Below are 124449 nucleotides of genomic sequence, written 5' to 3' on the forward strand. Positions count from 1 at the left end.
AAACTCAAAACAGAAACTGTCACATTCAAAACTGTTTGCAGGTCTGCAGCTCAAAGCAAGATAGGCTCACATTTGTATGAGCCTTAGTCTACCTTTTACCCAGAGGGATTGCACCGCATGTCAGAGAGCTTTGAGTTTACAGCTTTTAAAGACCTTATCGACCTATAGCAGAGCTGCTTATTCCTATAATTTTGAATATATCTATTTTTCTTTTATTCCTCTGTGTTCTTTTTTTTTTTTTTTATCCTTTGGAGACATTTAAAGGACATGCAGACTGTTTGTCTCTCCTCCAGACAAAATCCTCTCTTGCTATAAAAAGTAGTCGTCTCTCCCCCTGGGAGTTTCTATTGCTGTCGTCTCTCTTATTTAATCCTTTTTCTTTTCTTTCTACTTAATTATGTTAAGCCTCAAAACAAATAAGGCTTGCTCTGACCTCAGAGTTGAGAGGTCACAGCACTGAAGTGTTAAAAGAATATCTTTTCTAGAGCTGGGCATTCAGATCTTCAGTAAAGCACTAGAAAGGCATGTCTAGTGCAGCAGTGGGAGAAAAAACAAAGTAAGGTGATTTGTTACCACCCGCACAAAAGCCTTGGCATTTTGCACTACTGCAGCATCCTTTTTTAATGTCCCAAGTCCTTCCATTGTCCCCCATGTGTCTTAGCACATACAAGAAAAGGTTGTTGAAAGAGCTGTTGGCCATACAGCGCACATTGGAGGCATGGCATATGGCATACCAATGGCTCTTTTGTAAGCAGGCCCAGGACCACAGAGGAATGAAACACTGCTGACTTTAACTGAATAGTGGTCTTGGCTAATGAGAAGAAATCCGATGTAATTTATGCTCTCTTCCCTGGGGGTCGGTGAACAAACCCCCAAACCAAAGAGCTATTACATATGGTTTTTTAACCACTTGTAAAACGAGACAGAAAAATTACTTGTCTGATGCTAATAATATAACATAAAGCAGAATAATTCTCTAGAGTTTTTAGTCATACTGGTAGAACTAATTTAAATTCTGGTTCTTCTTCGTACAGTAAGAAAGACTAAGTGTCAGCTGAATTAGCATTTAAACTAACAGATAGAGTCAATGTGGCAGGAGTAACTAAAAATTACGATCTTCAGTTCACTTCTTCATTGTGATTGACCCATTGTGATATTTTGCCCAATTCAGTAGATGTTTTAATACAAACAAGGTCCTTTTCATATAGAGCAGAGCTAAGTTCCACTGTAAGAGATGTGGCTAGCTGATGTAAAGTTTTTACAGCAAAATCCATGTTTGAATGTATATAACAGAGTCTTAAACACACTGGAATGTATTTTTCATTTGGAATAACTAGACTCGATTCTAACAAAGTCATTTTCACACACATCATTAGTGCTGCTTTCGTCTTTTAAAAGCATTGTATTTCATTTTGTGACATATCTGGAAGATATCATCAACAGTGTCCCAGGAAATATGCTTGGATGCACATACATGCCCTCCTAAATACACTTAAGAACAACAATAGAGGAAGAATGACAATTATTGAATACTGCATGTGGATAATTTTTTCAAAGAAAGTAAAATGGTCTTCGGCAGAGGACTGAGAAACTATTCTAAAACGTATGAGTGCAGCTGCTCTTTCCCATCACTAGGTAGAGCTATTGCCTCAAAATGAGAAATCGTCTCACTTAGTGTTTGCAGCTATCAAATATGGGTGGAGAACAAATACAACAAAGATCGGCAATGAAATAATTAGACTGGCAAATGTAACACTTTGCAGTGTGGAAAATAAACAACTGCAATAGCACATACACTGAGCCAATTATTTTCGTTAAAAGAAAAAAAAATGTATTTTTTTCCAGTTTTCTCACCAAAGTACATACTTGCTACACAGTCGGCGTATAATGCCTTTTTACTAATCTGTTAAATCAAACAGTATTGAACCCTTCAAATGATTGCCTTGCTCCTTTATTACAGCTATTTAGTCTGCTTTTTTTCCTAGGAATTAATTCTGAAATCTGTACAGGAGTAAACTTGTATTGCTGCTATTTCTATTGTATAAACGGTAAAATAGAATGTCTCTCCCTTTTATTCTTCCCTAGCTAGAAACTCTAACAGCAGGCTTTGTAAAAATAGCTTTGTTTCCTTACATATTAGAAGGTAAAAGAGAAGAAAAATAATTTTGTAATTGGAAAAAGAGAAGAAAACCAAAAAGAGACAAAAACCTAAAGAGATGAAAACCAATTCTAGTGAAACTCAAAATGCAGTAGCATTTCAAAAGGATTAAAAGAATTGAACAATTGAAGGACTGGAAAGTAGGAGAAAACTTTGTTCTGCGTGTATGAGGTATTGTACTGAACAGTACCTCATTTTTCATCATAGATGTCAGATAACGATGTGGATAATTCTACTAATTTAACAGATTATTTTCCAATATTAATTCCAACATTTTTATTAATCCTTTTTTTTTTTTTTTTCCCAAAGAAAAATAAGGAAATAAGAGCCAACTAAAATTTTCTATTGACTCTCACAGAAATACAAATATACGATGTTAATGCTCGAATTTCATTTTAGCTCACAACGATCCATTAAACCTTTCACTTTTGCCAGAAACAAGTCCAAGATAGGCAAACAAAAGAATATATCCACAAGTGTTGGCTACTCTTCAAGCCTTTCTGAAATGTACTTCTTTTGGTTGGGACCTTTGATGTGTCATTTTTATAGGCTTTGACAGAGAAAGTATTTGCTCTTGCCATTGCTACCTTCTAAATTGCTTGTAGCTGTAGAATAAACGGAAATTTACTTATCTATATAGAAATATATCAGTAAGAATAAAAAGAGGTGCATTTTTCTTAGGTGCCTAAATCATTTTTTCAACGCTATTTCTATAAATAAAGCAGGGCCAGCAAGTACATTTCAGTACAGTAGGCTGAGTAATTATTACCACACTTGTCAGTGTGATTTATGCCCATGCCAAGCAGCATTCCTTGAGAAAATCCCTGGGCATGGTTTGCAGAATAACACCCGCCAAGAGCTAGTTTTAAGGAGTGCTATGGGCAGGACCGAGGTTTCCCCCCATCCACAGTGCAGTCCGCCAGGGGAATCCCAGCAGACTTCATAACTCTTCAGTACCCCTGCATGCCTCCTCTCCACATTGCCCAGTGTTAAAAGTGTGCATCGTTTTCTCAGTTTTGTGATACAAAAATGTCATTCTGGCAGGCTGCCAAACAGCCCTCAACTTAGTTTGAACTGAAAAATCGTAAAATAATTATGCCAAAGAATGATCCCTAGCTCTGTCTTACTTAGAAATAGGGGTGTAGCCCCAAGCATTTGTAAGTCCTCTTTGGGGCAGGTCTGTAAGCCGGACAGAATCACTGTGGGATGTGCTCTTCTTGCAGAATTTCCAGGACAATATCATATTGCATTTTGTCCAATATTTCTAACAAAAATACAAAGACATTTCACACTCTTTAATTTTGGTAACGAACAAAATTCCTTCACTTCACACTCTCTTAAAGTGCTCTTTAAATAACACATGTTCAGCAAGATCCAGTGATTAATTTTTTATTCTGCCACTCGAGGTGTACCATTTAAGTTTTTGGCAGGCACCGAATACTAATCTATAAATTCACAGTGGATTGTTTTAAGTCAATTATTTGTTACAAGCAGATCTAATTAACGTGAATAGCAATGCAGATATTGTACATTGTTTAAATGCAGAGAGTACTTCTAACTTTACAGATCAGTGGTGTGTATTATCGCATGGCAATTCCATTGTTGTTTGTGCAAGCAGTGCAGGGAGTGAAGTTCCTTACCATAATAGGTGGTCAGACTGGGAGGCAGCTGGTGTGCTTCTGAGTAAAGGGAAAGCGGGGTGACACACTTCAGCACAGAGAACCCTCCTCTTTATTATATTAAAATCCCATTTTCTCAAATAGATGACAGTAAATAAATTAGTTTTACAGCTTTGTATATGGTTCTAATTGTCCCAAGACACCCAAAGGAAGGACCAAGCACCAAACTAGTGTGTGCTTTCACAAGTGGGCAAAGGTTGGGTGGTAAGTTGAAACTTTGCATGCTTTCCTAAAGGCCCTTGTTTTGCTCTAGCAGTTAGTGTAGGCATGAATTATACTTGTACCTCATCTAGGCCAGCGTGCCTACAGCTACACTTTGTGGGTTCACAAGGTGACACAGAATAGGCTCCTTAGAGAACAGTCTCCCTTAGTCTGAAAGGCCAAGATAATGGGATTTTTTTAATAAACACTATAAAGCAAATAAAATATAACATTTAATCTGGTCATCTCTTTGATCAAAAATGAGTGAGAATGGAGAACACAGAAGCAGCTTTCAATTAAAACACATGGAAATTACTCATTAATATATATTTTCATGGTCTTTGATGATTATTCATAAAAGTAATGGTGTAAATGAAGTCAAGATAAGACCATTCATAATTGAATAAATCATTAAGAAAACAAAACAGCTATCCATGAGAGTATGTAGAATTTCACAGAATCACGGAATCACGGAATTGTCTAGGTTGTAAGAGACCTCAAGATCATCGAGTCCAACCTCTGACCTAACACTAACCAGTCCTCCACTAAACCATATCCCTAAGCTCTACATCTAAACGTCTTTTAAAGATCTCCAGGGATGGTGACTCCACCACTTCCCTGGGCAGCCCATTTCAATGCCTCACAACTCTCTCAGTAAAGAAGTTCTTCCTAATATCCAACCTAAAATAACCCTGGCACAACTTTAGGCCGTTCCCCCTCGTCCTGTCACCAGGCACATGGCAGAATAGACCAACCCCCACCTCACTACAGCCTCCTTTAAGGTACTTACAAAGAGCGATAAGGTCACCCCTGAGCCTCCTCTTCTCCAGGCTGAACAAACCCAGCTCCCTCAGCCGCTCCTCGTAGGACTTGTTCTCCAGGCCCCTCACCAGCTTTGTTGCCCTTCTCTGGACTCGCTCGAGCACCTCGATGTCCTTCTTGTAGCGAGGGGCCCAAAACTGAACACAGTACTCGAGGTGTGGCCTCACCAGAGCCGAGTACAGGGGGATGATCACTTCCCTAGCCCTGCTGGCCACACTGCTTCTTGTGCAGGCCAGGATGCCGTTGGCCTTCTTGGCCACCTGAGCACACTGCAGGCTCATATTCAGCCGACTATCCACCATCACTCCCAGGTCCTTCTCCGCCTGGCAGCTCTCCAACCACTCATCTCCCAGCCTGTAGCTCTGCTTGGGGTTATTGCGCCTCAGGTGCAGGACCCGGCACTTGGCCTTGTTAAACTTCATGCAGTTGACCTCAGCCCATCGGTCCAGCCTATCCAGATCCTCCTATTCGACCTAGAAAAGCTGTTTTCTTGCCAGCCATCAGCATGTAGAAAGCGACCTGTAGAAGGAAGTCACAGTTTCACCTTGGTTATCTAATTAAATATTTAAGTGTATTATGTATACCACCAATGACTTGCCAAATGACAACAGCACTTCCTTTTCCACCTGAACTTTGTCCTTTCCCTTATTTAGAAACCTGCATTCTCAGCCTCCTGTACATGGCAATGAGCAGGGTTAAGTAGCTGATCTGTAGCTGTTAGAGTAGATGTGTACTCTGGAGTGCTCTCCAGAGGGCTCACAGGTAAAGATGCCCAGCCAGGCAGCTCATGAGGGCGTGTAAAGTGGCTGAGGGCCTCTTTCCCTGCCTCTACCATGTCATCTTTTGAAAGCATGCATTAAAAAGTCCTTCTGTTGACTACAGCTAGCCTGTCTAGATAGGGAAAGATCTGTCTTTCCTTCCTTTCTTATATACTGCCATGAAGACCAAAATGACCAATTTCCTTGTAAATTAAATGACTAAAATGTTAATTTCCCTCTCATTCATTCCCAGCCACACATACCCAAGAAAGTAAGTGACGTGAGCAGAGGATAAAGTCTCTCACAGAAGTAGTGCATTTCTAGAAAGGACTGTGGTCAAGCAGATCTGCAGGCCCTACAAGCAATAGAGAGCACCAGGCTGCTCCCCTTTCCTACCCGGAACAAGTGGATGGCTTTTCCCTCTGCAGAGCCACCCAGAGGCATGCCTTGTTGTGCAGAGCAGAGCAGCACTACAGAAGGTTTGCAGAAGTGTTTGCTACTGCAGCTCACACCGGGCAGCCCTTTAGAGGAAGTCCAGCTCTGCATGCTCCGTCGCTCTGCACCCTCAGACTGCTTATCCATCCCCAAGTGAAAAAAACAAACAAACAAACAAACAAACAAACAAACAAAAAAAAAACAGCTTGTATGTTTATTATGCAAGTTTCTCCATAAAACGTGAAACAGCCATTACATGGTGGCCAAACCAGCCACCTTTGTTAAAGCAAACACTGTGTGTACACCAATATTGGCAGACCATAATTGACCTTTGTTAAATTACGGTACATTCCACCTTCTCTTTGAAATTTTCCTTTCAAATTAAGCTAACAAAGAATAAGATGGCTCAGTAAACGTGTCAATATGAAAATGTGTAGCATATGTATATATACATGGGCCATGATCCTTGACAGTGCCACACCCATAACACAGGTGCCAAGCAAAACGAAGACTTACATTCAACTAAATCCTATTACATCATCCATAAGATGAGACATTTTGAAAACTTCACTTTATTTCAGAATTTTAAGGCATGCCCTGGGCATGGGTGGACAGAACTCCAGTCAGAATTAGCCAGGGGAAAAAAAGGAGGAAATGAGTGAAGACAGCTCTCTCTCTTTTGCAGCCTTTGCAGTTTCCATTGCCTTTTAATAGTTTATAGTCAGATTTATTAATGCCAAACCCTCAAACTTTTCCTCTACAACAACAACTGTATTCACCACACTTTTGTCCTTTCTTCTCTGATTGAACTAGCTCATGGAGATACCATTTCCTAAGTTGCTTTTAATTATTATTTTGAGGGTGCAGCAAACCATGAGATGGGACAGGAATGGAAACAGTGACCTGAAGCCACATGAGAGTTTCTTTGACCCATACAAAAGCCAGAATCTTGTGTACCTATCGCAAATGCCTCATCTTCCAGAGAAAAAGAACTGAAAACAAAGGAGAGGACACATGCCACAGTGTCCCAGTTTTTTCAGAAAGAGGGGAGACAAAGAACAAGGACACATCTCTTGCCATGAGGGGTGATGCTATAGTTTGAACCAGACCTCTGGATGGGCTGGAGGGAGAAGCAAGAGTCACGGGGAGGGGGATATGGAGTGTGTGCGGTGGGCTCCGCTGACAGGAACTGGTGGCCCCCACGAAGGACCGGTGCTTGTCCTCACTTCTCTGCACCCCAGTCCTCTTACAAACACATGTCCCAGTGGTGGTGTCACCATTCCTGGGGGTTTTAAGGTTGGACCTGATGCTAAGGGATGTGGTTTAGTGGGTGACAGTGGTGATAGGGGGATGGTCGGACCAGATGATCTTGGAGGTTATTTTCCAACTTTAATGATTCTACGTTCTCTGTGTGGGAACTGCAAAACCCCATTAACTCCCTGCTGCTTGCAGGATGGCTATACAGCAACGCAAAGCCCCTTTCAAATCCACAATCCGCCTCCGTGCTTAGTCAATTCCCCTCAGGAAACGCACCGGGGGCGCGCTGCCCGCCGGCTCTCGGAGGCAGGCCGCGCTCGCCCGCGGCCACCAGGCGCCATTTCCGCGGCCGTTCCCTAGCAACCGCCCGCGGCATGGCACGGCGGGGGCTGCCGGCCGCCAGCCGCCCGGCCTGAGGGCCGCTCCCGGGGGCGAGCGGGCCGGAGCGGGGCCGGTAGGGCGGCCGGGCCCGCAGCCGCCGGGCCGGGGCGGAGCGGAGCGGAGCGGAGGGGCAGGGCCGGGGCGGGCCGGGTGACGCGCGGGGCAGCGCCATGGGGGCGGCGGCGGAGCGCGGCGCCTTGCGGGGGCCAGCGGCTGAGGGCGAGCCGGGCCCCCGCCGGTGAGGTGAGGGGACGGGAGCGGGGCCGGGGGGCGGCGGCGGGCGGCCGGGGGGGGACGGAGCGGGGCGGGCGGCCCCGCGGTGCCGCTGCCGGGGACTTCCTGGAGCGGGGCGGCCGGGCCGGCGGCGGGCGGCGCCTGCGGAGCGGTGGCTGCTGGCGGGGTCCTTGCGGGCAGGGAGCCTGCAGCCGCTGTGAGTGCAGCTTCGTGTGACAAACGCGGGTATGGGCACGCAGAGCTGCTAGGGGAAGGCTTTGGTGCTGCTTGCTTGGGCGCTGGGCAGCCGGCGGTGCCGCCGGGGGTTCGGCTCGGGGCGGTGTGGTGCCCGGTGTGGCTGCCGGGGGCACGGTGGCACGGCTCGGCTGGCTGCGCGCTGCAGCCTCAGGGCACGGCTGCGGTGTCTGGGCCCCAGCACTCGCCGCCAAGCCAAGGGTACAGGGCAGAGCCAGCCGTGTGTCTGCCACTCGTGTTTGTCACGGTGAAATTACGGGATTTTACTCTAAAGTGATTGCGGGGCGGCGCTGGGATTAAACAGGTGCAGAGGTATCTGCAGTCTGTGCTGCATGCTGTGAATTGCGAAACCCCAGATTCATTTTCTGCTGTTGAATGCGTTTCCTCTGAAACAACTCCAGAAGGTTTTATGGTCTGAGTTGGCTTAAAAATATGAAAGGTGGTTTTGGGGGGCAAGCTCCAGTGTCATATATTCCTGTTCCTTACGGATCCCCCTAAGGAAGGACCCTAACCCTTCTCAGCACAGCCAGCAGACTGAGAACAGTATTTTAGAAGATGGGATAAAAGCCTCATCTCCAGGAACAGAGAGGAGCAGAGAGGCACAACGCTGAAGGAGGGAAGAACCATTAACATCATACAGGGAGGAAGCTCCCTGCCCTGTCACAGGAGAGCCAGCACCCTGTCTGCCAGGTGTCTTTAGATCATCTTACAGGGTTGAGGTGGGTAACTGCCTACAAGGTATGGGGTCATGTTATGGGATGCAGAAGAGCATCTTGTGGTTGTATAGAACTTACGGGATGCGTAGGATAGGGACCAAAGGAAGGTGACCAGGTGGTTTGCAGGGGAACAAGTATGAGCAAATAGATGGGTAAGGGGATAAAAGGGCCGTGCTGTGTGCCAGATTACCACAGCCTGTTCCCTTTTCTCATTAAGCTCCATTTCTAACTGCTTTCCTGCATGGGAGGACTCTTTATTCGTGTTTACCTGTGCATAGTGAGGTTGGAGCTCCAGCAACAGGGGCAATCGGTCCTGTAAGCTATAGGGACCTCTGTGGCTGGAGACAGATGGTCTAAGTACCCGTGGTGGACTGGAAGCACAAGTCCAAAGCGCTGGTAGCAGAGGGTCCGGAGTGCACACATGTGGTGTGGGTGAGCCCATCGCGGCGCCGTGGGTGGAGAACATCGGGCTGGGCTGGCGCACGGTCAGCAAAGTGAGAGGCTGGGAGCCAGGGACCGAGCTGTGAGTGCGGGCACGGCACTGGTGAGATCAGAGGGTCCTTGAGAGATCAGGATGTCCAGGCCAGCTTCTGGAGAGACCGTAAGATCTGGGGGCCACTTCAGAGACTACTTGAGGTGGCACGAGGCCAGACCGCTGGTGCCGTCTGTGTTTGCACGAGCTCTTGGTTTAGCTGGGGCAGTCTCCTTGTGCAGGTGTGTGTGTAGCTAGGGAAACGCACCCCCTGCCCGGCCCCTGGCTGCACCTCGGGCTGTGACACTGGGCTGCCAGGTCCAGCAACACCTAACATGTGTACAGGACCTCCGCTGTACGTTGAGGACGCCAAAGTCTTCGTCTCTCAAAACTGAAATTTGGAGCAAAATCTACAATGGCTGTTAAGTTGCAATAGAGTTGTAAAACATGTGTCATTCTGGCTAAGGCAAATAAGGCTACTTGCATGGGTGTGTAAATTGATTTGTTTAAGCTGCCGCAGTGTAGTAATGGAGCACAGATTAAACACAAATTTAGGCTTTTGTTATAGTTTTTGTTTTTTTTTCTTTTTCTTTTTAAATGGGATCTGGTGTTGAAGTCAATAGAAGTGAAGATAGAAATAGGAATAAAAATGGGGAACTTTTAGTGCTGTGGTACGTTTTGCACTTTCCTTTTCCTCTCCATATTTCTCAATCTCGAATAAATCTGGTTGTGGAGAATGGTAACACAGAGCCAGAACGGGGGTGCTTATCATCGTAAGAACTGACCTTCCTTTTTGACACTTCCTGGTTTTAGTCTAATGCTGTAACTTTCAGTTATCATTGCTGGCAAATTAAAGGACTCTGCTTGTATCAAATATCAACATCCTATTAAAAAAAGTAAAACCAGAAATTACCGTCCTGCTTTCTGTTGGAGCTTATGAAGATGTGGCTATGCACTCATGGGTGTAATGGTCCAGTCTGGTGACATGAAACTGATAGGCAGAGGAGCAGATTCTTTTAGACTGGAAACTGTGACTGGAGGCATTTCATAGGGAATCTGAAGGGCTGCTTCAGCATCTGTCCCTTCTTGCCCCAGAAATCCTGCTTGCCTGTGGAATACCACAAGTAAGCTTCAGATTGCCGAATGGGCTGGATGTACTTTCTTCTGCTTTAACATTTTCCATACACTTAGTTTTTTTAATTATTTTATTGTTGTTGTTTAAGAATGTAATGCAGTTTTAATTTTACACAACGCCATAATTTAATAACCTGCCATTATTTCAAATGACTTTATTTTGCTTTCTCCAAGCAACAGTAATTTTAGCAGCTGTTAGGGCAGATAACCGAAAGTGCATGGCAGAGAGACACGGGATTGCAAAGTGGAACAATGGGGGCTTCCAGAAAGTGCTGTAGGTATGCTGTGTGCATCCATGGATGTTTTTTTTTTCCCTTTAAAATATGCTGAAGGAGGCATTGTTTTATCCTGATGCTCTCCCTTTCTGTATTGCTAATTTTGAGGGGACCTTTGTGGTGATAGGTGAGACAAGTAACAACAACAAAACATATTTTTGGTACAGTGAATACTCAGTGTCATGGGCTGCTTCTGCAGGCTGTTCCTTAAATTGTGGCTGGGGCAGGGTTGGAGTGTACATGATGTAAGTCCTTGTGTCTTCTTTCCAAGTTAGTGGCATGTAAGACATCAGAAATAAAGCTAGACACGTGATATATGACAATATATGATTAAAAATTGTATACTATGCATTTTCATATTAAAGGACTGGAGTTCCTTAAGACCTGTAGTTGTAATTACGTGAATTTGGTACAGCCTTTAAGTTTCCTATTTTTTCTTTTGTGCTTCAAGTTGTGTTTCCAGTTTCATTTCATTTTTGTGGCATCATGGAAGGTAAGCCCTACCACGTGTTACAGCTTTTCCCCTCTCAGATGATCTAGGTGCATACGCTTGCAGTCAACCCGATGATCTCTGAAAGTGCCAGCCTAGCAGTAGGCACACCTGCTCTCTGCCTGTTCTGCTTTCTGATCAGGAGAGAGGTGGAAGGGATGAGAGCTGGTGTTTGTAGCAGGTTCTTGCTGTGGGGCTGGCTCGGGGGCAGTCTTTTTGCCATGGACTCTTCATAGCCAGCAGGAGAAGTGGGTGCAGGCTAAATAAATTGTGTTGGTGGTTGCAGCTTGTCTCTGACCAGGGGTTTTCAGAAGGAGAGCAGTGTTTGGCAAAGGTTGACACCTTGCTTGGAGTCAGCTGTGTGCGTGGGGCCTTTGCTTCTGCTCAGATGTAAGACTTGGCAGCACCAGGACCGTGTAAGGTGTAGAGCTTGGGGTCATCCCAGTGTTTTTCTCTACTCTTGTTTCTTTTCAGTGGTAGTAATGAGATACACTTCTGCAGATTGAATGTATTGCAGACAACAGGACATCAACTTCGAATATAATTGCTGCTCTAATATTAACAAGGAGGGGATGCAACAACTTTTTGAGCAGTGTCCCACCTTTAATATGTACAGTACTTTAATATGTGCTCATTTGGGGTATTAGGAAACTCCGAGATGAATTCAGAACAACCTAAATTGCAAGGGTTAAAAGATGTTAGGAGATGGTACTCTGTTAGCCTGGTTCGCTACGTGTCAGGGAGCACTGTAACATTCCTGTTCCCTAAATAGTTTCTCCCTTTTATGTCTGTGTGCCTCAGACATACCTTTGCAGTCTGGACCCCGTTCTGAGATCTCCTTCCCTCGTTCTTGTGTAGGAGGGCCCCATTCTTCTCCCACACTAGTAATTCTTCTCCTTCCTTGCAGTTGTTTTTCCTGCAGCGCTGTCAGTGTCACCACAGAGCTGAAGGATGTTGTCACGGAGTGTCTGAACACTTGCTCCTGCCCGCCTTGCTGATCTGCAGAGAGCAGCAGATTGTGCAGACAGCACTAGTTCTTTAAAGCTAATCCGGATGGTCTGTGTAATCCCAAACTTTTTTTGGCTCGCTACCTAACGCAGTTGGGTTCGCCGTTGGTGATGCTAAGAGTGATGCTAGCGGAGGGAACGCCATCAACTCGTTTGTAAGGTCCTGGCTTGACTCCAGCGAGGATTTCACTGCCTGTGGTTTTGTAGCTTAGTCATGGACTATTAAAAAATATCTCAGCCCTTTCCAAAGATGAAAAGGCCTTAGGCCTTAATGGCCTGAAATTGGCCTGCAAGCGCTTAATACATTATAAATTCAGAATTGATTTGAATGTGTAAAGCACACTTTACATAGGCATAGATGTTGGCTGCGATTAATTTTATAAAAATGCTAAGCCAAGACCTTTTGGTTTTGAGAAACAAGGGTGTGGCTGAAGTGGAGGTTTACATGACTGGAATACACATTTTTTTAATGTGTAGAAGAGGCTTTAAGGCTGATATGTCTCACTTGCCTCTTCTGCCAAATGCCTTTAAAAGAGAGTGTTTCTTTATGAAAATTCAGATGTTGTCCTACTCTTTCTTCTGAACATCTATCCTCAGCACTTTTAAAAGTGGAAGAAAAGCTGCCCTGCTTTGAGATGAGAGTAGATTTGCTGTATAAGTCTTCAATATCTGCTTGTATTTGACATCTGTGAAAGAATTCCCGTAGTAAACTAACTCCTCGGGTTTAAGTACATCTCATGGCGACATGGGATCCTGACAAGTAGATTGCCTTTGATTATCATCTTTTAGTTTTGTAAGATTGAGCTATTACTTTTTTTAAGCACAATTTTTTGAAGACCAAGAGAATAAAGAAGTGAATGTAAACCACCTTTTTATAATTAAGATCTTGCACTTTAAATGTGTACATTCTTATATTAATATTGTACCAGTATAATTAAGTAAATGAATGTTTTCTGTTGTGTATTCTGACTGTCCTTTATAATTTTAAGCTACATAGTACACAGCTGGCCTTTTACTAGATATATGTCTGTACAGTTTTATGTAAATATTTGCATTGCTCTTGTACTTAAACTTCCGTGCAAGCCCCGGGGAGCTGGATCTGAGGTAGTGTTAAGATTTCTACTTTTAAAGATTTGGTCCTTGATTTTTTTCCTATTTTTTTTGATTCGAGTTCTGTGTTAAACTGTTTTAGGCTTAATATATTTTTCATTTGTTTTGGACAGTGCATTATCTTCAGGAAATGGCCTCTTCTAAGTCCTTGATGAACGTTCTAACCTTCAGTTTTGGATCTGCAATAGGATTTTTCCTATGCTATCTTCTGTTTAGCATGATACTGGAAGAAAAGGTTGAAATCCAACCTCATATTCTTCACAATGATCCACACGGCCAACACTCAGCAGATACAGATAACGATCAGTTGCAAGGACAAATGAATTTCAATGCAGACTCTGGACAGCACAAAGGTATCTTGTTACACCTGACTAATGATATAGGGTGTTCCCTTTTCATGTATTGCAAAATGTTGTTTTCTTCACTGCCAAAATTTTGTATGAGTCATTTTCTTTCACTTGCCAATGTTCAGGTTACACCTAAATAATTTTGATCTCCCAAGGTCTGCTGAATGGTGGTTGTCTTCAATTACATCACAGCAGTGATTTTTCCCTTTCCCCTTGGAGCCTGTTTGTCCAAGTACTGTGTCCAGACTTGGCAGTTTCTTTAGGAAGTTTAGAATTTCTCTGTAGGAACTTCTCAGACGAACCATTGACATCAAATGTGATTTATTAAGGAGATATATTTGCTAGTGCTGTAGATGTGGTTGAATTGCTTTTTAGCTTTTAGAAGGTAATTTTGGACCAGTTCTAACATCTGATCTAACCTCTCAAATGAAGCTAAAAAGAGGGAAAAAAAAAAAAAAGAAGGAAGAAAAGCAGCAATGTGTCACTGGGCCCTCCTTACTAGGCTGATTATGTGGCAATCCAAAGACAAATTGGTGTTCTCAGTCAAAACCAGAGAAATTTGTTTACACTTTTTTTTTTTTAAAGATGGTAGACCCATCTAATATTTCAGGTATACTTTTACATTTGACACATCTCATTATATGAGTTCATTCTAAATCCTAAAAGCGGGCAGTATCTGAACTGGGGCAGTTTAGATTAGAAAAAACGCTCGCACTGTAATGCATTTGCTGAACAAAGACATTAGTAAGTAATTTGTTATTTCAAGTTATTTAAATTGCAAATTCTGTAAGACAAATTTGTGAGTGCTTTGCATGTAATCACAGAAAACTGTTGCAAAGAAAACCTTGAAAAGGTTATACGGGAATATTTTAGGACCTGTGGTGCAGATCTCACTCTCCACAGAACGTTCTGTTCTATGAGTTAGCATCACTCTGTGTGTGTCAGTTGATAGGTTTCTTTGAGGGAAACGAACACTTTGGCACCATGGAAAACATTATATTACATACGTTTTGTTCAGCACAGCAATAGAAGGTTCATACTATGCTATTTTACTACTTCTGACATCTTATAAATAAGATTTATCTTGATATTATGATAAGTTCTTTTGCTCTGGCTTACCATCTGCTTTTTCCCTTCAAAACCACATTGCTTTTTTAGAAATATTTATTAGATTCTGTTTGTTAGCATAAAATTACATAACAAAGCTGAGAAGTTTTTTGACCTTTTTGTTGCAGTCGTGTTCACTGTGAATGGTAAAAATACTCAGTTTTTAAATTGTCATTCATTTTCCAGTGCCATAAAAAGGATGGTTTCTGATAGTTTTTGTGTACAAATGAAGACATTCTAAAGTCACACTTTCTCAAACAGATTCCCATTTTGATGTCAAAGCAAAATTTATCTTTTGAAGTCAAAGTAGCTTGAAGAATTTTAATTTCTTGGTTTGGGGAGTTTTGTTTTTCTAAATGTGAAGTTAATTTCATTTGGAAACAAAGACCTCTTCTCTGTCTTTTCTGATTTAGGAATGGAACGTTTGGGGAGATATTGTTCTTGGATTTATTTTACCACTCAGTGAAGTCTAATGCTTTCAAATTTTCCTCCTTTTTTTTTTTTTAGATGAGAATAAAAATGTTGCAGATGGACTGTATCAGAAGGTGAAAATACTTTGTTGGGTCATGACTGGACCTCAAAATCTAGAAAAGAAAGCCAGGCATGTTAAGGCCACTTGGGCCCAACGTTGTAATAAAATACTTTTTATGAGCTCTGAGGAAAATAAAGACTTCCCAGCTGTGGGCCTAGAAACCAAAGAAGGCAGGGACCAACTGTACTGGAAGACTATTAAAGCTTTTCAATATGTGTATGACCATTATTTTGATGCTGCAGATTGGTTCATGAAAGCAGATGATGATACATACGTTATACTGGACAATTTGAGATGGCTTCTTTCAAAATACAGTCCTGAACAACCGATATACTTTGGAAGAAGGTTTAAGCCTTACGTGAAACAGGGCTACATGAGTGGAGGAGCAGGGTATGTTCTAAGCAAAGAAGCTCTGAAGAGATTTGTTACTGCATTTAAAACAAACAAATGCTCTCACAGTTCCTCTATTGAAGACCTAGCACTAGGAAAGTGCATGGAGATCATCAATGTAGAAGCAGGAGATTCTAGGGATACAAACGGCAGGGAAACCTTTCATCCCTTCGTTCCAGAACATCTCCTAATCAGAGGATACCTACCAAAAACATTCTGGTACTGGAATTACAATTATTACCCTGCTGTAGAGGTAAGCCTTTAGGAACCTGACAACTGTTTTATGAAATACATCTTATGATGGTATGATGTGTGTATTGGCATATTAATGGCAGCTAAATGTATTCTAGAAAAGAAGATTTGGTTGTGACTTCCTGAGAAATACTTCTGTGCGGACTCATTAAACACAGTAGTCATCAACTAAAACTTGATGCTCAGAACTTAAGGTCCTGGAAGAAGTAGTGAATCTGGAGTTATTATTGCTGTCTTCCTATGTTCTGTGGACAACAAGAAATGATGAAATCTTTCCAATAGGTTTGACTGGTGTCATCACCACTACCTTCCTTGCAAAGTTACCGCTCTGTTTTGTACCTTCATGTCCCATGTACTAGCTTCTCTTCCAGCCACCCACCTACCAGAGTACAATGAGAAGGGAGTCCAGTGAGGTTCATTACAAGCTGTGTGTTAAAACTAATATTTGTTTCTTATGTTTTTATATGCTTCCTCATCCTTCAGGGTGTTTTTCTTCATTTTATCTTACAGTTTTAATTTTGGCTGGCTTTGCTTAAATTAAGTTTCCAACTTGAGTATTTGTTCAGCTCAGCCGTTTGAACTTTCACTTTCAACTGTTTTCATGGAAAAGAATAGTCGTTTTTCATTTAGATTTTTGCATATCTTTGTATGCCATATGCTCAGTTACAGGATTTTTTGCCCGAAGATTAGCATTGATAAGAAATTTCCAAGTGTAAAAAATACCTGAATCAAAGACATTGTCTCTCAAAGCTGAATCAGAGCTAGTCAAAAACAATTTGTAAAAAAATGTGTTAACAGCCATCTTTTAGCTCTTCAAATTCTTAGTAATGTCAATTAAATTAATAAATTTAAATAAATAAATATAATACCTCCAAACTGATTCATTACAGCAGCTGCCTCTATGTAGAAAGTTAGATACTGGCAAACCAGGCAGTGCTGCAGCACACAGAGGTACACATGAGCACGTTTGGCCTTCGTATTCTGGATAATTGATAGCATGATAACAAGCGTGTATTGTGTCATATATAAATGCAAGTGTATTGTTTCATTTATAAATACAATATACTTATACCTGCTTGATGCTGCTTAATTTTGTTTAAACGCTGACATAAAAAGTGAAATATGGAAAAGAAAGAACACCCTCTGGCATTTATGAGAACAGCTGGTTTCTACATTGGCATGACTACAGAGGCAAAAGATTTTGTCCAACTGTGCTTTTGGAAAGATGAGTTGGCAAATGTGTCTGATTAATCCATTTTGCTTGCTTAATATTAAGCTTTGAAATACACGAATGATGATGGTGAGTTTCTTCCCATGAAGTCAAGTGTGTGTTTGAATTCCTCCTACAGTATCTTTAATGCAGGGCATGCTCTGAAATTCTTCCTGATTATTTTGACTTGTTTTGCATTTTAGGGTCCCGGCTGCTGCTCCGACCTGGCCGTTTCATTCCACTATGTTGACTCCATGACTATGTATCATTTGGAATATTTGATTTATCATCTCCGTCCGTATGGCTATTTGTATCGGTACAATCCTGATTCGGCAAAGAATCTAGAAGAGCAGAACAAAAATGAAGCACTAGAGGATAATCAAAAGCTAAAGCAAACAATTTCTGGGAATTAAGTGGACTTTGAAGGAAACTGAATGAAGCCAGTACAGAGAAAAAGGGTCTTCCCCATCTCCTGCATGAAGCTTGTGGACTAGGATTATTCGTGGATTCTTATTTCAAAAATCACGTTGGCAGTACTTCCAGACAGTGTCTGTGCACATCAGAGTCCAACATGGGCTCTGACTGTTTGAGATAGTATGATCTTGCAGCCCTACTCATGAAGATTTGGGGCCCTAAAGCTGTGAAATAGGAGGTGGTTCTGGTACATTAATCTCTGGAAGAACTTGTATTAAAAACATAGTGAACAAGTTCGAAGATAATCATACAGTATTTCTTTTCTTCGTTTCTTTATTTCCTTCCAAATGTTCTGTTAGGTGAGGTCTAATATTAGAAATCTGATATTGCACAGTCAAATATTTCGTGATGGAAATATTTATCTTGTGTTCTTAATATTTAGAAATTACTTTGGGTATTTTGCCCTACAAGGAAGGGAGAGGGGTAAAAATACAGCCTCAAATCTGCTTTGCCTTAACAACAGACCAGTCGATATGAATAGACAGAGACACACCTCAGTGACTAACTTCTGAATTATTTCAGAAAAGAAATTCACTGCTGTGAATTGTTTAATTTTTTTTTTTACTATAAGTCCCTATTCTACAAAACAATATGAAGTTGGATTACTACTAGTACCCAGGAGCAGTTACGATTCAGATTGCTGAGGTGATGTCAGGAGCTTGCATACTTGGCCATGGCTTTTTTTTGTTTGTTTTTAAATCAAGTTGCCACTTGGTAGAATGGATGACTCATCTGAGAACTTCATAAGATAAGCTAGATGCTTTGTCTTACAAAAGTCTCTCCTCCTTCACACCTTCTCTGTAAATCAGAAAGGTTAGTGTCTTAACAGAGCTACAATGGCATATAATAATTTGGTTTCAGCCTGTGTTAGAATTACTTCATCTCTCTCTGATTCTCACATAATTTGACTTTGTGAAATTATCTTGTTCATTAAAATTCTGCAGATACAAGCAAGTCCTATTTTAAAACTACAGCAAAGCTGATTTGACTGCTTGGCCAAAGTACTTAATTTCACTTTTCTGAACTTTTTTTCATCCATTCTTAACATTTGTTCTGTGTTTGTTTCTTAAATGAAGTGTTACATGATCCCTGCTTCACTCTTGTGAAGCTGAAGTATGTAGTTGTTCAGGTGCACCAGCCTGAATGCAGGAATCTTTCAAAGTGCATTAACTCTCTCCACTACTTTATGAGTATCTCTGCCTCTTAACTGCCTCTTAACTGAAAACACTTTCTTGGTGTGAGACAAAATTGTGTTAATAACTGAAGAATTTTCAAAGGCCAAGCCTGTGTTTTATGTACCCAAACCTTCTGGTTTTCTCTTAATCAAATTCAATTGATAGCAAAGTTCAGGGGATGGGGTTAAGCTTGACATGCCTTTATTCCACACGTCGACAAAATTTCTTTCTTTTTTATCATTTTTCACCTTCATCATATTGATGAATTTGGACATAACCTGATTACCTCCAGTCATTGCTTTGGAGAGGGCACATACTGGTAGCAGACAGCCTTGGGGACTGCTGCTGTCCTTCAGGGTGTTCCTTGAAGAGGACGTTACCATAAAGTACTGGAATTTTTTTTTCCAAAGATAGCTCTCGCACACAGATTGGGGTTCTATCTGTGGTCCAGCAGTAAAGTTCATGACTTCCTTTCTGGTCATTACTCTGCAGTATAATGGCAATTACTGAAATAGCTTAAGGAATCGAAATGCTATGTACAGCTTCTCTGCCTGAATGCAGGTTGGGTTTATATACAAAGTATTAGTTAAATGAATAGTTCCTGTTGGGTTAAATCTGTTGATCGTGAGAAAGATTCTCTCTGAAATACTTAAAGAGACAAGAGCTTTATTTTAAGTTAACTGACTTATGTAGAAAATTATAAATATATTTGTTTAGAAAAAGGAAAAAGTCTCCAGTTAGCTGTAGTCAGAGGGACACTTGTCCAGAGGAGAATGTATGATACTTTATTTTAGATAGATGCTTCCTTCTGTGAGCTAAATGTTTATCCCATGTACAACACAAAACAATAATATTGTGAAATCCATATGCTATTGATAAATACAGTGGCATTGTTCAAAGCTGCAACTAAAAGATTCTGGAATACATAAGGAAACCATAAAATGAAATCAATATCCCAACTTTAATCTCTCTGCCTTTCCTCAGCAGCAGTTGTAATACTTGTCTGCTACCCAACTGTCTTGTGGGTTTAGCGGGGCAGGGCAGGAGTGTCCCTCCAAGAAACATGCAGCGCCCTACAGGGAGTGGAGAAATAGAGGAACAAGCAAGCAGCATGTATGTGCAAGTTGCATCTCTTTAGGGAACAAGGCAAAGAACATCCAACCTTGTGATAAGCCAGCACCCTATCTGGAGAAGCAAGAGTCACCTGCTCTTCAAATGTTTGTTCTTGCTCTGTTTTAAAGTGTCCTTGCTCTTGGGCCTCTGAAATGATTTTCTTTGCCTTTTTGGCAGCACTGCACAGTATTTTTTCCTTTCAATATCCAGACAGGCTGGAAAAAAGTATTGATTTTTTCATTCTGTGGTTCTCACAGAGGGCTCTTTGTTGAATTGTGTGGTTGTAACCATGAGCTGATACCTCCCAGAACAATTGGTTTGCATCTCACTCTTCAAAAGCTTAGGGAGGGAAGATTGGAATGTGAGCAGCTTAATTTTCACATACAATATTACACAACTATTAGTAGTTTATTAGTTCAGTCTCAGGGCTTCATGCTTTGACAAAATATTTAATGAGTTTGAGTATTTCAGCAGCCCAAGGAGGCTACGTTACAAGTGGGGTCCCCATTCTGAAGCACAGAAGCAGGCTCTTTCAGGCTATTCAGATTACTGCGCTCAACTTTCTCTGAGATTTCTTCACTTTATAAAACCTAAAAGCTTCCATCACCATAGTAGTGATTTAAAATGTCTCATCTCAAAAATTTTGAATGAGTTTTCTTGAAATTACAGAGCAGCAGGGTTTTCTTAAGCAGTTGCTTGCGCTTGGATGTGGGACGTCACTTAGTGTAACAGCACCATTTTTACCTTGTGTTAAGTCAGTTTTAGTTCCGAAGGAACGAGAAGGCCAAGTGGCTGCCTTCCGATCAAAGTCCCTAGCTGGAGGACAGAGGTAATCTTGGCTTGCAGAAAAAGACCAATTTTTAATCTTCACTCCCAGTTCAGTTTTGCAATTTCCATTGGTCTTATATAAGAGGTTAGACAGAGTCTCTTGTTTTGTGGAAGATCTTTGCTGATGCATTTTGCCTTTTAGACCACTTTGGTTTGCTTTGCTGTGGGTAGATACTACAATCACTTTTTGTTCACATGTTGCCATTTGCTCTGTTACATTTCCAGAAGTGTACCTTTCAGTAACTAGCTGATAGACCTGTTACGTGCAGTTTGCTGTCTGAGAAGGGTTTTTTGTCTTTGTACAACAGAGAAAAGTGGATTATTTCCCTGATGTACCTCCTACTGATGCTAACAGTGCACACATGGATGAAAATAGACCCCTCAATATGGGTCTGCTTGGGAAGGCTGCTTTGTCCTTTTTCTGTCAAGAAAAAACGTCTGTGGAACTCCAAAGGTGTAATTTGCTTTGTTTTACCATACTGTATTTAAAATACTCCAGAAATGTTGTTAATCCTCTAGAAAAAAAAAAAGGATATTGCTGCTGGACAGTATGTTCCACTTAAAACCTGTGAATGTTTCCTTTTGCGGTTCTAGGTAGTTGTGTCCTTAATGGCAGGTATAGGTGACTTGTCTGGACTGATCACCATAAGGTTTGTTTCTTAAATACCTTCTTTAAAGTGCCTTTGACCAAATTTTAGCATCAAAATTAAGTTGAGAATTGAATAAATAAAATAAGTTATCTCATACACAGTGCATGTCTGTCTTCATTTACCCATCCCATACACTAGTAGTGTAGCAGCACAGTTCTGATGAAGAAAAATCACAGAATCACAGAACTGTAGGGGTTGGAAGGGACCTCGAAAGATCATCAGGTCCAACCCCTCTGCCAAAGCAGGTTCCTCAGAGCAGGCTGCCCAGGTAGGCGTCCAGACAGGCCTTGAATATCTCCAGAGAAGGAGACTCCACAACGTCCCTAGGCAGCCTGTTCCAATGTTCCGTCACCCTCACCATGAAGAAGTTCTTTCACATGTTGGTGCGGAATTTCCTGTGCTCTAACTTGCAGCCATTTGGTGGATACAGGAAAGTTGAAAAGCTTCTTGCACTTACTAAGTTTTCTGTTATATTTACATTACTAACAGATAGCAAGCTATATAGAAAACATTTTTGTTTTAAATATTAAATTAATTGTAAGTGCTAGTGCTAGATGCACATACACGGACTGTTGTAACTGTGTTTTGCCCCTTTTCAGTGTCTCCATGTTATTACAGCATCCTGAGTGAGCTTGACTGTAGCTGGTACCTCAAAGATAAAGCAACACTGTTCAAAATTAACCAGACTTGACAGGGAACACTGCCTTTTTTAAAGGATTTATTCTTTCACTGAACTTTTTCTGCAAGAAAACTGTTTAGATGTAAATGTGTTTTTCTGCTACCTGTGCTGAGTCAGGTTCAGCAATAAGGAAAGTTCCGTGTGTGCAGGTAGGAGGCATCTTTATGTGTGTCCTTGCTAAGTACAGGAAGTCAAACAACCAACTTGACTGTGCTCAAGAGCTGGCACGTTTTAGCTGAGAAACAACAGGCAGTTGAAGAGAGGATAAAAGCTTCTCTCTGGAGTTCCAGGTACCCGTTACACTCTTATTGCTGCTACCGTAACTTTCACCTGTCAGGATGAAACTAGATCTGGCAAATTGCAGGATGCCATTGCTGGGGCAGAACAAAAACTGCTCTAGTGAAAAACTGTTTCATAACTGGGTTTGCTTTGCCTACTTTTTTTTTTTTTTTTTTTTTTTTTTAATATGTAACAGACACTGCAGATTTGATTACCAGAAGTTGCAAAGATATGAGTGAAAGAACATTAAATGAAGGTAAGTTTTCCAAACCAGTCCACTTACAGAAAGCTTCACTGGCTCAAGGGAGTTTTCTGGCATTCTTTTCTCTGTGCTACTGTGAGTTAAAAAGAAATTGAAGTAAATATCCAGGGACTGTGAAGGTTGTTGTAAGCTGCATGGAAAATAGGCCTGCACGTTCCAGCACTCACTGCAAAATGTTTTTTCCTCCTTTTTGCTAGTTTTTCACCCTAATGCGGCATGTGGCAGGGAGAGATTACTTCTAAGTGCGCTGTTGTTAACACTGGAATTCAGATGTGGTTTTGCACTGTGACCCAGGCACTTTCATTTTAACTCTTCTTTCCAGATGACCTCAGCCCCGTCCCGTTTGCATGTAACACTTCACTCTTGTGGTGAAACTACAAGCCACGAGGTATGTGCCCTTCCTTCCTTTCCACCAAATGCCTTTCTATTAGCTTTGTGGTACTGGCCCCAACTTCATATTCCAGCCTCCCCTTCTACTTCGATGTGTAAGGCAGCTTTTGGGATGAGAAAGCGGCAGTTCTTTTGCATGCTCAAGGTGTTACTTTCTTTGGAGGTGTGATTTGTCGTCTAAAAAGATTCACTTTTTTTTTTTTCCTCCCCCTGTGAATAGCTTCAGCTCCTGCTCTGCGAAGTGCCGTTTGAGGAGCACATGCTGGCGGATGGGTTGTTGTCATTTTCACACTTCAGGTGTCTGCGGTTCACTTCAGGTCTGTAAAAAGTTACGCTGTCATCGGTGAAGTTAGTAATTTACCAAACGTTTTGAAATCGCCCTGTCTAAATGAGTCACTACTGCAGCAGGAGTCAAATTAAAAGTTACAAATTAAGAAGATCTGAAGAGATGGAGTTGTGAGTTTCTCAGGAATGTTTGTTAAATAACAAGTTGTGAACAGCTTGCTTATTTCCTGTCATTTAAACTAAAGTTTTGCGTGAGTAGGTAGATAAGTTTGCAGGATATAGCTCTTCAGTTTTACAAAACCAATCTGCAGCCTGTGTGAACACACCTCTTTGACATCTCTAAGTCAACAAGGCTGATTTCTTTTCCTGAATTTCTATTTTGGCTGCCAGCAACACCTTGCCCTCTTTCGATTTCTTTCTACTTCTAGGATAAAATCCTCGTGAGCTGAAAGAGGAGAAGCTTTGTCAGCAACGTCACCCCCCTGAAGAACTGGATCAATCTGCAGCTTTTGTCCTGTTCCACCCTGTGGTTTCAGTGTTCCCAACAGCTCTAGGTCCTCCTTGCTCCTAGGTGGTCAAGGTCTCGACTCTTCCTCATCTCAGAATTGATCAGAAGGACTTAGAAATTGATGTGCGTTAGTACCCTGCACCTTTAAGAATTTAAACAATGATTTTTTTCGTTTCATTGTCACACTTGAATTCTTATCTAGCAATCACAGCAACGTTAGGCTGTTAAGGGTTGTAGTGTAAGATTAATGATAAAAATTAACTTGGGGCCAAATGCTGAGTACTTGGTAGAAATCAAAACAAATAGATGTCTGTATATTTTTTTTAATGTATTTTTTTTTTCTCCAAACTCCCAGTTCTACTAAATTTGGGAGTACAACACCACTGTTGAACATCTGTTCTCTGGCTCGTCTATCCCAAGCAGAGGAGGTAGCTGTAAACTTGAGTCCGTCTCCTTCCTAGATTTGTAGCCCAGGTGAGCAGCCTGCAGGGATTAAGCATACATCATAGGAAGATCACACCTGAGGCTATGAAATCTTCCCAGCAAAGAACAGTACTTCACCAGCAGCTCAAGAGTTTGCCATCCGAAACGGCAAGTTTCACAAACTCCACTGTAGACTCTCTTGGAACCAAATCTACTGGTGTTTCAAGGACAGGAAGGGTAATCGTATTTGAAATCAAGTTTCAAATATTTAGAAAGGTAAACCTCTCCTGTTTAGCAGCTGGCGGAAGTTCAATGTGAACAACGAAGTCATTGTTCCTGTTGGTCAATGTTAGTGGAGAATAAGTAGAGTCTGTTTACACAGATTAGAACATTGGTTGTCGAACTAATTGAGAGCATCCTGATTTTAAAAGAATTCCCTACCAGCCAGCTTGGGTTTTATGGGCTTTATCAGCATCGAAAACTGCATTTCAAGCATCGTGTTCAGATTTCTTAAAGTAAATATTACTAAAATGCACTGGTCATATTCCATTCCAGGTAAGTTTCACAGTCTTTAAATGTAGACATTCACAATCTTTAAATGTAGAAGTTGCCTTACCAAACTTAGATCTGAAAGTTCACAAATTCAAGCCAATTCCAGTGGGAGAAATGTTTTCATGTTTTCAAACCATCGTTACAAAGATAGCATTTCAGTCCTATTACTGCATTGTACAATTACTAGTACTTTCTCCAGGAGATTGTGCTGAAGATCTGGCAGACCTTTTCGTATTTCATCTTTAGAAAAACCCAGCTGTAAATGCAGTTATGCCAGTTCACAGTCTGGCCAGTGCTTGTTCAAAGAGCTTTCAGCAATGTTGACTGAAAAACTGGTGGCTTTTTGGTTTGTGCTGGTCTTTGCCATACTGATCAATCCTCCAGCATTTGAGTCTGGGTCTGGATTTCACATGTATTTTCAGCAGTGCTTTTTAGAAGATCCATGTGTACTGGATCCAGCAGTCATGCTGGATGCTCAGTGTGAGTCCATAAGATGCTCATCAGTCTTAAAGAAGTGAAGAGAGCATGAGCTACTCTCATAGCACCCAGGAATTTTACTCCTGACGTCATTGTAAAATAAGGAAACTGTTACAAATGTTTAGCAGCATGTGGAAAAAAAGAAGGTGTGGTCCTTTTAGTTAAATATGTTCGTGTGCTAAGTCTGGTCCCAACTGAGAAAGATCTTGCAACATGAATGAACCAAAAATGTTGGTTTGCTCCTGTGGGATTTTGCAGTTAAGCAAAAGTTAATTACATGCTTTTTTTTTTTTTTTTTTTTTTTTTTTTTTTTTTTTTTTAGCTGAACCACCTAGCATTTTTTATTTCTAAATGTGTACTTGTGTACTGTAAAGGTATCTCCAAGATGGGCGTAAGGAAAGAAAATACTAGTACAAGTAAAGTGGATGTCCCCTGCTAATATATCAGTCGGTAGTAGCAGTAGAGAAATTCTAACAGGACTGAAGAGAGCACAGAAACTTTTGATTTTGCACTTTTCGTATTATGCCTGACTGCCTGGGTCTCTGAATTCCCACATCTGTTTCAGTTGGAGCATTTCCTCAGGGGAACGCCTTAATGACGGGGTTTCCATGTACAGCTGGAAAGCTTTGTACTCCCTGCTGTCTGGCAGCACATTCTCCATTTAATAACAGCCCAGGCTTTTCCACCCAAAATGCCCTGACACTCCTGAAGAGCTTTGAGCTGTTCAAGATGGTCAGGTTTGGGGGGATGAGGCTCACTTTTGTGGGGTATTTGCCTGTCTGCTGGAGTGTAGAGGCTGAAATAACCTGGTTCAAGCGTGCAGCTGACTCTTGAGCGGGACTTCTGGATGGACCGGATGACTTCTGTGGTCCCCTCCTACCTGAGTTATCTCCTACAACCCTAAAATGTTTTGTCAGCTTTGCTGGGACATGTTTTGGCAGCTGCATGTTTTCTCCTGAACTCCTCTGGGTCCTGCTGGTCCCAGCTTTGTAGCCAGCTCCTTCCACAGCCTGCAGAGACCCTGCTGGACCTCTGTGGGCTGCATCCTGCCCACCTCATCATTCCTGTGTTCCCATCCTGCTTTTCACTTACCCCCTTTCCTTCCAGAGGAAAGGAGATACCAAGGCAGGAATTCTGTACATCTTTTTGACTAACACTACACGAAGTCTGACTTTCACGACCCATTTCACTGTAAGTGTAGTTAGATGGCTGTTTTGTCTCAATGGTAAAACATATTATTTCCATCAGGTGGGGAAGGGACTGTTCCCTTCTGTGTCATTTGTGATGTTTATACAGCGTGATGTAAGTGACTAACTGTAGGTTGTTTGCCTTCCTCCTTTCAGTGTTGCATCCTGGTTAGCACACAGTTACTTTTACGGGTGTGAGATCCTCTCTCTGTCTTCCTGTTCAGTAATTGTGCCTATTGATGGCTGAACTGAGATCACATTTCCTTGGTATACGGAGCTAGCAGGTTATCCCTGGTAATGACACAGGTCCTTTGTGTAACAAAGGCTGCTAGTATCTGATAATCAGCAGGCAGCTGCTATTGAAATCCCCTTAAAACAATTAAGGACAAGGTGAGAACATAATCCAAGACATTTTTTTCATGCATGAACGTAATGAAGTGTCACACAGGCTTGCTGCCTGCAGCACCTGTGCCAATCTTTAAGAATTACTTTTTGTAATTCTTAAAAAGTGAGTACATAAAGAACAGGAAACAAATGCAACAAGGTAGAAAACGCAGTCCCTTGATGTTCAGCTCAGCATTATGCTGATATTTAGCATGCCATTACTGTTTCAGAAATACATCTGTTCCTTGTTAGAGGGAGGAAGCAAACTGGTTAAGGAAAGCACAGTTAAAGAAACACCGGCAGTATCCAAAAACTTTACTCAAAGATCCACAAAGGAAAATGTCCAAACTAGGGCTTGCCACACCATGGAGTAACCTTTTCCTGAGGGGAGCATCTGAGGACAGGTGGGGATGGAGACCACAGTGTGCTGCTGCCATGTACGGGGACAGTGAAAGCTCTACATACACCTACATGTCTGCATAAACCTAATGATCCTGATATGATGGTTGGGCTTATTTTTAGACCACAAATAACTTCTAGATCTGGTGTTAATGCTGCCCCTTCCCATTGCTGCTGCTTGATTAATAGCCACTGTTCTTTGGAAAGCAGAAAAGGGATCTCATTACAGAATAAGATGGTAAAAAACAAGCAAACAAACAAACAAACAAACAGTGTAAGATGCATAAAAGGGAAAAAGATGGGGGAGGAATTTAATGAAATGATGTTCCTGGAGTGAAGCCAGGTTCTTGGGTCTGTAACATTGGAAAGCTCTAGAGAATGGATATTCTGGGGCGTTGCTCATTCGACCTGAATGGGGAGGAAGGAAGGTTGTTCAGCTTCTGTCCCAGGTTGTATCCAGGAAGGGGTGATTCTTGGCACACTGATGTACCAAAAGCAGAGATCAAAATCTTTAATCCTGCCATCATCCTTCTTCACCTCTCTGCACACTTCCTTCTGAGCTCCTTAAGCTCCTGAGCTCCTTACGGGCTCCTGAGCCCTTACCCTCGGATCACCCCGGTGAGGAAAAGCTGCTCCTGTGCAACGCCTTCATTTCCTGCACAGCCATTTCTCCACCCAGCTTTGTGTTGGAGGTAGCCTGGGACCGAGGACTCTCATTCACTGCTGCTGCTGTTATGCTGAGCCCAGGTTTCCCTGGTGTTTGGGTTTCCAGAAAGTGCTCCTAGGCTTGACCTTAGTTGCCTGAAATTTGTTAGATGAAGCAGGTCATGGCGTGGTCACAGATAAAGCCACGTGCTGCAAGGAGAAATTAATATCTGCAGTTAACCATGTATAATATCTGCAGTTAATCATTTCTCTACCTTTCATTGTGTGATTATGGGAAGTGTTGCTCAGTGGCTTTATAACCACGATATGGTGCTTAAACACCCTTTTTATAGCTCTGTTCCTGCTTCGGCAGAAATACCCTCGAACATTTGTCCCGGCAGTACTCAGTATCTGGCTTCGCCTCCTACTTACACAATACCCAGTTTAAACATCAGTCATGAGACAATTTATAAATTTGTAAAGTTATAAATTAGACTGAGGAATATGGAGTAGCTACAGTGGTGAGAAGTGAATGTAATTTTGTGGGATGAATTATGAGGCGAACCAGAAGTCCTCAACCAGCTACTGCTGAGCCAGTTGTTCTGGGAGTTGTTAGTCCAATCTGATTTTGCAAAAACCTCTTGAGATGTTGCTGTGATCGCTTTATTTTGTTGTTTTCCTCCTGGTGGCACTGCAGGATAAAGCTATGGTTGTTGGGGCCCTGGGCTGCATCACGTAAGGTGCTGGGATTTCTTTTCCCTGATGTGAAAAATTCTGTAATGCTCAGTTTGGGAACCAGTACAGCCTCCTGCTTCGTGTTACCCTGAGTTACCAAAGTGAGCTTTAACTTATTTAAGGGAACTTTTGCTGGATAATTTAAAAGTTGTTCTTGTGTGCAAATGGTTTTCATTCTGCCAGGGAGTCAGAGCCCAGGGGCAATAAAGTTAATGGAAAAGCAGCTTTTCCTCCCCTTCGCTGAGATTTGGATGAGAGATTATTAGCTGTGTTTGCAGCAATCTTATAGCTATTCCAAAATGGGTTTATTCTGCAGGTTTACTCACCTATTTATTCTTGTCAAAACTCTTATCTCCTGTTATTTTTACACTAACAGATGGTTTTGTTTGTGTCTCACGGTCAAATACATGTATGCCAAATGCTGGAGAAATCCCTTTGGCCATGCCAATAAAACATAAACGTGGCCCTTCTCCCTCTCCCTGTCCGCACATGGGAAGGTTACAGTTGCTGGAAGCAGAGACTGTGAGACAATGGGTCAGTGTTCTTCCTTTATTTTTAGAAATTGCTCTCAAATAGGCATTACATACTGTTAGAAAACCAAAATGAAAGTCTTAATGGATCCCAGTTTAGTGCCTTATCCCTTTGGCTGAATTTCTACATATTCCTTGTTAGGAAGAAAAAACAACAACAATAACAACAATACAAAAACAAACAAACAAACAACAAAAAAAAAAAACGGGTTTAAACAGAACTTGGTTCAAAATTTCGGTTTCGTGTATCCATGAAACTTAGACCTGATTCCCTCCCTCCTAAAAGAAGTGATAAAACTCCTGGAAGTAAAGACATTTATATTTAAGGGTACCTCAAGTAATAACCTACTACTATTGATATAACTTATATTTCTCCTTTTTTTTTTCCTTTTTTTTTTTTTTTTTTCTCCGTTTAATCTCAGATTCACCTCTTGATCATTTGGGGACGTATTTTATTCCTTTATTTGAATCTTATGAAAAAATGTTATGGTCTGTAAATGACAACAGCTACACATGATTATGGAACACAATGAACTGATTTTTGCTCAAGAATACGGGTTGGGTCTTTGACAAATTTTGGGGTTATTCTGAGTGATTTGACTTGTTGAGGTTATGATTTGACATTTAAGCATTCTTTTTTCAAACTGAAACTATTTCCCAGCACTCATTACTTCTCTGCAAACACGCATTTTTTATTTATTTTTTTTTCTTCTGAGAATTCATTGTGTAGCTATAGGCTAATGGCCTTTTCAGGAACTTAAAGCAAGCATGTATTATATCTTTCTATTGTAGATGCAATTTTTATTCCTTTGCTATTCTCTGTAAGAATTAAAAGACAAATTTTCTGTTTGGCTTTTTTTTTTTTTTTTTTTTTTTTTTGGCCAGATCGCTCGGCTGCTATATCCATGTTGTTTTAGAGATGGTAATAAATAGTTAAATAGAAAGCCTTCTTTTAAGACTGACATGCATCTTGTCATGTCACTTCTCTATGCTATGTATTAAAAGAGGAAATTAAAAATATTGATCATTGCAAATCATTGCATGATGCTGCTCATGCAATGCTCAATTCTCCCGATGCTTCTTCCTCCCTCAATTTGCACATGAAGAGCATATCTGAACATAAACTGAACTGGATAATTTAATTTTTCAGTGATTCTATGCTTTTTCAAGACTTGACTGTTTTAGGTGTTTCCATGTTAGTGACAGGAATGCTTAGCAGATAATTTTATCAAGTGAGGGGCCAAGTTTCCCAATGCTTTGCTAGTAGAACTGTTTAAAATTTGCTATCCAAATATCTCAAATGGAGGAAAAACTAGGTCTGATCACTTTACCTTTTTTTTTTTTTTAATAATATATATATATATACATATATACATATATATATATTTGCCTATTCTTCTGCAAATGGCTACCAATAATGTCCAAAGAATCATCCTATGAAAGCAAACAGCAGTAGATAATGCAAGAAACAACAAAGTAAATTTAGTCCATAGCTCTTACTATTTTTATTTTTTGGAGCAGAAGTTTCTGAGAAGATAGCGAGGTCCTCGTGATCTTTATTTTAGCATGTGCTTTGTTGAAAAGAACCATGTTCATGCGTTCATTTTTAGTCCTTGTACCTCTCAGTGCTAAACCTAATTACAGCTCCCTGTGCAGACAGGTTAGCTGAGGGACAGAAGGGGAAATTATAATTCTGTCATAACCATGATGGTTTGGGGCAGTCTATAAAAGAAGCTGGTTATAAATTGTATGCAGAGCTGAAAAAAAAAGTCAATACAGTTTTAGGACGTGTTTACCAAATGGAACCATGTGTACATGAGGACATTTCTGTGTATGGCTGTACTTGTCATCTGAGGGAACTTGAACTGTGTGCTGTGAGTTTCTGCAAGCTCTGAGGAGGGTGTGCTGCTTATACAGTTGGCACCGAGACAGCTAAGATGCTAGGGAGGAAAAGTGCAGGAATGCTGCCCTAAATCGATACTGTCCATAAAAGCTTCCTGCCAGAAACAAAAGTAAAAATAATATAAAATAAAATTAAGAAAAACAAAAACAAACAAAAAAAAAAAAACAACCAACAAGTGGGTGTTTGGAGCTTTTTTTACAGCCATGTCCAAATGAGGGAACGTGGTAATCATTTTCCTGAGGATGTTCAAAACTGCAGTCCAGGGAACGCTGCCTATCTTCAGTCAATTTAGAGTAACGCAGAGGAAATTTGAAGATGTGGGAGAAACTGAGGAGTGCAGCAGGACACTCAGTGAACAGACAAGGTTATTAACCACTTTGAATAGGCCCTGGGGACAGGCAGCGACTAAACTGGATTAAGGCAGAGACGAATTCATTTTGATGGTGGTTAGCAAGAGAATTGCAGAGTTGCTCAGAGTAAAAAGCTGCTGCTGCTCTACTGTGAGTAGATAGGGTGCTATTTTCTTTTAATGAATTTTCTTTTCTAAGCCTTTTTCCATGGTTACAAGCACAGATGTCTGAAATAGAATTCAGATTACAATGATCAGTTATACGGGGGGGAAAAAAAAAAGTGTTATTCTCAACCATTTTTAGCTTTTAGGGCTTATAGCATTGGGCATGGTCTTTAACAAGATTTAAAGATGTCATGATTAAACTCTTATTGCTTTAAAATTTACCTGTAATGTTAATAAACTTTTTGTTTGTTTCCCAATGGAAAAAGTAATGCTTTCAATTAGTAATGATGTTCTAGAGTATTCACAACTCGGGAATAATCAGTGGGCATTTGGCAAAGAGTGCCCTCTCCTGGTCTACTGATCCCAAACAACCTGGAGGATGTGCAGCTGGGTGAAGGGGCGGGTAAGGGACATTTATTTCAGGCTAATCTGACTTCAGCAGCATATAATTATTAATGTTAATGTTAATGTTAATGTTAATGTTAATGTTAATGTTAATGTTAATGTTAATAATAATAATAATAATAATAATAATAATAATAATAATAATAATAATAATAAACCTTTATAATCTTTGTTTCTGCTTTTTTTACCTGAGGAGTCATGGCTTGCAGAGGAAGAAACAATCCTTTGAGATCATCACTCCTCAATGTGCATAGTTTTGGGGTGTGACATGGAGAAAAAGTCCGCTGGGTGAAGTTCAGTGGAGCCATGGGGACTCTCTTTAGTGGCTTGAAGGAATTAATGGTTGGGGGGGTACTTCATTTTATTTTTTTCCCCCCAATAAGCAGTGACAGCTTACTGTATTTAAATGAACATACAAAAACCACCCTAAGAAGATCCTCCTGTTAAAAGAGGACAAATTTGGTCTTTGTCCAAGTAATGATGAGACAGCTCCTTGCTTACTTTTGGATAATCTTGGTCCAAACAACAGGAGGTCCAGTTATCACTATCTGTATTTAAGCATGGAGTTTTTCAACTGAGCTGAGGCCAATGGGATGAAGTTCAACGAAACTTCATTGTGTTCAAGAAAAGCCTCATTGTTGCCTTTCAATACTTAAAGGGACTTAAAGGGGGCTTACAAAAAAAAAAAAAAAAAAAAAAAGATGGAAAGTGACTCTTCACATAACCAGCTGATGACAGGACAAGGGAGAATGGTTTTAAACTTTAGTTTAGCCCTGTAGCGTGTGCAAAGAAGGTTTACGAAGCTGGTGAAGGGCCTGGAGCACAAGTCCTGTGAGAAGCAGCTGAGGGAGCTGGGGTTGTTTAGTCTGGGGAAGAGGAGGCTCAGGGGAGACCTCATTGCTCTCTACAACTGCCTGAAAAGAAGGTGTGGGGAGCTGGGGGTCGGCCTCTTCTCACAGGTAACTAGTGACAAGACTAGAAGGAATGGCCTCAAGTTGCACCAGGGGAGGTTCAGGTTGGAAATGAGGAGACATTTCTGCTCAGAAAGAGCAGTTGGGCATTGGGACGGGATGCCCGGTGTAGTGTGTTCACACCCTGGGGTGTGTTCAAGGAAAAGTTGGAGGTGGTACTTAGGGACATGGTTTACAGTGGGTGACATCGGTGGTAGGGGGATGGTTGGACCAGACAGTCTTGAAGGTCTCTTCCTACCTTAATGACAGCGTGATTCTATAAATTCAAATGGACGTTGCCACTGTAGGGTGGTTTTTTTTGTTGTTGTTTGTTTGTTTTCAGGAGCAGCTAGTCCTAAAATATTTCTGGAAGGTGTATGGTAAGCTACGGTAGAATTTAACTACACAAAATGTTCATCTTTTCTGGATGGAAAGTTCTCTTCTATGTATACTCATCTGGATACATATCTCAATCCCTATATATACATATATAGGGACCTATTTGTTTCTCTGGTTATCTAAATCTCTCTCTGTCTCCAACTTCAATAACTTGCTTGCCTATATAAATGTAACAAGTTATTCCTAATGAAGTGTAGGATATTACACTGACTTCCTGACTCCAGGCTACTTTGGGGTGAGGGTCTTTTTGGGATGGGGAGATTTTTTTTTTCCCTTCAGATGACTTTTTTTTTTTTTTTTCATCATGAGGGTCATATTTTGTGCTAATCTTGTTCTTAAAAGGATTGTCACTGCCTCTTTGTTTTAGGATTTCTTACATTGTCTTCGTGATCTAACTGAAATGAATACCAAATACTGGATTTGAGACCTAGCCTAGAAAAAAGTCTCTCAATACATCTTCAAAGTTTGACAGTATACTAATATTATGTTTTAGTATTTTTTAAGTTTTGAATCTACCATTTCCAGCAAAACTGAAAACAATACTGTGATCTAACCCTCTTGCTCTTGTGTTCCCTAGACTTTGTGTTTATTCCTCTCTTGCTGACTACATTTGCACATCTGTTCACTATTAAAGGTCTCCAGTGCATAGATATTTTTGTATGATAGCACAGGCTTTTTTACAGAGCAGTAGCTTGATTCTTCCCATGATCTTTTTGCACCATGAGTAGGCAGTTTATTTGCTTGAAACCTTTTATTTGACCCTTTGGTTATTTCCAGCTCTATACGTAGCTAATATTATTTATCACAAGAGAAGATCCAGATCATTTATAATATACTTTGAAGATATTTATTCTTCTGATTTAAAAAAAAAAAAAAAAAAAAAAAAGGAAAGCAACCAAAACCAGATTTATTTAAAGTTGTGTCAAATTTTAGTTCAGACTTCTTTCTGTAAAAGGCAAATAATTCTTGATTTCATCAGCTTTTTGTTCAGCTTTTGTTCTACACCACTGAATCTCTTCATTTTCAAGGTCCTGTCCCTGTGTTCTAGTGTTCCTTGGCAAAACAAAATTAATTGTGCCCTCAGGGCTGTTTGTTGTTGTTGTTTGTTTGTTTTGTTTTGTTTTATTTTTGGAATGTCATTATATTAGTTCTGAGTATAAAAATAGCAGGATTTCTTGTTTCGGGCTGCTGTCAGTTTTTTATTTTCTAATTTGAAACAAACAAAGCCAGATTTTTGGAAAAAAAAATAATAAAACTTTTAATCTGCTGTAAACAAGTTCATTTTGTATAGCATATGCCATCTTTTGGTTACCTGGGGAGGGGTAGCAGTTGTACAAGCATTGGTTAAACATTATCAAGAACTCAAGAACTGTCCAGAATGCCTATGTAGATACTAAGGTGTTTTTTTTTTGTTGTTGTTGTTGTTGTTTTTTCTGTCTGCAAAAGAGTAAGAACGCCAGACTTTATCAGATGTTGCTTTCTATTTTAATCACATGATAATATTTTTCAGTTTTAATAATAGGGTTATTAGGGTTATGGTTAAAAGTAGAAAGGATATTAGCAAATATTTATATACATCTTTCAGTGCTTTTCTCTTTTTAACTTAGTGGCATATATTAAAGCATAAAATAACTTTTTTTTTTTTTTTTAATTTAACACAGAGGCCCTGAGAAATGAAATTTGCAGACTTGACATAAAGGACGTGAAGAATCCTGGGTTTTATGTAATTCCCAATGAAAGTCCTACACTGACAATTGAAAAGATTGTACTGGTGTTAATCCAAGTGTGTTTTAATGAAGAAAACAACAACAACAACAATACTAATTACTTATAGCTGTGGAATTTACATTCAAATGAGGTACTCTAATTTGTCTTAATTTATGGCACTAAATGCTGTAATAAGAGCACTAATTTCAGGAGCCACTTACTCTTGTTTAAAATGAGAGCACATTTTATTCTTCCAAGAGAACAAGAGACCTCTGTCATTAAATGCTGAGTGTAAGCAGTTTGGGTATTTTAATCCTAAAAGTAAAATCTCATCCTTGCCACATGTAATATTACCAATTTAATATAAACATGGATGGAAAAGTTATGTTCCTCTGTGTGTGTGTGTGTGTGTGTGTGTAATAAAGTTATTGCTATGGTGTTGTAGATAACATGCTATACAGGAATCTAGTTAATGTGAATACCATAATGGGAAGAGCAGTGGAGAGTGGCAGTAATATATTCATGTTCACATGGGCTTTGGATTCTTCTCAGTCATTTCTTCCTCAATACATGTGAACTCCCAGCTTTAAAAACTTCAAATGGCTGTCATTTCTAGAAGAAATAAGGAATTGATTAATTTTCTTGAAACGTTCAGAAAAAAAAATATGCTGCTAGTTCCCTGTACTGAATTTTCCTGTACTGAAAGAGGAAATGTAGAATTCAAAACAATTTTCTGGGGAGGAGCTATATGGCTTTTGTAAAGGAAATTGTGCACCACTGATAACAAAGCTCTTTGGAGCCCATGCCTCACTCACTGAGCATGTGCATCTAAGGCAGTTACTACAGTCTGCCTGGACTTCCAGAAAGGTACCTCACCAAAGGAAAGTTATATTGGACTAAGAGGTAAAGTTTACTAATTTATAAATAAGTCATGAGGAGAAGAAAAAGGAAAGGGAATAAATGGCCAGTGGAAAGAAGTCACTGGAGGATGCATGCTATGGCCTGTCGTACTCAATATGGTCATAAGTGATCTAGAGAAAGGAGTAAAGAGTGGGGTGACAAATTTTGTGAAAATGCTGTCAATGCTGATGAATGTGAAATAATACACATGAGAAAAATGATCTTAAATTCACATATAATATGATGGATTTTCAACTTCTCTGACCGTAATGATCAAAAAATCAAATACAATGTTAGAAACTGAAGGAATAAAGAGCAAAGTAGAAAACCTCACTGTGTTACTGTATTAATCCATGACTGCAAAGTGCACTTTTGTTCCCACCATCTCATAAAAGCATCAAGACTGATCAAAGGTAGAAAATATATATGTATCACATCTTATGGGAGACACTTAAATAGATTGTTTTAGCCTGGAAAAGAGGTGCTTGAAGAAGGACCTGGTTAAGACAACTTACTTATTCATCAATGCAGGTTTTTCGACATTCTTCGTCTGTTTCAAATCTATTGTTGTTACCATTACAACCTCCGTACCAGAACCGGCCACAAGAATTGCCATTTTTGTCATAATACCATTTTACCACATAGTCTCGACAATCCCCTGGTTTCATAGGTTCCAAGCACCTTGGATCTGAAAGCATATTATTAAAAGTTAGCTTGGATTCTGGGGATAAGTTACATTATCCTAAGAGTTCATTTTGTAGTTAAAGCATCCTTTTTTTTTTTTTTTCTTTCTTGTAGTGCCCAAGATATATTTGCATATGAAATTTGTAGCCAAATTCTGTTTCAATTAACAAAGTACATGAACAGGTCTGAAAAGAATACAGGATTAGTTTGAAATGAGACTGCTTAAATTCAGATGCAAGACTCAGATGGGTATTTAAATAGGTAAGCTCAATGATACACAAGGTTGTCATCTAGGTTTGAAACTCTGGCTCTCAGTGTGTGTGGTATCTGCAGCCAGAGCACCCAGAAAAACAAAATTATGATTACAGTGACTGCATTGGGTAGGGTTTGTTGGTTTCTTGGTTTTGGTGCAGACTTGCTACCCAATAGTCAGGTTAAGTATTACTTACCTTTTTGAAATGATGCTCTCTGTGGTTGCAACACTGCTAGGCGGCGATCTTCAGCAATGGTTACATTGAGCAAAGGATTGGCAACAGGACTGGGGGGTCTGGATTCAACTATGTCATAAAGTGGGGGGAATTTTGATTCTCTATGAACAGAAGCGGTCACAGTGTGATCCTGAGCAGATGGTAGCGCCTCAGTGTATCTGGTCAGCGGTGGACTAAGCTGCAAAAGGAATCAAAAATCTGGTAACTTAAAATACTATCTCAGATGTTAAGAAGAAAAAAATGAGAAAATTAAGTAGGAAAGTAAGGGTCTTTCTCACACATGTTACCTAGCGATAATGGCAGGTGGACTCAGACCTTGTTTTAGTGATTACTCAGTATGGGGCCATAATTTTAGAATCCTAGAATTACAGTCCAATGCGAAAAGCGGAACAATACCGAAGGGCTGAAAATACCTATCACATGTAGCCATGACGAGCAACATTGCACCAACAATCAACTTTTACATAAATAAATGCCTTACATACTATCTTCCTGAACGGGGAATATATCTGCAGGATTTCCAAATCACTTTTAAGGTGCATCAGAATTACAAAAAAGTAAGGACTGCTATCATTTATTGCAACTAAGAAACAGTATTACCCTCTTCTGCAAACTGTTCTAAACAAATAATTTCAATCTAACTTTAAAAGTTTTCTTCAAATCTTTTGGTACAGCCAAATGACACATTCTTTACATATTACAAGATTGATAAATGGTGCATTAAATAGTGTATGAATTTAAATAAATATTTGATAACTTACTTCTGTAGGGGGCATATAAGTCTCTGAAGTCGTCATTCTAGGTAACTGACTAACTTCAGTGGGTATTTCAGATCCTGGGCTTGGAGACGGAGATAGAACATCTTTTCTGGTGTAGACTTCAGATACATTATCACAAATTTTTGTGAAGAGTTTATTTTCAAGAGCTGAAAAGATTAACAAAATAATGAAATGTATTAAGGGTAATAAAGAAAAGTCGCAGTGATTCTCCACAAGCTTTTAGTGCAGTATTAACCTTAAATCTTCAATGACAATGATTTGTGAAACACTGCCTTCTGAAGTTATGTCAAAACTCGAATGAGAAATAATAAAGTAACACACTCTCAAAGTTATTTGATTTTAAGAACCTCTAGTTCTTCTATGAAACAACAGATAAAAGTACCAAAATCCCTTTTTAAGCCTAAATCATAATTCCTTGGTCTACAGGAAAAAAAAAAAAAAAAAACAGCATTAAAAAAAAGTTTTTTTCTAAGAAGGAAAAACTGGGTTATACTTTCTACTTACACACACACACAAAATAATAAATAAATAAATAAATAAATAATCAGCAACTGGGATATCTTTTATGTTGAATTCTGAAGCCAGAACCAGAGCCTTAAGTTTAATACTAGCTGGGACCAGAATTGTAGCTCGGATTCTGTTCTCATTTTTTAAGACATCAGCCTTAAATACAGACCTAAGTCCATCCACAGGCTCAGCGTAGCAAAATGAGTTTATGCTCAGGATAAATACAGTTTATAGGGTTAGTCTGTGGTTAGTCTAGACCAAAGTACATTTTTTTTCCATTGGTCATTATAGGTTTCATGTGTTTTTTATGTGATTCCAGCTGTGGCCAGAAAATTTTTCAAGCCTTGGTTTGAAATGAATAATGGAGAATAAAGCAGATCCCTTGTTGGTATTCCTCCACCATCTCTTCCCTAGAATCAGGATGAAAGCATAGCTTTTCCTATGGCTTTTGGAAGAATACAAGAGATGGTAAAGGGACTGCAAGACTGACAAATCACCAGCGGAGTACAACAGCCATAGGAAAGACAGATAGAGAGACAGAGCTATTGCACCAAGGTGAAAAGAAATCTGCACCTCTCTCAGGGATGAATCTGTGGCCCAGCACAAAAGCACTGTGAGAGAAAGCTGGTGCTGGCTCTCAGTAAAGAATGCCCCAAAGAAGGCTTTTGCTGTGAAAATTGCTGTACATTGTGCTTTATTGCTTCTGCAAGAGGTAAGAGCTTGGCAAAGGTTTCATTTGCCCAAAGAACAAGGGAAACTGAAAAACGAGCTGCATCCAAAAGACAGACATAAGCTGCCATTCAATGAGCCTCTACTGGCTGTCTTGCCTTGCTACGGGAAAGGACAAACCCTGTTAATTGCTTATTTCAAATTTTCTCTTACAAACATAGTTTCTTTTACCTGAAAGTGTCATGAAGTCATCTATCTCGTAAACATGTTCTTCATTAGGGTCTGTTGCAATGAGGTCCATTTCTTTCAGAAAATCACTGTAGTGGGGATCAGTCTTTTGAACAACCCCAATGACAAATATCTCAATATTTGTAGTGTGGGCCTCCCTTACCACCACATCCAGTTGTACTTTGTCACGAGTGTCTGCTTGTCCATCCGTTATTACCACAGCAACTTTCCTCACTGCTGGGCGTGCTGCCTGAAATAACTTAATAGTTTCTCTGATGGCAGAAGCTGTGTATGTGCCTTCTCCTAAGTAGGGCATTTTATCAACAGCAGATTTCAGCTGTTCTTTGGTTGTGTACTGCTTCAGAGAAGACACCAACTCCACTTTATGGCTGAAGTTGATAATCCCAATGCGGGTTGTAGCATGGTTGGCTGAAACCTTGTCAATGACTGTTTTCATAAAAGTTTTGATAATATTGAAGTTATCTGGTCCAACACTTTCTGAACTGTCAATGACAAATACTAGTTCCAGTGGTGTTACTCTGCATCTGATACCACAACCTAGAAGAATAACAGATATTTAATGAGAAAATATCTTCTGATTATAAAAATGAATTTAAGTCGAATATCTGATTTACAGTCAGTTAAAACTCAGCTAATAAAATTATATAATACTTAGAAACAGATTGTATAGTCAGTGGTACTGAGAAATAGAAACAGAGTTGGACTAAACTACTTCCATTATTGCTCTGGAAACAGTGAGTATTATTCACATAAATGGTATTCTCACACACAAGCATGCAAAAAATTAATCAATTCAGGAAATATAAATTCAGTGTGTTTTATCAGAATTTTTTTTCAAACTCGAATGCTTACCACATATTTCACTGATAAGTCTGATAACTTCTTCTCTCTGAAAAAGAGTATTAATTAACTTGATGTTTGTTGTAGTGTTAAGAATGATTAAATTTATTAATTTATTTACTTATGAAAGTGTAGACAATGCAACACCCCCCGGTCAACCTTAATATCACATAAACTATGAGTAAAAACAAACAAACAAACAAACAAACAAACAAACAAAAACCACTAACTTTTAAATTACTTCATGTACATACTTACCGAAAGACCAGGTTCACCTTTTCTTCCCCAAATTCCCTGAAAATGTGTAGAGTGAGATAATTAATACAATCCAAGTTTGTCTAATATCTATTGTGTAAAATTAAGTAATGTGAGATATATTTTACTTTTGGTCCTGGAGGTCCTGGATCTCCCATCTCTCCTTTGGCACCTTTGCTTCCCGGATCACCTTTATCTCCATAGTCTCCCTAATTGAAAACAGTCTCATTAAATACATCCGCAATTCCAGTATTGGTAGTAGTAAGAGCTGCAGCTATGGTTCAAATAGTCTTCAAGAATAATCTTCTGAATTCTGTCCTGTGACTGGTTTATCATGTAGGCATGAACTACAGAATCTTAGGGAAAGCAACACTGGCAATATAAACATTTTAAAGAAATTTCCATGAAAAATTACCTTAATTTAGGAATGAGAAGTAAAGACACCTTTACACTGATGCCAAGATTATATATTTTTTCCTTTTCTTTGATTTTCTTGAATTCTAAACTAATTAGACCTAAATTCTAAATTCTAGAATTCTAAACTATTAGACCTATGTTAATGCAAACCTATGGAGAGACTTAACTGCTTCCAATCTGCCAATGTATTGAAATTTAGACCAGTTTCACACAGAACCCCCATGAAGTATTGGGAGCTTGCAAGAGATATGCCTAGACTGTTACATACATTGGAAAATACATAGTTTCACATTTAGAAGCAAATTCTGCACTTTTTTCTTCAAGTAACTAGACCTTTTGATTTCCAAGTTCAACTTTACTTCATTTTGAGATACAGTTTTCAGATAATGCAGGAATTAAATATAACATCAAAATATTCAGGATCTAAATTTGATACTTCTTCAAGAAGGTGATTGTTCAGGACAGTTTTTTATTTCTCTCTGAAAGTTACTAACCACCTTACATTTCACTTGAAATTTTAAATTTTAGGGACTTTTAACTAGAGTACTATCCATTTTTATATTATTCCTCATTACTACCAGAGAATGGCATCACACAGATATTTCCTCTGTTACAGCATTTGCCATGGTGATTGCCATCAATTGTATGGACCTCTTTTGGCTCTCTGAGTCTAATTCTGATCTTATTCAAACTTATATAAACTTGAAAATTGTGTATAGGTCCTCCATAGTGTAAAGGAAATCAGACTTCACTAAGTAAGCTCTTGGAGATCACTTTCTGTTCTATTTTCATAAAATCATAATATCCAGCAAACAATATTTCTTTCCATTATTTGTCTGTGAGCTATATTCTATATTTAACCTCATCAAAGTTAATGTCAGCATAAGGGACAGCAAACATGATCTACTGGCTGTGGTGATGCTGGTATTCTCTTACATATAAATTGATTTGGTAATTGGCACATCCAGTGGAAAATACGTAGATGAAATTCCTACAGAACTCATCTATTCCTTTTCATCTGTGACAACTCTGCTTTATTAATAGCAAACAGCAAAACTGAACATTTGGAGACACTGACACTGGGCCCTCCCCCCTCCCCCTTTTTTTTTTCATCAAAGCCTGGCAAATAAAATGACATTTTGTAATACCTGAAAAATATCTGAACATAACTGAATACATAATTTGAATGATATTATTCTCTTGCTAACAGGTATGATCTCATTCCAGGTATTACTTCAGAGCCTGATCCTTCATGACATTTGGGATTTTCACAGACTCCAAAGTTGACAATAAGTACCAAGCATTTACCTTGCCAACTATACAAAGCGATGTCTATGCCTACTATTTATCTTCAAAGACCTGTCACATCAAATGACCAATAAAGGAAGGAAAAAAAAAAAAAACTTTTTTCTTTTTTTCCTATTGCAAGCTTAGAATTTACCTTTGGTCCAGGAATACCAATTCCTAATGAACCCTTTGGTCCAGGAAAACCTTGATTTCCTTTTTCTCCCTAAATAGAATATGGAAAGAAATTTTAATGGAAAATAGAAATAAATTCCATGCATTATCTATTCACTTTGTAACATTCTGCATCACAGAGAAAGCAAGATACTTGTGTTACGAAATGAAATGTAATTTTCAAGACAGGAGCAGTGTGCAGCTGGAGAGATAGGCAGTTGAGTATGTTTCATAATGTACGTGAAGCCTTCATGAAGTATACAACAATTTATTCCAATTTGATTAAAACAAGATGTCGTTTCACTGACAGAGGTGGGAGACAAAAGTAACCACAATGAGGTTCACTCATCCAGTCTACAAGTAGCAAAATCAGGTCCAACACAAAATTTCTTTCGTCATAGCCCCCAGAATCTCTTCAGGGTTGACTTATTTTTTCTGATCTTAAGTAAATGAAAAGAGATTTTTGTTTGAGATCTCCGATCTCAATGTGGAGAGAACAGCTTTCTGATGATACTTCCAAACACACTATCAATCCGGCTACAAAGTACAGATTTGTTTATAAGGATTGTTCTGTATGTCCTGCTGTGCACACAAACCTGAAAAGCATGCACATGCCAGCAATGTGGGCATACAGCATGTTATAAAACACAGCTGTTAGGAAATATGTGCAGACAATCCTTCACATCATAAGGGTTCCAGAAACTGTCCTGTTTTCTTTAACAACTATCTTTTCAGATCAAATACTGTACACATTTCAACCACAGCTAGAGGGGATTATATTCCCTGATACACACAAACTTCATAAAAATTCATGTTTGCAGCATAACAGCAGTGCCCTGGGCAGGTACCAAAGAGTATCAATGAGACCAGCTATCACCTGTACCAAACCTAGTGCATGAGATATTAGCTGAAGCTTCTGCGCAGCCCAGTACAAGGCTAGTTATTTTTCAGTATTTTTCAGTCAAGAGCTCTCTGAGTGTCTCTCTAAAGCATTATTATTATTATTATCCTAATATTAGGATAGCTGTTCACAGCTAGTCTTAGAGTGGCTATACTGCCCAGGCAGAGAAATATAAAAATATAAAAATATATTTCCAAATTTATCAAGACTCCAGCCTTTACCATAGGCACAGTAGTGCCTTCGATGGACAGATGGACTGATCACTGATCATTTCTGCTGGGCTGGACAGGGGCTAGACAGGGACTTAGGGGCTTCTGCAGATGGAGAAGCAGCTACATGGTGCACCACCCAGGCAGACACTTTCTCTTCCCATGGCTCAAGGTCCTGGCTCTCATGAGCTGGGAGTTTATCTGGAGTCAGACATGAGACACAGCTTCCCAGAAGAGGCAGCATACCAGAAGTCACAGTCAGTGGGTGGTTTTCCCTGGTCAAATCCTGAATTCCACAGAGATCCTGCTGAAATAAGAGCTTGTGCTTGCACACAGGTGAGTTGTGGCCTTGCCCTGTGCTAGGTGAAGGCACCTACCACACTCTACCTTTCACATCTCCACTGGGATGCGCCTCTCCACAAAACCTGTAGAGCTCTGTCCTGTGGGAGCCTCTTTGGTTGGCTAGCCCCAGCTCTGGGAACTGAAAGCCTCTGCTCCTCATCAGCCCTATATATCACTCATCTGCTAATCATCAGCCTCTTGCTTCTGGAAGCACAACTCTCCCATTTCCCCACTCCACAGTTCCTTACAAAAGCAAAAATTCAGACACTGCTATGTGGACTCTGCATACTGGGCAGGAAACTGCACTACAGCAAACTGCACAGCTGATTCACAAGGGAAGAAGAAAGGAATTTCCTGCAAAGAGGAAATGTTACTAAGGCAGTGGGATGCCCAAGACAGTTTGGCTGGCATTGTTGGAGGAACATACAGTGACTAATTAATCTAATTTACTTTAAGGCTCGTTTTAGCAGGATTGTACTTCCTAGGTTGTAAATGACTTTTAAACACAGTGAAAAAAAAGAAACTAAAAAAAATAAAGCAGCCTGTGTCAATGCTAGCTGTCCAGCACTGGGACTGACTACTTTTCCTAACTACTCATCACAGAACTGCCTGATCAACCTCTTTGCAGATCTACAGAGCACACACATATGAACCAGAATTAGTATCTGCTTTGTATTCCAGTGGTCCTTCACTAACAATAAACGTCAGATCTAACAAAACTATAGATTTATTGAAGTCACTTGACACTGTTAGGGTGGTGTTTAGACAATGAAAATTGAATGAAACCTACACTTCTAAAAAAAATCATACCTTTCTCACAGACACATAAGTGGCTTTTATCCTTTAAAATGTCAACCCCAGAACCAAATCCTGCTTCCCCTACTTGTGTAATCAATCATCAATATAGAAAAGATTTATCATAGATACCACAATTAAATGTTTAGAGACAAAACAAGAAGTATACTGCATTAAATATTTTATACTTTGCCAGTTCAATCTATGTAAATAATTGAATTTAAATTTGACCATCAGTCTTGTTCTAAAAGCTAAAGCAGTATGCATGTAAAAATGTACCCTTGGATCCCTGACCCTGCTATCCTGCCAGATCGCTGATCAATAAGCAGACTTTTATGTTAAAATGTCATTCTCTGAACTGAGTGTAGATCTAGGAATGTCTAGACTGTGGTTTTAAAAGGAAACCAAACATAAAAAAGAAGACCTGTGGATGCTGATATCAACATAAAGTTACTTGAAATCCATCTCATTTCTAACATTCCATTCTTACTCAGGCAGAGCTCTACATATATATAAAAAATACTTGCAATGATATTGATAATTCAAATTCAGTAGCACAGTAACTCTAAGATGATGAAGAGTGGACAAAAAAAAATGAAGCTTGACATGGCTGTGAAGAGATAGATAATAGATGCTCAACAAGCATCAGTGTATGGAAGAAACAGGCACTGTTACCATAGCAGCACCAATGTTAACATCCAAAACTGTATGTGTATCTATTTATCTATCTATAGACACAGAGCATATTTTGACTAACTTTTCTCCTTCTTCAGGAATGGAAAAAGTAGTATATGATCTGTATGATGTAACATGATCAGATGCATTTGACTGATGAAACATTTCTGCCCAGAATAGCAAATTGCTTTTATAACAAACCGCACATATCCATGAACTTAAAAAAAATATATCCCAAGTATTAGATTCTGGGAACACGACAGAAATTTCTGTTAAAGCCACACAGGAAATTGCTTTCCTATACCATCAAACATATAGAAATAGCAGAAACTTTTCTATTTGCCACAAGAATAGTGTAAACAGGCTTTAGAGATTCAGCAAGGAAAAGGAGAGGAGAGGAGAGGAGAGGAGAGGAGAGGAGAGGAGAGGAGAGGAGAGGAGAGGAGAGGAGAGGAGAGGAGAGGAGAGGAGAGGAGAGGAGAGGAGAGGAGAGGAGAGGAGAGGAGAGGAGAGGAGAGGAGAGGAGAGGAGAGGAGAGGAGAGGAGAGGAGAGGAGAGGAGAGGAGAGGAGAGGAGAGGAGAGGAGAGGAGAGGAGAGGAGAGGAGAGGAGAGGAGAGGAGAGGAGAGGAGAGGAGAGGAGAGGAGAGGAGAGGAGAAAAATTTTCTGTATATTGTCACATTAGAATACCTAGTATCTTTGTGGCTACTGATAATGATTAAAATAGAAGAAAAATGCAAACAGATCAAGACCAAAGTTTTTGCCATATGATTCTAACCACATACAGATCTCTGTCTAGAAAAGTCCTGAGACATGATAAATCAGAATCTGTTGAAGAGACATACAATAATGAGAAAAGAAAGAACATGGTAAAGTAAGTTTCTGTGCTATAAAACACTTCACAGTGAAAAAAGTGAAAGAGCTTTCTGCTGTATAAAAAGGGAAATGATTTAACATTAGTATAAAAATGGGTAGACAGCTGGAGGACATTGAAGTTGGAATCAGAGCGAGTACTGAGTAAAACAAAGAAGCAGTAGGTACTTTCCTGGTAAAGCTTGTATGGGATAATTTCACCTTGAACCAAAGAAAGGTTCTCCTGTGAAATATTTTGCCAACAATGTATGTTTTTATGATTTTTATTTACTTGTTATAGCATGCCAGTATTTTCCAATTAAAACCTATTTTGTCATCAAATTCTATGGTGGCTTCAGTTTCTGCAACCTACTGAAGTACCGTGAGACATCTTTCTCAACCCAGTTGAAATAGTGCTCCTAATAACCTGTAATTGAAGAGTGGAGCTCAACTCTCCCAATCCAGGGAAATATTCAATCATATGTTCAACTTTAAGCATTCATTTAAGAGAAATAGGAGGTACTTGGGTTTTTCTTCACTAGAGCCTCCAGTTTTAATTTTTCCACACGTTTATTAAAAGACATTTTATTAACATTGAATACTGACAACATGCCATGTTTGTGATTCTCCTTGTAAGGAGAGATGTTATGGTTATGGCTGGTACTAGGTAAGTAAAAATCTGCTTAAGAGGATGTGGAAGACTGGCTAATTTCTTTTTTATTTCTATACCTATGTGTTGTTTGACTTCTCTTAGCAAACATGGTAGCTCTGTTACTGTCTTTATATAATGGAACCTAGAGAAAGCTCTAGATGTCTTCTTTGGACAGTGCTTTAAATCCAAGTAAATCAATAAAATGTGACAGAGATGAGACTTTTTTTTCCAGATTAAATATATTTGTAGCAACAATAGGAGAGCAATCAATCACATACCCGAAATACTGAAAGTCAGCAACTAAATTTTGCACACCTTATGAACAAGAAACTTAAATTTACAGTGAATATTTGCAGGAGTTCACTGACTCAGTGACAAAACAGAATTTATGCAGGAAGAAAAACAGACTCCTTGAAACTCCTTGAAGAGACAGTTTTGAGAAGAAATTGGACACATTATCATACTGAACTGGATTACCTTGTTTCCTTGTATGCTCTCGCCAGGGGGGCCAGGTGGACCAGGCAAGCCTTTCTGTCCCATAATACCCTATGACAGTCAGTGGGAAAAAAAAAAAAAGAATTAGGAGATAAGCACTATTCTGGGAACACTAAATAAGTAATCTCAAATTTGCTGCAAGCAAAAGTAAAACCTTTTTAAAGACTCTAGTTCTGATTTTTCTTTGGTTTATGTTTTCACACTGAAGGCTTTAGTAATTATCCCTGGCAAATTCCCAGGAAAATAAAGGAACAATTAAGCTCAAAGTAATTAAAGACTAAGATATTCCCATGAAACAGTGTGATACTTTTCACAGTTTTTCTGGGGCAGAAACCGACTTTTAACAACAGCTTTGTGCAATCACTCCAAATCACAAAGCCAACTGACAGTAGATGCACAAAAGGCCAGAGCAGTAAAACCCAGTGTAAGTTAACCTGCCAGGCACGTTAGCTCTTGTGCACCACGTACACGTATATTTCAAACCACTGTGGTGCCACAGTCTCTGGGAGCACCAGGTCAGAAAATCCTAAGTGGGAGAGGAGGTAACAAAAGCCAAAGGAACACCCTCTGGTTTGTGTAGCTACAGTAAAAGACAGGTAAAACCTTTGCGCTCATCTGTGTGACAAAAGATTTTGCCACAAACTTTGAGAGAATGTCTTGTGAAAAATACTGTTAATCTGTGTAAATATAAACAGGGGTTCACCCAAAACATTGTTGTTCTAAAAATCTTATCTCAAGAATGAGATGCTGCAAGCAGGCCCTCACCCTTGCAAACAAGATATTGTTTCCCCACAAATAACATATTTTTCATTCTTGAAGGCTCTGGGGAAGCAGCATATAGGGTCACACATTTTGCGGGATTTTGACACTCAGTTTAAACTTACCAAACTTTTTAAACTGACTGTGTCCATATGATTTACTGAGGAAGTGAAACTTTTTTAGCTTCCAGAAAGCAAAGCAAAGTCAGACATATATCCTGCAAAAATATTCACACTCTACTCCTCACTACATTTCTGTATCAGGCTGGTAATAGCAACATTTCTCCATTCAGATACCAGTTTGTTTAAAATGGAGACAACTGCTAGCTTCTGCTACAGAAGTAAAAGTTACAAAGATGTATCTATGATTAACTTAAATTAATGTGGAGAAAGATACACAAATCCAATGTTTCTCCCCATTGACTTTGTAAAAAGAATTGATGGACACATCCATGATAAAGTAATACAGGCATGCACTGAATTGCCTTTTTTACCAGCATTTTTTTTTTCTTTTTGAATTATCAGTCATTATAGTTGAGGTAGGAAAGAATTGTCTAGATGTTGCATGCTGGCTCCTTATAGAATTAACTTCTTGTTTCTATGTTTCCTTCCTAATGGTTTTACTAATGAGATTAAATGGATTCAATCTCATTGAACAAAACATAGAATTCATATTTGACATGTTTTCATCCACAAAAGAATCTCTTGGAAACATAATCGATACAAACAGAAGAAATGTGTCATTTAACTCATTTATTAGCTTGACAGTTCTGTGTAATTTCCAGCTGTAATCTCATAAAATTTGGCTGCAAATGCAATTTTCATCCAGTCAGTATTCCTTCCTAACCCAGGCAGTAGAAGTGCATGTCTGGTGCCCATGTTTTTATGCGTGATGCCTGCTGCAATTGCACCAATACAAATCAATAACTGAGGAAGCTATTCTGGTGTCAGAGAGATCAGAGTCTGGCAGCATAAATGTGCAGAAAGCTTCAAGGCAGTGCCACACCAACCTTGGGACCAATCATTCCGCTCCCCCGTGGCCCGGGGGGTCCAGGGTAGCCTTTCATTCCACGGTCTCCCTGAAAAGAGTCGTGGTATCATCAGTAGTTATACATTTATTAACTGTTAGGCCTTTTACCCACTTGCAAAGCATTTTGTCAAACTTCTGAGTTTTAAAATCAAAACACAAAAATGTTATAAACAGTTGCATTATAAATTAAACAACAACCAAAAAAAGCCCAAAATGTAGGCACCCACATCATTTAAGCTCCAAGTAAGAACACTATTCCTCAAGCAAAGATCCACATGGTATAAACCACCAACAGAGTAACACTCTGATTTATCTTACCAGCTACAGGAAAAAAAAAAATCATTTGAAAATGACATTTTTTTCTATCATGTTCTGTAAGTGCTTGCCAGGATGGACAAGATGCCCACTGGGAAGAGGTAGGCTCAAGGGCTCCTTATCGACAAGAAAAGGCACAGAGACATAAAGGAGGCTTTATTTTCCACAGTCTGTAACTGTGCAAGTCGACAGGCACACATGCAGCATATTTTCACTAGAAAATGCTCACCAGTTCAAAAAGAAAAGAAAAAAAAAAGTACGTTATAGATGCAGAAATTTCTGAACCAGGTTCAGTAAATGTCCATAAATCTGTGCATGTGCTGGCAAGAAAAAATGTTCTGATAAGCTATTGATCATCCAATATATTAACAACAGAGCCACTAAGAGATGGTATTTCTTGACAAAATAAATATTTTTATTGATAAAACCCTTCATTCTTTTAGTTTTTGCAGTAGGAAAAGATCTAATAATGGAAGTGCCTGCAGAGGGAGCATTCTAACCAGAAGAGAGGCACAAGCATGAATCATGCAGATCTCAGATGAGACTTCGTGGTAGGTGAAAAGAAAGAATATATTGTACTAGTTAAAATGGAACGAAAGAAAAGTACAGAACCTTTTAATGACTTCTTTTACTTTCAGTGAAGAATTGTGCAGCTTTCACATTATAATGACTGCTTTTTAGGTGAAATGCCCGAGATTCAGCCTCTAGTGACAGATCACTCCAATCTGCGGTTTTTGTACGTGGTTATGAAGCTCCCATGCCAAGTCCTGACTTGTACTGTTTATGTAAATATATCACAGCCTAAACTATGCTCAGGTTTGATGGATTTGGAGAGGTGGGAACCCTGAATCCAAAGGCTGAGGCTTAAATTTAGCTTATAATGCTTTCCTTCTTCATGTAACATTTGGCTTGAAAATAAAATTTATTTTCAAACCCTTTTTCTTCCAAAACAATGGACACTGGCCAGCTTGAGTCAGGACACAGGCATGGTACAGGGATGCTCTTAGCTTTAAATTGATGTGTCAAGCTCACAGTCTGTGGGATAAGTCAACTGTCAGATATAGTCAGGGGGAAATTTCTCTTTCAGATGTGATCAGAGAGGAGAGTTTGTTGGTTGGTTTGGTTTGGTCTAGACAGGTTTGGAAAAGGAAGCAAAAAAGATGGCTACTTTTTTTTCTCACGTATGAAAGGTGTTCTTACTGTGATCTGAGACTTTTATATCACACCTTCCCTACTAATGCAAACAGAAAGGACATTGGAAATGCCCTTGAACTTTTTGTTTTGTTTTGTTTTCATTTTGTAGCAGATTCTAGCTGTAAACATTTAGAGATTACAATCTTAAGCACTTCAAGATTGTAGCACTAGAGTCTGACACACGGTGCTGGGAAATGCCCTTCTGCAGTGAGATGAAGGGTAGATATTCCTCATCTACTAAAACCTTCCTGGTTTATCAGTTCCTCCTGCAAAGTATTTTCGTTAGCTTCAGATTGCCATATTACTAGCAAATACTCAGAGTCTAGGTAAATGCAGCCATCTTCTTATTTAGTTCCATCTGTTATTAAGGGAAAAACTATTAGTCTTCAGTGTCCTCATAAACCATCAAACAAACCTAAGCAGATCTTGCACAGAGCAGCCAAAGGTTTCTCTGCCTAAGCCTCTGAAACATGCCAGAGGTACCAAAGCTAAGAGGTGGTTATTTAGATATGGTTTTACTGTATGCATTGCTTTTTGGAGATTCTGGGCTGCTGTCGATTGTGAAGCAGCCTGTAAGCCACTGTGAAGGGAAGTAACTCAGCAGGGAAACAATTCCATGTGTTCCAGTATTGAATATACCTGCAACCTGCTCTTGGATCAGTCCCGACCAAAAAGAGCACATGAGGGACTTGAAGTTGTGTCTCTCTTCCTCCCATGGGTAACACATTCTTACACAGGGTCATTGCAGGTGAAGGATTGAATTTTAGCTTCACATGCTTAGTTAATACCAGATGTCTCACTGAAAAGCTCTTTTGTAGAGCTTTATAGTAATTCTCAAAGTTTCTGTATTTCTTGGCTTAGGAAAAATACTTCTATTTTGCTTTATGAGTTGTGAAGTGGAGCAGTTCTTTTTTCTAAGATGTGACACTAAGCTGTCCTCCAGGGAATTCATTTCAAGAAGGATTAGTACTGCTCTTTGATGAGCTCTAATTTATTTTCTGCACTGTGCTTGTAGACAAGCTTGTCACCATCTGCAGTGAACTAGAAAAACACCACTGAAACAAGAAAGAAAGAGCTGCATCAAGACAATGAAAGTGTGGTACTCCAATGCCTATTCCTTATCACTGGATCAAGAAAACTCATTTAACGAGCTAATGCTCACCTGGGAAATAAATTTTGGCTTCTCGTCATATACATCTCATTTACTGTGAGGCATGTATATTTGGTGTTGAAACACACAGGAGACATTGCAGTGCTCTCTTTAGTGAGAACTAGTTGATAGAAGGGTATTTATAAGAAGAACGTCTAAGAAAAGAGTAACTGCATCTCCACCTTCCCTATTTTAGTTCAAATAGACAGGCCCCAAGCTGCAGAAGGTATTTATATTGCAAATGGATCCAGCCCAAGCGTTCATACACTAGGGGCTATGCTGGTGAGTTTAATAATCTTTCTGTTGTGCAATTACTGAGAATGAACCTTTATTTCTAGTGATGTTCTCTTGCTCTTGAATGTCTGCAACCCACCCCCTAGTTGGCAATAGTGCTTTTATATCTTTTTTTAATCCTCTGACATTATGTGCCTCTGTTTTAATGCTAGAGAAAATAGGGTGCTGCCAGGATTGAATGCATCCCACATGTTCCAATTGTGTTTTCATGTGAATTTGACCTCTGATACACAAAATTCCTATCTTGCAGTGTGCACATATGTGAGCCATTTCTGAAAGGGGGGAGAACAGAACTCTGATTCAGCTGAGTGGAACATTCTTATGTAGTGACAGTCAAAGGAATTTTACATTAACTACCGTGTAAATTTATGAGTCACTTTTATCAAATAAATGTTCTTTTATATGCTGAGATTGCTGGATTTTTTGTTTACTTGTTTGTTTGGTTGGTTGTTTTTTTTTTTTTTTTTTTTTTTTAATGTAGAAAGGATAATAGATAGCCAGTGTACTTGTATTTTATTAAAATTCAAACAAATATAAAAAAAAATAAATCACGGAAGATTATGTACTTTTTGAACTAAGTTCTAGGGGAATTTTTGCAATTCAGGTGAACTGTTTTCCCTTGCAGCACCTTTGCCACCAGGAAGCTCTGTAGAGACTGAAGATTCCAAACTTTGTATAAGCAAGCAGGAATACAAAATTGAAAGGAGGGAGAAAAGCTGTTTATATTCTTTGTTTCTTTTTCTCCAGTGTACTCTCCACCATGTTTAGTGTGGATGCACAGAACTACATCACAGGTGTGACTATTTACCTAGATAATGAATGCTTTGGAACAACAGTCCCACATTGCAAAAGCAACAGCTGCTCACCACTTAGAGAATCAGTACGCATTCTCACCCTATAGCATTAACACACCAATCTAGTTCAATCACAAAAAAAAGAAACTTGCCTATTTTAAAGTTAAAAATACAAATTTAGTTTTTGTATCAGGTGTTTTTAACTCTGATTTTTTTTTTTTAATTTCTGACAGAGACCGCTAGATAAGCAGTGCTCTGAGCAGCCAGATTTTATGGCAATGTCACACTGCAACACAATCAAACCCGCAGATCTACGCTTGATTTTTTAAACAAAATCTGATATGAGCATGGTTTGCCCTAATTATGTTATTTGTGTTATTTGCAAAGACAGTTATTTCTACAGATTTTTTTTTTTTTATAATACAATTCTTCATAGAATGAGATGCCACCTCTCCATATCCCACAGATGTGGTACATTCCCAATCTACCCCATGACTGGCTATGAGGAGTCGAAATCTCTGCTCTACAGGAAGCTTCTAATGGCACATGTCCTCCAACAAACAGTGCTACAGGCCCAATAGCAATGTATCTGCAGTGACCGCAGGCAGCTCCTAGCCTGGACCTGTGGGCTGATCACCCACTAGTGGCAGAAGCGCATTAAGAATGCTTCCAGCTCTGATGATCTAGCTCAGTTTCATCTGAAGGGAATCCATTTCTTGTGCTATGAGACCGTTCGCTCTGACCTCTTTTTGGTTCATAACCCAAACCACAGTAAATTGGAACTACTTCATTTCAACAGCACATTTCCAATCCAGCCTAAAACCCTCGTGCAGAGTACGCAAGAAGATTCTGAGTCTGTGTGTGTGTCTTGCCTAAGCCAGACTGACTGCAGGTTCTGAAGCCTTGCCCATTAGGCTATATAACACAGTATTGTAATAGCTAATATATGACTTATTTATATATATATATTATATATATATATATATATATATTATTATGTCATGACAGTTACAGAGGTATAAGAATGCCTGTGATAAAAAGACTAGATCACAAAAGCTGGATATATTTCCTTCTACTTTACAGCTCTTCCCTCCTCCCATCTAAGGCATTTTATGATACTATTTTGTTCTTCTGTCAGTCATGATCTGGTTTGGAACTTTCATAATAACTATACAGCCAAATAACTGCTTGATCAAGCAATTACATGGATTCATGACTATAAGAACAAATGTGAGTTGTGATCCACTTTTTGATCTCTTATATTAGCCAGGCACTATGATTTTCTTAATTTTATTTCTGTATACTTCGTATATTTCTGATGCTTTTCAGAAACACAACCACAACAGTTGAGATAAAAAATTCCAGCTGTGAGAAATTTCACTGCAGTTACTCTAGTAGTTTCCTTTCGTTTAAAAACAAACAAACAGAAAAATAAAACAAACAAACAAACAAACATTATTTACATTTTGTATTTGTTTAACTCGAGTTTCTTTAAATCAAACCCCTATATTCCCATTGAAATTTTGATGTCTATTTCTGGGCTTTGTAATCATTCAACCATGGTATCATGGTGGGAGATATTCAATGACCTGATATGACCTTCCAACTCCTTTTTCTGGGGAAAATGCTACTCTCCAGTAGGAGGCACAGGGGAATTCCAGATGGAAAGATGCCCCCACACATTTTGCAGCCAGAGGTTACGTTTTTATGTAATAACTGACTTCATATTTTTATACAATATCCTAGGCTGTAATGGAATGTTCTTCTGTAGTACCAAGAAAAATTTCTTGTAAGGCTGCATTATATCCAGTGTAAAATCTATATTTGAAAAAAAAGAAAAAAAGAAGATAAAAAAGAAGAAAAAAATTCCCCTCACATAAAATATCTAGTTAGTTTAGCTGTATATATTTTCTGTAAATCTATACCAAATGGCATAACTGAAATTACTTTTAGTTCTTTAGTAGTTCTGTCATGTTCTAAACCACATTATTTCATGTGAAATATCTCAATATATTGATAAGTGGTAGCTCTGAACAGAAGTATAAAGCCAGGTTTTTCAGGTCCCTATCTGCAGGCTATTGGTCATTCTAAGGATGAATGGCATTCAGTTTTTTCTTTATTGTAGATATATTTTAAAGACATTATTGTTGTTTGCTTTTAATGGGAACTCTCATGTTCTGGGAACTAAAGTTTAAAGTCCTTTCTGTTTGGGAAAAATTCTGTTTGGGCAATATTTATTTTACTTTCTATTTCAGCATGTTCCCTGTTTCCTATTTCACACATGTAATAAGGAAATCATTAATAAAACCACTCTGCAGGATATTTTAAAGCAATTTCTTATATGATCTTCGTCATACATGTAAGTCTCTTCTTTTTCCAAGTTTTTATAACACAGTAGTTACAATGTGACTTTTTAAGTCAACTACACCCTGCTTAGAACTTTTTAACATTTATCTATTTTGTGTTTTATGGAAAAACAACAACAAAAAGGAAGTGATGTATTTCTAATCTCCATATCTTTTTTTTTTTTCCCATCATTTTTTTTTTCTCTAAGCTGATATTCATTTTAGACTAAGACTCAGTCTTCTCTTGGGAATCGCTTTCTAGTAACTTTAATAATATTTAATTGTTTCCAGTAACGTCTATTTCTGCTACTCCTTGGGGGCCTTTACCCTTTTCATTGCCATAGACAAAAGGAGATATTAAAGTACAGTCAATACTGTACTTGCATTGGATTCTAACTTCTACATGGAAACTCCAGTACCTAGAAACATCCTGGATCTTTGGGTATATGAAAGATCTGCAGAGATAAAGCAATAACTGTTATGCATCCAACATGGCAGAGAAGCCTATTGGCAAACTGCTGACTGAAATACAAAGATTTCAGCATTTTCTCATCCTAATTTAATGCACTTTTAGGAGACATATTTGTCTACCCTGTCTACTAGTCAGATGCATGTACTACCACTGTGCTAGTACCTTTGGTCCAGGATCTCCCACACCTTTTGGGCCTGCTGGTCCTGGAGGGCCTGCTGGTCCTGGAGGTCCCTGTACAGGAGAGGAATAAAGCATGTCAGTAGCTGTCCTAAAGAAGTAGTACTTATGTTCTTCCATATAGAAAAGAATTTCAGCAATAGTTATTAACATCTCTGTTTCTGCTGTATTTTGTCGAGTGCATATTTCCAATGTGTACTGAGCATCATAGTCAGTCCCAGGTGGAAACCTAAAAAGACTACCAGAGTGGAGGAAAATAAGTTCTGCTCCTGACTTAAGAATATCAGAGCTGTTCTCAGCTGAGAAACCAGTCAGAAAGCAGATGTTGCTCCATGTTTCATACACCACAGACATTGCACATCTGGTATACCAGAGCTGATCCATTAAACCTTGGGGTCAGGCAAAACTAACATATTTTGATTTATTTGTGTTGACAGCCTGTTTGCTGAACTTCCCATTCAGTCCCTCACAGCCCCTTCAGCGGCTCTTCATGCTGTTGGAGGCATCCCTACCCTCCCTTTCAGCATTCAGATGCCAGATCTCTTTGCTCTATCAGAGCTACAGATCCTTAACTACATAAATCTTGTTCGTGTCCACAAGTGATTTGTAGAGTGGGATTTTCTAGACCATGGGGCACGCAAAGGTGGAAACCTATAATAAACATAATAAACATCAGGAATACTACTGCATACTGAATACTGTATACAATACTGAAGCTTTTTTTTTTTTTTTTAATTATTTGGTCAGCAATAGCAGTGCAGCATGCACACATCCACCTAAGTTTGCCATCCTGTGACTGGTGACTGGGCAAACTACAACCAGCCTTTGGGTAGCTTTATTAATCAATGGTTACCAAACCGGGCTGATCTTGAATTCTTTGATTATTTAGGAATGAAAAGTTTTCAGTCTATCACTGATCTCTTTGATTCTGTATCTACTGATATTTTTTTCTCTCACCTAGCTTAGACAGAAATCTTGTAAGGTTTAAAACTTAGTTGCTATGATGCATTTTAAGGCCAAATAATATTTTTTCAATCATCTATTTGCATCACTGTCTTTTTTGTTATCACCTTTGCATTTTCTTTTTGGTTTTATTTGGGATAATGATAGGGGTTTTCATTTCATTTATTTGTATGTAGCCTGTTCAATGGACCTGGGTCCAAAACTGGCACTCCTTTACCTTCCAAAGAGTCTCGAGCTAGTCTAGTGTCACCAAGTGCTGTGAAATGTATCAGGTACATAGCATTTCTCCAGGAATTTTGAGTGAGTGCCCTTTGAACTAATTCTGAATCCCAAAGGGAAAGGAGGGCTGGGATCTCTTCCCAGGATCAGTTTGAATGACAGGAAATTGGAGCTGAGCCATGACCTATTTGGAAGCAATCAAGTCCCACCTCAGCATGTTTGGGAGAGCTCTTGTGGTTGTAGTGTGGAAAACGGTTGGATTACAGACATGTGGTGAAAGAAGGATGGTAACAGTATTCACACCTTCTAGTGAAAGATTTGTCAAACACATCTGTGTGGCTTTGGATGACTGATATTTAGGATGATAGGCCCTTGTGATGGATGTGCCAGGTGGAACACTCAGGTGTTAACTCCTTCAGTAGCTAACCATCAGGAAAGCAAGAGGAGGGGGAGGAGGAATCTTCAAAAAAAGATAACTTGACTCCCCCTGGTATGAGAAGCAGCTGAAAAAATGAGGCAGTGAAGTCTCCAAGATTTGGCCAAGAAGATGTTACTAGAGATACTGAACAAAAAAGGAAGGAAGGAAGGAAGGAAGGAAGGAAGGAAGGAAGGAAGGAAGGAAGGAAGGAAGGAAGGAAGGAAGGAAGGAAGGAAGGAAGGAAGGAAGGAAGGAGGGAGGGAGGGAGGGAGGGAGGGAGGGAGGGAGGAAGGAAGGGCTTCAAAATATGTGAGATACTTAAATAAGCTAAAGAGTGAAAGAAAAACTTAATTACACTCAGTTAATTAGTTAAATAGAGAGCATACACAGAAGTAGTAGTAGTAGAAGCAGAACACAATGTACAGAATCTAATTACAAACAATAAAAAGTAGAGAATTAAAATTATACTTACAGCTTCACCTTTGTGGCCATCACCTTTTGCTCCACGGGGTCCAGGTAGTCCAGGCAGGCCCTGGTTACCCTAAGTACAAAAATAATAAATCAGGCATTGTGTCAGTATCTGGATCATCATGACGTAACAGTAACAAATATGTGAGGAAACTGTTTAATATCCTTTTGGAAATATAGAATAGCAGTTGCCAGCTTTTCCAATTTATTTGCAAAGCTCAGAATTTTTTGTGCTTTTTTTTATTGTGGTTTCAGTTGATCAAATTAAGCTTTTAGAAGAATAGGAGGTCTCATTATGAAATCATCAACATCTAGATTTGTAGTTGCAGAGAGAAATCTTCAGAATATTACCTTTATCTTCAGCCAGTTAAAAAAAAAATAATCAAAAAGTTAAACCTTTGTGACTTTGAGGGTAACAGTCCTGAGTTTTGAACAATTAAATCAACAATACTGAAACACAGTATGCTAACCATAAGTTATATTATGTAGCACATTTTGTGTTTCAGGGAAATCACGTTGGTTCTCTTATGCAGTAAACTAAAGTAAACTATGCAGTAAACTATTTCATTGTACAAGGAAAATAATTTAAAGAAATATAATCAATAATATGAAATACTTATTTTCTCATAGTTTAGCCTAAAATGCCTTGTATTAGGAGACAATTACTCCTTATGTTCACTCTTCCAGTGACTCCCACTAAAGATTTTATCCATTTGCAAAACCTCAGTGCTTCCTTTCACTACCAGAGGAGAAACCAATAGCAGTCTTCTCCTCTTCCTTCATTTCAGCAATCATTTTCCTGACATTTAATGAGTAAGTTAACCGAGCTTGTACTAGACTGTTCCTTGCAGAACCAAGAAAGAAAACTTATTACTTTAAGGTATCCCTCAAGGTATGTTGACAGTCTATAGTATTTATGTTCCTATGTGACAGCAGTGCCAGTTGGAAATCCTTATTGATACTCGTAAGACACACACCCAACCCATTCCCAAGCACAGTATGCATATGTCCATACAAGGAGCAGTGTGCAGCCTTCACTCAGTCCCAGAGAACCAAGAAAGGTAAATGGGCTCTATTGCAGATTTTTGGAAGGTCAGTTGTTAATATACATAAAGATAAAACATCCTGAAGAACAATTACATGCAAATAGCATTCCTCTCCCCGGACTATTCCAATAAAAATAGATAAGGGAAGGGAAGGGAAGGGAAGGGAAGGGAAGGGAAGGGAAGGGAAGGGAAGGGAAGGGAAGGGAAGGGAAGGGAAGGGAAGGGAAGGGAAGGGAAGGGAAGGGAAGGGAAGGGAAGGGAAGGGAAGGGAAGGGAAGGGAAGGGAAGGGAAGGGAAGGGAAGGGAAGGGAAGGGAAGGGAAGGGAAGGGAAGGGAAGGGAAGGGAAGGGAAGGGAAGGGAAGGGAAGGGAAGGGAAGGGAAGGGAAGGGAAGGGAATTACAAGTGACTGAACAATGCTATTTTATCAGTGTATTTCATCAGCATATTGTGCCTGGAAATTTCTGCAACATACAATACTTCAAGAAACTACAGAAGGATTCCTGACAAGCAGCTCAGACCTCAGGGACTGGTCTGTATGAGTCTCTCTTATTGTACAGTCCAAAGGGATAATTTCACTGAAAGGTTTTAAAGGCAAACACTTGAATCTTACCACCAATTTCAAACTGCAAGAGTCCTGGGAGATGTTTCTTTATGCTTCCTACTTTCCAAATCATGAAATTCCAACTCAGTTCTGAGAGAATTTAACCAATGAGTGTGCTTTTAGTCCACAAACAGCTTTATAATGGAAAACCAATTTACCTCTTCCTCATTCTTAATACCCATAGTTCTTACATTATGGATAAAATAAAAAATGTTTTAAAAACATTTCATGACATTTTTTTAAGAAGAATGGAAATCATGGATCATGAGTTCATCTTTATTTTTACTTCCAATTCTAGTGCAGTAAAAAAAATGCCAGATATTTTCATTTAATCTTACCAGACCACTGTAAATACCAAATACATGTTAACACATTATTTTCTTTCAGAACTGGGATTTTGTCAAGTAGCTGGTTTTGCCATTAGTAGCATAGCTAGAAATCTACTTAAGTCATAAATCTACTGCCAAATCTGCTGGACGAGACAGTTCTTTAGTCCAGATTATTTAGTTGTTTTTGTGCTTTTTGTTTTAATAGCTGCATCCAAAACACAATAGAGATGGACAGGGAGAACTTCCATGATTACTGTTTCCCACAGTTTTGTGGGATCTGGATAACATAATCCCAGTGACTCACTGCAAGTCAATGCACTGGCAACAAGGCAGGTGCCATTGTTGTCACTGATGACATGCTACATTAATTCATCTACACTGCTTTCCTTTTCAGAGCAGGTTGTAAAGTCATGTCCTGAAGCAGTAATGTAGAAGCAGTTGCTTCTTCACTCTTAAAAACAAACAAACACAAAAACACAAAACACAAAAACAAAAACATGGTATATAAACATACATTTTGTGCCCATGGCTTTCACTTTCTGTAAACATCACCATGTGTAAAAAACAGGAAAAAATTTCAAGAAGTTTGTAGATGAGATTCTACATATCCAGCAGGAAGAACGGGACAATGTTATTATTAAGAAAAAAAAGTTATGGCATGATCAAAACCTAAATGATTAAGTACGGGACTAGACAATTAAGTCTCATTTATCACTTTGTTTTATGGAAAAACAGAGTGAATTAGCATTCCAGATTACAGACAAAGTAAATCATTTTACTGTTGTTGAAAATTCAAAAATACAGGCTACTGCATGCATCACTGGATCAATACTGAGTATATAAATGTGCTATCTACCATCCTCCAGTAAGGATGGTTAATCTTGCCAGTAAACCATTAAAGGCTTGCACAGTGAGCACAGCATAACCTGCAATAGACTATTGCACCCCTTTGCCAGTGTTGAAGTTAAAAATGTAAAGGATTTAACCAAGTAAAACCCATTCTATAACCTATACACAAGTAAGTGTTAGGAGATCAATTTTTAAAATCCATTATTTTGTGTTTTACATATGTTTTTGAAATTGCAGAGTTGGTAGTTCTGAAACACCACTGCTAAAACAGATAATACCTGTCAGCTCCTACTCAAAAAAGTATTTTTCATACAGAGGCACCAAAGACAACATGAGGTAATGAAAGGTGGAGATGAATTTCAAGAGCTACCTTCTTAACGAAGACTTCATGAGGGAAATTTGCAGAATGAGGTACACTGTACTATTTATTTAATACATTTTGAGTTTCTTCTTTGAAAAGAATATAACCTTATTTTAAAGCATATACTGAAGTTGGGATGATAGAAAAGTTGAAGAATTAGTTGGTTACTTTCCTGAGAAAGTTGTTCAGGCAGTTTATAAATTTTCACAAGAGCTTTGCATTATGTCTCACATTTCTCTGCTTTCCAACTTTTGTCTCAAAATTCCTACCATTGGTCCCATTATTGAATTTCCAGGAAGCCCATCATCTCCTGGTGGCCCCTTGGGTCCTGGATCTCCCTATCCAAAAGAAATAAAACCAAAAATATTTTTGTTATTTTCAGTTTAATATTAGTTTAATATAATATTTTATTATTTTCAGTTTAATATTCCATTCCTTCTGACAGTGACATGACTGTTGCTGAACTAGGTAATATGAAATCAGCATTTCTAGAGGAAGTTTTTAACATCACAAGCTAAGCACAGACTGGTGTAAGGCTGGTGTAACCTTGTTTCTGCCAGAGGACAGCAAAGAAATTCAAAGTGCTGGCAGACAGGATATGTTCAGAAAGGTCACTGATGCAATGGCACACCATTTCAAAGTTGCAGGCTCCACAGACTTCTATGAAGACCCACGAAGCAACTTGCATTTTTCTTCAAATATTGCCAGAATAACTGTTGGCAGTCCTAGCTCTGCCAGTGACTTTCCTAGAAAGCAACGAGGCTTAAATTTCACTTTTCATATGTTAACCCTTGGGTTCCTGATGTTTAATCTAAGGCAACAGATGTTTCACTTTACATTAAGGATCATAAAAATGAAAAAGATGGTTTTCGATGAAAGTTTTCCCTTTTTTTTTTTTTTTTTTTTAACAGTAATGAGAAAGACGGTCAGTATTTCAGGACTTTCACTAGGGAACGAAGATCAAAGGTTCTATCAAAACCATGGAACAGCTGTAACCATGAGAGGAATATGAGAAAAAGCAGCTATCTAATGTTACTGTCTCTGTATTGGTAACAGCATAATGGTTGTCAAGGGAGATGAAAATCAAATCCCCAAACGTGGGTGTAGCTTAAAATAAATAAATTTCCAATTGACACAACTGTGTCCAGGGGTTAGACATCTAGTGATCACCCACTACTACAGCAAATACTTGGAGATGTAATAAATAGACCTCATACCATGACAACTCCCAGCACTGAAAAACATGCAGTTTTCCTGCACAAGAAATTTATAATGCCTTGTGTTCTTTGAACATCCTGGTAGTGAAACAAATACTACTAATCACTGTACTTCCCACAATGCAGAGAGAGTATGGACCTGCATAGCTTTTTATATTTTTGAGCAATTGGCATAAACATAGGTGATATTTATTGAAACAAAGGTATAGGTATTACTATGGAACTAAATAGGCAATTTTTCTAAAAATCAACTTACATTGTATAATTACCCAAACTACTTGTTTTGATGCATTAGTCACTGCATACAAAAGGTCTGACATAAAATTTAGTGAAGAGCTTGAAAACACTTTTACAGACTCCAGAGGACTTTGGATCATGGCTGGTCTGCTAAGAAAGTGGTATGAACTGTACTGAACTGAATAAAAGGGTGAAAAAGACAATGAAGTCTACAAAGTTATTATTATTCAGCAAGAATGTCATCAAAAGGCTGACTTACATGTCTTCTCAAAAATGCCACATTAACCAGAAAAATGGCACCATGTCAAGAAGGCAGATGGGTGTTCTGAAACCTGCCTTCATGCAAGTCATGTGTTACAAGATGACACTTTTATTTTTCTGACATAATGTTTGGCACGTGGCTCTGATTTTAAACCTATATAAGAGAAATGGAGCACCTTGCACTCCTTTATTTCTTCTCTGTGGTAGCATTTTTACTGCAGGTGAACCCTGATCTTCTTCTGTTCTCTCTTTTCTTCATCTTCCATACACAAACAAGTCCAAAACAAATCCTAATCCCCTGGGTTGTCCTGTTGCCAGGCTGGTAAGTACATTGTGTATACAATATCTACATGTGCATGTGTGTAGGTTCACATATATTTTTACAGAAGAAGAAAATTGGGGATGAAGTCACTCCAAAGTAGATGGATATCCAGTAGTGATTATTACACCAAAACCGAAGAGCAACAATTAATGCTGAAATTAACTGGGGTATTATAAAAACAGCATTGATTTTATCCATAAAATAAAAATGTGGGCAATAATGATTATTCAAATGGTTTTAATGCTAAGTCTGCATATTTCACTCAGAAGGACAATTCACACCCATTTCAGGTACATTTCAGCCATAGATAAAATGAGATAGATGTAGCTCTAGCTATCTGGCATATGATATTTCATTTTAAATAGAAAATACAGTCCAGTTATTCACTTGGAAGTGACATACAAACAATCACCTCCAAAAAAAATTTCTACATCAGCATATAACTCCCTGGAAGTGTCCATAGACACATTTCTGCAGGGGCTTACAACTGCTTTCAGGAAATCTTTAGTCTTTACAAGAAAAAAACAAACAAACAACAACAAACAAAACAAAACAAAACTATAAGCATAAGTAAATGTGAAATAAGATGATTTCAACGTGATTAATTTCAAAGGAAGACACCCACTAAGCCCAGCACCACGTTAAATGGCTTCCAGACATACTTCGTTAATTTTTTGGTACTTTTCAGTACTCCTTACCTTTAAAATTCACTCAGATTTGCTACTTCCAAAATAAATTTTAACTCATTTAGTTTACATTCTTTTAACTTTGACAGAAATGCGCAATAACAATTTTCTGACCTCTGGTCTCCAGCAAACATACAGATAATCACCTTTGGTCCAGGTGGCCCCTGAATAGATGATCCAGCTACTCCAGGTGGCCCTCTCTCTCCTGGTTCACCCTGTTACAAAACAGTATCACCTACATTTAAACAGTTTCATTTTCTGCACAAGTAGATAAAAGTTTTTTCAACACTTCACATTATAAAAATATGTGTAAAGCTTTAGGTAAAAATGGAAAATATTTGGGATAAAAAAGTCAACTTTTTTTCTCTTGTGGTTCAAGTTTCAAGCTTTAAATAATTATTGGTTGAACTGTGTATCTGTTTTTTTTTTTTTGTTTTTTTTTTAACTGTAATTATTTGTGTGTGTGTGTGTGTCTCACTTACAAAGACAATGGAACAAACAGAATGCTTGGATTTTTTCAATTTCCTCTCCATTAAGAGACACACAAAATTATTATTACACACAAAATACTGTAATAGAAAGTTAATGTTTCCAAGTCAAAATCTGCAAAATGCTTGTCCTTAGAATCACTTAGAAAATTCTAATTTATCTTCTCAGTGCTTGAGCATAACTGTAAGGTCTATAATTATATGTTTACCTGTTATTTTTCTCCTTAGGACTCTTATTTCATTCAGGACAAATAGGACAAATGATGGAATTACTTCTGCTTTTCCTTTTTTTATTATTTTTATTTTTGTGTTGTCTCAAAGCATGAGACATTTGAGAAATCTGTACATTAAATATATCCCATAGATTCTTGTACAATGTACAAAATGAAGGGTTACCCTGAAAGAACAAGCTTACTTTTGGTCCAGCTGGGCCTTGCACTCCTTTATAACCAATCAGTCCTTGGGATCCTTTTTCTCCTGGGTCACCCTGATGGAAGCAAAGCTTTCGTTTAAATCACAGAAAAGGTTCATTCACAACTGCATGATGCCCACAATTAGAAAGGTATTTAGATGCTTCGCTCCAAATGAAATCCCATTCATTTTTAGAATCTGCCCCAAAAGTCCCAAATTTAACTAGGTAGGAGATAAAAGCATTAGTTTGTCTACTAATACACTTTCCCAGGCTTTTAATTTCATATTTAGAAATCTAATTAGTCACCTAATTTCCTTTAGTTCCTCCTCTTGTCCTATCAGCATACTGAAATAATTTTCAGTAACCTAACTTTAATGAAAATTCTGTGCCAAACACTTAGAAAACCTCTACTGTCTTATTAACTTTAGTGTCTATGTTCATAGTCTGATTTTCCTGCACTTGTTCAGGCTAGGGATCATATCTGTCTCCTTTTAAACCATCAGTTAAAGGGTAATTGCAACTTAAGATATAATGAATGAAAAAAATATGAAAAAATAAGAATTGGAACTATTACAAAAGAAGTCCTTCTAAACTTTATAGTGCTTCTCAAGTGTGCATGCTAAGACATACCTTCTGGCCTACACTTCCTTTGCCAGGGGGTCCTTCTGGGCCTCTTGGACCTTGATCTCCCTTTTCCCCCTAACAGAGATTAAATGGTTAGTTTTTATTTAATTCATTGTATTGATTCCATCAATGATTGGACTTACAAAGTCTGCATAAGTACTTTCCCAAAAAATGTCAGTCAAAAAACTGGTCAAAGAAGAAAATTGTCCTGAATACACAAGGTAGCTGCTCAACTCTAACATTTTCACTTATAATTTATTACGACAGCAATAGTACCAAGATGATCATGAGAATGGCAATATGTGAAAGAAAAAAGAAAACACAGCATGCCCAAATAAAGAATCTAACTGTAACCTTAGCTTAACATCTACTCTGTGTTCTGATGTATCTTCCTGATACACTGAGAGGTTCATTTCTAAGCACTTTAATAGTAGGTGATTTATTTTTTTTTAATTAAGTAAAACCAGAAATGTTATGTATTTATCCACAGTGGGAAGCTTATGGCCTCAGACTGTCGCTTGTCAAACTCTTACATGCACTGCCCTTGCAGCTGAAAAAAATGAGAAGTTGCATCCTTAATAGATGGTTATCAAAGGTATTCAGCTACTTTCTGATTAAAGACAGTCAAAAACTGTTGATTTGCTTGCACTGAATCATGTTCAGTTCATCAGTTCAATATGTTGGGCAGGTGTCACCCTCATTTAAGAGCTGCACAGCAGCAAAGTTTGGAGGCCACTGGATTGTCTGCAGCCATTCAACAATCAGCCAAAGCACTGAGTTTTGCTCACTCAGCAGCTCATTTTCTTTGGATAAAGTAGAATTAAAAGAGAAAACAACTTTTTACTTGGAGAGCAACTTTTTACTTAGGCAAATAATGATAGGACATTTTTTTGCAATATGGCTGAGTTTCTCTTAAAATCTCAGAATTTCCCTTGGAAAAAAGGAGCCCTGGTTTCAGTGTTTTCTTATAGTTTCTGTACCAGGCTAGGGGACTTCAACCACAGCTCACAACCCTACTACATGGAGGGTTACTGTAGGTTGCACCAACTGGAGCCAGACTTCTAGGTGTCAGGAAAAAATCTAAGCAGGCCGAAAGACACGAGCTATCTGTTCTCCAAGAAGATTGTGAAAATTAATGAAAATCAGCAGCCCACAAAAGGCAGGACAGGTAAAACATCTACAGATTCAGATGGCAGCCACTGTTAATAAAATCTGTTGGAAACTTTCCAACTAGCACACTCACTTTTCCCTAGCAGAACTATTGCCCCATGCCCTCCCTCAGGATGAACTGCTTGTCACTACATACCTGTAAACTGATAAAGATTGAGTTTGGTATTCTTTCATCTATAGCTTTTACATGCAGGAAAATATATTTCCTTACCTTTTCCCCTGCTTTTCCAGGGTCTCCCTGCACCCCTCTCTCTCCTGGGACTCCTGATGGACCTATATCTCCCTTGAAGAAGAATAAATAATTGCATCTACACACATCTTTTTTTTTATTATTATTATGTAAAATATTTCTAACAGTGTGTTAGAATATTAATTCATTACATACAATATTTTTGTTCAAGTAAAGGTTGTTATCCCCAGTTAAATATTCTATAGAGCCAGAAAAATGTGAACTTTAAATTTCTCTTAAAGCCTTCCACCTACTTCTTAAATCTTTGTTTTGTATTAAATAAACTTGCATTTTTCAGCAAGTAAAAACATGAATTAAAACTATTTGTTATTCTGTGCACAATGATAATATGATAAGAATGCAATTTTCTTGAAAAGTCAAGCATTTGGGATTGAAGAACTGGTCAGTTGGACTGGCCTATCCAATCTAATCATTTCTCTCGTGAATCTACAGTACAGTCTTTGGTTTACCTGACTTAATGATATTGCATTGCATGAGGTGAATGATGCTCATAGATTAGCTTGTACCCAAAATCGTGTTGGTTAAAGACTGCCTCTCTTGTTGTATAAACTGGTCTAGGCATTACTTTTAAGACAGACCTTGACAGAAATTGTTGAAAATATCATATGAACTACTCCTGCAACATGCTTCTTCCATGATCCTTGGAAAAATCACTGAAATCAAAATATCCATGTCATTTTAGCCAATTTTTGGGGAAGCCCTACTTGAAATGTCAAGGATCTGATATACAGGTTTCAAACTGGCAGCTGAAGTCAAAGCTATAAATGTTTACCACCTCTTCTAACACACAGGCAGTATGAGCACTGCTGTCACACAGACTTTTTTTTTCTTTTCTTTTTTAATCACTGCAGAGGAACAGAGATAGTAGAAGCCTTTCCAGAAGGCTGTAGAGATAGCTTAGAAAAACTGAAGACAAACTCTTTCAGTTATGGATGCAGTAATGACTTCAGGAGAGAGGGTGGGAGCCTTAGCACAGCATTTTGAGTTTAAAGGGTTAAAGTGTGACATTAAGGGAATATCTCTCACTGAAATTCCTTATTATTTTGATCATAGTCAATTTATAGCAAAAAAAGTCAACTTCATTTATCATTTATCAGCAACAGGGGAAAGAATCAGAAGCAGTTAAAAACAGGCTCACTTTAAGTCCTCGTAATCCAGTTGCTGGGAGTCCTGGTTCTCCTTTTTGTCCACGTTCACCTTGTTGACCCTAGTAACAAAAAGACTTCTGTTTGACACAGGAATATAATTTGGCTTCATTCATTATTGTATTATTTCACCAACTGTTTTACACATAGAGGTGGTCAAATTTTCAATCAAGTGATTTTTGACTGGAATATTCCATTCTGTCAAAACTCCAATACCTTGTAGAAGTGCATCTATTTTATTTATTTATAGAAAGTGTAAGTGAATCATGCCATATTTCTTCTTGTTGTTTTAATTCATTTAAGTATCTTGTATTTTCTATTTCCTACTGGTATACCAAAGATTCTGCTGTCACTGTAAGAAAGATGAATCCAAATAAAGAAAAATCAGAACCTCCGTTTAAAGGAAAGTTTTGATCTTGCATTTCTTCCTTCCAGTAGTTCTAAAACTATTTCTAAAGAAATTGGAATTAAATTTTTCAATTATGCTTTTCATATGCTTCATATGCTTTTTTTTATTTTTTTCACTGTAGAGAAAATATCTTCAAATATAACATATTGCAGAACTACATCATTTTCCCTGGATTAATATTAAACACTGTTGCTGTAACTGCTACTTACAAGCCAAAGTAATGTCCAGATGAAAATGACTGTATTTCTCCCTGCTTTTGATGGAGTGACTACTGTGATTCTTCCGCCAATCAAGGTGATTACTAAGCACACAACTGCTTTACAGTTTATCAGTTCTTTCCATTTGTTCTCCTGAATATTTTGTCAAATTCCCTTTTCACCCTCATAGAGTTCTCACCTGACACCATATTGCTGGAGGCTTGGAGTTTGGCAGCAGAAATTTTTTACCTTACTTTCCTGTTCTCTTCCTCCTTTCCCTCTTGCTATGGTGCAGCATCAGCTACTAAATAAACTCTAAATAAGTTCTTTTTTTCTCTCCTAGTGTTTCTAACTTTGGTTTCATCTCTCTCTCATGGTCACCATGGAAGGCTGAAGGACAGACAAGCATTGCAAAAAAGAATTGACCTGATGAGATCAGCCATAAGTCTCCAAACCATTGCTGCTTTACCGCTAAGTTGCTTAGTAAAATGCTAAGAACAATGTGAATAAGACACCAAATTGATTAGATATAAACATGTCTGAAAGTCACTTTGTTTAAAAAGATGTGTTAATTTGGAAGCCAAAATATGCACTGAAAAAGGGGTGGATGTCAGCCGAAGCCTTATGCTCTGGGGAACACCTTAATAAATGAGTGTTTTTTCCTTGAAGAATCAGAAGTAATTGTTATCTCCAATGAACAAGCTCAGCGGTGAACATCTCATCAAAACACACTCTTGAAAAGCCTGGCAAAGGATACATTGCTTGCTGCTTCTTCCTAGTGTTATATACATATATTTTTTTAATATCTTAACCATTACCTTTGGACCTGGCAGACCAAAACCTTTGGATCCTTTTGCCCCAGGATTTCCTTGTGGACCCTGTACACCCTATAAATCAAAATAAATGAGTTAATGCATTATATTTTTCTACATTTTAAATTCATCATGAGTCTATCTTTCAGTTAATATTTTATCTCATCTTTGTCACTATCTTGTGGATTTCACAGCCTTATCCAAGTGTAATGACTACAATTGCAAGCCTTGCAAAATGCAAGCTTTATTACAAGTGTAATGACTACAATTAGTATTCAGGGATAAAGCCAATGGGAAGTTTCTCAGTATCTAAACCCCAATTTACTGGAATGCTGTAAACATGAATAATATTCTTTCCTAAAAACAAACAAACAAACACACAAAAAATGCAGAACAAAGCAAAACACACAAAAAATATCTTTTTGGATGTTTCTGTTGTTCTGCATCCACCTAATCAAGGCTGTTGACAAACTTCAACGGGGATTGAAATCCAGATGTGGTGGACTCTTACCTCATGAAGCCCCTACATGTCATTGTCCAAGCGGTGCACTTGATTTATCTCCTATGCAAATTATTATGCATATTACACCATATTCCTATTTTCTTAATCCTAAAATCATTCAAATCAGTTGGAACCATTAATGTCAAGATGCTTTGGCTGAAGACTAACTTGATACCTTTTAAAATGCAAAAACACTGAGATTTTTAACGTCTTCAAATCAAAATTAGAGCTCTGATGAAGTATAAAACAAAAACGATGTACAAATACATACATATATTACATTCCCAAAGTGTAGGACTGATCTGATAGTCGTTTTTGTTTTTTTTTAAATAAAGTTTGTAGCAAAGCCATTTGCTCTTAGAAGAGCAACAGAGCTCTTCCATCTTTCTCATCCGCCATGGCCACAAGAGTAGACAAACAGGATTAGAATTAAGAACAGTCTTCTTAAATAGGAGATGTAGTATGCAGTATTTTTGATGAAATTTATTATATGTTGCTGCTGTTTAATTCTTTATGAAAAGACTAGAATAAATGCAGGACAGATTTCACACTACAGCTAGGCAGTTTATGGGTGTCTTCTAACTTAACAATGGAATAGACAAATACCTCACTCAGGTCATACTAGCTGCCTTCTTCATATCTGCAGTTCAGTGTCTGCCTGTTCCTGATTCAAACTTACCTGGCTTCCTGGATTGCCTATTCCTGGTGGTCCTGCTGGGCCCTGTGGTCCTACTTGGCCTTGTTCACCCTGTATTGTATAAAAAGTATTCCAGAGAGCTAAATTGCAATAAACTATGTTAGCTGATTAGTACATTTAAATTAAACACAGAGCGGTAGTCCCCAGACTGTATGATCTTGAAGTTTGCTGCTACTGTTTGAGTTAAATGAGAATTAGAAATGCCATTGCTTATGGCAATTCATCTAACACACCTCTTCCTTCCTGCAAACTCTATTTCATTTATAACATTAGATAATCACATCTAGAGGGATCTGCAGCTTATCTTTCCAGACTGAGATTAATTTTGCAGATTTTCTTGTATTGAAATATACAGTTGCTTGCACAGCACTCAGAAGAAAATCTTGCAAGTGTAAAAGAGCAGCTAGAGGGTATTGTTTTTAAAGAGGAGTTAGAGAATATTGTTGAAAAATCTTTGTCAGGTGGTATTGTACAGTACTTAAGGCTGGAATAGAGGAATTACAGGAGGTCATTTGGGTATTGAAAGTGGCAGAGACCCATAAAGGTGTCCGGGAAGTGGGACAGCAGTCCCTTCAAAGCAATAGTTAATTTAACTTACACCAGACACTCTTACATATTGAGATGGTCCCAAACACTTACTGCCCTGGCTGTCACTGCATTTTTCCTACATAGACATGGGAATAAGACAGCTTGTTTCTTCTCAGGTAATCAGTCTTCCTGTAACTAAAGCCTCGAGAAAGATGGTCTGGAAGGTGTTCATTGACCATGCCTCTTACAGATGGGCCACATCAGACCACCTAGGTTTCTCTGAAGATCTTGGAGATCCATTTGACTGAACAGTAAGATAAATAACTTCAAATCAAACTTCCCACATCTGAGAAACACTCCCTGTTGACTAAACTGTAGGTAACTCTGGATGGGAGTGTCATCCTCCCCTCTCACAGAAGAGAAGTGTGGGATAGTGAGGAGAGCAGGAGTCTTGGGGACATGCGGGAAGGCAAAAAACAGGGAGTAGGAGTAGGGCTACATCACTAAACCATGAGAATGAAGATTTGGATCAATGTCTCTGCTCTACATGACATTTGAGCATTTTTCATCAGTCATCCTCTAGATCCATGCAAGTTACAGGCCAGAATCTCCTCAGGCCAAGGGAATTACAATTGTTTTGGATCATTCTTTGAGGGCCTGGGTGCCAAAAAGCTAACTAATTTCAGAAGCCAGCATGTTCATTGCCTGTCACAGGTCCATTAGACTAGATAACCCAAAGGGTTTTTCATTTTTTTTAAATATTTAATTTAAAATATTTTAAGTACAATATTTCTGAGATAATTTTAGGAGGAAAGTAAATCAATTTCTTCCCCCAAACTCCCAGCTGCATAGAATACCATCCATAGTGCAGTTAACTTGTATAGATGAGTGCTATGAAGTTTATGAAGCTGCATTGAAGGAGTACCTCAGATGCAAGCTAAAACATATTCTCATGTTGTTGTTTGAATAATTCATCATTAATTTACTATAAATATAACTATAAATATGATCAGGAAAATACTCTGGGTCTCACCTTGTCACCTTTGATTGATTGACCTGGCAGTCCAGTTGGACCAGCTACGCCTTCAGAGCCTTTTTCACCCTAGAAATAAGTATCCAAGACGAACTGGTCAACACAATGTGGGTAATGAGGAGAAAAGTATTCCTTTGCAAACAAACAAGAAAAACAGCCAACTAAATTATTAGTTTTACAGAAAAGTTACAATTTTACAAAGTTACAATTTTGGTTACAATTCATAATGTACTTCATCTGTATTCATTGTTTTGTTGAACACAGGACTTCAAAAAGAGAAAATTAAATACCATGAAGTCAGAAAGTACATTTTGAGAATGCGATAACATGTTCATTTTGTAAGTAGATAGAGCAGTTCAGAACCTTCTGGTGCAAGGACATGGCTAACGTCTTTTCCTTAAAAGGAAGAAAAATCTGCTTTGCTTGGTAGCTCAAGGCTCTGGAGAATCTTGAAGCCACTCAAAGAGTTTCTCATCATCACTTTGATGAGAAACCCAGTTATGATTTTACCATAAACCTTTGCTTGTTTGTACTTATTTTTAAGAAAAGGAATGTTCACACATACTAAATTGGCACGTGCCCTTAATGAGGTAACTGTCCACAGAGACTCATATAACCCAAGTTTTAGCTTCCAAAAATGGTAAGACAGAACAAAAATACTTCCTGAATGTTTTCTTCCAATAAAAAACATAAATAGCTAAATAGTCTTTCAGAAGACTACTTATTAATGCTGGCAAAAAAAGGTATCTTGGTAAATACATAAATACAAGAATCATTAACTTCTTACATTTAGAGGGACACTGCAGCTCTTTTGTAATTATCTTAATAGAGCTTTTGAACTAGGAGGGGTATTCAGAGAGCACAGTGATTCAGAAGACCAAGATCTACCATACATGTATGATATTTTGTACCACTAAAATGATCACTGCTCTTAAATAACTTAGGCACTAAAGCAAATTTGTCCTATGAATAAATAATTAAAAAAATGTTTCCATAAAGCTACCTTTTGTCCTTGAATGCCCTCTCCTGGTAGACCTTTCTCACCTGGCAGACCATCAGGGCCACGTGGTCCCTGTAAGAAAAGAAAAAAAAAAATCAGATGATATAAGCAATTACATTTCTTACTGACATTTTGTCTAGTTTGCTAATATAGTTCCTTGCAACTCTTATGGCACTGATAAGTAGCAACACTTACACAACAGCTGGCTGAGCCCAGACAATCAAATGAAGTATAGTAAACCTTAATTGGAGGATTTAGATAAGAAGAAGGTAATGCTGAAATGATCTGAATGTCATAATGGCTAAAGACTCTATCCTTAAAACCCAAATGAAATTGTGGGTTAATTTATAATAAACATATTTACTGCCTTGTAATTTATTCCTTATAATTTCATGTACCTGAAATAATGAAAATCATTAATTTGAACTTTTTTTTTTTAATACAAAATGGCTGGCTAAACATAATTAGAAAATTCCAATTTTTGTTTAAATAAACACTGAAATAATTCTTTTGTTTTGTAGTATTTTTGGTTCTTCCAAAAAATTCAGCTTTTATTATTTAAAGCTACTGAAGAGTTTTTAAGGATGATCTTGATTAAATAAAAATATTCCTACATTTTTTTGTGAAAAAATATATTTTATAGTCACAAGGAGACTTTCAAAAACAATATTAGAATGAATTCTAACAATCATCTACATTTGTGGCTTCTTAATTAACAATCTTGTGATTATTAATGAAGTAAGAAAACTACACATTTTATACAGCAGGAAAAAAGAGCCACCAGCAAGCATTAACTTAACAATGGAAGAAGGAGTACAATTCTTTGCTTTGCAGCTTCCAAGGAGGCTATTAGAAGAAAACTGTTTCTCAGAGCTACAAAGAGCTTGCTAAAGGTAACTTACTGTAATTCAGAAGAGAAAGGTGTAATTAAAAGCATATAATTTGGATTTTTGCTTCTGATGCAATTCAAATTACAAATTTCAAATTGGAGTTGAGGAACATCTCAGACTTTGGATTTTCACCTTCTTAAAATTTGATTTTAAACATTTTTTAAAGATCTTAATTCAAACAAGTAAGGGTATGCCTATTAGTATACAGTTGTAATCTCGTTCACATGGACCATGCAATTTTTTATTTCACCAAAACTTGTTTGGACATGACTTAATTCTCCTACTCCAGCAATTCATGCATAATTACTGTTGCTATATTAGGCTGGCACAGCTGCTGGTCTAGACTATGTTGATTGGCTTATGGAATTGGTACCCTATATAGCTGCTGTCATTCAATTAAAGTCTTATTTATTAAAGACTTATTTATTTTCACTTCCAATTCATCTATCAACGACTTACAGGTAATCCTGGCTCACCAATTCCAGGAGGTCCCGGTAGTCCAATTTTACCTTCTCGACCTGGAGCACCCTTGTGAAAAAGAACATTGCTAAGTTCAGTCTTAATTCACCTTCATGCTTTTGAAAGCTTAACATTTATATATAGATGACTTAATCATGTCATCAGAAAAATCTGAAATCAAATGATATCTCTTGAGGTAAAACAAACATAAATGATAATTTAGAAACATTTGAAAGCACATTTTAGTTAACATTCAGAACCTTACATTGTATTTCAGTCCTCAAGCCAACTGCAAAGGATATAAGAACATCGGTTCCCATAGTGAAAAATAGTAAAGCAAATCTGTCACTTGATTGTATATCACAGTGACTGAGATGTATTTCTATGCCTTGAAGAATGATTACTCATTAACGCAATCATCTGCTAGTGCTTGACTTTGGTCTCAGGTATTTAACCCTCATTTAAATGGCATTATTCTGGCCTATTGTTTCAGTGGAATCATAATCAAAACTCGGGATTGAAGGAAAAGCAGTTCTGTCATCTCCATTCTACACAAATGCACAAACCAGTACTACACAAGCTTATAAGAGCTTGAGTTTGATAGAACTTCAGATGAGAACTTTCATCCAAAAAATGGCTGACCACAGTTAGCACTTTAACAGACATATAACTGAGACTTACCTTGGGTCCTGGCTGTCCAACACCAGGGAGTCCTGGCGGACCATAGGGACCTATAGGACCTTGTTCTCCCTAGAGGAAAAAACACAGAAAGAGATTATTAAAGAAATAGTCTCTTTTCATAATCAAATTCTCTCAGAGTATCTTTCCACCACAACCATTCAGGGCTATAGAAATATGTATTTAAAGTAAAAAACAACCAAACAAAAAACAAAACAAAACACAACTGTTTTAAAGCTAAATGTTTTGGTTAGTAGCATGGCCAATATCCTGGCCATACAAATTTCTGGGATATATAATAAAGTCATAACGCCATTCAAAATGTGTTTCTTCCTCATCATATCTTTTTGGTCCTGATTTTATTCAATAATTTGGTATGTGCTTCCTTCACTCCTTTTCTTGCCAGAAAGACGGGTATCTGGAAATCAATCTGTGTTTATGATTTATACATAGGACTAAAGATTTTTCCAGTAGCAAAGGCTGCATATCACAACTGTTGCTCTTACTACTGTCTTTGACTGCAGCTCCTCTTGTTAGTTGAGTATGTTTTTAACAAATCCAATGTAGGTTCTAGTGAAAACAAGCATCAGATCCCCCAAATTAACAGGTATTTGGAGACATAAGCAGGAGTGAGGCAGATAAAACCCTTTGAAGATCTGAATTTCATTGCCTGGAGAACCTGTCACAGACTGATACTACAAATACTAGTTCTGACACATTGGAAGATATGTTCTAAAACCACTGACTCAGAAAATTATTAAGATCTAATTTAACCTAAGTAATTTTCTGATTAAAACATTGTATAGCTAATATGGCAATGATTTTCAATCAGTTACAAATTTAAGCGCTTGGCAGTTCTCCAAATCAAAACAAATCCAGACAACCATTCACAAATACACATTTAATCCATGCACTTCACACAATACAACCCCTACGATGAATAGGGTCTGCACCTTGATCTATTTAGAAAGTTCAGTACAACTGCTATGATATCCCCTACGTGCATTTGCTCTAGGACCCTGATATAGAAGAGGTCTTTAAGCATGGTCTCACTGGACCTACTTGTATGTTTAAACACCTACTGTTTCTTCTATGTAGGCACACTAAACACTAAATACTAACAATTTCTTCAAAGCTTAATGTTTAGACAGAAACTCAGGTATAATAATAAGTGAAAATGGATGAAATCTGCAATATTGCTGGGACAAAATTCCAAAATACTTCAATCTCTTCATCTTAACAACAGTATGCCTCAAGACTTTATATTTGTATGTTATATTCACTTACAATGAAGACCTGCAAATTCAAAGATTATTTAAAATTCCTTATAAATATGATAGTTTGGGAAAATAATTGTTCTAAATAATGGAGAAATGAGAGGGGAAATGTCTTAAGAACCTGCCTTTTGCAGGAGTAGGTGCACTAGCTTTAAGTCATAAATGACAAATTGCAGAATAGCTTTGTGAGTTTAGCTATTCTACATGTACTATGTTGCTATGAGGGACACGTTACCCATGGAAATCTCTAGGCAAACTCTAATGCCTGAGATCAGAGTCTTCACCTTTGTAGCCCTCCTTTGGATATTCTCTAATAGTTTTAGAGTGTGGCACCCAAAACTGCACACAGTACTTGCGGTGAGACCACACCAGTGCAGAGTAGAGAGGAAAATCCCTTCTCTCAACCTGCTAACAATGCCGTGCCTGATGCTCCGCGGGATACAGTTGGCCTGTTTTGTTCATAGCTGTTTTTTTATCTCCTGTGTCTGTTTTGAAACTCACTAAAAAAAAAAAAAAAGATTCCTCAAATGGCCCATCATCTAGACTTCCAGCTCATCCATGGAATTAATTTAGCATTGAACATACTGTCCTTTAGATTCAGCTGATCAAAAAGAATTTTTATTAACTGTTTCCCATCAGCAGGAAATTTAGGGAAGGCCAAGAATAATACAACTAAAGCTAGCATTTGCATCCTCTTTAATTCTCTTTTCAAGCTCTCTGTTTTAACACTGCTGTACTTCAGCTGAATTTCAGGGCTTTCTGGGATGATTCTGTTTAGACAAGAAGTAGGGAAAATATGTAAGGAAATGTTTATTTCTTTAGAAAATGATATACACTACAAGCAACATTTTCAGAAGGGTTTTCATGACTTAGAAACATCCATTTAATTTCCAACCATAGCAATTATGACTAATGAATTTCATCAATGCTGACAGATCACAATTAGCTAAGCATTGGTGGAAGTTCAGCTCCTGCATTAGCATGTAGAAGTGCATTGGCCGAACAGTACCAGCAAAGTCCAGTGCCGCTGGTGTGCTCTGCTTCCCAGGCAAAGGCATCCCTATGGGAGCTACACAGGTAAAACTGTTGTATTAAGGTTTCAGAAGAAAGTTTTGCAAACAAATTTCCATGCATAGACACCCTCCAGGACAGAGACACTTCTGCTGTGTTTATCTGCAGCTGTGCTTCTTGCAAAGGTCATCAAGATATACAAAACATGGCTTTTGGAAAAATATTAAGCAAAGGAAAAAACCCAAGATAATTTGTCTTTCAGCTCATAGCCTCCCATAATTCACCACCAACTCTTATTTCAATAGCTCTCTACTTCACTAGTGGAGCTAACAGATACAGACTCTTATAGTTTCAGGGTCTGGATATCATAAAGTTAGGAAGGGACTTCTCCACTTCAAGGCAGAGATGCCTCTGACAGAAAGAATTAGACACAGACCACTGTAAATGCTGGCACTTTTAGAGTGGCAGATTGGAAAACTGACGCAACGTAAATGGTTGATTATTGCTACCTTCCAACTTCCTGAGTCTGATCCAAAGCCTACTGAAATCAATTCCTTTTGATTCAAAAGGCTTTGGTCAACTTGGCTTCTTTGTAGGAATAGGGAAGTACATAATGTGACAAAGCAGTCGCTTTGGCTTTTCTCTCTCCTACATGTACTTTATCTATTGCCACTAAGAATCTCTCCCACTACTCTTTTTAGTATTTTGCAAGATTTACTTAAAACATGCTAGTGTGATTACCATTCCTCCTACTAAACTCACACGCTGACAAGATGATCTGGCTTTGACAGCTGCTGGAGGTGGATCCCCACTCTGGCTTCCAGCCTGAGAAGCTATAGGCTCCTCCAGGAAACACACACACAAGAGGTGCCCTCTCCCACTGCTACTGCAAGACATGATGCACACATATGCACACACAAGCCAGCTGTAGCTGCTGCTGGGCTCACTGTTTGTTTTCCCTACAGGCAGAGCTGCAGGTTCATGTTTTGACATGGTGCTTCCCTCCTGTGCCCTCTCACTCATTCACGCAGGTATGGGGTGGCAGCCATGGCCAGGCAGTGAGCAAAGTGTTAGCTTTTCAAATTCTCAGTCGTCATCTCTATCATGGAAAAGGCAACCTGGGGTGTGCGTTGTGCCAGGATGAATTAGCATGCCACACAGAAAAAAATGCAAAAGATATGTGCAAGCTTGAAAAATATTAAATAAATATATCAGATTCAAACAAACAAACAAAGCCAAAACCAAAACAGCAGCACGCTAGCCTACTAGGCGTAAGTAGGCTACTTTGGACATAGCAAAAGCCCCTAAACACACTAGCTACATTTGTCAAAACTAAGCCTAAGAAATCGTGTAGGAACTTGTTCAGTTCTGAAAAACAATGTTTGGTAAATAACAACCTCCTAATGCAGCTGAAACAATAAACCATACCCCTTTGTTGTGTTTGGAAAGTGGCTTCCAATTTTTATTTTTATTTTTTGGCCTGTTGTCCAAACAGACATTGTGTTTCATATCTATTTCTGACAGCTTCTGACAGAACTTTCCAAGGACAATAACTCTGCTTCCTATTACAATTTATTTGTTCCTGCTCAAGTTTACCCACATGCTAGGGCTATGCTAATGCATGCACTGTCTCGATGGAAGTCCCAGAGAAGTTAACATTTTTCCAAAAGCTCTTATTTAACCATGATGAAAACATTATCTAGTTTTCTCTCCAATAACTGATGTCCTTTAACCAGCTTTGATGCAGCTTTTTGTTTGTTTTTCAATAAATACTGGTGCAGACACTGTTAAGTAGGCATTGTAATAAAAAGAATGTAGAGTAGCATGAAAACTTTGGTTTTGTTGAATGTTTTACTCCCTGATAGGGGAGGATGTCTGAAGATTAATGACGGGGGAAAAAAAAAAAAAAGAGCCTTTTTTCCAGACAAGATGCAAAATTGGAACTTAAACTATTTTTACCTGTTTTAAAGATTATATTATCAGTCATGTTCATACAACTATTAGCAAGCCTCTCTTTTATATTCTACAATCACAGTGCTACAAGAAATGTGAAATTTATTAAAACAACAAAGCACTGCCAATAATAACATTACCTACAGTCAGAAGGAAAATTCTACTTTTCAAAGTAGCTTCTTTGTAATCATTCTCTTTGTTTAACATTCCACTCAAATTCACTCAAAATTTTTACATATTAAAAATGTACAATTTTAAGCTTGGAAAATACATAACAGTCTACCCCCCAGCAAACAGTTTGCTCTGTTATGATAAATACCAGTTAGTGCCAGCATAAATGGCTTCTTTACTTTTAGGAAAGCACATACACCCTGCAAGGAACAGGAAGTCTGTACGTCAGAGTCTATAAAACTATTAATGACTAAGATGTAACAAATAAGCTACAGTGAAAAATATGCTTTCAAATATGATGATCTTTTTAAACATTTGAAACAACAATGGAAACAGATACAGATACTGAATATATATTACTGATATTTAATATTTCTAAGGTAGTTGTGCTACACCAAAACTACACTTCTTTATAGGGAAACTGTATTGTTCAGCCTCCTGGGAAACATATAACTTGCCAGATAAGTAAGGAAAGAATTTGTAAGTCATGAGAGAAGCAGGAATCCTTAGCAGTTCATTCTGGGACACATTTTCAGGGAAATATGCAACAAGGGATTTTTCATAGAAGCATTATCCCAAGATGTTTTCATGGAAATAAGTGCTTTCAATACCCACATTCAAAATTAACTATCTCCTTTAAAGTCTGAATACACATCTGTTCTTACAACTTTAGCTGGTAATTCTTTGAGAGTTTTTGTTAAAGGCACTCACTTTAACAGTGGCTTTTAAAGAATGTGTTGTTCTCAATCTTTCCATGAATATATCAGGGTTTATAGAAATGTGTTATTTATTGCCAGTAGCTGATCTAAAAGTTTAAGCAAACAAACCCAGTTTTATTTTTGAAATGATAACCATACCAGCTCGCTGTTCATTACTTCCTTCTGAGTGGCTACCTTAACTACACAGGTCATGTCCACTTCCTGATTTTATGCCCCAATTTTATAATGTGTAACCAAATCATTCTGTTTTTAAATTGTCCACTGAACTTCTGAAAATTCAGTCCCTCACTAACAGATTTTCAAAATTGCCTTGAATACAAACACTCTTACAGAACCTCACTTGTGCAGTTGTACGGAATATGCTTTATATATATATTATATATATATATATAAATATATATATATATATATATTGTTTTAAAACAATATATATATATATTTTAAAACAATATATATATATATATATGTATATATATATATATAAAGCATATTCCGTACAATTGTACAAAAAGCATATTTAGATACTTGCTTATTTTATATATATATATTTTATATATATATAAAATAAGCAAGTATCTAAATCAATTAATGAAAAGGTCAATAATAGGCATATGCATGTTACAAATTCATTTATCTAACTCCAAGAATACTAGGAACATGTGGATCCGCACATTTTATGTTTTCAACCCCAATGAGATACTTTAGCTTTTGCAAAAAAAACAGCAAAAACTCAGGACTGAGAAGTTTGCTTGATCAAAATAAATGGCATTACATTCATTCTTAGAGTTCAGAATTCACTCTTAGAATTCACTCTTAGAGTAGCAGAATATAACAATGTAATATAGGAGGTGATAAATAAATCCGATGAAAGTAAATGCTGTAGCCAGCTACAATGCTATTTTCCTGTATTAGCCAATGCAGATAAGAGATATGTAGAAGTACTTAAATCACACAAAGCAGACTACTAGAACATTGGAAGTGAGATGGGATTGTCTTTGGATAATGCTTATGGACATTGGTGCTTAGGGCAAAATATATCACATTTACAGAGCCAGTAAATGTTTTGTTTCCATCTACAGAGAATACTAACTTTACCTCCTGTGTCCCCTTACAAAAGCCTATGCCTTCCTGTAATAACTTCAACGTGATCTTCGAGAAGCTAGCCTAGCAAAAGCAAACACTACTGATTTAATCAACAAACCATCTGTTAACAAGCCATCTAGCCAGCTCCTGGCAATCCAGGCAGCAATATAGGATATTACTGGAGCAGAACCACGCACAGCATGGCTTTTCTCTTTGCTGACCTTATATTTCTAGTACTTTTAATCCTTCTGTAAATGAGATCGTGTCTTTTCTTTGTTTCTTTGTTTGTCTTTGGGAAACTGTTGTTTGCATCAGCCAGCAAAATCGTAGTGTAGGCCAACTATGCTTTCATAGTGAGACAAGGAACAGAATCAGTTCTTTACTCTTACAAGCTGCAGTATGACAAGAGTCAAAAATGTGTTTACCACAGGTAAAGGTTATAAATCAAAGTTCTGCAATTTAATTAATTGGGTGTGGCAACTTCAAAAGAACTACAAAAGCTTTTTCTTTTCTTTTCTTTTCTTTTCTTTTCTTTTCTTTTCTTTTCTTTTCTTTTCTTTTCTTTTCTTTTCTTTTCTTTTCTTTTCTTTTCTTTTCTTTTCTTTTCTTTTCTTTTCTTTTCTTTTCTTTTCTTAAATTTTTATTTATATGTTCTATAGCTGGATAGAGTATGTAATATGCTTTGATGCAAGTTTTTGTTTCATGTTGGAATGTCAATACAAGAAAAAAAAAAAAAAAAAAAACCTACAACAGGGAACAGGCCCAAAATGACTGATTTATAAGGCAAGAAATACAGAGTGAAATTAGCCAGTTCCCAATTCCTAACTAGTAGTGAAATTTCCTGCTCCTCTCTAATGTTTTTCTTTTAAAATGATTGTGTTTTATACTGAGTTGTAAGTTTCCTCTTATCATTTAAGTTCAACATTTGGTTAAATATAAATATATTTAGTCAGGGAAATTAATAACAATATGTCATAAGGAAAAGATGAGTTAACGTATTATTATTTATATAGAAGCAGAGTTTAAATTTGTCATTTTAAATCTCCCAGCATCTTTATGGAAAAATTTTATATCGTAATAAAACTATTTAGATTTATTTGAGATGCTATAACTTTGCAGACGTGCAAATAGAGAAAGCTTTTTAAAATTTTGCTTAATAGCAAAAGCTGGTTTTAGTTAATATCACACTGAGCTGTGTTTTATGCAGGATATAGGCTGCTCTACAATTCATATATGAACCTTGAAAAGAAGGCAAAAGTAAGGTGACACAGTTTAGTTTTGTAATAAAGAGGTTATTACAGATAAGGGCTGAATTGCAAAGTGCATCAGAAAGACTTTCAGAGATTAAAGATGTGGTTCAGCTCCATATGAACACCCCTAAACTTTGGTGTCTACATGGAAACAGGCTACAAGTGGAAAGCTGTTCAATGCAAGCTGTGGGACTTTGCAAACAATTCAGCTGAGCCCTGGCAACACAATAAGGCAGTATCATATTGTGCAAACAGCAAGAATTATACCCTGACAGATTAGGCAGCATTTTAAGAGAGAATAAGAGAATGCAGATGGATGAAAAAGGAAGTAAATAATGAAAAGTTCCTTCCAGTAATTTCTTGGATGATGTTTCTGGACTCTATGCTGCATTGCTTCAGACATATCACATTTAAGCAAATAAATTAAAGTTGCAATACCAGCAACCCTCTCCTGCTGATGGCTGCCAGAGCCAGCAGCACAGATGACACCACCATCCCCAACTGTCTGCAACCCGGCACTGCAAAGCAGAAGGGGTATGGCACTGCATCACGGCCAGGGATGCACTGAACTGGCCAGATATTTGAGTGAACTGTAGACTTCACAAATGAGACCCAAAACATCTGCAGGCTGAACTTGGTCTGGAGTTTATATTTTGAGGAACTGACTCTCTCCTTTCAAACATCAACATGGCCCACCAACAATGAATATAAATGTTCAGCAGTGGTGTTCTGCATTATGTCATATTGATACTGATGCCATGAAACTGCCTTCAGCTCTGCTAAACCAGACTGAAGGCACTAGCTCAGCTCAATAAGCAGAAAGTATTAACATGGAAAGGCCACGGGTACAAGGAAGGGCACTAAGAATAGTCTTATTTATTTTATATGAGACAGTTATAAATAACTGCTACTTTTCAGATATATTGTATTATGTGTCATGAAAACTAATTTTAAAAGAGCAATTGACTAATCTTTCTGTAAGGACAAAAGATATTGGAAAGATCACTATGTGTCTGAACCAAAAAAGGCCTTGACCTTTACCAGCTGAATGGGTGTTTATTAAGCTATGAAGAACTACTGATTATCTGAAAAATTTTTCACTCATCTCAGATAAGCTCCAAAATGCCAAAGGTTGGCTTTGGCACTAGGTAGGGTCGACAGATAACCTCTAAACATACCTATGTTTCTTCTATATTCTTTAGCTTTTAGTGTAATTACATAAGTGCAATTAAACTTGTCTGAGAGTGTTTTTATTATCATAGATGTCTGAGCCTGAAAAACCTTGGCTAGAGATCTTAGTCAGCAAGTTGCTGAGTTGGAAGCTGAAAAACAAGGAAACTTTTCCATAATGAAAATCTGCAGAAAAAATGAAAAGAGGCCATAAATATTGCACCCAGTTAGAAGAATTATAGAGAGCCAGCTTCAGGTATTTTACAGATAGGTAAGTGTATAAAAAGACTGACAGAACAACAAATAACATACAACAAATATGGTTTAGTGTATAACAAAAGTATCTAGAGTACTATCTTGGACTCATCAGTGTGAAATGACAGATAAAAAAATTACTGTCATTTGCCATGCTGAAATTAAAGAGAGGCATGACTTTTCCACCACATTCATGAATAGCTTCTTTCAGACCCTTTATCCTCTTTCTTTCCTCACTTCTGAAATATTCTGTAGCAATTTTCCTAATCAAGCATTTTGTGAAAAGATAAAGACACAAGAAGTATGAAAAAGCACTTGTCAGGAAGAGGAAAATCATGGTGGATGCCAGTATTTCAACCTTTTTACCATAAATATTTCCCACATCTAATTTTATTTCTGTGAATCTTCAAATTAACTTGTTGCCTAAGAAACAAAACACGAATGTATAAATGTTGCATCCTTGGCAAATTGTTCTATGTGAATTCAGTTGCCTGGTAAAACTTAGATATGGCATTCTATTATTCGTGCAGTAGTAAAATGTCCTTGTCATTAGACCCCATATTTTCAAACTGATACATAAAAGATCTTTCTGTACCGAACAATGACATTAATAGCTGTCCTATGGGCAAGATAACTATTCACATAAAGCAATTTGCCAAAGGTTTGAAAATCAGAAGACTGCCTAAATTAATCAGATACCTTATCCAATTGGTTTTGCTTGACAAGCTGTAGTCATTATCTCCAAATTATCTATTTTCAATATAACCAAGGTATTAATCATCACCAAATCTTACACCCCTGCCAATTTTAAAGTTGTCCTGAACTTGTACAGTATATAAGTAGTATAAAAAATGACTTTAGAAACTCCATCTCAATATTTTATAACCACCATCTAAAATCACTTAACAATGTTTAAGCACAAAGCATCAGAGATATTCCAGAAAAAACTTCCCACATGATGGCAGAAGCAAAGACATATTCAGATCGTTTAAATTCCAAATTCAGTTGCTGTGGCTCTAGGTCCCAAGTAGCACCCGACTGTGGCCCTACAAAATGCTCTCCCAAGCTCTGATGGCTGGGCTCGAGGACCCAGGTGGAACATAGGCTGTATGTCCCAATGAGACAAGGCCTAAATACCATGATGACACTACTGTGCACAGTGCAGGTGATCTATGTAATTTTTGTGCAAGGGACACCACTAAAAAAAAACTACTGAGGAGAAAAGATAGCACAGTATAAAGATCCCATGCAGATTTTCTGCATCCTCTCTCCTTATATAACATCTACACACACATGACTACATCTTACCTTGCTGCCTTGAATGCCCTTCAGGCCTGGCTCACCTGGAGGTCCACTGACACCCTACACAAAAGTCAAAGTAGAGAATGAGTTTCCTTTGAAGATGTATGTGATGTTTCTCTTGAATTTGGCCTGAACAGGATACAGTACAATGTAGCACAATGCTAAGGTCTGCTTCATATTCTGTAAAGTGTCCGGCATGCTGGAACTGTATTGTTAATATTCAATAACCAATGCTGTCAGAAAAAGGTATCTTACTACTCCATACAAATTGCATCATTTTTCTTACTCTTTTCCCAGGTTTTTAATTAATCATATCAGATTTTAGTCTCTCCAACAAAATTCTATCTCTCTGGCTGCCTTGTATTTCAGGAAGACCATGTTCAAGTTTCCAAGAAACATATATGATGAGAGGAATTTAACATGTTAGGGTATGTATGGGCATGATTTTACACTAAGGGCAAAAGGAGAGTTCTGCAGCTGGAAAGCCCAAATGCACAATTCACCTCTGAGAAGCTTCAAGCAGCAGCAGCCAAGAACTTTTCTTTGAAAATTATTTTTGAATGTCAAAATTTGCCAGACTCTGCCATCTTGGTGCCTCAGGCACCAAACATACTGCTCTCCACAGAATTGTCAGGTTTTATGTAGAATAGACTTACAGAAAATAATGTTTTTTCTTTCTATTTGATATCTTTTAGTTCCCTTACCTGAGGTCCCCGAGGTCCCCTTGGGCCAAAAGGACCTTCCAATCCCTAAGAAAAAATAAGATTCAATTATCCTATTAAAAAGAAGTTGCAATTACCTGCTACAAAGTATTGAAAACTGCACTGCACATGTATTGACCCATCTCTCTCTCTCTGTTCAAGCATTTTCTAAGGAGTCTGTTTTTTCTCCACAATACTGCTGTTCTCCTTCTGTATTCCGTATTGTTGGTTACACTCCATTTTCAATAATTGGCTAAAATACTTCCAGAACAAACATTGTGGATGGCTACTTAACATCTTAGCTATTTGGTTAACTGGTTGTTCTTTGCCACAGGTCTTGAAATTCTATTTCTACCAGTATATTAGATACAGAATTATTATTAAAAAATAAATAAATAAATAAATAAATAAATAAATAAAGTGCTTATAACAAAGTAACTTCAGCTAATGTTGTCTCAGTCACCTAAACTGTAGCAGGGTAGAATCACACTAATAGTTTGCAAAAATCATTTTAAAATTCCATATTTAATTATTCCATCAGCTGTTATTTCTCCATTTAAAGAGCTGTTAACAGCTACTGCTAATGCGGATAGCTCACAAATCCTTTTGCTGCACTTTTTTTCTTCAGTCACCACAATGCTTTTTCTATGTGATTTCACTTCCAGTTGACTCAGTACTCAGATATAATTTTTCTAAAGAAAGAATAGTTTTCAGCAGATGCGGTACATGTCTTTTCTTTCTTTTAATTAGTAATATCTCTGAGTACAGAGGCATCGGCAGGCTGTTGCACTTTTCATAGAGTATTCTAAACCTCTAATAGCCCTAGCAAATTTGTCAGTGACATCTATGAAATCAAACTCCCTCTACTATCTTCATGTACAGATTCAGAAGTTCTAACAATTCTGTACTCCCAGGCATTAGCTCCCAGGCGGAGTGCCAACTGTCAGAGAGCAGACAACCCCGCTTAGTTCTTGCTCATTTTACAAAAACTACACAAGCAATAGATGGCACAAACAACAACATTTTGATGTCATGATACCTACTTTTGGTAGAATACAAACATATGATTGGAGGCAGTTTTGATTTCAAAGCTGAACACAAACTTTCCAAATTTCAAGCTTTATCAGCTTTTAAAGAAACTGAGACTGATGGCATCAAAGCCTCTGCTAGAGTCAGTTTGATTTGTGGGACTGGAAATCTAGTGGTAGGGAGAATGGAACATTTTCAAATCAGACAGTGCTGCCAATTATGCTTCAATACCCATCTCTGCAGTTAAAGGTTCAGTTCAGGATACTGAAGCTATGCTTCACACATTTGGGCACGTCCATTCTGTTTCTGGTGATTATGCCTGACATAGATTACTTTCATAAAAAGGAAAAAGGGAAGAAAAAGATAAAAAAAAGAATCATTATGTTCTATCTTCTGCTTTTTGTAATGTGAAGCTGGGAATTCTGGAAGTGACTATAATTCTCATTTGTTCACTAAATTCTTGAAGTCCATAATCCATTTTAATATCTGATCCTCTACAGATGTCAAACTTTTTTTTTTTTTCTTTTCTGTCCTCAACAGAAATGAAACAAGCAAATTTCCAGCAGCCCTGGCATATGGTTTCTACATACAGATTTTTGGCTGATTAGATTATGTTCTTTGCCAGTTTCTGAACAGCATCCTTTTATCCCCTTTCCAGGGAACTATAGGCCTGTCAGTTTGACCTCAGTGCCAGGGAAGCTCATGGAGCAGATTGTCTTGAGAGTCATCACGCGGCACTTGCAGGGCAAGCAGGCGATCAGGCCCAGTCAGCATGGGTTTATGAAAGGCAGGTCCTGCTTGACAAACCTGATCTCCTTCTATGACAAAGTGACGCGCTTGGTGGATGAGGGAAAGGCTGTGGATGTGGTCTACCTTGACTTCAGCAAGGCTTTTGACACCGTCTCCCACAGCATTCTCCTCAAGAAACTGGCTGCTCTTGGCTTGGACTGGCGCACGCTTCGTTGGGTTAGAAACTGGCTGGATAGCCGGGCCCAAAGAGTCGTGGTGAATGGAGTCAAATCAGCTGGAGGCCGGTCACTAGTGGCGTTCCCTAGGGCTCGGTACTGGGGCCAGTCCTCTTTAATATCTTCATCGATGATCTGGATGAGGGCATTGAGTGCACCCTCAGTAAGTTCGCAGATGACACCAAGTAAGGTGCGTGTGTCGATCTGCTCGAGGGCAGGAAGGCTCTGCAGGAGGATCTGGATAGGCTGCACCGATGGGCTGAGGTCAACTGCATGAAGTTCAACAAGGCCAAGTGCCAGGTCCTCCACCTGGGGCACAACAACCCCAAGCAGAGCTAGAGACTGGGAGGGGAATGGTTGGAAAGCTGCCTGGCGGAGAAGGACCTGGGAGTATTGGTGGATAGTTGGCTGAATACAAGCCAGCAGTGTGCTCAGGTGGCCAAGAAGGCCAAGAGCATCCTGGCTTGTATAAGAAGCAGTGTGACCAGCAGGGCTAGGGAAGTGATCATCCCCCTGTACTCGGCTCTGGTGAGGCCGCACCTTGAGTACTGTGTTCAGTTTCGGGCCCCTGGCAACAAGAAGGACATCGAGGTGCTTGAAAGAGTCCAGGGAAGGGTGACAAAGCTGGTGAGGGGTCTGGAGAACAAGTCCTACAGGGAGCGGCTGAGGGAGCTGGGTTTGTTCAGCCTGGAGAAAAGGAGGCTCAGGGGTGACCTTATTGCTCTCTACAGATACCTTAAAGGAGGCTGTAGTGAGGTGGGGGTTGGTCTGTTCTCCCACGTGCCTGGTGACAGGACGAGGGGGAATGGGCTTAAGTTGCGCCAGGGGAGGTTTAGGTTGGATGTTAGGAAGAACTTCTTTACTGAAAGCGTTGTTAGACATTGGAACAGGCTGCCCAGGGAGGTGGTGGAGTCACCATCCCTGGAGGTCTTTAAAAGATATTTAGATGTAAAGCTTAGGGATATGGTTTAGTGGAGGACTGTTAGTGTTAGGTCAGAGGTTGGACTCGATGATCTTGAGGTCTCTTCCAGATTCTGTGATCTTAGTAGGCATTTCACATAACCCCATGCTATTTCTCACATTTTCTCTGGATAAAAGAATTTAAGAATTTATGATATTTTTTATTCTTCTAAGAAATGCAACTCTTGCATATTCTTAATAGATATTTCAGCCTTTTCTGACTCACTTGCTGACATTTTGTATCCCAGTACCTCACAACATTTTTGTATTCCAGTACCTCACAACATTTTTTCAATTTTTATTAGTACAATTTATTATTTTCTTTGCAGCAAATACTGCTGCTTTAGATAAAGCCTAAAGCCTATCTGAAATGCATCATCAAATAGCAGGTGCCAGGAACAGCAAGCATTTCAAGGTGGTCTTTGATAATGACAATCATAATGTGGATGCTAAAACTGAAGAAATGATTTGACAGAACAATCAATTCTTAGCAGGTTGGTAGTACTTTATAATGCTAAACAAAATTCAGTAATTTTGCAGTACTTGCATAAGCCTCTTTCCATGAACTCAACATACGCGATTATCCCTATCAGGACTTCACCATCTTTCCATCTTTTCACTGTAAAATCCCAGTTAAATCTACGTTCACCTGTATGAATTCTGCACTTCAGGTTAAAAGAAGAGAAACAGATAAAACTCTAAATACATATCTGCACAGAAGGGCTAGCAGCATTCTCCTTAAAGTTGTTCAGGTTGTTAAAGAACCCTTTTCCTCTGTAATATAATTTTATACACTTGCATTAAAATTTACATTTTAAGGAAAAAAAAATCTGTTTAACTCAGTGACACCCTCACAGTCCTTTGTAAGTAGAGTTTGGCAACAGTTACGGAACTACATTTCTTCTGCAAAATGGAAAAAAAAAAAAAAACAAAAAAACAGAATATAGTGAATTGGAGGTTCAGTTTCTGTGAACAATATTTTTAGTGTGAATATACCTCTACAACCAGGGAATTATATGATGTTCAATTTTTACAGTAATCTTTATGAGCTATGTTTATGAGTATGCCACATGATTTTCTAATATCTCCATCTGTGTGCAACAGTTTAAATAAAAATTGTACTTACTCTTTCGCCTTTTATTCCTGGGGATCCACATTCCCCTCTTTCACCCTTTAAAAGAAATCAATAGGTCAGCAGCTAAACAAGATGTCTTGATTACATTGAAGGCATTTAGGACTGTGCAAGCAGTTCAATAGCAAAAGAGGTTTAGTAGATTTTGAGGACCTGAGAGTTGCATCTTTAGATGCAACTGTGAAAGATATGGTGTGCTGTACTTTTTCTTCCTGAAAATACCAACAAAATTTCCAACCTACATAGAAAAAGGGTAATATATTAAAATCTAGTAAATTTTTCTGTATTTTCCACCTTGCTGTGCTGCCTCCAGAGAGCCTGTCTATATATTGTAATTTCATTATTGTGATGTTCAAGATTTTCCTGAGTAACAATTACGGGATTGTATGAATGGAATGAAGAAATAGAATTACTTGTCAAAATGGGATATCTCCATTTCTCTACTGGCTATGGTGGTCAAGATTGCTGTGATAATTTTGGCTTTGGCATTAGGCAACTCACTGAACTATATAATTTTTTTAGCTCCTTGGAGAGCCTATCTTGAGATTTGGTTTGGCCAAGCATTAGCTCTTTTGAGAGATAGTTAGCTTCCTTGTGGTAATTTTTTTAAAAGTTCCCAAGTGACACATCTTTTTATGTTTGTTATAAGCAATTTCACATTCTTTCTACTTAATTTGTTCTTTGATCCTCATCTTTCTTACTCTTCTGAGCAGCTTTATTTCTGGTCTTTGACATTTTTCATTTTATATTTAGATTGTATTTTAATCTTTTACTTTTTATGTATTTATTTTATGTATTTATGTAAATTCCAACAAGCCAGTATGCAAATTTAGGTAAATCACGTAAATGATGACTTTACTTCCAGTAATTGCACTGGGAGCTCTCATGACAAAAAGGTGAGACTGGCTTTTCTTTCCACTCTTTCTCATACACTGTCAACAAGTGACAATCCATTCTTACACTACTTCCATTCTATAAAAATCTTACCTTTTCACCCTTATAGCCAGGAGCTCCCTGTTTGAAAAAAATCAAAAAAGGGGGGAGAAAATCATAAAAGAGATTGCAAAAGCATAACACACTGTTAATTTAAATAGGAAAAAAAAAACTGTAAAGAATTATGTTTAAGTTTAACTACTCATGAAAATAAAATATCTCTCTGGAATACCTCATTTAACTTGTAATTACCTGAAAATTCAGAAATGTGTACTTTCTCCTCTTAACATTGGACATAAATGTGCCAGATTAGCAGTCTCTTATCAGATATATACTACCATTTAAAAAGGATTTTTAAACTGAACTGATCTTGCTTATGGAGTAGTGTTTCTCCTGAGAATCAACAAGAATTCAAGCTTAGAAGTATTAGATAACAGAAGCCAGAACAACCTATATGCTGTTAGTGATGACATCTTCTGCTCTATCTTCACAAAAATTATAATACAAGTCAATTCAAAATCACATAGCAAGAGAAGTTCCTTTTGTCAGTAGCATCCTAACTCGACATTTAAGCACATGGTTAGACTAAAGCAATTTTTAATGTGTTTTCCTCAGTATAGATGCTTCTCTAGACTAGAACTTAGTTTAGGTGTTCTAAATAGTTCAGTAAAGTGGATGTGGAAAACAAAAACAACTGTTTTCAGTTCAGTGGAGTTAAGCTGTGGTATTCTGTGATGTCACTGTGGTAACTGTGGTATCACATACCTCTTCACCTTTTTCTCCATGATCTCCTTTTTGAGCATCACCCTATTGGAAACAAAGGAATACAATTGAAATATATAGTGCTTTTCTATTTATTACTGTTACACTAAAACCTAGAACACTGTTTAAGGATCAGAAATTGCTTTTCCTACTTAGGAACATCCCACAGTCAAGAACACACAGTTCCCAAACACTAACACAGTCAACTACTGTCAGTAGATGACAGAAATCTCAGTCACCAAAGCAAGCTGCTCCATACAAGAGATTTGTGTACTGTCAGAAAGCCCTGTGGAGCTTAATGAACCTTCAGACAGATGCAGAGATCTCTGCTAATAGGGAAATACTTGAGATAGGCAGTGTTACTTGGTAGTAGTGTAGTTTCAATTTTTTCTTTCTGCCTCCTGAAGCAGCTAACTACAAATCTCTCATAGCAAAAGTCAATCTTTTAAATCACATTGTACCATACCTCTTCTTTGCTATTTTCACCTCTATGGTTTGGACGAAACGATTAGATAGAAATTTGTTTTGTTGCTTTTTGTTTGATCATGTGTTTGTTTATTTAAACTCTCTTTACCTTGTTTCCTTTTGGTCCAGGCTCACCTTTTTCCCCCCTGTTTCCAGCACTGCCCTGGAACAAAGCAGGAAAATATTATTACGATTGCACAGAAAGAATTCCTAGTTCCTCTAAGACTACAGCTTTGGAGCAGGCCACAATTATTCTGGAATAAGCTTAGATATAAATCCACACTGATTCAGGTATAGCACATGTGAGATTATTTTCACATAACTAAAAAAAATAAGGTAACTGTGATTTATTAATTAATTTATTTATTCATCCATGTTCAATGATAAATACATTTTTTACCTTCAACTTTAGCAAAACGGAGCCTTTCAAAGTCTAACCAGCAAGGTGTCACAGAAAACATAACACAGTTTCTCCTCCCCATTTTTTAGAGAGGTACCCATCACTGTCTGCTCACCTCTACTTCAAAAAAAAAAAAAAAAACACTGCATAGAACATCTTAGTGTTGATATTCAGCAGCTCTAAAATTAAAAAATTAGTAGATGCCCTTAGATCTGTTTGGAGGATCATGAAGGTGTGGAATGGAAAGCTTGGTGTATACATATACATATATATACTAATTTACATGTGTATATATATATATATACGTGTGTGTATTAAAATTATATATTATATCAGGTTACATCTAATCACTTTGCATAAAATACCTAAAAATTCCTGGATCTTAAATTATTGACTGGAAGAAGGGGTTTTAGTTCCAGGACATTATCTGGAGTCAAGAGACTGGATGATAGGCCCTGCTTTCATAACCTGCTACGGACGTTTGGTCAGTTGCTTTCGGTCCAGGGAGAAAGGCAAAACCATTTCTATGTACCTTGGCTGTCTGTGGGGGAGCTATTAAAGATAGAAAAGGGATCAGAGAGGTCACAGACTCAGAACTCTCACTTCTATGTTCTTTACCAGAGTCAAGAAACAGTTATGTGCTAAAGTGTTACAAGAGAAAAAAGAGTGTCAGAGACAGAGTTTTAGACTTTTCTTCACATATGCCACTACACTCAATCTTTTGAACTTTTATCCCTACACAGATAGAAACTGCTGGTAGGGTTTTAAGTTTCAAGAATTACTTCTTGATTTGGGATTCAAAATCATGCATACAATGTTTACCCAGTAATATAAATGTATTTCCAAGGCAGTATGTGATTATAGATTTATTTATTTATTTATTTATTTATTTATTTAAGCTATTAAAACATCAGTGGCCTCTCTGGAGATGTCAGTGATATGCTATGATACTTTACTTCTGCTTACTCTATATGCACAGCTAATGTCCTGCTTTTATAGACATAGTAACCCATTATAGTATCTTGAGCCACTGATCTCAATGACTAAAACATAAATTTCCAAGTTTTTTCAAGTGAATGCATACTTACAGAATCACCTTTGTCTCCTTTTATTCCCTTTTCACACACACAGTTCTTCTGCATACACTAAAAGGTTGATAGAAACATTAAGAACATTTTCAAATGTATTATCTCAAATTTCATAAGCAAAAAATCTGCTTTTGCCTGGTAGAGAACACGGTAGAAAACATAAAAATAAACAACATGCTAATAACTATCTCCTTTATAATCAACATTACACTTCTGTATAGCTCCACCAAAACTGTCTGTTTCAATCCCTTTATTTATTACTTTATTTATTTACTTTATTTATTACACAAACAAATAAATCACTTACTATTGTAACTACAAATATTTAAGGTTGCGTATACATAGTATACAGTGGTGTGAAATCTTATATAATTTTGGACAATTTTGACATTGTTATTTTTTTATAATGTGACAACTAATGAACTTTCGTGTGTTATACCAGTCTTACTCCACTTTGTTAGGAAGGGTTCTTTATGCTTTTAGGCCTTACTACTGATATTACCCACCAACAAACAGAAGTCGTAGATTTATCAGGAACAGGGGGGGAAGAAATGGATAAAAATGTAAATAAAAATCATGATAGAAACACTACTCAGGAAAGGAAGCGTGGTTATTCTTGCAGTACTGATGCATCACAGGAGAAGCAGAGATCAAGAGAAAAAGATAGACTGTGGTATTGATAAGAGTAATCAAGAGTAATACAAATAAAACTCAAAAAAACTACCTGCTTCTGAAGTAAGGCTTCCTGGAAAGAAAAAAATAATAATATTATTTCCATATAGACTTCATTTAACAGTGTAGTAATTTAACCACTTTTCCTCTCTAGTTTACAGACTTTGCAAGGTGAATGGTAAAGAAGGTGAACACCTTCAAGCATCATCCCTTTCTTACATTGTTAATTACCAGTCTATGGAACCAGTCACACAACAAATGATTCTGTGGTATGAGGAGGGGGTTGCTCCATCTGACCCACAATGATCAGAAAGCTAAATAGACAGCTAAATAGCCAATATTAAGAACCAAAGCTAAGAAGGGGAATATGAAATGACTAATGAGCTATGGAAGCTCTTACAAGGATAATATGTAGGGGAAGGAATCAATGTTTTTATCAGTGTTATACATGACATCAGTAACCTTTTAAAGTTTTAACATGTGCTCAGAGACATGCTCCATGTGCTGGGAAATACCCTACCCTTCAATTGTTATGACAGCAGCTGTGCTATTATTGTCCGAGCACACAACTCCTTGGAGAGCGTCTGGAAGAGGGAAGCTCCCGCAGTCCTGACTATTAATGTGACAGAGCCATACACCACAGAAACATTCCTCCCCACATTTCCAGAGATTTCTGGAAAGAGTTTTCATTTTCTAAATGTATAACTTCACAGGTACACACACGTCACAGGTATACAAGTGTAACAATATGAAATATTTTAGAAATGCCTTTTGCTACCTGTATCTGTGAGATCTCTAGCCATGTGCACAACCTAGCCACTTGTTTTCAAATATACCACCTAGCAAGTTTCTGTTTCCAGTTTTAAATTTTCCAAATCAGTTTTACCACCCCCAAGAGAATAACAAAAAAAAAGACATAAATTCTGTATTGACTATTCCCTTAATTGAATTCCCTATTGAATTTTCTAAAAAATATTTTCCTCCAAATTATCTTAATTTATTATGTGCAAACTCTTCTCTTACTCAAAAGTACTTTCTAGCATTTTAAAAACCAAGAGCTTCCTAGGCTACCCTAACACTTTGCACGTTAGTGCTTAAAAGCCAGAAGGATCATGTCCAGCTGCTATCTATCGTACTACAAAACTTTTGTTTCTCCTAAACTAAGAAGTTAATTAAGCAATATTCCTTACATTTTCTTATGTGTGCCTTATGTTGCAATAGAAGGGCAGAGAGCTAAGTGCCTTTAAATAAATAGAGTGGTAGATTTAGAGTATTTTGGAAATCTGATCCCACTGAAGACAATAATAAAAAATTCCTGTTGCTTCAGCAGACATTCTTGAACTGCAGTGGTGAAGGCACCTGTTTTTGACATATCCCAGTGACTTCAGTAGACAGACTTCAATACAATCTGTAAAGAGAAGTCTTCTCATTTGTCTTCAGGATCAGGATCATACTGCGTTTGTTTGTTACCTCTTATATCTGCCATGAAATTTGAAAGTTGATCAATCTGAGTCCAGAATTAATAGTTTTATCACTACTCTAAGTAGTGGAGTTACAAGCCTTGACTACAGTTAAACCAAATTGTCAATCTTAAGTTGCTTCTCAAGCCAATAGTTACTGACCTTCTTTGCTACCAACCATGGAACCCATCTCATGCAGACATCCCACACGGTGTTTAAAATCTTCCTGAAATCCCAAGCCTGAGGTCAGCTCTAGACCCCGTTTGACCTGCAAGTCTCTGCACTGAGTTCAGGACTTATCTATCAAAGTTAAATGAAATCTGCAATGGATACATATGGGACAAGATTACAATCAGCATTACTCACCAGCTCTGATGCTACATCATCTATCAGGTTATTATCATCCAGGCATAAGACTTGTCTAGAAGATGAATCACCAGATATCATACGCAATATTTCTTCTCGAACATTTTTCTTAGAAAGGCCAATGGTGAAAAAATGTATTCCAAGACTCCTAGCTGCTGCAGCTATACTCTGGACATTAGGGCTGTTGGGATGATCCACACCATCAGTCATCAAAAAAGCCACTTTTGCACTTCTTTTACGACCTTCAGTTTCAAGCAGCCGAGTGGCATTGGAAATTGCATAATAGGAGTAGGTTCCATGGCCAATGAAGCCCAGAGCCTTGATTTTCTCTTTAAAATTCTGCACATTTTTCCATGCTGTAAAGGGTTGATCAATGCTGACTGTGCTGCTGAACTGCATACTTGCTAGTCTGATACTGTACTTCTGAGATTTAACTGGTTTCATTTGGAAAATGTTGTCAGTTAAGTTTTGAATAAAATTCTTCTGTAAATTAAACAACTGGTTTTTGGCACTTTCTGAACTGTCCAAGATAAAGACTATATCAATTAGACACATATCACCTGTAATGAAACAAGAAAGTTTTATGAGTGATGGGCACACCTGCATGACAGATTTCAGATAATTCTCTGCAACAAACCCAATCCTAAAGCCATTTCCCAAATAATTCCCGTCTTTCCAGTAAAAAATCCAAGAAGAAACTTCGTTGTAAATGCCAAGAAAGTCTACTGAAGTCAAGTAATTTAATTTAATCTAATTTAATTCATTCTAGTATTATTAAAGATGTCTATAGACAAAGACATTCATAGCAGTATTATTAAAGGTCTATAGACAAAGACTTTCAGATTAGGGTCTTAATGGGATTGTTTCAGCATTTTAATTGATTTTGTATAATTTTTCCACACTGAATTTCTAATAGGCTACTTATCACTTATCTTAAAAGAGGTATGAATGTCCATGAAAATCATAGGTCCAAGTGGAGTGCCTGAACAAATAAATGCAGGATACACCACAGTTTTGAAGCCTGATAATCAAAATAAATCATATTTTATAAATGCATGTATAAATTTTCAATTACTAGTTAATTATCCTGAAATATGAGGAGGTATGCAATATGGTCCATCAGATAATTTAAGAAAATTGTTTTACCTTCATTGTTTTGCACAAGAGAATTAGATTTTTTTCCTTTCTTTCTGTTTTGCCCATATACTATTTGGTATGTTGTCATAGCCAGAAGTAAAAAGAAAAAGAAAGAATGTTTGTTCCACATAGTGACTTTCATCCCAAATTAGATGACTTTTCCTTCCTGTTATAAGAAAAATAAATAAATATCTGTGAATAATTCATTAATAGATAAAAATAAGTAAATACACATACTTTACAGACAGAATACAGATTTGTGGGAAGCACAATTCTAGAGGCAACATCTAAAAAACTATTATAAAAAGTCACGGGGAATGTGATTTAAGCCAAGCAGCCACTGCAATCCCAACTGTAGCTCACATGTATATTATAGCCTGTTTTACTGGAGAATAAATACAGGTGCAACACAGTGATCCTTTTTCTTTCTTAAAATTGTCAGTACTACCTTTACACCTCAGAAAGAAATATCTCAGAAAGAAAGGTAAAAGAAATTTGTATTAACTTATATTGCTTTTAACATATTCTGCTATTAAACTAATTATATGAAAATAGCAGAAATATTATAGAAAACATTGAATATAGTTTGTTTCTAAAAATCCTTAACTGTTAGTAATAAACAGAGCTGGGTGTTTTGGAATGAGATAAATTACCTAGGGCTGGAACACCAGTATGAACAATTTCTTATAAAAAACAATCGTTTAGTAGTGAAATTCAGTACATGAATGTATCATTAATATATAAGGCTGTAACAGAATTTGTGCAGTATTGTCTGTAAAGACAGTATGCTATTATGACAATATACACTAATAGAATCAATACTAGAATCTTTAAGTCAGTGATTCAACACATTTCTAGAGAAAATTGATATCTATTGAAATAAAAGATGCCTTTAATTCACAGTAATTAATATTAGAAATCATTAATAACAAATACAATATGTTACATTTAAAAGTATTTCCCAAATACCATCTCCAAATCCATAAAGCTGTTACATATACAGAATCCATCAGTGTAATCCTCTAAAAATATGAAAAGAATAACTTCATAAGTCTCTTACCTTCAAAGTCATTCAAAGAGCAAACTGTGGATTGAATAAGCTGTCAGTGTAGAAAATATCTCCAGCAGGTCATACTGGAAAGTATCTACTTTTTAAGAAAATAAAGAAATCTGTACATAGTCTACCCACTTGTAAATGGCTTTACCTTGCATCTAGATCCTTTATGGTCCATTATTCCTGTTTAGTTGGCCAATGTTTAAATGGGAACAGCCAGGCACTTAGCCAGTGCTATTTTGTTAAAGGCACAGTGTCAGTCTAGGAGCACGAGTGTTTTCCCATGTTACAAAACTAAACTTTTACATTAAAATACTTGCTTCTAAACAATTTGCATCTTTACCTATCACTTTGTCAGCCACATCTCTTCAGCTTCTCTACGTTAATGTCGCAGTACTGGCTAGATCACAGATGTGACATTAGTATATTGTCGCTTACATAATTTGGTTTGCAAACCTGCCAGGAGCATAAGCACACCTCAAAGGTGATAACTGCATTAGCAATTACAATAATAAAAGATGATTAAAAATATATATATATAGCTGAGCTGTTTTCCTCAGAATTTTTTTCTACTACTTAAACCCTCTTAAAGGATCAGATGCAGGCAGGACATACAAAAATAAGCTGTCATTTAGGTAACATGGGAAGGGAGCAAAAGTACTGTAAGAGAGGACTCAAAAAATAGCTGGTTCATTTCAATAAAGTGAAATACTGAGAAATCCTCATTTTTGATTTTTTGGTACAGTTAAAGACCCTAATATCAATGCATTTGAATGTCTTATAGGCTACTGTTTCTCCTAAATTTTCAACAGTTATTGCAATGTTCGATCTCTCTGACCATGGACCCTGAAGCAGGTTGTGTTTGACAAACTATTGCTTTTTTAAAACACTGTAGATGAACACATTTTCCTATTTCTTTTCAGTTCCCTTGTAGAAAACTGTATGAAAGCATGCTTGTTTTGCTTAAACAACAACAATGCAATATGCTAACTAGGATCTTCTAAGTAACCATAGTCCATTTCCTGCTGATTTTATTAAAATTTCAATGAAGGATCTCTTGGGAAAAGAACACAAGAGGGGGAGATCACTGACCAGTGAGCACAAAAAAGTCTCTGCCTTCATTCAGGCTAGTAGAAGCACAATTCAGGAATGGCTTGGAGATGATCAAGGAGATGCAGCACCTTGCCTGCAAAGAAAGGCTGAGGGAGCTGGGGCTGTTCAGCCTAAAGAGAAGGCTGTGGGGTGACTTCATTGCAGATTTTCAGTACTTATAGGCGACTCTTTGCTCAGTCAGATAATGACAGGATGAGGTGGAATGGTTTTAAACTAAAAGAGGAGAGATTTAGATGAGAGGTTAGGAGGAAATTCTTCACTCAGAGGGTGGTGAGGCACTGGCACAGGTCTCCCAGAGAGGTTGTGGATGCCCCATCACTGGAGGTGTTCAAGGCTGGATGGGGCCTTGGCCAACCTGATCTAGTGGGTGGCCAGCCCTATGGCAAAGGGGTTGGAAGTAGATGATCTTTAAGGTCCCTTCCAACTCCAGCCATTCTATGATTCTGTGATTCATTTAGCATGGGAGCAAGGTCTCCTCTATTGTTACAGCCAAAACTTTCTGTAGCACCTACTTTCTGCTCCTTCATGGTTAGACTTCTTTTTTTGAAAGATCCTCAGCAGGAATTCACAATTTGGCAATAATTCCCATCACCTTTGAGCTGTGTTGCTACAGGGTGGTGCCAGCTCCCCTGTCTCACAAGCCAGTATCTTTCACTGCTGAGCCAAATTAATGACTGTTGTGCAACGTGTAACTTCTTCCAACCTTTTAAATCATTAATGAATGTTCCTCACATTCTGTTCCTGAGGAAAAACAGGAATAGGGTTAGGGGGTTTCCTTTTCCTTCTGAGTGTATATTGTAAACCTTAACTAACAATAAGGTAGAAGAAATTGCTACCATTGAGTGCTGTTTTTGTCTCCATTTTATTCATTTCTGAAAAAGAAAAAGCTCTGCAACCAGTTTTGGGAAAGCAGTCTAAAGACATTTAAGCAGGAAATTTACTACATTGCAAACTGGTAAATGAATTTACAGATCACTATTTCTGAATCCTTTGGGTGTAACTTTTATACTAAATAGCTTTAACCTCTTTGAAAGTGTAGGCACTTTATCTCTGTTATGCATTGTTTTGAGTCCACTGTAACTAGTGAGCCTTATGTTCACACTCCAGCTCTTATTTGCTACTTAGTGTGCTTTGGATGTACAACCATGATCTTTACAGTTCTGTAATAAAAGTGTAGAATTAGAATACAGAGCTTTATTTTTTCTCTAGTCTTGCCAGTATATAGCTTTATATTCACTTAGAGACCAACTCTAATAGAAGCAATGTCTTCATATAGATACAGCATCATTTTTAACTCTACTACTACTTCTTGCTAAGCTGTTCAGCACTGTTTTAATGGCTGCACTGAACCAAGTACAATTTCAGCTCAGTGCATCTAGATCCCCATGGTACTGAATCTGCCTAAATGCATTCATTCCATGATCACACTAAAGCTCTTGTCTGCAATAAAGGTTTTATCTGTAAAACTCATCTTATGTTGCTATTGAATTTCGAGTCCTGCAAAAAAAAAAAAAATCCTGTTTCTGCATTCATGTTAAATGACTTCTTCTATTGGAAAATAAATAAATAAATAAAAATCACATATCAGCTTTATTTCCTTGTACAATACCTGTCATTCTTAAATAATTCCTGCTATTCTACTTACTGCAACTCAGAAATTATAAAGAAGAATAAAAAGAAACAGAGAGAAGTGAAAAAGATGAGAGAGCTTCTGAATGAAAAGAGACAAATTATGTTACAAATCTTTCACTTGGACAAATTACTGTGAATATGATGCAGATATATAAAACCTTGAAAGAAGGTTACTATAGTACAAGAATGTCATATGTCAAAAGACTTGCATTTTGGTTCTGTTTTGTCAATGATGTTAACCAAATTTGACTGCCCTAAATTTATTTATTTATTTATTTATTTATTTATTTTGCCACTAAGTTCTTCACTCAATAAGAATGTGTGAAAGAATTGTAAACTATAAAGAACTGTGTATTTTTTCCAGCTAGAAAATAGCTAATTGTTGTAATTTAAAGTACACATTTTAAATATTTTTTAAACAAAAAAAAAAAAAAAAAAAGAAAGAAAGAAAAAAAACAAACACCTCTGTTCCTAATGCTTGAAGTATCTTAACTCAGTGCCATTGTTATTCACAATGTGTGAATAAGTTACCTTACTTGTGTAAGGTAAGGCCTTTTTAAAAACAGACTGCAATAAATGTAACAAAAGGATCGTTTATTTGCTCAATTCAATTTATGTAAACTATAAAAACCTGAGATATTATTCATGCTGTCTAAATTCTGCCCTCTGGTGTATCCACATGATAATGCATTATGATTTCTCATATTGGGTGACATACTCAGCATTTGATCAGGACACATCTAGTAGATATGGCTACTGTCTGAGTAAAATATATGTCTCCTTGTAATAGAAGGTTAAAGCTGAAGATTAAGATTTTAAAGGACTAAGATACAGGGATTCAAGGAGGGAGGATATCTCCCCTGGAACAACTGGTTTCACTCTTTAGTTCCTATCTGATTCTGATAAACTAAATACTTATTTCAGGTACTTCTTTGTTAGATACACAGACTGGGAGTCCCAGGACCTGATATACGGATTTAGATATGCAGCATTCTTACTGAACTCTTAATGGGAAATTCAGAAGCAGTTAAACGATTCATGACACCAATCCTACTAAGGATTTCTAAGGATCAACAAAACAAAGTCTTGTGCTCCTAAATCACATAGGTCATAACATCGTAGCAGATTTTTGTTTGTTTCTTTGTTCTGCTATAAACCACCACCAGCTATAATGCTGGAGCAAGTCTCACATGCATTAGAAACAGTGAGAGCAAGATGCAGCAGCAGCAGTAGTAACTCCATGCTATGAAAGAGAAGTTGCAAGTGGAAGTGATTTGTGAATTATGTCTCTTTTTTGCCACAATTTGTGAACGTCTTACATTAAACTTTTTCGGGTTACTCCACTAACTCTTCTTCAAACTGTAGAATTAAAGAAACACGTTCTTTTGTTCCCCCTGTGCACACCCCAACAGCAACGTTTGCAATGACTGTGTTTTCTACCTCCTCTCCCTACTCACATCCATATGTAATGATGCCTATAACATTATTGCCATTGGGCAAAAGGCAACATATGCTCTTACTAGGTACACTATATGCTAATAGCACGCTTGCACTATCATTAGGACTCACGAAATGAGTAAGGTGTCAGGTATTTAAGTTGCTGATGCCCTCATACCTAAAGAACTTCCTCTCAAAATCAAAGTTAGCTAACATGGTTATTGAAAGTATTAACTAAACTCATTTCCTATACTTTCCTGTGAAAAAGTGTTAGAAACATACAAACTAATCTAATCTTTATAAAAAGAAACAGCAGGTGATTATTGGAAACAGATGTGAACAAGTCAGTATGTCTGACTCCAACAGTAGCAGAGGAAGTGATATGATGAAAAATGAATGAGCAATGAAATTATAACCATGAAAATACAGGCTGCCAAATTTTACCTTCAATATATGATATAGTACTCTATTTGAATTGCTTTTAATTTTTCCATAAATTTTGTCCTACCTCATTTATCAAAATCATTGCTGAGATCCTAAAGATGATCATAATTAAGGAAAAAGTGCTGTGTTTTCATGAAGAAAATGCTTTTAAAATGGAAGGAACATAATGATTAAATCTAAGTAAACTAACTGTTGTTAGACCATGGTTGTGGCTCAAATTAATAAACCCTCTGATATATAACTCATGAAAAATAACTAAATACAAATTCTCCAATATGTTTAGCGATAGGAAGAAACAGCCAGCACACAATAACACAGATGATGGGAAAAGCTACTCCATCCACATGTTTGCAAACTAGAGGCACTGGGCAGATTATTAGAAAGATGTAAAAACAATTGTTTATCATATGTTTTCCTTTAGAAGTTTGGCAAAGCTGTAAAAATGTTGGAAAGATCGTTAAAATGATTCAAGAGAGAAAGTAGGAAAATACTTAATCAGGAAGCCAAAAACTTTATGTTTCCTTTGTTTTCATAAAAAAGAAGGAAATATGAAAGGCAGCTAAAAGAAAGAATTGAGATCCTGACTCAAATGGAGCCAAAGAAAGAGTAAAAAATGTGGCAGTTAAATGTTTCCGGGACAACTATTAGCATGTGCATCTGAAGTAGCAAGGTATTCAGAGAAAATCTGAAGTGGTCTAATTAGTATTTCAGCTTGTAATTTCTATTTCAGACAATTTTAAAGAGAGTAACAAGCAAAGGAGAAGAGGTAAAAAGTGTACTGCCTCATAACTTGCAGAAAAGCAGGTTCTGAAATGCTGAATACCAAGGAACAAGGAAATCTTTGTTTTGTGTTTTTTCCAGTTAATTTGGAAAAAGCAGTTTTCCCTTTCAGCCACGACATATGGTTATTACTGCCACTGTAAGCAGCACATACAGGCACATCTTCACAGGCCTAGTGCCTGCTGCAGACAGGCAATCAGTGCAGCTGGTCAAGTCACCCCAAATGTTGTTCATTGCTCTCACTTCTCCGTGTCTGCACAGACAGACTTCATGACAGACTTGGAGGTGTTGCTGCTTCATCAATTCCAATGGGTCCCAGGAGCCCAATTTTTCCTTCTTGGCCTCTTTGACCCTTAACAAAATGAACATTAAAGAGTCATTATTGTTTGAGACAGATCTTCTTTCTACATCACAGAAGAAGACTAATCTCTTTCTTGAAAAATTTGATTTCTTCTTCAAAAAACAATACTTGGCCCCTTCAAAACTACAGCTTACTGGAAGTCAACAGTTGGAATATCAATTTCGCATAGGATGCTTGTGCAAATATGAAAATTTGGAATTATGTCATTTTTAATTTCCAAACTTAAGAACCCAAATTTGATGCATTAGAAAATGAGAATGTTCATTAAAAAATTAGGCCCTTGATGTCCTGCGGTAAGGAGTGCTAGAGGATCATAAAGACCAGGGGGACTTGCTCTCCCTGCAGGTACAAAAGCAAATAAGAGAGTAGTGTTGATCTCAGATAATCCATTCATTTATTTACTGCTTTGGTATTGAAAAGGTATCTAACTATGTTTAGTGTTTGACTGGAAAAAACAGCTGTTCCTAGGACTGCTACCACTACTTCCATCGAGATGACCTTCAATCTGCTTGCTTATAATTGTAACAAACTTGATTTTGGTACTGACACTTGACATCATGGTCCTGATTAAAGTTTCTTCCTACTCTTAAATATTCCACACCTAGAAAGAAGAGCATTCACAAAGAAGTTACTTTATTTGTTTTTCTCCTCAATTTGTAGCTCCTGGCTTTACTTTCTGCTCATTATAAAGATAAGACTCTAAAGGAATAACTCCTAATTTACACATGGGTTTTCCTATGTGTATCCTAAGCTTTATGAAGTTTAATGGAAGCTGAGGAAATGAGGAATAGTTCAGCCTTATGTTACAGAAATTAAAATCAAAAGCTTTCACATATTCTAGGTGTTCTGCTTGAGATTTTCACATTTTAAAAGGATTCTATAGTATCAGAGAAATGGCACTGTCCACCAGAGGGAAAACAGAGCAACATTCCTTTAAACTAAGCAGAACGGATTTTAGAACTAAAGATTCATGTTCTGACCCAAATTAATTCTCCTTTAGTCTTTACCCTGCTCTTCACTGGCTGTATTGTTTCATCTGCTCCAGAGATGCTTGTGTTCAGGCAGTCATGCATAAGTGGTGTAGGAAGATTCTGTCCTCGTTTTGCCAACATACAGAGCTAACAAAACATGACAATGTTTATGAGATCTCTGTCACAGTAAGCAACTCTCTACAGATTTCTGTCTCCCCTTCTAAAAGACTGTAGAAGTTAAAATACCCAAAAGAAGATATGACTCCTTCTGGCAAATGCAGAGACAGAAAATGTCAGGGATCTGCCATCTACAGTAGCTAATGAAAAAAAAAAAAAAAAAAAAAGTGTGTTGGGCAATTGCTGCCAAGGGTTCTCTTCATTTTGATGGGAAGGGATTTTTTATTATTATTTTATTATTTATTTTTTATTCAGCACAGAATTATTTAACAAGCAGTTTTCAGCCCAATTGAATGGTTTCAGTCTCTTCAGCTGTTGAAGGAGTACTTTGTCAGTCGTCTTGGGACACTATGGAAGCTGCCACTTTGGCTACTTGAGAAGCTTGCCAGAAATTCTAGCAGCAGGGGAAATGAATTGGCAGGTCCTCAGTAAAATGAAAAATGTATCACAGCACATATGGAGAGTCCAACTGAGCTGCCGACGGTGCCAAAACAGTTCTGTGACCTGTGCCAGATGTGAAGCAAATTCTTGGAATTACCAGAATGCACTATTTCTGTCCCCAAAGGTGTACCATGTAGCAACAAAAATAGAATCTGTATGAAACACAAAATGAACTCTCAGAAAACTGTAGGAGTATTTCTGTACCTTACTTTTCACTTACTTGAGGTCCCTGAGGTGCTTAAGAGCCAGACCTTCCACTTTTTATGTATAAAGAAAAGAAAGAAATGAAATATATTCATTTATTAACAGCTATTAGTAATTACTAATCATAATGTTGGATTTTCAGATTTCAAAAAATAAATAAAATAAAATGCATTCAGCATTAATTCTTAAAGATTAGTTTAAAAAAAAAGAAAAAAAAGAAAAAATTTTAAAACAATATGCCAATATCCTGAACCATCCTCCTTCATAACAATCCAAATCTTTTGAAGCCATTTATAGCTCCTTATTAGTTCATTATAGTTTCTGACACTTTATAGATTGCAAGTGCTTGCATAATAATGTTTTACAGGTTGCATTAAAAAAAATAATCCATAATTCTCCCCTCTCTCCCTGTAAGGTTATCTTATCTGCTTTTTTTACATTCAGAAAACATTATGAGCATGTCTTGCTTGTTGTCTCACAAAACACTTTGGCCGCCTAAAAGCTTCTTACAAGTTTAAGGTGTTTTATGCCTTTTTCATATGAGATGAATTCCTTCCTCACTTGAATGAAGTTCCAACTTTTTTTTTCTTTCTATAATTCCCTTAGTCCTGAAGGGATGTTACAAACCCCACAGGAGGCAGAGTTTCTTATGCCTTCAGAACGTTACCATATCACACCCTCATTTTTCTTTCAACAAACCTAGTTTGCCTTTAAGCTTTTTATTAAAATACTTTGCTTAATGACTGTTCTCAAGGAATTTACGAACATTTTCATGTTGTCTTTGATACAATATCTAGAATGAAAGGAAAAATACCCAGGATTACCAAAGACAGGATTTGGTTATGATTCATGTGATCTGAGCAATGATAATACTTATTTTTCAGTATTTCGTACTTAGTATAATGTAGGCAATTTAAAAATTATCCTGTGTGTCTAGATAACGAGCGTTCAGCTGTTTCTCCTCTGAGCATGAATGTGTACAAAGTCAAAAGAAGGCTCTTGTTTGGCATCTACAGAGCTTGGATTAGACTCCATATCCACTTGTAATTCCCTTTACAGAGCACATTTGAAAACAGTGAAGCAAATGACACATCTAGAGAGTATGTACAGAACACATGTATAATTACTGGCAGGCCATGTAACACTCATTTATATTAAGGTTGCCCAATATTTTCTATTTAAGGCTCTGCTTTTCATTGTTTATAGTTTTATGCAACTTTAAAGACATAAACTGAAACTATTTGTGCCAGATGTCTTTCTTTCTAAATTTTAGCCAAAGCAATTCAGTCATTTACAAGATGAAAGCTAACAAAAAACAGGTGTTTTTCTTGAGTTAAAAGTATTATTTTAAAAATAAAATCTCCACTCTTAATGTTTTGGAGCAGTAAAGTATACTTTGGAAAGTATATGGCTTAAGGAGGAGAAAGAAGATAAAAGAATGATGTACTTGCTGTAGCTCAAATGCAAATCTACTGAATTTTGTCCCAAATGGAAGCCTTTGAAAAAGGTAATCTGCGATCTGCCATAAAACACTTAGACTGGAATGGGAAAAAGAACTTGAAAAGAGAGAAGCTAGAGGGACTAAATGCAAAAAGGTTGGACATGCAGGTGACAGCCACAGTCTGTCCTTGGAGGAGCCTGAAATCAGACATTTTACCCAGACTTTTCCATCCCTTTCTGGGGACTGTCAATATAAATTACAACAATTTCATCTTTCTGTCTTTAACTTCATTCACTCAAGAGATGCAAGGTCCCAAATATTATCGAAGGATAAAATCTCATCTTAGTGAAGTCACTGTTTTCTGCTGTGACCATAGCCCTAGTAATAGCAATTTCTTCTGAAATACAGGCTTTTTTCTTCTGAAGAATCTCTTCAAAGATTCTGAAGCACCACATACTTCATACCATCCAAATGTTTTAATTTAGAAGTGCAACTTACTCTGTCCCCTTTTAGCCCCAACGACCCACATTCTGCTCTTTCACCCTATTACAAGCATTAGTAAGTTTCATATCTGAATAGGATTTTTCAATTATTTTTTTTTCATCTGCATAGAATACTAATATAATTTTAAAGTTAGTTTTAAGGATTTCTATTATTCTTAATAATCTTAAAAATATATTTCATTTTTTAACATGTTCTTGTAATGCAAAAAATCTGGTATTTAGGGAAGACTTTGTTCAGCACTGAAATACTTCCCTTAAGACGTATTTATTTTTTTCTTGGAGATGTACAAAATAACAACCCCTACAAAACTAAAGAGCAGCATACATCGTGATATAAAACTCAGATCCTGCAATCTCTTCTTTTAGGCCAAGCTCCCTTTGGACAATCCCTCTTGACATTTACATAACAGGCCAATTCCCGTGGTATTTGTGGTCTGTGCCTGTGTGCAATTTGTGGGGACAAAATACTTGACGGGGGGGCGGGGGGGGAGGGGGGGGAGGAGGGGGGAAGGGAGTTTTTCCTGGAAATGAAATCACACAAAGCTGGTTACAAGGGAGGACTAAGGAAAAATTCGTGTCTGCAAAGAGAGAAGTCCTTGGTTGCCACAACCTTCCTGGCAGGCAATAACCTCAGAGTCCTCTTGGCTGTGCTGCCATTTGCAACAGGTGTGCTCATTTTCAATTGCACTATGTAGGTAGGTTTTTTTTCATTTTTTAGTTGCACTAATACATCACAATCACTTTTAAAGAAAGGAGTACGACTCCACACAGAATTACCATTTTATTTAGGAACCCCCCCTCCTCCCCCAGGCTTTCCACCAGAAAACCTCCTGGCACCCTTCATTATTCATCTCCCTGCCCTTGTTTGCAGGGACTTAATGCACACGTGTGAGGAAATCCGCACGTCCGTGAGGGAAACACGGAGAAAAACAGACTCCAGACGAGCTACCTGGACAGAAAACCTCTCTTTTTTATTACTTTCTCAAGCCACAGCCGAGCGCCCTCAGCCCCCCTCACAGCCCGCCCTGCCCCGCCTGCCGTGACGTCACCCCGCGCTCCGCCATCCCGCCCGGCCCCCGGAAGCGCCCTGTGCCCGCGGCCCTGCCCCGCCGCTTCCTTCCCGCGCAGGCGGAAGGGGCCGCGCGGCTGCGCTGGGGCTGGAGCGGGGCCTGAGGTGCGGGGCTGGGGCGGGAGCGGGGCCCCCGCGCCCCCCGCAGCGGGGAGGGGACGTAGGGGGAGGCCGGGGGGAGCCGGGCGGTGGGAGTCAGCGCGGTGCAAGCCTGTGTTTGCTGGGAAGGAGGGCACGGGGACGCGGTGGCAGAGCCGTGGGGTCGTGAAGGTGGGGAAAGAGCCGAGGTCGGGCGGGCTGAGGTGTGGTGGGAGCAGCAGGGCGAGGTTGGGAGTGGGAAGTCAAATATTTATACAGCTCTTTTAAGCCGTTTATGGTGTATAAAGTCATTTACGCAGCTCTTCAAACAGGGTCAGGCTTGAGGCGAAGCAGGGAGGCTGGTTTCTGTCAGCCAGCGCGCTGCAATGAGGCAGCGATGTTTTCTTCATGTTTTAGGGAGTGGCGCGTTACTGGCAGCACACCCACACACCGTGTTTCGCTTAATCCTTCCTTCCCTAATAACAAAATCGCCCTGCTGCGGAGTTGGTAAACACAGCAGGCCCTGCTGTCTGCTTGGCTGTGTTGATTTTTGCCTCAGTCAGCGTAATCAAAATCAACGCGTGCGACAGGGAAAGGGGTGTAACATGGAGAATGCTGAGGGTTTGGGCCTGAAATATATCCATGGTAAATCCTGAGGCTAAAAGTAATTCGGAACCATATTTGTGTTTGCTGTAAGATGATCTCAGATGACAAATTTGCGTTTGATAACGTTCCTACAAATTATTTTCTCAACAGTTTCCATATGAATGGATATCACCTGAATCTTCCTACAAGAGTTTAAACTGCTTGTAAACTCACCCTAAACATGAGTGGCTCCAAACCTGATATTCTGTGGGCCCCGCACCATGTTGACCGCTTTGTTGTGTGTGATTCGGAACTGAGCCTGTACCACATTGACTCTGCCGTAAGTTCAGAACTCAAGGCAGGGTCCTTGAGGCTCTCAGAAGAAACTACAGCCACGCTGTTGTCCATAAACTCAGATACACCATATATGAAATGCGTGGCTTGGTATCCAAAGTATGATCCCGAATGTCTTCTTGCCGTTGGACAGGCCAATGGTCGAGTGGTACTTACGAGCCTTGGCCAGGATCACAACTCAAAATCTAAAGATTTGATAGGCAAAGAGTTTGTTCCCAAGCACGCACGGCAATGCAATACCCTGGCGTGGAACCCACTGGATAGTAACTGGCTTGCTGCTGGATTAGATAAACATCGGGCTGACTTTTCAGTGCTCATCTGGGATATCAGTAGCAAATATGCTCCAGAGACTGCGGTTGCTACAGAGAAAGTGAGGCTTTCAACAGGCGATCCAGAAGTGGGACTGGTAGTAACAAAGCCACTCTATGAATTAGGGCAGAATGATGCTTGCCTCTCTCTTTGTTGGCTGCCACGGGATCAAAAGCTTCTTTTAGCTGGAATGCATCGAAATCTGGCTATTTTTGATCTGAGGAATACGAGCCAAAAAATATTTGTCAACACCAAGGCTGTCCAAGGAGTGACTGTCGATCCATATTTCCACGATCGTGTAGCTTCCTTCTATGAAGGTCAGGTTGCCATATGGGATTTAAGGAAGTTTGAAAAGCCTGTTTTGACCTTGACAGAGCAACCAAAGCCTTTAACAAAAGTTGCATGGTGTCCTACAAGAACTGGGCTGCTAGCTACTTTAACAAGGGACAGTAATATCATTAGGCTGTATGACATGCAGCATACTCCCACGCCTATTGGGGATGAAACTGAGCCTACAATCATCGAAAGAAGTGTCCAACCGTGTGAAAACTACATTGCTTCGTTTGCCTGGCATCCCACGAGTCAAAATCGAATGGTCGTGGTGACTCACAACAGGACTATGTCTGACTTCACAGTGTTTGAAAGAATTTCTCTTGCATGGAGTCCCGTGACATCCTTAATGTGGGCTTGTGGACGACATCTATATGAATGTACAGAAGAGGGAAAAGCTAATTCCTTGGAAAAAGACATAGCAACCAAAATGCGGCTCAGAGCATTGTCAAGGTATGGTCTTGATACTGAACAAGTTTGGAGAAATCACCTCCTAGCTGGAAACGAAGATCCCCAGCTGAAATCACTTTGGTACACTCTGCATTATATCCTTTATTTTACTGTAGTTAATTTAAAGTAGTTGCCTGCACTTTGTATGTAAACCAATTATACGAAATGCATGAAAGTCTTTGAACATAATACGACATGCTCTAAAAACTTTGCATATGTTAATAGGATATGACTTTTAACTTTAAAAAATTATTTTTCAAATGCTTGGGAAAAATTAAGGTTCCTATACATGTAAATACTTATGAAGCAGTATACTGAAGATATGGATCAAAAACTTACAGGAAACAAAGGTCCCTTAGTTTATGCTGGCATTAAGTCAATTGTGAAGTCATCTTTGGGTAAGAATATTCCAACTTTGATAAGCTATATTATAGTATATTTACAGAATGATGCACTCATGGGTTTGTCTTTAAAAATTATTGAAAGACTATAAAAATAATATAAACAAAGTATTTAAGTTTGTGATTTAATGTATATGGGTAAATAGTTTATCTTACAGTAATTTCCTGAATTTTTGCTTTTCTTTGGAGGTCAATGATCAGAAAAACAAAATAACCTCAGAGGTAAATCTTCAACTGAACTATTTCAAACATTCAGTGATTGACAGTGACACTGAAAAGTCTTGCTCAGCACATAACTATTTGTTACAGTTCTCAAAGCTCCACATGGGAGTGTAGTTCTAGAAAGCTGACTTCAGTGTAGCCAAAGTATATTTATATAACCGTGTTTAAATAAGCTATCTTGTTTTGAAGTGGTAATCAGCCCTTGTGCATCACATTATGCCTCTTATGCTTAGTGAAGTATTTTTTAGTGGTATCTGTTATTAGAATCTTTCCTTCCCTGTTCATTATGTGTCTTATATTTATGCTGCTTGGAGCAAAGGCAACTCCTCAGCAGTGGGAAAGCTTGTAGCACATTGATGCTTGCTAAGAAGAGGAGAACTGGTAGAGCAGGTGCTTGGCTGTATTTTGAAGTTGGACACGCTGATCATTCCTGTCAGCTGTGTAACAAGAACCTCCAAAAACTCAGGATGGAGAGGAAAGAAAAAAGACTCAGTAGGGGATAAATGTCAAGTTTAGGTGCATGATTATTAGGAGATCAGAATAAAATTATTTTGTATATGCTGCTCCTTACAACCGAGTTAATAGTAATGTTAATTTAAAGTAGTAAAGTATGATACTTTGCTTTTCTCTCTGCTTTATGGTTGAAATCAAAGCACTGTGGCTGCAATTTAAATTGTGATTAAGGCATAATTTAACATATTTCCCATTTTTAGGAACAACAGAGAACCTCAGGCACAGCAGGAGTGGATCTGATAGACAGGCAGATATTATTCAATATCTGAGTGAGGAGAGATCCTTGGCTTTGCAGCTCTGTGGGTGGATAAAGAAGGGAGCAGACTTAGATGTGGAACCTTTTTTAAATTCATTGGAACAGGAAGGAGACTGGGAGCGAGCTGCTGCTGTAGCACTATTCAATTTGGACATACGGCGAGCAATACAAATTCTAAATAAAGGTGCTTCCTCAGGAAAAGGTGTGTATTGCGTTTTCGTGTCTTTCTTCTTTTGGACTTACATCACCTTGGTGGATTTTTCTGTAAACAGAATTCTGGAAGGTGGTAGGAAAAGATGTCTGCTGTCTTTTTAAATATTTACTTGAAGTAGCTGGATTGGAGACTCAGAATCTGACAAATCTTGTTCTTTTGCTCCTCAGATTGTAATATGCCTACTGTCTAATTAAAATGCATTGCATGTTTTAGAATTTCATATTAATACATGACACAAAGTGTTACACACAGAAGTAGCAGGATTTTTTTTCCTGTAATGGAATTGCACATTGGTCAGCTGTCATGTATGTCTCCTTCAGTTGGGCCGTATGGGGCTTTTTGCCAGTGCAATGTCTGTGGAATAACTAAAATATAACATTCAGGATTTACAGAAGACATTTGTTTTGGAATAGTATTTGGGAAGTGCTACAGTGTATGAAGGAAAAAATAACAAATTTAGAGCTAAGAGATGGAGGTATTTTGTTATATTTTCTTGCCAGTATTCGTACTACATCTCTGATTTGCATCTGTGTTCTCTCACTAAATTTAAAATACTGTCTTGCCTGCTTTAGATTTGGGGGAAGCATGTGTGTTTTTTGTAGGGAAGGTTCAGAACAGTGACTGGCTGTCTTTGAATTGAAAAAAGAAAATTGAACTTTCTGACAATAAATATTTAGATAAAATAGATTTAATGATTTTAGGATATATTTTTTTTTGACTTAAAGCTGTTATATGCAGTTGTCATCCACCAGCATGGTCTGTTATGTAATGGTTATGTGTGTATTCCAGTACTTTCACTTCTTGTGGATATGAACTGTGGTAATGACAACCTTTTGTGAAAGCAGTAAGAATGCATGTAGCAGTTCCAAACTATTGCAGAACACCAGAGCTAGAGTGATGTTGCTTAAAGTATAACTCAGGCTGTCATGCATGTGGGCTTGTGACTTTGAGAGCAGAAACTGAGTCATTGAAAGCAGAAACTGCAAAATTTAGTGTATGTAATGTTGTTTTAGCTCATAACTCTACCAGATTTTGTCAGGTATTCTGCAGAATATTCAGTTTCAAACTGATGCGTTCAATTATGGTTTTAATTGATTTCTTTTTTAAGTCTTGAACTTGAATATTGTTGGTTGTTTTTTAATAAATCAGGTGATCTGAACCTTAATGTAGTAGCAATGGCTCTATCAGGCTACACAGACGAGAAAAACTCGCTTTGGAGAGAAATGTGCAGTACTCTGAGACTGCAGTTGAACAACCCCTACTTGTGTGCTATGTTTGCTTTTCTGACAAGTGAGTCTGGTTCATACGATGGTGTTCTGGTGAGTAAATTTCTGTTAAATTCCTTTAAATAATAGGTGTGCATATATACATCCATGTGTAGGGGAAGTGTTACATGCTCCATGAATTAATCAGTTTAGAATGTATTATTTTTTTCCTCATACTGGCAGGTAATGTTTTTTCTTCTAAACAGAGTTCTCATATTAATGAACATTGTGTTAGTGTACAAACTGTATAAAAATGGACATATCCAACAGAGTTCACACAGTTCTTAGAGGAGGTTTTTTTTTTTTGTGGCATGGAATTCATGAACCATTAGTATATTATCAAAATAATTTAAGCAGGAGAGAGGTTGATGAACTGGATGAACTGGGAGGTGCTGTTGACTCCCTGAAGGGAAGAGAAGCCTTGCAAAGGGATTTAGATAGATGGAGCACTGGGCAATCAGCATGGCATGAAGTTCAGCAAAGGGAAATGCTGGGTGCTGCAGCTGGAATGGAGCAATGCTAGGCCCAGGCTAGGCGACGAGTGGCTGGGGAGCAGCTCAGCAGAAGGGGACCTGGGGGTGTCAGAATATCATGCCATAATCACGATAGCCCAGCCCTGCATGATTTGGAAATACGTTTCTAGTTTTGAAAGCCACATTTGATGTGTTGAACCAGCCTTTCCTGCCAGATGAGTAAATTGCCCCTGTTAGCCTCAGTCTTGATCTGATACATATATCTGAATATAAACAGTTTGTCTGCTATTTAGTGTTAGCTTTTTTTCAGGTGCTTTTTTCGTACATAATCAAATTCATTAATATTAGCTATACATTAAGGTAAATGTTCTGACTTTTACAAACAATGTATTGCAAAATTGGAAATTTGTATGTGATGGTAGTATTCCCATTTTTCTCTCCAAAGTATGAAAATAATGTAGCTGTACGAGACAGAGTTGCGTTCGCTTGCAAGTTCCTCAATGATGCTCAGGTAAGTCTATGGTTGGACACTCAAGCAAACTATTAAGCTGGGCTTTATTTAGAGAGGGAAGAAGATCTGGGGTGGAGAGGTAAACAGTAGAAGCAATGATTCACGAGGGATTTGTTTTTCTCCTTGCAATAGGATATAAGCCATGGTATAATCTGATCTTCAGTTTGTAACTTCAGCTTGATTTTTGACTTTTTTTTTTTTTTATAATATTCATGACATGCTAGTTTTTAAAATTGTTGTATGGCTTGTATGTCTCTCTTAATGGAGCGTATATTTATTTATTTCCAGACATTTACTTTCCCTTGAATAAAGGTTTCATTTTGCAGTAGGAATGTTTAAGTGCTTAAAAATAGGTTAATTATTAAAAATTAAAAAATCTCTTTGCACTTTGTGTCAGGAGGCTTAAAGTATATAGATAAAAATTTAAATTCTTGCAATATAGTACATATTGCCATATAAATTTTCCTGCATAACATGCAGCAAGCAGCATATTCTGTTAGCAAAAGACTCTTAAGGAAAGCTGTTCAAATTGTAGAAAGTTTTGCAGTTATATCGTAAGTGAGTTACAAGGACGTGAACAGACAGCAAAAGTTAGTGGTTTTTGTTTTGTTTTGTTTTTTTGTAGCTGAACAGATTTATTGAAAAGCTGACAAATGAAATGAAAGATGCTGGGAATTTGGAGGGAATACTATTAACAGGGCTGACAAAAGATGGAGTGGACTTGATGGAAAGTTATGTTGACAGAACAGGAGATGTCCAGACAGCGAGCTATTGCATGTTACAGGTTAGTGTTTCACTCAAAAATAAATTGTAACATGAGAGAACTGTAGTTTCTTTAGCAGCATAGTACTGAATCTTGCGAACTAAAAAGTATTTTTGTAGTACATTTTGACAGCATATATCATGCTGTGATATGTGGATTTTTATGATGGATATAGAGATGATATTGTGGAATCATCCAAACCACTTGAGGTTAACTACAAACTTGTATCTTCAAGTTATCTCAACAAGAGAAAGTGAGTGATAATAGGGAAAAGAGGAGAAAAAGCAAAAATAGCAGCACTGGGAATACCCATTCCCCTGGCTTATTACTGGTGTGTTTTCTGGTAGGTTCAAAGTATACATTTTTGCTTCCAGGATTTTGATGGAGAAGTGAGGTGTGGTGTGTTGTTTTTTTTTTTGTTTGTTTATGTGTTTGTTTGGTTTTGGCAGTGAGTATTGGTGTTGAGTTTATTGTGGTGGTTTTTTTTGTGTGTTTGGGGGGGTTGTGGTTTGGGTGTCGTAATTTATTTTTTTTTTTGGTTGGGCTTGTGGTCCTTATTGGCACAGCTGCAGCTACTTCTAACACTGTGCACATATCATTTTTATGGTTACATATTTTACATATATACTGGGATATGTGACAAAAACGTATAATCCTTTGTATGACAGATGCAAGTGTTAAGGAGAATGGCAGCACCAGTATTCTCAACCTGAGAGGCAGACTGAAGAAAATATTTATGAAACTCAGGTTAAATTTTAGCAGATGTTGTCTTTCTTTAGACAAATTACATTATTTCTCATACATTGTAGTACGCTTTGTAAAGCCTTACGAAAATGTGAATAATTTGCATTGTGTATCTTCAGTGTGTGACTGGCATTTTTTCCTACCTGCTTTAGGGTTCTCCATCAGATGTGCTTAAGGATGAGAGGGTTCAGTACTGGATTGAGAACTACAGGAATCTCTTAGATGCATGGAGATTTTGGCATAAACGTGCAGAATTTGATATCCACAGGAGTAAGCTGGATCCTAGTTCAAAGCCTTTAGCCCAGGTAAATTTATTTCTTCTATGAAATACGACCAATCCAGAAAGGAAGGTAACATGGTACTTGTATAGAAACAAAAATGGTGGCTGCATCTTGGCTTTCCTGAAAGTTCATGTGCAAAAGAAAGATTTAAACTAAGGCTACCCTAAAAGGGTAAACATATTTGTTTGTTTTTCAAAATACTTTGGAGAAAGGACTTAACTGTTTTGGTAGAGAGCAGGGAAATAGGGTAAACAAATGTTTTTTCGTCTAATCAAGGAAATCACCATTATCATGGTGAGGATGATGCTGAAACCAGGGAATTGAACCAAGAACCAGTTCAAATTGACTTGTTTTAAATGATCTGAACCTCCAAGCTATTTTGAAGCCCTTGAACCTAAACTAAAGTGAACAGCAACTTTTATTATCAGTTCAGAACATAAGCTAAACTGAAAACTGACGCCCTATACAAATATTATCTGGTAGCATTTTTTTTTTCCAATGTGGTCTGGCCACAGCAACTGACACTCGCTCGTATTTGCTCAGTATGTGCATTACAAGCTTTAAGGTCCCAAGGGCTTTTAAGGAAAGCTATATTAGAATTCATGTGTCCTTCACAGCTGTTTAAGGAGAGCTCCATCCATACTGTTGCAAGTAGAAGGGAGTTTACTGCTCCTGCCTTATGTGAGCATTGTAAATAATCCCTAAAGAGTGTAAAGTCTGTGCTTTCCTCTATATCACACCTCAGCCTGTGGCATTAAATGTGCAGGTAAAGATTGCTAGGAAAATCCACATGTTCCGGACTCTGGAGTGGGTTACCCAAATAGAAGGAGGGAGAGACCAGTAGAGTAAACTTCTTTTCTTTCATATCTTCACATACAGCTTTTCATAATCTTAAATAATACCTCTCTAAGCAATAATGCATGGTGTTATGTGCAGTTGAGGTAACTGGGCATCGTTAAGGCCTGCTTCACAGAACTGCATGTCAAGTGTATAAGCCAAGATGTTGGCAATACCTTCACAAGAGAGTAAGTTTCCAGTGCACTATCGAGAGTATCTGGTAAATGAGTATTTGCTAGGTTGAACAAATTCACTTATAGTTGTAGCACTAGAACCAAACTGAAAAATCAATGAGCTTTTGTTCTCTTTAGGTGTTTGTGAGTTGCAATTTCTGTGGAAAATCCATCTCGTACAGCTGTTCAGCCATTCCTCATCAGGGGCGGGGTTTTAGCCAATACGGAGTTAGTGGCTCACCAACTAAGTCAAAAGTTACAAGCTGTCCTGGTTGTCGTAAGCCCCTTCCTCGCTGTGCACTTTGCTTGATAAATATGGGAACTCCAGTTTCCAGCTGTCCAGGTATGACATACTGTTTTTTAGCTATTCAGCTAGAGTGCTAGGTACAGGCCTAATTAACAGTTCTTGTAGGAAGATCTTCTGTTGCACCTTTCTGTTTATTCTCATACTGTAAGTATTCATACCCTTAATTATAAGGGAGAGAGACCATAGTGAACATGTAAATGTGTTTACATCCCATCTAGTGTTATGATAAAACCTGTGTTTCAATTTTTTGGTGTCAGTTGGTATGCAGTTACCTGGTTTTGACCATTTTTACCAGTGGGGTTGTTAGTGGAATCCCATGGCTTAAACAGACAAAGATTCAAGTATTGTAGTGTTTTGCAATACGAGCTTTAAAATTGCAGGAAATGGGAGGTGTGTTTTCTTGGGATGAATTGATGGGAGGCTGCAGAAATATTGGAATTTACCAATTGATTTTTAACTGAAAGAAGACAGAATAAACATAACGTATACTTTCTGTGGCTGAGCGTGAAAGAATTTATGGGTGCTGCTGGCACATCTAAGAAATACTATCAATAGAATCTCTTGGTTCTAAATGTCTTGGGCTCAGCATTATATAAGGTTTAAGTGAAACTCATTTTGCCCATATTTTTAGGTCAGTCTTGTTAAAGAGTTATCGACAGCTGTACAGTTGTCGTCTGTGTACCTCCTCTAATTCTTTCACTGGTCTTTGTTATGACTTACTGTTGCAATTGTTCTACTTCATAACTGAGACTTGGTGAATTGTGTATATTTATACACACACACATACATGGGATTTTTGGCTTTAAAATATATATATGTGCGGAAAAAACAATGTATAATTCACTGGAACTGAAATCAATCACAGACATAAATCACTGTTGAAAGAGATTGTCTTCAAAGTTTAATAGGCAAGTGTAGCACATCCATAAGATGCAAAGCATTAGCTGAGCAGTATAATTCTTGTTTTGATTTTCTGTCAGTTCTTATTTAATAATTTTATCAACTTCTCTTTTAAAATCAGGCTACGTCTTTGCTTCAAGTTGCTAATTCCAAATTTATTGTAATGCTGTTACTGCAATTGCAATATAAATGAAACAAGGATTTACAGGCATATATCTGTGGGGATGGGTTTGCTTTTGCACAGGAGGATCTAAGTCAGATGAAAAAGTGGATCTTAGCAAAGACAAGAAGCTAGCCCAGTTCAACAACTGGTTTACTTGGTGTCACAACTGTAGGCATGGTGGACACGCTGGGCATATGCTTAGCTGGTTCAGGTAAGTTGTTCAAGTCTTCTATGTTTCACTTGTGCATGCTGCACCAAGTAGGACACGACTCCTAGTTTTATCTACAATTAAGATGTTTTGTTTTAGAACACTTGCAGAGCTTACCATGCTGCTAAGTTTTCTTTGAGATAAAGTGTTCCTGTACATTCTTAAATTCGTAGAACGCAAAATTCTTGGCAGTTTTATTTTACCTGTTTTTTCTTTTTTCCTGCTATTGCTGTCTAGGGACCACACTGAGTGCCCCGTGTCTGCCTGTTCATGTAAGTGTATGCAGCTGGATACAACAGGGAATCTCATTCCCGCAGAGACTGTACAGGCTTGAAAACATGGGGCTCTCTAATGGATGTCCGTCATAGTCCAAGCATATATTTTAGACAAAGGTCATTTGTGACTTACTGTGAAAAAATAAATTTCTGTCAGATTAGTAAAATAACATGCGTATGACTGTGCTTGGTAGAAACTGATAATCCTGGAATGAGCCTTGTTCAGTGAACTTAAAAGTTAAAAAGCACTCCTAGTAGCTTTGTTAAATTCAATTAACTTTTAATGAAGTTTTCAGGGTAATGCTTATGGGCCCTTTTATCAGTTTTCTAAACAAAGCAGTGTTTATATACAGTGCTTAGTAAAATTGAAAATTCAAAATAAACAACTGAAAAGTGTTCTCTAGAGGATGGCAGAATGACGCTGTGGCATCCTCTCATTGATTGATGACACTTCCTTGAATGCAATCATTTCCTTGTAAATTAATTGTGTGCCATTCTAAAGATATTTAAAGAAAAATCAATTTCTTTCTTTTCTCAAGATTTGTTAATAGTAAGCAATATCTTAGCAATTCAAGATCTTATTTAATATACCTATGTTACCTAGCTGATGCGAATTTTAATGCTAAGGAATTCAGGAGCTTTGTCTCCTAACAAGGTTGATATCCTGGAGAAGAGTTTCCTGAAAATTCATGTGTAACTTCGAGCGCAGAATGCAGGTGAGCTACAAGAGGCTTTATTTTGAACATAGTACTGTGAAGATCTGAAATCTCAAGGACTGGAGGCTTGTAAATATTTAAGTTTTAAACTACGTGCTGAGTTTTGACTACAAACATATTTGAATTTTTAAGACTTTGGGATGAACGGGATTTTCCTGCACTTCTGAAACATACTGGGATGTGCGAAGTGAAGCAATTTATATCCTGCTTCAGGTCACTGCTGGACACCAGTATGCTCACAAAAGACTGCACAATTTTAGGTCATTGACTAGAAATGGTACTAGGTATGTTATCAGCTGGAATTAAGTTATTTATTATCTTGAGAGTCAATGATATCTTGCTAATACTGTGCAAGGACCTAATCAGTATTGTTGTCCTTGATTTTGTAGGCAACGAAATTCACATAAATTAGGGAAAAAACCTGTTTTAAGGTATGTGAAAATAACATCAGTTTACTTGGTGTGTGTTTATTTACTATTAGAAACAGTATGAGTTACTTAACACTTGCGTGCTATGAAATACTAAATGGAATGCTAGCAATAAACTGGTACCATATTGCCAGGACTGTGAAATATGTTGTTTTAAAACGGAATATATTGTAATATACCACTGGTTCTAAGTGCTCTAGTGTAGTTGCAACAGGATAAATTGTGGAAATGTTTTCTGTGGGTGTACATAATTACATTTTGGACTTTCAGTTATATTGTCTAATTCATGTTGTAATACATCTGCTACATTTATTCTGATCTACGATTCTTGCCTAATTGACAAAGATATTTTTAAAGTTAAATCTAAGAGGTACTTGATATTTGTAGTCAGACTGTCATGGGAGAGCAGTTAATGGTTTTTCTGTTAGAGTATTTATTTCTCTTTCTGGTATTTTTGCACACCTTATGTTGCTCTTGAAGAGCTCTTTAAAATGTTCTCCATTAATAAATGTAAACTGGGGTTTAATGTATGATACCCTATTTATATAAACACAGGCAATAAAACTTGCTTTATGAAAATGAGGATTTGTAAGTGTCAAGGATATATTTTTATTCCTCTGTAATAATACCAACTATTACTAAATTTTCCAGATAAAATTCCATGTCTGGAATGTACGTACTTAATGTCTAATTTTCTTATGTAAAAAAAAATGCCATATTTGTAACATTTTTGACTTGACTATATTTGTTTCAATTACCATCATTTCATTAAATTAGATGCTTTGACATTTAGCATGTCTTTGAAGTGTTCTAGATTATGAAATATGTACATACTCGGGTCCACTGTAAAATATCAGTTTTGGGTGTTGTAATGGGTATTTGGGGTTTCAGGCCAATAATTACACTCTTTGCAAAACTTATTCTATAAGAGGTGTGTTTACTCATCTTTTTTTTTCCTTGTTTTTGCTTTTAAATAATAAAATCATGCTTTTGGGGAAGATTTGTTGCTTTCTAAGAAAACTATAGCTACAGCTATTTTATTAGCTGCAGTTGCAGAATCACAAAACGGACAAGGTTGGAAGGGACCTTTGAAGATCATCTAGTCCAACACTCCTGCTGAGCAGAATTGCCTAGAGCATGTTGCATGCCATAGCATCCAGGTGCATTTTGACTATCTCCAGAGAAGGAGACTCCACAACCTCTCTGGGCAAGCCGTGCCAGTGCTGTCACCCTCACAGTAAAGAAGTGCCCACCGCTATTCAGCCGGAACCTCCTGTGCTTCAGTTTGTGCCTGTTGCCTCTTGTCCTGTCACTGGGCGCAACTGGAAAGAGACTGGCTCCATCCTCTCCATATCCTCCCCTCAGGTATACATGTATATACGCATTAAGGAGGTCTCCCCTCAGCCTGCTCTTTTCCAGGCTAAATAGTCCCACTTCTCTTAGCCTGTCTCTATGACAGGTGCTCTGGTCCTCTCATTGTCTTAGCCCTCCTCTGAACTCACTCAAGTAGTTCTGTGTCCCTCTTGGACTGAGGAGCCCAGAACTGGACACTACTTCAGCTGTGGCCTCACCAGGGCTGAGTAGAGGGGGAGGATCACCTCCCTTGTCCTGCTGGTAGCACCCTTCTGAATGCAACTCAGGATCCTGTTGGCCTTCTTTGCCCCAAGGCCCACTGCTGGCTCATGGTCAGCCTACTGTCCACCAGGGCTCCAGGACTCTTGGAAGGGTCCCTTCCAACTCAGGATATTCTATGATTCTATGATTCTATGACTCTCTCTGCAGAGCTGCTCTGCAGCAGGTCAGCCCCCAGCCTGTCCTGCTGCTTGGGGTTATTCCTCCATGGGTGCAGGACCCTGCACTTGCCTTTGTTGAATTTCATGAAGTTCCTCTCGGCTCAACACTCCAGCCTGTCGAGGTCCCTCTGAATGGCAGCACAGCCCTCTGGGGTATCAGCCACTCCTCCCAGCTTGGTGTCATCAGCAGAGCTGCTGAGGGTGTGCTGCATTCTATCAGCGGGGTTGTTGATGAGTAAGTTGAACAATACTTTCCTAGTACTGACCCCTCAGGGACGCCACTAGCTACAGGCAACCAAGATCGGCTCGGGTTGGAAGGGACCTTAAAGATCATCTAACTCCAGCCCCCCTGCCTTAGACAGAGGTGCCACCCACTAGATCAGGTTGGCCAAGCCCCCATCCAGCCTGGCCTTGAACACCTCTAGGGATGGGGTATCCACAGCTTCTCTGGGCAACCTGTTCCAGGGCCTCACCACCCTTCCGCAGTGAGGAAGTTCCTCCTAATGCCTAATATATCCTCCCTTAGTTTAAGAGCATTCCCCCTTGTCCTATGCCTTCTTATGGGTAAAAGGTGTAAATGGTATAAAACATGCACAATTTTTACCATAGTGGTTTGTGTCCTCTGCTTTTTTAGGTGTAACAGTTACGAAAGGTATAAAACGGGCCTGATTTTTACCCAAAGTGGAGCTCCTTTCGTCTGAGAAACTTGCTGTGCTGCTCGGTGGAGGGCAGCCCATGCTGGAGCAGTCCACTCCCAAAGGACTGCACACTGTGGTACAGCCCCCAGGCTAGCAGTCCTCAGGCAGGCAGGCATTTTCTTCTGGCCCGGGCTCAGGAGACTTTTTCTGTCAGCCTTTTTCCTGTTAGGGCCTGGTCACCTTTATGGCTGCTGCCCTCACCCAGTTACCCAGTCACTTGATAATTTCCCATCCCCTAAATGACTTCCCTCTGGGTTGCTTTTTAAGATTGATTTATTTTTTTCTTTAAACGCGGGGCTCAGCCTGGTGGCCTGTGTGGTCGCCAGCCCCTAGCTCCTCCTGCTGGGCCCTTCGCATCCACGACGTGTTCCCCGGCGTTGGCGAGACCGGGGCCGTCTGCGCCCGTCCTGCTCCCAGTGCCAGGAGAAGCTGCGGATGAGCTGTCGTGTGGTTGCGGGGCTGTGATCCCTGCTCCTGGGCGAGACGCTGCGGGACCTGTAGCTGGAGGGGCTCCTCCACCGCTGCTGCCGCCGCCACCTCCCCAGCCCGGCATTGCGCTGGAACCTTCCTCCGGTCCAGCGGGCCAAGGCATCGCGCAGGGAAGGTGGCACCAGCCTGATGATGGCTAGGATGGGCCGCCGGCAGACCTCAACCTCTCAAGTGTCACCAGCCAGACTGAACGCAGGCTGGACGCTTGGGGCATTTATAGCCTGCTGCCTTTTGTCAGGCCATTGGGTGGCAGTGACTCCATGGTGACATTACACAGCTCTTGGGGTGCCCCTGATGGAGACACTTAGGGAATTGATGTGACTGTTGTGAGAAAATTCTGATGTGAAATGGCTGCTCCATGCTCACAGGAGCAATGTCTGCCAGGCTGGGGGCCAGGCTGGGCACTTGCTTTTTACCCCAAACCCATTTTTCCCCCAGATGGAGCTCCTTTCACCTGAGAAGCTTCCTGTGCTGCTCGGTGGAGAGCAGCCCATGCTGGAGCAGTCCGTTCCTGAAGGACCGCATGCTGTGGTACAGCTCCTGGGCTGACAGTTCTCAGGCCAGCACATGCTTGTACTGGTGCTTGGGGTTATTCATTCAATCCACCTCCCTGTCTACTCATCTAGCCTGCGCTTCCTGAGCTTGCCCAGTTTTCTGCAATCTTCTCGAGTCTGATAGTTAGCTATATGAAGGTGGCTTTGTACACCAGAACTCCTTTTTGGCCTCAAAGGGACTTACAGCACTTACCACTCAGATGCCATCAAATATTTACACTCACAGCCACATATCCAAGGATGGTCTCTG

General features: G+C 38.2%; 3 protein-coding genes across 7 annotated transcripts; 2 read left to right on the forward strand and 1 right to left on the reverse strand.

The window, feature by feature from the left end:
• Positions 1–7776: 7776 nt before the first annotated feature.
• On the forward strand, positions 7777–21537 carry C1GALT1 (core 1 synthase, glycoprotein-N-acetylgalactosamine 3-beta-galactosyltransferase 1). 4 transcript variants are annotated; one of them, XM_068674015.1, is made up of 4 exons: positions 7777–7934; positions 13477–13716; positions 15325–15992; positions 17405–21537. In XM_068674015.1, exons 2-4 carry the CDS (start codon positions 13494–13496, stop codon positions 17612–17614), a joined length of 1101 nt encoding a protein of 366 aa, XP_068530116.1. In that variant the 5' UTR covers positions 7777–7934; positions 13477–13493; the 3' UTR covers positions 17615–21537. The 4 variants fall into 4 exon arrangements, with proteins under 4 accessions (XP_068530116.1, XP_068530120.1, XP_068530117.1 ...); XM_068674019.1 differs by lacking the exon at positions 7777–7934 and adding an exon at positions 8017–8150; XM_068674016.1 differs by lacking the exon at positions 7777–7934 and adding an exon at positions 8157–8878.
• Positions 21538–36469: 14932 nt separating this feature from the next.
• On the reverse strand, positions 36470–98533 carry COL28A1 (collagen type XXVIII alpha 1 chain). The gene is made up of 35 exons (XM_068674899.1): positions 98488–98533; positions 97292–97448; positions 96146–96705; positions 94372–94392; positions 93648–93704; positions 92269–92322; positions 91698–91739; positions 90987–91013; positions 89994–90038; positions 85917–85961; positions 85219–85272; positions 75025–75093; positions 74344–74412; positions 72998–73066; positions 71995–72063; positions 70416–70484; positions 69241–69309; positions 67810–67878; positions 66633–66704; positions 65258–65326; positions 64631–64702; positions 63874–63942; positions 61274–61342; positions 57822–57890; positions 55735–55803; positions 48989–49057; positions 47203–47271; positions 42284–42352; positions 40554–40634; positions 40429–40464; positions 40183–40219; positions 39313–39867; positions 37888–38051; positions 37088–37304; positions 36470–36642 (listed from the first exon to the last, which is right to left on the reverse strand). The coding sequence occupies exons 2-35, from the start codon at positions 97422–97424 to the stop codon at positions 36470–36472; spliced, it is 3480 nt and encodes a 1159-aa protein (XP_068531000.1). The 5' UTR covers positions 97425–97448; positions 98488–98533.
• A 10350-nt stretch (positions 98534–108883) lies between these two features.
• On the forward strand, positions 108884–121593 carry MIOS (meiosis regulator for oocyte development). Of its 2 annotated transcripts, none has more exons than XM_068674020.1 (11): positions 108884–109014; positions 109744–111110; positions 111315–111413; positions 112352–112609; positions 113771–113940; positions 114805–114870; positions 115496–115654; positions 116530–116682; positions 117807–118011; positions 119120–119249; positions 119484–121593. In XM_068674020.1, exons 2-11 carry the CDS (start codon positions 109814–109816, stop codon positions 119578–119580), a joined length of 2634 nt encoding a protein of 877 aa, XP_068530121.1. In that variant the 5' UTR covers positions 108884–109014; positions 109744–109813; the 3' UTR covers positions 119581–121593. The 2 variants fall into 2 exon arrangements, with proteins under 2 accessions (XP_068530121.1, XP_068530122.1); XM_068674021.1 differs by having other exon boundaries at positions 108888–108997; positions 109726–111110.
• The last annotated feature ends 2856 nt before the right edge of the window (positions 121594–124449 follow it).

This window comes from Anas acuta, chromosome 2 (genome assembly GCF_963932015.1).
Source record: "Anas acuta chromosome 2, bAnaAcu1.1, whole genome shotgun sequence".
In the NCBI taxonomy this organism is placed as follows: Eukaryota; Metazoa; Chordata; class Aves; order Anseriformes; family Anatidae; genus Anas; species Anas acuta.

Coding starts and splice junctions, on each gene's coding strand:
- COL28A1 (XM_068674899.1), bottom strand. CDS start 97,424: ATGAAAGTCACTATGTGGAACAAACATTCTTTCTTTTTCTTTTTACTT. Junction 90,039..90,986: donor CTGGCTATAAGGGTGAAAAG/GTAAGATTTTTA, acceptor TTTCTTTTAAAG/GGTGAAAGAGGGGAATGTGG. Junction 65,327..66,632: donor CTGGAAAAGCAGGGGAAAAG/GTAAGGAAATAT, acceptor AATCTCTGTTAG/GGGGAAAAGGGAGATCAAGG.
- MIOS (XM_068674020.1), top strand. CDS start 109,814: ATGAGTGGCTCCAAACCTGATATTCTGTGGGCCCCGCACCATGTTGAC. Junction 115,655..116,529: donor CGAGCTATTGCATGTTACAG/GTTAGTGTTTCA, acceptor TACCTGCTTTAG/GGTTCTCCATCAGATGTGCT. Junction 116,683..117,806: donor GTTCAAAGCCTTTAGCCCAG/GTAAATTTATTT, acceptor TGTTCTCTTTAG/GTGTTTGTGAGTTGCAATTT.
- C1GALT1 (XM_068674015.1), top strand. CDS start 13,494: ATGGCCTCTTCTAAGTCCTTGATGAACGTTCTAACCTTCAGTTTTGGA. Junction 13,717..15,324: donor AGACTCTGGACAGCACAAAG/GTATCTTGTTAC, acceptor TTTTTTTTTTAG/ATGAGAATAAAAATGTTGCA. Junction 15,993..17,404: donor ATTATTACCCTGCTGTAGAG/GTAAGCCTTTAG, acceptor TTTGCATTTTAG/GGTCCCGGCTGCTGCTCCGA.